The sequence below is a fragment of the Lepeophtheirus salmonis genome, chromosome 11, assembly GCF_016086655.4.
Source record: "Lepeophtheirus salmonis chromosome 11, UVic_Lsal_1.4, whole genome shotgun sequence".
In the NCBI taxonomy this organism is placed as follows: domain Eukaryota; kingdom Metazoa; phylum Arthropoda; class Copepoda; order Siphonostomatoida; family Caligidae; genus Lepeophtheirus; species Lepeophtheirus salmonis.
In genome coordinates this window covers 14,378,518-14,516,953 of record NC_052141.2, presented here as the reverse complement: position 1 = coordinate 14,516,953, position 138,436 = coordinate 14,378,518, and the positions used below count along the sequence as shown (strand labels likewise).

Genomic DNA, 138,436 nt, shown 5'->3' with positions numbered 1-138,436 from the left:
ATACGTAATATAAGTTGCAGGATGCGTCCACAGAGAGTGGGCTGGAGGGGTTGTAGCACCTCCCCTTACAAAAAAAATAAGAAGAAGAATATTTGCTTTTGACTAAAAAATTTGATATTTGAAGTTTAATTTAATTTTTCCATTTTCTTTCCAAAAAATTTAATTTTATGTGAATAGCCATAGATTTTAGAAAATTTCTCTCTGAAAAATTTCATATTTTGATTTTTTTTCAAAAAATTTTATTTTCTGTAAATTCTTATTGATTTTTAAAAAATTTCTTCCAAAAAATTTAATATTTGAAAAAAAAAAATTCAAAAATTGAATATAGGAAATAAAATTTCTGAAAAAATTAAATTTTTGTAAACAAATGTAGATTTTGGATACTTTTCTTCAAAAAATATAATTTTTTTGAAAAGCTATGGATTATTGTAATTTTTTCGCAAAATTCAATATTTTAAATATTTTTGCGAAAAATTAATTTTTTGTCAACTGCTGTCAATTTTTTTCCCGACAAAATTTAAGTTTTTGAGAATAGCTATGGATTTATTATTATTTTTTTTCAATAAATATAATATTTGAAAAAAAATTTTGAATTTTTTTTCGAAAAATTAAAATTTTTTTGATTTTTTTCAAAAAAAATTCAAAAACCAAGCCCCCCAAAAAAAAAAAAAAAAATTATATATATAATCCCGCAGACGCCGCTGCATAGTAATTTTATTTGTGAGGAATTTCTTTGAAGAAATTTAGAAAAAATATCTCCACTTATAAAATTATTATATGCAAATTTGGAAAGGAATCAATCTTTGTTAGGAGCTGCCATTACTCAGCAACTGTAAGACTTCATAAATATAAGTTTCATAGAAAAAATATACTGAAAACAGGGATCATATTCAACAAAGTTATACAATCAAAAAACATTGATCAGAAAAATTATACTACTGATGTCAGTAAAATATCAAAACTGATTCGTGCATTGTAAAGATTTATTATTACATACTATATGATTTATAGAACAGTGGAACACTCATTTTCTACAAATATATTATAGAAAAATATTCAATGTATAATTGAACAAAACATCTATTTAGAAAATATGTATTTCCCAGAATTTTTGTTCTATATTGTATTTTTTAAGTGATCCTTTTTTGAAACATTACAATTCTTTACTCATCATGAATGGATCGCTTTATTGTTTCGATCCTGGTATCTCATTCCCAAGGAAGGAGTACACTCTACTCCCTTATGAGGTACAGTACTTTTCCTCGGATGAATTCTCCTCCTGTCGTCCATCGTGGAATTTGGAATCTGAATTCGAACATCCCTTGAGATGGATGATCAAGTTAAAAGTATCTTTACACCTTTTATTGAGAGATGAATAAAAAATTTGGAGTGTTTTTTATGCAAATAGATTACTCAAAGGGATAATATATCAATCCTTAAAGTTCACCCAGAGGCAAATCAGATAAGTTATTGGCTATATTGATCAGAAATAGAGATTTTAATTCAAAAAAAAAAATTGATAAGAAATACAACCACGAAATAATTGAATATATTGTAAATATAAAATCAGCAGTATATTTACTACTTAAAATCATTTCTCTGCTACCAATTCTCTTTTTTGCAGTAAATAAAATCAAAATGGCGCCTTAGAAACACGTAACATTAAAGGATGTGGATCTCGAAATAAGTTTATAGACTAATCAAGGTATTAATGTGACTTATGTACACTATGCATTGAGCAGAGCAGGTCTATTCTAGGTTTAATTTTGGACACAGCAACTCGAAGATCATCTTCCATGTTGGGCCACGATCTGTATATATTTTTGATAGTAGTTAATATGGAAAAGGTCTTGTCACATAAATAAGTTGAGCCAAATGGTATACGTAGATCTAAAGCTACTTTATTCAGAAGGGGTACTCATTCATGACAGAAATTCAGAATTCATCGAGTGTTTCAGAATCCAAATCTGTTTTTAGTTTTTGGTCTTATGGAAGATGTGCTTATTAAACTTTCATATCAGACACAGAAGATTAACTATTGCGGTAAAAAGAGCATATCCAGTTATATATTTATAGAGGACTATGTTCTGAAATTTATAACTTACAGCTATTCAGAAGATACTTATAAAAATATGTACATTTATCATTATTTTGATACCATTCAAGGGATTGTCAATTGAAACTATATATATTTTTTTAATTATCTTGCAACCCCTACATTGTGTCCCATAACCGCCACAGGATCGCGATCCCCACTTTTGGAACCACTGATATAATACAGTATTTGTTTACATGTGTTTTAAATAATTCATAGTTATTTTCAATACACTCGAGAAGTTACGAAGAGATAGCATCAAAACTAGTGGCAAAAGTACAGCTATGCTTGAAATGGGCGGATATATGCCTTAATTCTTAATTATGACGTTATAACCAACAAGTAAAACAAGTTGATTACAATACCAACTTGAAGTATTAGGGCTGTATCAATCCTTAATATGGTACTTCAAATCAGTTCTATTGTTAATATCAATCCTGGAGAAATATCAACAAAAGGCCTCTCTAAAAGGTATAATTTTTACTAATATTATAGTAAAGTATCTGAATTTACGAATTGATTTAGTGAAGTAAAACTTAAACCAGAGGTGTTTACATGATTACATAGGGGGAAGTTGAATTTTTAAACTAAATTTATTAAATAAAAAATTTTAAGTTTCAAAAACCCACTGATATAAACCACAAATTACCTTTTTTCTAAAGCAAATTTCAAAAATTAAATTATTTAAATTTTAAATTTTCTACTGAAAATCAAAATTTGATAATTTTTGGAGGGTTCCAACTTCTACAGCCACCCAACCTGTGGACACTCCTGTAAAGTATAAATTTCATGCACAATAATAGTTTGCCATTATTCATAATTTAGGCCTAATTAAAACACTTACTGTTCTTATAAACATTGGATCATTAATTGATAGATCAGGACGTCACTAACTGATTTCTATGATGGGTTATATGGGACCACTTTTACGCCCTACTTGGATGCGTGCTTAAGATTTAGGACAGGACTGGATGGTACATCAAAATGTTCTGACCGCTTAATCTATTTAAATTATATTATCCATATGTTGGATAAAAAGTAATTTTGTATTTTTCGCTTTATTTCAATGTTTTAAAAGATCATCCGATTTCATCCGAATATGCTCTGCTCTGTTTGATAACTTGCTGCCAACGAATATCCAACTTCATTGTACCCTTTTCTTAGAATTCTTAGTTGGCAAAAAATTCTGAAAACTAATTTTCACAGGCCTCAATTGAGGTCAAATTTGTACACTCAAGCGTGTTTTCCATAGATGGAACAGGTATTATTGTCAATTGTCCCAGGTCCAAGCTAAAGGGATGAATCACTTATGAGTATAATTAATCAATTATATTGAATAGAAAGGATCTTGTTTTAATCCTCTTACATTTTAATTATTTTAGTAAAAATTATAATATACGACTTTTTTTTTTAAATAAATATTAAAACGAAATTGACCCAAAATTCAATAAAAGCAGACCTTTTTTAGGGGCAATGTTTTTTAAATGGAAATTTAAGGTAATATATTTCATGTTATTGTTTTGTTTTTCTGGTTCGGGGTTTGGTCACGTATACCACAGCGACAAACAGAACCAATATCAGAATGGAACGAAGCAGTAATACTCTTGCAAAAAGAGGTCCACCATGGAAACCTATTTTTAAGACTTCCCATAGTAGACTCACGCTTGATTATGTTTTAAAGGCCATGGGTTATCTCGCAAACTCCCGCAGTAATTTAAAGTATTTGATTAACTTAGTATCACCAAGGGAGTATCGCTTTCTATAAAAGTTACCTGTTTGATTAGACCATCAATATTTTTTGACTAGTAGGTTCGGTACAATGTGCGTTATTTCATCACCAATGACAAACGAAGGAACCATTGGAGCATTACATGGTAAAATTTCAGCGGTCAATTAAATAGTCATTGTTTCAACATTGAGGAATGCCTCAGAACCATCACTCAAACAGATTGGAGGACGATCAAAAGATTCAGCTGCTAAACGTGGTGTTATCGTTTGTTCCACTACATGTTCCACGCTCATTGTACCCCACTCACCCTGAATGCACGTCCAGGGATATCAAACAGAACCATTGCTCACCCTGAATGCTGATGTTCCATAATACATCTCTTTCGATTTCCAGGGATATAATGTTATTATTGAGCTTAATATTGATCCACATAGTCATGACTTTTTTTTGTATCTTGGCCTTGAAAGGTTGCAATATTTACATTTCCACTTTCCACACAGGCAGTCTCTAATTTCGAGATAGAAAAAGAAACTATGACGTGCGGGCAAAGTTATACACTGTACCCCTATTATTTTCCATTATGGTTTCAAATTGTCCCAGATGGAGCAAGTAACTACTCCAATCTCTATTTCACTTTTCAAGCTGAGCAAAATTACAAAAAAGTGTATTACGTGGATATAAGTTTCCACTTTTTCCTTTACATAGAATACTCCAAGAACAAGAAAATTAGAATGTGCCTTTTTGTCAATTCTAGACGTATACAACGTTAATAGAAATACAAGGTTATGCCATCACGTAATCGGACTTGCTAGAATTTTTAATTTGAAATACCGTATCGACTGCTGGGCAATACAGACAGAGATGACGTCACGGAGAATAACAGCGGTTCTCTAACAGTCAAGGAAGGCGATATATAGCTATTTTTGTTAACACTGTTACTCCTTGACGTGACTATTAAAAAGAATGGTAGAAGTCAAACATTTGTATGAAAAGCTTTATGGTATAACCTTGTATTTCTGTCAGCCTTGGATATTCAATTACTTTTGATCCCGATTATGCACTGTCCTGAAAGTTGATTCTTGAAAGGGGCATGAACAAACAAAAAACATTCCTTTCTAGTAGGTGGCACCACTGTACGTAGCTATAGTAAGAAACAATTAAGTAAACAAACTAATAATATCAGAAACTGCTATTTTATAAATTTTGTTTCAATCTCTTAGCCACAAGATGGCACAACAATTCTTGCTCTGTAAGCAAAGTACTATCAAGTATCTAAATCTCATGTCCCACGAATAGTACTTGTGAGTAGTTCTTACTCACAGTGTTGTGTTTTGGTCTGAAAATCCTAGATCAGTCTGAGACCTTTATCATTTTTTAATGGACCAAAATCATTAATTTCAAAGTAAAATTCGGTGTAGATGGTTTTCATTTAAAATTAGCTCTAGACAGATTCTACAGATGAATTTATGATGCCATCAGTTGTGTTTCAAAATTTTGAACATTGCCCCTGGATTAGAGAGAAAATCAGTCCACAGATTGAAAATTAAAAAAAATTAAATTTTGAAAGTGATAAAAAGTTAGATTATGGTCTGAGATTACGGTCCGGACGAGGATATCGGTTAGAGTGATGCAATTAATCCACCATTATCAGGATCAGCAGAACCTTATTTTTTTTGTTCTCCAGCTAAGTAAGTAGAACATAAATACAAAATTTGAGCAAATTTGGTTAGTATTTATCTTTACCACAATGGCAATTTCTATACGTGTATGAAGCAAAACTATTTTATTATAGGTTTTTTTATAAAAAAAAAACAAAAGGTTGAAAATAACATTTTTCTTTAATCAAATATAGATTATTTTGTTTCAATTTTTTTTTGTCACTTCAGTTCCTTTGATCAAGACTGTTTGTTAAATAAAAAAGACATTGTTAAACTTCAGTTCAGAAAAGAACAGATAATTATAATTTTTCCTTTTGAGTCATTTTCTTTTTTACTAATTATCATCTTTATATAATTATATTAATTTAAAATGATAATCGAATTAGTAACTACTTTAAACATATAAATACCAAATAATGGTTTTTGTGTTTAATGGAAATTACTGATTTTTAAACAAAGACTCTTTTTACAGAGTCTTTGTTTAAAAGTCAGTAATTTCGAGTCCATGCAATTTTTGATGTTATTTCTAACTTGATCAAAAAATAATGCTAATTGTACAAGTTCTTCCGTTAGGTACCACAAATGTCCCGAGAATGCCTTGATTGCTGCATTGGTGGAAGTTTTATAGATCTTTATAAAACTGATCAAGTTATTGACGGGTATCAGATAATTTAATGGTGCTCCTGAAGGAAATGGAGCTATAAACCCCGACGACATGTAACCAAAAATAAAAAGAATACAAATCGTTTTAGTTTCTGTTGCTGTTCAGTCAGAATGGCAGTCTCCTAGGGTAAAACTTGAACTATATTTTTGCTGAACAGATCCATCTTTATAGTATGAAGAACCTTAGAAGTCTACCTTGCTTTATGTAAGTTATCAGGTCAGATGAACTGTCGAAACCTTTATCCTCTCCCTCACTTATGTAGAGAATTACCAGCATTGCTAGTTCCCTCTCAATAAAGTCACAGTGGACGACGTTTTACAAAGATGAGTGATATTTTCTTCTTCTCTTCTAGTCGATCATCCAGAAATGAATAATTAAGGTCCTTTATATCGCAACAAAATAATGAGTGAGTCTGAAGAATAGTTAAATCCACCGCTCAAATATTGACTAAAGCTTACCCTCTGAATCCTAATTCAGTATTACCTACTTGAAACAAAAAAAATAATACTTGCACAGAACACAGTAAAATTTGACGCATGTACGATTAAATGTGTCTGTATATGTGTTCAAATGACATTATTGCAGTACTTTAGAAATGGTCATTTGATTCTGAGGATGATTTATAAATATATATTTTTTTTTTTTTTTTTTTTGGGGTGGGGGGTGCGGGAATTTGCACACTAAATGTAGCTATTTTTCTAGTTGGAATATAAATACAACATTTTCGTTCTAAATTTTTAAATTTATATTATATTAAAAGGATAATTAATAAGAAAAAAGGAAAAAAGGTTTTCTTTTTTTTAATATCAGTACTGAAGGTTAATTATCTCTCTTTAATATTTAATAAATGGTCTAGGCGCAATCACTTATTGATCTCTACAGTCAAAGAAATTAGAGTCACAAAAAAAATTATAAAACAGCGTAACCTTTTTTTCGTTTTTATAAATAATTTTATTTTTAAACAAGTTTTTAAAATCACGCACAAAAAAAATATTTTTGCTTCATACGTGTGTAGAAATTGCAATTTTACATAAGGTAAACATTACCCCCATTTGCGTAAATTTTATATTTGTGTTCTTTTTACCTAACTGCAGTATCAAAATTAGGTTCTACTGATTCTGACAAAGCAAAAGTTGGTAATTCAATAATTTTCCACACTTTTAATTCAATATATGCTCCTCTATTCGGATTTATGGATTCAATATGTAGACGAACAGAAGCGTAGCTGCCTTGAAGAAGTCCGAGGAGAAGTTTTTCACTCCTTCGTGATCACAGCCTTCGGGGAATCGACATGAGAAGTTTTGTTCATCTTGCCCTCCGAGGTACACCAAACAGCGAAGTCCAGGGGATTCACATTGGGTGAGGAAGAAGGCCCGAAGCCTGCAGACCAAAAGGCAGCCATGTTCTCCCTGCATAAATGCCACACCTTTTTGGACGTGTATGATGGGGCACTGTCTTGGGTAAGCACATAGTTTTCCCTTGGAAACGTGCTGTTCAACCATGGCAGGATATGGTATCTGAGGACCTTGTAGTATGTAGGCGTCCGTTTTGACTTTCTCGTTGGCCTTGAAGGAGTAGGGAAGCATATTGGTGCTATCGTCTGAAGCCACTGCGCAAAGTACCATAATCTGACCTGGATTTTTGGTCCTGAAGGTTCGATCGACTTGAGCTCTTGATTCCGCCAATAAGCGATCATTTCTCCATTTCATAACAGCGTCCACTGTGAAGATCTTCTTGTTGGAGATCGACTTATGCGCAGAGGATATCGCACACCCTCTACCGTTTGCTTATTGCTCAGACGACATTTTTAATCGCACGAAAAACAAAACAAACATCAAGTTGTAGCTTTTGTCAGTTCTTTCGATTGGCGCTAACTAAAAATTATCATACTTTCAGAACTGAGGCTAGACGGTCTCGGAGAAGATTCTAATTATTGTGTCCTCGTCAATTAAGTATACATTAACAGAGGTTTTCAAAATGAGAGACACACAGCCTTTTTCGTGTAAGAGCTATTCTATGGAGCGTCTAACCACAGAAAATGCACGTAAATTTATCTAACAAAAGAAGCAAAAAATGTTGAAATGGCGAATGTGGGATTCTGGCTCAGAGACCCTGGAACAACATAATTAATAATGAAATTTTAAAAAGTGAGGGTTCAGGCTATTCATTTACTATCTTGGGAAGGAACTACACTTCAAACCCCCTCTCTTTATACCTTGCAAAGTATTAAAAAAGTTACAATAAACCGTTGGACATGATCATTAACAGTTAAGCATTAGGCCAGTTGTTCTCAACTGGGGGGTACGTATGTGTACCTTTTGTTTTACTTGAAGCACTTAAAGAATAGCTTCAATTCAAAAGTCTTCTGACCACAGTTCCATAATCTTACTTTCCTATCATCTATCGGAGGAAAATTGTATTATTTTGCCACAAGAAATGGCACTTCTCTCAGTTGCTTTTTTTTCAAACTAATATAAGTAAAAAGTGCCTATGACCCATTGATTAAGGATGTATAATATTATATTTATCCAGTATTTGTCAGAAAGGTTGAGAGATTCATTGAAGATAGCAGCTCACCCTGAGGGGAATTTGCTAAATTTCGTTGTTGGTTTTTTTTTTGTAGAATTTCATAGATAGTTATAATAGTACCATGTCTATTAGTACAAACAAACATCTTCCGCTCTTAGTAATATGCAAGTAAAGAGTGCGATTGAATAGTGACTCAACCAAAAAAATATAAAGTGTTTTTGTTTTTTTTCGAAAAAATTAAACTTTTTTAAATAAAATGAAAAGGAGAAAGAAAGAAAGAAAAACCCCTTACACTAGAAGGTACAGAGTATAAAAGGATACGAAACCCCTTCTTGAATTGCTCAGTAGTCTTGAAACAAGTACATCAACATGAGATCCCTCACAATATTTGTCAATCAAACAGTAAATCATTTTCACATTATAAAAAACTATATATATAGAAATAAGTATTTCTTTTCTTTTTATTTTATAGTTATTTGTAATCGTCCTAAGCGTGTTTGCGGTTCAAGTCACTTTGGGAGCTGGAAAAAGGGAGTTCTCGAAAAGGAACAAGGGATTTGGTGAGTTAATATATTTGACGAGTATATCAGAGTACAAAATACATATTAAAAATTATCCAATTAGAGATAGATATTGAATATTTTGAAATAAAGTTATTCTATTGCATTTCAGCTCATAGGGACGGAGGAGGAGGCGGTGGGGGAGGAGGCTACACCTATGGTAACTCTGGATTCAGCGGAAGCGGGTATGGAGGAGGTGGTGGTGGCGGCTATGGTGGAGGAGGTGGACATGGCGGCGGGGGTGGATATGGCGGCGGTGGAGGTAAGTTTGTGAACGAGTACGATGAATGCTCAACATTAGTTAATACCACTTAATTAGTTATGTATACATTGAATAATCATCCATTCCATAGGTTCTCCTGATAAGTTTAAAGACAAACTAAGTCTTCTGCCCCTACTGGCTCTTGCTCCACTCGCTCTTTTGGCTCTTCCTTTGTTATTCCCCACGACAACAATGGTCATTCCTCCAGTTATACCCATGATGATGGGTAAAAGGAAGAAACGAGCCATTGGGAGTGAAGAGGAGCAGATCCTCCGGTCGTTTCTCTACGGAGCCCTCAAGGAAGAGAACACACATTTCAAATCCAACAGTAGCACATCAAGATCCTTATCCCCTAGCGCCATTCTATCAAAGTACATGTCCTGTGATTCTCAACACATACTAGAGCGCTGCTTTGAAAGACTCGTCTGTGAATACAAGAGTCCTACAACTCAAATGGAAGAGCTTGAGCAGCAAGTGACAGAAATGTAAGAGAACTTGAGGGTTTTTGCATGTCATAGTTATACATCAGCTGCTTAGTTTCTTTAATTTATATTCTACTATTCCTTTTTTAGTACGTTAAGAATACTCATGTCAAAGAGTCATTTGGATGAGTCTCTGATGGATCGATTGAATCGGGCATCTACCTATGGAATCAAAAACGTGAACTCTTGTCAGAAAAGATATCCTTGTGATGTTGATGTGTCCAGTATGACGAGAGTTAGGAAGACTAAGAACTCTACTCAATTTGCCTAGACTGTAAAAAACTCCACAAAAACCGTTATTTGAAAATGAATAAATCTACTTATATAAATCCAAATACTTGGATTTATATGTAATGTTATTCATTCTCAAAACGTGAACCCTTTCCCTCATCTTTGTTTCCCTTCAGTTTCCTTAAGGATCTCTTACATATTCTCTCTAATTACCTATGGTATCTTTGAACTCCTGTTTTTTTCCCTTGTTCGTTTGTTATTTCTTTAATTTTGTGTGTATTTAATACTTGTCTCTAGTTGTGTGAAGTTTCCTATTTATATAAAAATTGTTTATTAATTTTACCTATTTATGACATTACCCAAGTAATAAACTATTCACAATGATAGTAAATGTTTCGACTCTCCATATTATTAGAATTTGTACTGAGGGGTAGAGTTTACTCATGAAAATCCTGTGGGGATGTTAAAAAAAAGAAACGGAAAATCATCATGTTAATCCCGACAACTTGAAGAATGTTTTAGAGGAGAGAAAGAATCCTGCTCATGACGTTTCATTGTATCAGCATCAATCACCTGTCAAAAGGAAGGAAGGAGAAAAGGATATTAACAAGGACATTTACTAGAAATACTCCAATGTCAACCCCCAATTCTACTCATAGTCTAAGAAGGTCTTACAATTATAACTCTGTAAGAAATCCTCAGGGCTACCCTCCGTATTTTATGAGCACACACGAATTGTTCCATCAGGTTTTGAATCTGTTTAGAAAAAGAAGTTCACTACACAGGAATTATATAATAATGACAATTGTTCAGGAAAAGAAAATTTATTCTTGAGATTACCAATTCCGAAAAAGTGAGGCAGCTAAAAAACTCATCAGATTTACATCAATGGTATTAAATACGAACATTACCCATGCGAGGTTTTGTTTTTCTATTTGGATATCTGATGAGTGTTTTTTTTTTTTTTCAAAGCTGTTAGAGATGAACATCAGGTGCATTTCCTTCTTCTAAGCCTTTTTTGGTTTTTTTAAAATTGTCGTATAGAGCACTGATTCAATAAAAGTATTAAACTCAGACCTAGAAATTGTCTTTTAAGTCCATATGTTAGGTTGGGAAAAGTAATTTCGTATTTCATTTTTACACCCTTTTTTTAAACTATGTGTATCCTCTTCATTATTCGTCACAACGGAGCATATAAGATAAAGCATTGTATAGATGTGAGTCAAAATACAAACAATTTTGGGACAGTATTGCCCTTAGCTGGTTCAGTTGTGAATTATCGTGCGTCGAGTACGGAGGAAGAATTTTGCCATATTTTGCATTTTTACTACCTAAAAGGTAAAAAGCGTCCTTTCCCCCGTGTTGCTGTGTGTTTAGTGGGATTGGTAGGCAATAATCTACTATGAGCTGCCCCCCCCCCTATGACCATACGCTCAATTCTGCCCTCCAATCGACCGTTTGAAGCCGGTGATCAAACAGAAACGACTAACATTAGTGAATAGGAGATCGATCGTGTTTCATCAAGACAACAACATGCCAAACACATCTTTGATAACGTGGCAGAAGCTCCGTGAGCTCGGATGGGAAGTTCTTATGCATCCCTCTTACAGGCCGGACCTGGTACCTAGTGACTACCACCTGTTCTTGTCTGTGGAAAACGCACTTAGGGGTAAAAAATTTGCCTCGATAGAGGCCTCTGAAAATTGGTTATCCAAGTTTTTTGCCAATAGGAACAAGGGGTTCTACGAGAAGAGTATATTGAAGTTGGATTCTCTTTGGCAATAAGTTATCGAACATAACAGGGCTCAAATTGGATGATTGTAACACTTCTAATAAAGTATTAAAATAAAGCAAAAAATACGAAATTACTTTTTTAAGTATATTTCCCTCTCGACCGAGACGTGAATCTACATTAAGTTCAGGAAAAAAATCCTTCCATAGCACGTTGCTTATTGAGCTACGTCGTTCAAAATACGATGTTGTTATTTAATTCCCGAGGAGTGAACTACCTTTTATATTAGATACAAGTTATTATTGATACATACGAAGCCGGATTGTTCATTTGAAACATAAAAGACGGAGAGTAACTCTAAGGATTTTTTGCAGAGTTATATTTGTAAGTCCTTGTTGGACTCAGAGTAAAATTAGGGCTCAACATTGGAGTTATTCTTTCCCATACGCTTATTTGTATCATTCCACCTACATAACAGCTGCATAAAATGTCATGACAGCAAAGGAGGCTGCTTAGCTCAAAAACAATCTTTAAAATGTCAGGGGCACCATGTTTATTTTTGTTTTGTTTTTTAACATGCACAAAATGCCCCTGAAAACCAAGATTAGTTCTCATTATCCTTTTAATGTTGAAGAGAACAACTCTAAATAATAATAAAATAACCACAAATGTGTGTATTCGTAAAAAGAAAAAGTGTATTCTTGATGGGTTCTAGGGGTTTAAGCAGAGAAAGGTCCTGATATGAGCAATTTGGACAATCCCAAGTACGGCATTCGTTGAGGGCGGCATGAGCTCCTGCAAAAAAAATTGTTTACATTAATTGCCTCTGATATTTGTATTGCTCACTAACCCATCAAGTCAACGTCTAATTTTCAAATCCAAAAATAGTGTCACTTTTTTTTCCTTTCAACACAGACAAAGAAAAACAATCCGAATAGTCGTTCTAAATTACTGGGTGGTGCATTGAAATCTAAGCACTCACTAAATTAAATAATAAATAAAGGTTGACTGATTGAAATTAATTCATACTCCGATATGTTAGCTACAAAACATAAGTAATTTGAGCTCTTTAGCTTACGTACAAGTAGAATAAATGACACTTGAACGTGATTGACGAATTTCCATTCGCCCACTTCAAACAGTTGGGAGTTTCCAGGACTACCGTCTACGCCATCAGTAATTCTGAAACATTGCAGAGGAAGAATGGCTCTGTCAAAAAGTTCAAACTGGACTCGGAGGAGTTAAAAAAATCCTGGTCATTCCCCTAAAGTCCTCATAAAGAGATCTCCTGGTTTCACACCAGATTTTCCAGAGAACTATCAAAAAAGTCGATGGAAAGAGACTTCTGATCTAGGCTTTTTTTGATAGCAGCAATGAAAGAAACCCATCTCCTTCATTGCTAGACTCTTTAGAACTCTTTTTTGACACTGTGGGCCCCCTTCAGCCCTAGCCCTGATGACAACCCTTCTCGACAGTGATCTTTTGAGTCCATTTGGAGGGGAAGGCCTGCAGTGTCTATCATCCAAACACCACGGCCCTCAAAGTCACCGTCAGCTAGCACTGGGACACCATGACAGGGACCAACATAGACAGTGGGTGCCAGGCCTTCCTCCCTTACCTGGAAGCCATCATTACCGCTAAGGGCGGCTACATTAATGAGTAAGAGAGCTCGGACAGAGTATTGATTTTGTTGAATTCATATAGTTAATTAATTATTTCTATTTCTTGTTGATGTTTAAAATTCAAGGTATCTCGATTTTAATGTACCACTCTATGCATCCCACTTTCATCATTGTTTTTTATCATTTTTAGTGTTTTATACTATAATTGATTCATTGTCAAATAGTGAACATATTTTTTAACAACTAAATATAGAAAAGCTTATCATTAAAAATGTTTGTGTTATGGTGCTAGATACTAAGTGGGATTTCATTCCTTCGTTTCTAACAGTAATGCATATTCTCTCCCCCCAACCACAAGGTGCTTACGCTAGTACAAGCAAATTGAATTTTTATAAGCCGACAGTTAGTTGAGCAAAACAATGAAAAGTATAGTTATGTGTGGAAAATCCCTCCAGATCTTGTATGGAATCATCCCTATAGTTCTATAGAAACTGAAGAATTCCTTAAAGAATAATATAATCAAATATACAAAGGATTTACTGCACCCTCTATGTTGTTAACATACGTATGCATTATTACTACAGTTAAAAAGTTTTGGTCAATTATGATGGCGTCAACTTCTTTTTTATATCATCACTCGATCTTTGTTTTTTATCACTATATCATATGATACAATTAATAGAGTGAAGAAGAGAAATTTTTTTTTACGTTCCGACAACAGAAGAGATGAAAAAATATAGTTGTCCAAAACGATCGAGAACACATATTATTTATGCTAAAAGCTCCAACAATTTCATCAAATTGAAGGCATAATTTGCATGTCATTGGTAATTACATTACATCAACCCAGAGAGACAAGACTTTTCTCTGCTATCCGGTCAACAAAAGGCACCGCAGATACTTTCCTCCATATTTTTCACCGAGCCGTGCAGAATTATTTACCGATTTTTGTTCAGAACATATCGCAGACAATAATGACATTTCCAATGACTTGAGAAACAATTTATTCATACATTTTTAGAATAATAAAATAGTTTGTGATCAAATTTAATCAATGTAGGCACCATTTGACTCAATGACACTGGTCAGGCGACGTCTGAAGCTGCCACAGACTTGCTGGATGTAATCGGCGTCCATGGAGGCCCAGGCCTTGTTGACAGCAGCCTTTAAGGTATTTATCTTCATATACCTTATCAGATCTTGGCTCTGAGGGGGCCAATAGTCCTTTGGCCAAAAGTTCATGTTGTCCTTGAGCCACTCCTGAGCTTTCTTGGAAGCGTGGGTGGGTGCTCCATCTTGTTGAAAAACCCAAGGAGAGTTGCCGACTATGGATTTGATCCACGGAAGGACCTTGGACGCCAGAATCTTCACATAATCCTCCGCTGTTAATCTGAGCCAGTGGGGAACCATACCGGCTTCATGGCCTTCCCGTTGGATCTCCAAACATCTCCAAAGCTCACAACACGGTCATTTTACCTGTTGAAAACAGGATTGACCGTAAAAGTTTTCTCATCTGAAAAAAATGATGATGCATCCAGATGAGCTCTTGATATCATTCAAGATTTTCTTGGCACGCTCAAGTCTGACTTCTCGCTGACGTTCAGTTAGCAGAGGGCGTTCAGTACGCCTCAGGGACCTTCCTCCAGCCCTTTTCAATGCCCTTGAAACAGTTGATGTCGACATTCCCATCTTTCTGGCCATGTCGCCTATGGACCTGTTGGGAATCCTCTTGAACACTGCCTTTTCTTGCCTTGTTGAGACAATGGGCTTCCTGCCATCCCCAGGGTAATGCTTGAGATCACCCCCAGCCTCCAAGCGCTTGGAAACGTTGTAAATTGTCTTAAACGAGGCCCCAACCTGTTCCTTAATGTTGTTATGAGGCACTCCCGCTCGGAGGGTGGCTGCAATTTCGATCTTCTTTGTTTCCTGATTGGACATGATCTCACGTGTGGAAGTTGTTACGCTCTCACAGGAAGGATTTTTGTTTATTTTAACAGTAAAAATACGAAACAATCAGATTGGTTGCCACAAAACCTCTTAAAAAGTATATTTACATCATCGGTAAATAATTTTGCACGACTTGGTAGAGCCCTGGACACGGCAGATGGAGACTTGTTCATCATCCTGGTCATGTCAGCAATTGAGGAATTCAGTTTTTTCTTGAAAGCCAACTCCAGGCAGTTGACTGATACGGAGTGATTCCTGCCTACTCCTGGAGAGTGTGTGAGGTCATCTTCCACCTTCAACATCATGGAGACATTGTATATCGTCTTTCTCGAGGCCCCAGTCTGCTCTCAGATTCCCTTCTATTTGCATAATAGAGATGATGAAATATGAACAGTTGGCCCGATATAGCGCCACATTATATAGTACCATTCAATCTTTTAATGATCATATCTTTGATTCATCTCCTGAATCAAATCATACATTCACACTTATTCAATATACTAAGCAGGTATAAAGTTATATATTTTTTTAATTTTTAAATAAAAAAGGATAAAAATAGCTAAACTAGTAGGTTATTCAACCCCAAAAAAAAAAAAAATTAAAGGGTAACAAAAAATGATGAACAGAGAGGTTGCGTGTTCAATCAGAAAAGATCCGATTTTCTGGATCAAAATCATGATTTCAATGAAATATCCGTGTTTGCTCGGGTCAGTTAAGTGTTGCATGATTTCTTCCGGGCAGAAAAGACCCCAAAAAATCATTAAAGTCATAAACGTGACAATGATTCCACTTTTATTGCTTCATAGAGACTTCCACCCTTTTTCTGTTGTGAATTATTAAGTTCTGCAATTACCTAGACACCTTTGATTTGAAACGGAAAGTTGAGCTCCAATTAGGGAGAGGAAAAACCTTGACGAAATATAAGCATGATTTTTCAAAAAAAATAAAGTATCTCTATTTTACTATATCATTAAGAGATCCACACACACACAAAAAAATGTCGTAACTAATCATCCTTTTATGCATGTTTTTTGCTGAAATGACAATTGTATTTTAATTTTTGTTCATTCCCCTTTTCAATTGAGTGTTTTTATAATATAAACTACATACTATTACTGAATAGTGAATATAAGAGAAAGTACACGGATAGTTTTGCTTTGAGGAAGAGGGAAAATTACAAAAACATTATTTATAGTGTAATTGATGTAACTATTCACAATGAATTGAAAGAGAAATGGAAAAAAGTACAAGAGGGGTTCGTCAATAGAATAGTAAGTTATAAGGATTTATGACAAAATTAAGACTGGATTACATTAATGTATTCTTTTACGAATACAGGAAAGTGTAAAAACGAAATCTGCCACTTCATATATGCCGGATTTGTCTGGCATTCGAACATGAAATCCGACCGTTCTCTCGTATTTACAAAAACAACATAAACTTCTTGATTGAAAAATAGTAATTGTTGCTCATGTGTCATATGGGCATTGAAGTGGGAAAAGGCCTTGATGACGAAATCCCTGGACATGGATGCAATGTGCTCCTTCATGAAGGTCAACAGACTTGCATTTGTTGTGTGGGAACGTCTATTAGTTTTGTCCCTCAAAGTAACCCTAGACAAAAATAATCTATCGGATTAAGATAAGGGATGGGGGGGGTCAAGATCTGGCCAGCCAGCATCTTATAAGACTGGTATTAGAGATCCTTGTTAATAAATACCCTAACAGTCTAGTAGTCACTGACTTAAGTTCCTTTCCAAGTGATACGAAGGACCTGATCAATGATGACCTTCTTGGCGAACTCTGCATCTCAGACCTTGAGTCCTCCTGCGACCTCTGCCAACTCGAAATAGTCTTCCTGGGGTTCTTCCCATTCTACAGATTCTTCTTGGTTTCCTGGATGTAACACATTGTCAGCCCAGTCGTGTTATAGATGGCACGGTTGCTGATTGATTATTAATTAGACACACAAATACGGCGCATTTTCGATCTTCCTATGTGAACTAAATCTTCGGGAGCTCCATGTATAGTATATAAATCTGTATATTACGCGAGATTTATAAAAATATGACGATAAGATTTGATTCCAAGGTGACCTAAAGAGGCCGTAGATTTCATCTTCGAGCACAGTATATGATGATAAAATGACGCAATGTTTTTTGGTGGGGAAATAACCATATAAACGTTTCACTTAATAGTTAAAACACTAGTCAAAAACTGCGTATTACTTTTTCAGAGGCAAAGCATAGATGCGCTACTCTGTTGCTTTTTATAGAGTTAAAAAAGGCCCACTGCTACGACTATGTGTCCAAGGATATTTTGCTCCCAGCTGCCCGGACGTGAATCTGATAGATTATTTTGTATAGAGCTATATTGAGTCAAAGATTAACAAAGGTCCTTCTACCACCAAGAATTCCCTGATCGACTCTATCGTCCTGAAATGCAAAAATTCAGGAGAAGGCACTGGTGGTTATCAAGGACTTAGGATTGGCTCTAAAAGTACTACAACGACTGGGACTTCAAGGATATTGATCGATTCCATTGTCCTGGAATGCAATAAATTAGTTCAATCTCTATTTTCCAGGGATTGGCACGGATCAGAACTCGAGTCCAGGCTGTTATTGAGGGCAATAAAATCTCCGTTGACTGATATATATTTTCAATGATGGTATCGGTTGCTCAGTTTTTGGTTTATGAATAATTCTTTTAAAATGACCATTTTATGTTAATTTAAAGTAGATAGATCAAAAGCTCCGGATTAGTACCTGTAGAATGGTACGAATAGAGTTTTCATTTATATGAAGGGAGCAATAAACATATCACATTTGTGGTACTTGTACAATTTGCAGAAAGCCTTATTGCAGAATGACTACTTTTCCGAACAGACACTTACACGGAAAAAATTATAAATATAATCCTCTTCAAATCGTGTAGGAGTGTATTTTGGTCTCAACCAATACACCGATTTTCCTGCCTATCCTGTGTTATACAAATATGGTTTATTCTAGTCATTTAACTTCATATGACGTTATTGTTATGAATTTCTAAAGAAGGCTACAACTTGCTTAAAAAAATAAGACATCCAAGGAACAAGTCAATTGCAAGGCAGAATGGAATTAAACCTTTGAAAATAAGTATCATTCTAGACTGCATAACTCTCGTCTTTACAACAAGATCATTTGTAAAGTAGGATTGCATACACTTCATCTGTCTTTCAAGTAGTGTTGTGGATTCGACTCAAATGGTGAATCGATTTTCAAATTTTTTTAAAACCGAGTCCCTTTGATTTCATCATTACACTTCATTAAATGTTTTGATTTGTGTGCGACTATTCCAAAGAGATTTTCTAATCAATCACTAGGGATGTATCAGTCCTTAATATGATACTTTTAAAATAAAAAGTTATTTGTCAAATGTAATCTTTTGTCATTTTTCTAAAATTTTATTATAGAACTATAAAAAAAATATTATGTTAAAAAGCTTCCCCTTCAAAAAATCCCTAATAGCCGCCCTGGATACATTAATATATATACCGGTAGTTGCATAAATACGCAGACTAATTTTTAAACGCTTACATCTCAAGGTTCCGTGACCGGAAATAAAAGATTCCAGCACAAATAGCTCGGTAAATCTTTTGGCTTTGTTTTTGTTTTTCTTACTCGCATCAAACAAAGTCGTTTACGATGAATGACGAGACCAAACGTCATATGGTTGCCACTCTCCTCCGCGCCGGTAGGTCTGTCAAGGAGATAATCAAGTACACCGGGACTATCCAGGACTATTGTGTTCAAAGTCCAGAAGCTTCTCCAGGAGGGAAAAGATCTGAAGGAAGGTGTTCGGGCCGGCAGACCACGGAAAATCAATGTGGATGAGGTGAAAGAAGCCTTCACAAAAACATTTGGCCAGCTCAATCACATGATTTGAATCCCCTTGACTACAGTGTGTGGTGGCAAATTGAGAAGGCCTGTGCTACCCGCCACTCGAATTTGGACTCATTGAAGGCCAGCGTCAATGAGCAATGGGCAGCCATGGAAGACCATTACATCATCAATGTGAGCAAGGCCTTCCGCGGGCCCTTGGAGGGTGTCATAGCAGCTGATGGCGGTTATATTCAGTAATTATATTAAATTTTATACCAGAATAAACTATTTATTATATAATTCTCAAAAAAAATACGTCATACGAATTTTATTACATATTTAATTATTTGCCACAAATAGTCCGCGTATTTATGGAACTACCGGTATATATTAATTAAGCCAAGTTTGTATGTATCTATGCTGAAGTAAGTCCTTTTTTAGTGTAAATACATCTATGAACTATCAATACAATCGAAGGCGTGCGTCATATTACAAAAAAAAGAGAGTTGAATAAAAAGGTTCTGTATAAGTAAATGAAATCTCGTATACGTGTAGGTTAATTCATATTTTTTAAAAAAGGAAGTACTTTATATAAATTTGAAAGGAATCTGATTTAAGATTAAGATTATGTTTACCAAGGAGATAAAGTACATACTCCTAGATTATCACATCATTTTAATAAAGTGCTACGGAAAGTAACACTGAGGATTTATTATGAACTTATCTTCAATATTATTAAAATAATGTGTGTCTGTTCATTGACGTTTAATAACTACAGGCATTACTGGGTACTATCACCAGTGAATTCTAATGCAATTATTTAAAGTTGTTAAGGTATTATTTATATATTAGGTTAGAGAAAAAGTAATTACGTATTTCCAGCCCCTTTATGTGACTAAGTATATCTTGTTTATTATTGGTCACATCGGATCATACGATGAGCTGTTGTGAAGTTGTGAGTGTATACTACAAATCCTTGTTTGACAGTATTGTGCTTGGTCAGTTGAGTTGTGAATTATCTTGCGTCGAGTACGGAGGTCTCAAAGGAAGAAATTTGCCATATTTTACAATGGGGGCCTATGAAAATTGGTTGTCCAAGTTTTTGGCCAATAGGGACAAAGACTTCTACGAAAAGGGCATTATGTAGTTGAATTCTCATTGTCAATAAGTTATCGAAGAGAACGGGACATTTTCCCCTTAAATCAGATGATTATGTAACACTTCTGACAAGGCATTGAATTACTCTGTCCCCAACCTATTATGTAGCCTTTGCCCAATTCTGACACAATACTTTAGTTAATATTAAAGCTCAGTTTGTATATTCGTTGACGACTAAAACTCTGGCTAATGTTAGATACTATAACTAGTAATATAATACTCGATAAAAGGATGCATTGTAAAGGGCGTTTTTAAAATTTGAAAATTTTCCAAGAACGGATACGGACAATCCTCTGAACAGGATGTTGGACATAACTGATTTTAAGTTTAATATTAAGGAACGAATCTATATGTTTACCTACACTTAATTCATTTTTGTTTCCGTTCCAATTTATCGAATCGACTCCTGTCAAGCTTTCTTGAACAACATAGTGTTATGTCTTAGGAGCGTTCCTATTGGTCCTAAGAACTGTCAGTCCTTGGAATCTGTACAAAAACTGTCGATGGTCTATTAAGCTAAATTATATGTATTAAAATCCCTGCACATATCGGCAAAAAATATTCATGTTTTCATAATAATACAATATAACATTTTATATTTTGACTGTGTTACAAATAATTTATTCTGTTAACATAATTTTATAAAAATGGAAAAATACCCTCCATGACGTCATAAGAGATCGATTTTACCCCCTATTTAAGGACTTGCAAGTAGGACTGTCCTCTCTGGATGGGTTCAAACTGGACTGCACCGTAGTTCTACATAAAAAACGATACAATACTAGTCAGTCCTTATTTAATCGGTCCTATCCAGTCTTGGGACTGGTTCTTATGACCGCCGGCCCTTCAGACCGTAAGTACTATAACTGACTTAAAAAAAAAAGAAGAAATAAAGTTAACTCACATCATCAAGGACCGAACTTTATAAATTATTAAGACTCATATGCAGAACTGAACTGGATCGAACTGCAGTCTTCAGTCCTTTATAAGGACCGAGACAACACTACATATATACATTGTCCATAATAATAATAATAAAACAAGGACGGATAGTTAAGGAGCAGTCCTCAGGACTGACAGTCCTGAGGATTTTCCCCAAGGACCGACGGTCTTAAAGCCTGGTCTCAAGGAGCTTATATCCAGTTAAGCGAGGAAATGATTGATACAATCACTTATCTAAAATTTATAGTTTATCAATCATACAATTCACTCAGTAATAGTAGTGATACTTGCACGAATCCCATCATTGTTATTCTCATCAATCAGTGTATCCATAAAAAATATATATTGTACATATGAAAGTATAAAAATAATTGTGGTAATAATTGAATTAATGATTGTTTACAGTGTAGACGATAGTACAAAAATGACGAAGATGAAAAATTACAAGAGTCATGATTCTTGACAACTTGCTCCTCCTAAATATAATCTGTTTGTAGAAGAAAAAATAAGTTCCTATTTTTCACTTTATTTCAATCCTTCATAAGAAGTGTTTCATTCATCCAATTTAAGCCATGTATTTCCGACGTGGCATCAAAGATGTGTGCGGCCTAGTGTTGTCTGGATGATTTCTTCTTGTCTCCTATTCACCAATGCTCGCTGCCTCTGTACGATCCCCTGCTTCAAACGGTCGAGTTGTTCACAGTAGAGGGTAGAGTTGAGTGGGGGAAAAGACGCGTTATTCCCTTACAGTTCATTAAAACATAAAATATGGCAAATTTCTCCCTTTAAAACCTCCATACTCGACGCAGGATCATTCACGACCGCGCTGAATAAGCGTAATACAATCCCAAATGTATTTTTAGTATACACTCACACCTTTACAACACCTTATCGTATGATCCAGTGTGATCGGCAATGAACAACGTATACTTAGTTTTAAAAAAGGACAGGAAATACGAAATTACTTTTTCCCCAACCTAATATATAACATATAGAAAACTATTATTTATTAGAATCTATACGGATGTGATCTATTATTGTATAAGGACTGTCTGATGTATGGCCCCTACAGCACCCTCTATTCAGTCAAAACCTCATAGCTCAAATTACTTTGTTCCATCATTTTCTTGTGATATAAACATTGCTTTGGGCTTGGATGTTATTCATTTCATAATTTTCTTAGTCATAAGTTTAAAATCCTATAAGATACTAGCACCTTGCATCAACTGATAAGATGTACCGGACATTAGACAGAGTGTTACCTCACTAACATAAAAGCACCCATTGTAATTTGATTTCAGCTGTCTATTCCTTGTCTCACTTGATACGTAATGGCTATTTGATTAAATATCGAGTGCCTTTTTTAGATCTCCCGTTTTTTTTTAAGTTTTTTTTGTTTATTTGCAGTTGGCAATCTGAAGAGGGATCTTCTTTTCTTAAGCTGTTCCTACTATTAATTAATTTCTGAAAAGTTAACTGTATATAATATATATCTCTGATGTATACAAAGCCTTATGCAAAATTTGTCTCAGCTCAAAAAAGACGGAGAATAATCTCAGGATTTGTTTCGGAGTTATAATTCAAAGTTTTTGTTGGACTCAGAGCAGAATTGATGATCGGAGTCATTCTTGCCCAATGCCCATGCTCTAGTTGTTTTTTTCCTTCTTCCTTCTCGTCACTGCTGCTTGCAACTGATCTAATGAAACGTCATACCGGTCAAGCTGCTCTGTCCAAACACCTGTGCAGTCAAAACTGACTGCAATTGTGAACTGCTTCTGATAAATGGAATTTTCGATTAAATATATTGCTTGTGACAATGTTATTTAAGTTAATAGACCCTTTGTGTTAGTGAAATGTGGAGATAACTTATTATTACTTAATTAATTACTTAATTATTTCGAGTCCTTTGAGGATGTAGCTTGAGAGGGTGATTGGTCTAAATGATTTTGCAGAGCTATAGTCGTTTTGATCAGGTTTCGGCAAAAATACAGCTTTTCATTTCTCGCCAGATGTATAGACAGTGCTGAGAATCACTTTTTAGAGCTCAGAAATATAATAGATTAAGTTGCCCCGAGTTGTTGTAGTACAACTGGTATATGTCCATCTGGTCCTGAACTTTTCGATAGTCTGAAGGAGTTGAATGATTCTTTGACTCTGTTAACTTCCACAAAGTCCATGCCAAGGTTGGTTTCTCGCAATGGTTTACTGTAGGTGGTATTGATTCTACAGTTAGGGAAATTAATTTCCATTAGTATTTGCAAGGATTGTACTGGTGGTATCCATTATCTGTTTTGAGAAGGCCAATTGAGTCTTTCATTGGTTTCTGAACTCTGATGAGTTCTGCAATAACTTTAGACCTTTTAGCTTTACGACAGAAATGTCTCCATGAATCATTCTTCTTTTTTCTGAGTCCTGTGCTATATTCGTTTTTTTTTTTTTTTTAGGAACTCTTCCTTGTGTGTGCTATAATTACGCTTAGACTCTAGTTTGTTGAGTTTGTATCTCAGTCTGGCAAGATGTTTTGTGCACCATGGTACTGATTTGGTTTTTGTTGTTTTACTTAATGGGCAAGCAATGTCAAGTGGTTTGATTATAACATCATAAACGTTCATAAATCACACTTGTATAGGGAAGTATTTCAGGTAGTGACACTTTACCATCCAAATCCTTTAAATCCTTCAGATTTTTTCCTTCATTCTGAACCAGACAAGTATAAATTCGCCAAAAAGTAAAATTATTAATTTCGTATTAGGATCTACCGACAAGGTCCTAAAATAAGAATATTTTCTTTATAGACATACCGGGCCGTGCAAAATTATTTACCGATGATGTAAATATATTTTTAAGAGGTTGTGTGGAAACCAATCTGATTGTTTCGTATTTTTACTGTTAAAATAAACAAAAATCCTTCCTGTGAGAGCGTAACAACTTCCACACGTGAGATCATGTCCAATAAGGAAATAAAGAAGATCGAAATTGCAGCCCTCCTCAGAGCGGGAGTACCTCATAACAACATTAAGGAACAGGTTGGGGCCACGTTGAAGACAATTTACGACGTTTCCAAGCACTTGGAGGCTGGGGGTGATCTCAAGCATTCCCCTGGGGCTGGCAGGAAGCCCACTGTCTCAACAAGGCAAGTAAAGACAGTGTTCAAGAGGACTCCCAACAGGTCCATTGCCGACATGGCCAGAAAGATGGGAACGTCGACATCAACTGTTTCAAGGGCATTGAAAAGGGCTGGAGGAAAGTCCCTGAGGTGTACTGAACGCCCTCTGCTAACTGAACGTCAGCGAGAAGTCAGACTTGAGCGTGCCAACAAAATATTGAATGATATCAAGAGCTCATCTGGACACATCATCATTTTTTCAGATGAGAAAACTTTTACGGTCGATCCTGTTTTCAACAGGCAAAATGACCGTGTTGTGAGCTTTGGAGATGTTTGGAGATCCAACGGGAAGGCCATGAAGCCGGTATGGTTCCCCACTGGCTCAGATTAACAGCGGAGGATTATGTGAAGATTCTGGCGTCCAAGGTCCTTCCGTGGATCAAATCCATTGTCGGCAACTCTCCTTGGGTTTTTCAACAAGATGGAGCACCCGCCCACGCTTCCAAGAAAGCTCACGAGTGGCTCAAGGACAACATGAACTTTTGGCCAAAGGACTACTGGCCCCCTCAGAGCCCAGATCTGATAAGGTATATGTAGATAAATACCTTAAAGGCTGCTGTCAACAAGGCCTGGGCCTCCATGGACGCCGATTACATCCAGCAAGTATGTAGCAGCTTCAGACGTCGCCTGACCAGTGTCATTGAGTCAAATGGTGGCTACATTGATTAAATTTGATCACAAACTATTTTATTATTCTAAAAATGTATAAATAAATTGTTTCTCAAGTCATTCAAATGTCATTATTGTCCGCGATATGTTCTGAACAAACATCGGTAAATAATTCTGCACGGCCCGGTACAAGGTTATACCATCACACTTTTTCGACTGATGTTTAACTTCCACTAGAGACGGCGTGTGCGGGATTTACCTTGGCCCAGTACTTCCCAATCGATTTCTTGTGGTCGGCCAAACTGTCGTGGGGCCTCGAACAGACTTGCCTCAATAACTCCCTTAAAAGAAGTAGTCCATATGATTAAAACCGGAAGGGTTAGAAAGTCAAGTCAGCAGGCACCAGAAGTCGAGCTTTCCTCCTTGATCAAGTCGAGGGTATTCTTGGCCTTATGAGCGGGGGCTGAGTCCTGCTAGAAGGAGAACCAAAACGTCATCACCGAGACCGGAAACTTGGTTGTGTAAACCATGGGGACCTCCTCATTCTTTTCAGCTAAGAAGCAGTGGTTTTGACTGTTGTATACCATGTTTATGGTCCACTTCTTCAAGTCGTTCCAAGTCTCCTGATCAACCAGGCTTCCTTCATCTTCGATGTCAAGATGTGCATCTTCGAGTGCTTGTAGGAAATCAACTTCAGGTTGGTCTTTAACGCCCTCTGGACTGTGCAGGCTCCGGTATTTTGCTTTTTTTGGTTGTTGTTTTTTGCAATCGCCTCAATTGATTATTTGAGGCCCGCTAGAAACGTTGAATCTCTCTTTTTGTCACTTTTTGCCTTGAGGGACATTCGTTCGTACTGGCCGATTAGTTTCTACTTGTCGTAGATCTTGTAGACACTCGACTTGGGGTACGATACCGTTTTGGCGATCGCAGGAGTGTTGTATCCGCGCGAATCATCTCGACAACGGCCGACTTTTTTCCTTGCTCCATGTTTGTTTGTGTACCTATTTGAACAAAACTCTTTTTGTGCTTAAGCCAAACACCCAACCTCAGATTTCTTGTAAAAAAAAATTGTATACTGATACTATTAATCATATAATTTTGAGTATTATATACATGGGGTTACCTCGCTAACAGAAATACCACTTGTATTTTGTTGACAGCTTTCGATTGACTCATCTTACTTCATAGGTCTTGGCTATTTTATAATCTATTCTTTTTGATAAATAAACGAAGTAATAAGTTATGCAACACTTATGTATCATTCCCTAAAGGACAGGAATACAATGAATTCTTGATCCCTCGTCGTATTTATAAGTATTGACCATCTTATAATTTCTATTGAATGAACTTTGACTATCATATAGAAATACAAACTTATAGCTACGCTTTTAATAAAATATTACAAAGCAATATTATATGCAGTATTGAAAAAGATATTATGTAATATTTTAATATTAATATGACTAATGATGGTCTGGGAGTACTTAAAATAAAAATAACATTTGTTGTGATTGACTGATTTGCCTAACACCCAGATGATTTCGGGCCTTTTTTCGGTTTATTTTCGTCGAAAAGATTGCGTGATACAATCAAAGTACCAACGTACATGCCGTTAATATTCTCTTGTTATACTCCATGATGTCAAAATATGTCTGTCTTGCCAAGCAGTCAGTCCTGTACATCAAAATGAAAGTTCTAGCAAAACCGATTACATGATGCTCCAACCTTGTATTTCTATTAACCTTAGTCATACTCTTTTCTAACGAAATTAATTATCTGCATTTTAAATATTTACTGAGTAATCAATAGAGATGTGAAAATACACGCATTTTCAACTGTCTGATGATGATTAGTGCCATCAGATCTGGTGACATACAAGAAATATAATTGGTGCAAGTTGTTTCCCGATTTATTCCGGAACCCCCAACATTTTTAAGTCCTTAACAAAATTGCCAAAAAATAAATACCATATAAACTAATTATCCTCAATTATAAAATAAGATATGTCGTTAGTTAAAATGTACATATTTTTGTCATTTATAAACAATCCTCTTGCACTCGTATCGTCCCTGGGAGAGTAGTAGAGGCTGAGATCTGGAGTCATTATAAGAAGAGACAGTGAAATGAAGGACGTCTTACCTCATTTTAAATAAAACTTTATTTAATAAATATATAACACTTTTAAAATCAAATAAAACTCTTAAGATATTAATTGAATATCTCTAAAATTAGCATGAATGGCTTTATTTAATAACAATAAAAAACTTGGAAGTCAAAATCCCTTGTCAAATTACTTCCACTTTGAAATTATTTGATAGCCTGCCACTAGACAAGCCACAGCTATGGCAAACTTTGTGACAGTTCCGGCTTTTTCACTTTTCATGGAAGCAGACAATTCCTCATTCTTTACTTTGAGTTCTGCAGTTCTCAGCTGAGCCTTTCGTAGTTTTAATTGATAGTTGCGACAATTTTTATTGATGACGTCTAATTGAGCTTTGAGTTTCTTCCATTCTAGAGCATCCTTATCACGGAAGGAGTCTTGAACCTGTAAGGGATGATTAAAGTGGATTCAAAAAATATTATTCAAAAGATGAATCCTTACCTCATCGACCTCATCGACAAGTGAGTCAATCTCCGTCTTGAGAAGCACATTCTCTTCTAAAAGATCAAAACATTTACTGTCTGAGTCGTTCAACTTATTTTCAAGAGCCTTGATCTCATGTTTCAAGTATCCGACTTGAAGTTGAGCATACTCTTTATCATGAATATTTTCTGCGTAAGAGTCGAGTTCCTCCAGTTGTTTCACACGCTGTTTCAACTCTTCGGCATCTCGCTTAAGAGAATTAACATTTGAAACTTGCTTCTGCCAAATTGCCTAGAAGAAGAAAAAAGATTAGGAAATCATCTCTCATTTTGTCGTTACATCTCCAATAATTTACCTTTTTCCGCCCATCTTTTCTTATTATGACGGGAGTTGAAGAACGCGATTTCCTGAAAGGATGAATTGTTTTTTTATTTTATAAAAATACTAGAAGAAATACAGGGGTGCGTCCCCAGGATTATAGAATATAGTTCAAGTTGACATCCCAAGCAGTTTCTCGACTGTTTTGAAATCTTAAGATCCTCTAGAATTAGTTTTAAAAAAACATAACTTCTCATTTAATAATAATTCATTTTATTTTTTACTCTCTTGTACGATATTCAGACTCGACAAGCTAATTTCAAGATGCCCAAAAAAGACCCATGATAACTGCAGGCAAATGGTGTGTATCATCTGCTTGAAAAAGAAAAAGAATCTAAGGTCCATTTCTGACAATGTTAAGACTTATCAACAACAATTAGTGGAGGAACAGTTTGGATTACACTGATCTCAGATTACCAACATCTATTTGCTCTAAATACAGAAATTCCCTCTCAAGTCCAAGTACTCTGTCGGAATGTTTATAATCCATTAGTGCCCCTATTACTAGGCCAGATGGAAGGTTTTGCATCACAAGACTGACACTGCCACATTTGTACGACAGTTCTTGCTTCCCTCACTCCTAGTTATGGAAAAGATGTAAAGGTTTACGAGGTTCAAAAAGTTTCCCTGGGATGTGGTTCAATATATGGTAGAGGCTACTCACACCAATGCCCTCCTTGTGAACTAGCATACAACCTTTGAAAAAAAATATCACAAGGAGAAAAAGAACAATTAGCTGCTTCAACTATCTGAGACAACTTTTTGTATGGCTTAGCTCAACTGAAGACCTATGGCAAGCCAACAACGGTCTCCTCAAAATATACCAATAACAGGAAGGGCTTAGATAGTCCAGAGGATTCTTTCAAAACCGGTCAATTTGATCCTTTTTTTTCTGGGTGGATGCTCAAGCTTGAACCTTGCGCGATCCATGGACACCCCTGGTTCTTTAAGTCTTGTTCCAGCTGGCTGCTCTTCCACAATGTAAGTTCAATCAACATCAATGCTTGGTCCCAGCAGGAAACCACAAGACACAATGAAGCAACAAATGGCAGCAGGGCACATTGCTCATTATGGCATGCAGCAGAACTTGAGCCTCGGCCAACACATGAGTTATCAGCAGTCAACCTGAAAAGTCTTTGGAAGAGGATCTGTTGAAGGGTCAGCCATAAGCAAGGTCAGAAAGCTTAACCCAAACTGAAGGTGGTTGTTGTTGTTTTTTTCATATCGTGAAAGCCAATATGACTTCTACAAATGAAAAGTTTGTGCCAGGGAGCCTACTGACTATGTGAAGAGAGCTCTTGATATCTGACTGATTGTGATCTCCAAATCTATCCTCAAATTGGGGATGGATGTAGGGCAAAAATTCTTCAAGATATGTTTTCATCTTATTAAAAAAAAAAACTGAGTTGGATACAAGAATTGATCCGACCAGTGTCAAGGCTCTTTTGCTCACAGTTGTTGTTTATGACATCAAGGAGACATATGACAACTTGAAGATTTTCTGGGGAGCTTCCATAGTTATTTATGTGAAGATAGTACTTTCATGTAATGACTTAAAGGTTGCAAATATTGTTTTTGGTCTTCAGAGCCATTGAGCTCAACATCCCCGCCATCTCTGCAACGCCCAGAATCCGAAGGAAAAGGGAAAAGATTGGAAGCAAGGAGAACTCAAAACTTAAAAAATGATTCGGAAAAACTGTTTTGCATACAGGAACTCTGGCTCAGTCTTGAAAACAACAATGGACTTCAACAACTGCATCGATCCCCCACTTTTTGATGATGATGAATATGTTTTCATCCTTGGTCTGGCCCCCAATTTGTGAACTTCATTGCTTCTCAGGGCCTGTAAACTACCTGTACAAACATCTTCTCCCTATCTGGCCTGGTGCAACTCAGTGGTCTTTGTCGCTATCTATATCCCAGAATGCTCTACATGGAGACGAATTTGTAGGAAATGACAGCAGAAAGCTTTTGACTCCTGCCTCATTAGATGCTTTGGGGGAAATGATCACTCCATATCTTGTTCAGTTTGGCATTGCACTGAGGCCATTTGCATCTATGGTTGAGGGGTGCTACTCTTATAATCTTAAGCCAGACAATGAGGAAATAATTCAAGATTTCATGAAAGACTACTTGATTCTTTTTCTCCAAGTAACTCCAAAACATCATATCGTATTTGTTCATATCCTACAAAATATCTAGAATATAAAAATAAAAAATACTAGAACAAGTAAATAATGCTCTGTTAATACATGACAGCATGTATCTCGAAAAGGGCTAGAGAATTTTTTTTTCAGTTAAAACTAATTTATGAGGATCACAATATATAAAAACAGTTGAGAAACTGCTTGGGATGTTAACTTGAACTGTATTCTGGATTTTTCAGATCTAGGTCAACCGTGGAAGTATGATTTTTGGATTTTTTTGGAAAAAATTTCAAATATTAAAACTTTAAAAATCCATAACAATTCATTTAAATTTTTAGGAAAAAAAATTTGAAAATTAATTTTTGTCGAAAAAATATTGGAAAAATGAAATTTCAAATATTAAATTTTTAAAAAAATTCAGCAATTCACAGTAATTCGGGAAAAAAAACAAATTTTTTGGAAAAAGATTCAAAAAAAAAAAATTTCAAGTATGAAATGTTTTGAAAAAAAATTATAATTTACCCGAATGACGAAAATAATTTATAGTAAAAGGAAAAAATTCCTTAATTTGGGGGATTTGAAAAAACTTTCAAATATTAAAAGTTCAAAATCCATAATTATTCACAAAAAATTAGAAAAATTAAATTTCAAATATTAAATTTTTTGAAAAAAATTTCAGCAATCCACAGTAATTCGCAAAAAAAACAAATTTTTCGGAAAAAGATTTAAAAATTAAATTTCAAATATGTTTTGAAAAAAAATTTCAATAATTATAATTTACCCAAATGACAAAAATCTCCTGACATTGCTGCTCGGAGTTATTTGTTAAACGATATTACTGACCAGTAGTGACCATTTCTTATATTTTTTCAAATATGACGCACTGAGTTTACCAACATACACTCGTTACTATGTTCGTATTCCCATTCACCAAAACAATATTATTCGCCGAAATGTTAAAAAAAGAAACTGAAAATTAACATGGTCACCCTGACGATTTTAAGAATGTTTTCGAAGAGAGCAGCTTAGATGTTGTTATGTCGTTTTATTAAATTAGCTGCGAGAAGAGCAGCTATGAGATGAAGAACATAAACACAAACTCATCTCCGTATCTAGCAATGATATTGGTAGAAGTGACTCGGATGTTGATCCTCAATTCTACTCCGAGTCGTCCAACAAGTCTTTCACGCACGACGATTACTTAATATTTATTTATATGTTCTCTCTTCAAGAATATAATAATAAAGATGGTGGATAGTATTAATTTCATCTATGATTATTTATTAGATCAAGTAGTCATCACTTGGTTCTAAGAAACTAACCCCACACTCAAAAATGAGTCCTCCACAAACGAACAAACTTTGATCTATTAATATAGATGTCGTGCACAAGTTTTGATTCTGTACAACTTGAAATTTCTACGTCTCATTCCGCCATATTTAAGTACAATATCAATCATTAAAATCCCCTAGTATCACTTGATCCACTATCATTTCATTTTAATCCATTAAAATCACTCAACTATTACTTATTACCGAGCCACATAACTGTGGACATTTGAACTTAATAACATGTCACATAATACTATTTAATTAGACATTTTCATCTCAATAGTCAATATGATATCATTATATCGACCATACATGGAATATTCAATTACTGCATTATCCCGATCACTTATTTTAATTGTTTCTTTGCAAATATTGCACAAAAATAAATGACTCCTTTCTTACCCTTTTGAGCAAACTTTATGGGCGACTTTGGACGCGTAAGGTAGAGAGGAATAGTCCTTTGAATTCTTACTTGTACATTGTAATAAAATATCTTCTAATTCTTGATTTGACGAATGTTTTAAATTTGGTGCATTCTATCAAAATTAAAAAATATATATAATAATTAATCATTATCAACAGCCATCAAAATACGACTTACAAGTGATAAAACTTCTTTTGAATGAGAGGCACCACGAGAACTCTGATGCTCATTAAGAAGCTTCTCTAAATTATTTCTGACACTAGGAGAATCTTTCAAATTATCTAATTTTGAAATGGACTCAATAAGATAGGACTTTGACACTTTATCGCCCTCATTATTCAATAACTTATCGCTATTTGTCTCGTACACAACGTCTTTCATAACAGCCTCAATGATATCTATAACTACTCTATAACTTGTATACCGATCTAAATTAAAATTTGAGTTGCTGGAGGATAAAGAGCTGTTTCCAGAGGAGGACATTCGACTCAGAGAACTAGGAGAACCAGACTTTTTAGATGTGATAGCAGTATTTCCTCTGCTACTTCTAACAACTTGGTAATCGAATTGGAAAAAGAAAAGATATGATCAAGGATTTAGGGGAATAACAATATGTAATACCTTCTGTTGTCCGCCCAACTCCATGTAGACTTTCCGTGTTTCGATTAACTCTCAAATGTTCGTGAGACTATATAAAGAAACAAATAAAGATTGAATCATACTAAGCCTCAAAAAAATAAATTAGAGGGATATTTACAGGTCTGACATATTGTTTCAATACGGTTCTTTCAAAATCCGCCGTTGTTAATTTTTCCGACAATCGTCTCTTCATTGTGGAGACAACTCCCTCATGACTAGATTCATTTGAACGGGATTTAAAATTGTTCATTATGAATCTTCTCTTAGATTCCTCATTTTGAGTATAGGAAAAGTTTCTGGGTAATGAACCGTTCGCAACTGGACATCGCTCACTCATTACAGACATTGGTGAAGGGGCTCTGGAGGAATTATTGGAATTGGATACGATGCTCGAACAATAGCTCCTCGAGCTTTGACTTTCCCAATTGTTATTGTACCTGAAACTATATTGAGCATTTACTAGTGTAAATAACTTAAAATAAACATACTATAAGTCAAGAGTGTCAAATTCAAAGCACGTGAGCCATTTTATCTTATGATAGTACAATATTTGATTACATATTTCATCTGTGGTGTGGCAACATAAAATCAAGAAAAAAAGAAAATCCTTTTTTTTTGTTATAATTGCATTCTATTAGTGTATTAAATTTGTTATGTAAACGAAGATAAAATTCTAAGCATGGAATACAGTGTGGAGGAATATGTGATAATAAGGATTAGTTCCCAAGAAGATATATTTTTGTAACATAATTAAATATATGTTGGGTAATATAAGACAAACTAATTGTATGTAATATTACACATGGTTTTGTGGATGTTCCTGACATTTTTCATGAGGCTTCCAAATCCTCAATTTGTAGGAGGTGCGTACAGAGCTGGTGGCCCAAATTACCCTGAGTATAGGTTAATATATGTAATATACCAGGTAGTTACCCCTACATACAGCAAAATTTATTGACATACTAGAGACAGTTAAAGGCATTGTATTCGAAATTGTGGGATGAGTTCATATTGTCCATGATTTTAGCTGTAGTTTAGAACCTTTATTTGATTTGAGGGACTAAAGCGGGTAACCACATTTATCGTGACGTGTTCATGTATACGTAAATATAACTATATATACTCCTGTTAGTTGATTAAAGGAATTATCCATGAGACTAACTATTCTCCCGATATATTTTATTAATGGTGTGTCAGTCTTTATTTATTTGGCCCAGTCAAGTCTTAGGACCAGCCCTATCAGTCCTTCATAGACTGTCAGTACTAGAACTGATTTATTTTTTTTAAAGAAATAGAATTGAGGACGTTATCAAGAACCGAATTTTATTAGTTTTAGGACTGACATCCAGGACTGAACTGGACGGGACGGGACTACAGTCTTCAGTCCTAAATAAGGATCGGCACAATATTATGTCATTATATACATATACGTATAAGAGCACACTCACGATAGATGTGGTAACCCACCTTTCTATTGACCCCAATAGGGCCCCTTTGAACCATAACATATGTCCATTTCTCATTCTTTTATTATGACAATCAAATTGGTGCAACTTTAAGTGCAATTTGGAGGTGAATACGAATATTTTGTTGAAAGAAATGGAGTATAATTATTCGTATAAGAATACAAATGTAATCCAGTCTCAATATAGGGACAAATCATTATAGTTTGACCACATCTGTTCTTTGAGAACAAAATGAATTTGACAGCCCAATCCCACTTTAGGTGCTTAAAAAAACATACTGATTTTCTTCTTCTATCGTAGCATGCTTTCGTGAAAATGGAGGACACAATTTGGAAGGCATATCACTATAAGATCTACAATTACGGAGAGAGTAACTCATTGGAGCTCGATGTCCTAGAAAAAAAGGAATTGAATACAAATGAGGCATGACTATTGATCCTTTCATAGAAATGAAAATCATATATTTACCATTTTCGGATCTTTGATGATGGCCTGATCTTCTATTGTAACATAAAAAAAAATCAAAATGAAGATGATTATTGGAATTTGACAAGAAATGAGATAACAATGATGTACGTACTTCCGCTCCGGCGATGTTTTTCGAGAGTCCAAAGGGGTGGAAGGTAGGGAAACGTAGCCATTCTATAAATAATATAATTATAACGCAAGTACACATAAATACGTATAGTATATTGAACTCTCATTCCTAAAGAAAGGGAGAGAGAGAAGCAGGGACTCACCTCTGATCGAAAGTTCCTATAGATTTTGGAACTCTCAGAACATGATGAAGGTTGGCTACTATAAAAATAAAATTAAAGAGATCAAAAATCTAAATTAAAATGGCTAACCTTCTTTGGATGATTCCATTTGAAGCTGGAGAAAACTTTCTATTCGCTGACGGAGATGCTGGAAGGCTTTTATAGGTATAGTCCTCATTTTTATATGTTACAATTTTACTCTCAGTTGGATATATATTATAATATCGAGCTATAATAAAGATATACATATGTTGTTATTGTAATAGGTATTCGAAGATAGTGAGATAATGTATAATAAGGTCACCTCGAGCACGTTGAATACTACTATTGCTTCTACTAGAGGATGAATTCTTTCTAGAATGATCGGAGATGTCCATATAACAGGAGTTGCATTGTGTGGGAACGCCGATTTGCGATACAAATCCAGTGCATTTTGTAATGTTTAAGCTGCTATGACTAGATGAAGGAGAGGCTTCAATAGGTGATAATCTTCGGTAAGTATTGGACCTGGAAACGGGTCGAGACGAGGAGTTCTTCTCACCTTTGAAGCAATTCATTCTTCGACGACGCTCCCTGGAGTCAGAAATTATACATAATTAATAATAGAGCATACAATTAATGGATATATTATTATGTTAATTCACGCTGAAGATATTTGGAATGTGAGAGGAAGAGAGAGAATAATTAATTTATAATTAACATGCATGAAAATTAATTATTATAATGTATCTAAGTACCTATTTATTAGCTCAAAGAGCATATTTAATATAATCATAATGTTCAGTCCGTCAACATAAAAACAATCCTGATGAAAAATCCAGAAAAAGATAACATCTATTTTTATTTTTTTGCTTCATATACATCCCCAATATTTCAGACATGTCCAGAGTCGATTATAGGGTTAGAATTCAAATTACTCACTTTTTTGTTGTGAGGATGAATTTTGGCTTCTTTACGTACAATTTGTGGATCTTTATAATAATAACAATTTGTTGGAGAATACAAATGTAGTCCACTCTTAATTTTAAGAAAAATCATTCTAGCTTGATTTTGTGTTGACGGCCCCCCATGTATCCAAATAAAACGAGTTGAATTTGATAGTCAAAAAAATAAAATACCATTAAATATTTTATACTATTAAATAGCATGGATTGCTTTTGGGTGAATAATGATTATTAATGTACAGTATATAAAATGTGTTCCATCCCTTACCTGCTCAAAAACTCTCATTTAAATCAATCTATAATCAATTATAAAATAATAATAAAATCAACTGAATACCAAATTCCAAAATAATGTGAGCTCCCCACACCAAGAATTACTTTAAAAAATGAAGGTTTATATAATAAATATTGAATTTACATTGATTCCATGTTTCTTTCTCTCAGCTAAGCTGAGTGACTTAGTTGTGGCTTGCACTTATGATATAATTATGTCAATATGTCGTTCCCAGCTCGGCTCGGGACGGAGGAACACTTGCCAAAATCCTTTAAGCTAAGACGTCATTGAAAAGTCACGTGCAGCTAAATAGAAACAAAATCCTTCCTTCTTTATTCTGAGTCTCGAGACACACACATTGACATTAGTAGGTAAGTGACTATGCTGGATGATGAAACAACTATTGAATACTACTGTTGACTACTGACGAGTGATGTAGCTAGCTAGCTAGGAAGCGTGTGTCTTGAACGTGAAGTTTTCGTTAAGTAATTCTAACTCTCTCTAAGAGTAGACGTACTTCATTTTTCCTCAACCCCCCTCTTTTGAGCTTGCGCTATGATACTGAATAGTTAAGAGGGGAGCTGCCCGTATTTATTTGATCAATTAGGCTTATGGTTTTTAGGTGGATGAGGGTGGTGGTCATCCACCACTTACCTATGAAGATACGTACTAACCTATTATCATTCTGATGTACAAGGTCAACGAGCAAAACACTTAGAAATTATATTGACTCAATTCAGGGATACCCTCAGCAACGAGATGTACGTCAAGAATGCTATAAAAAGAAAGTTCTTAAGACTACTATGAACCTCTCAGCTCTCCCTTCCTCCTGATTTATTTATTGAATTGCTTTCATGGCGGATCCCCGAATTTCGAGCTATTTTTAAAATGAATAGACTCCCCAGAGTCCCCCTCTTGAGGTAGGAATGTTATTCCCCTCTCCTCCTCCTCGCATCATTCAAATAACATAGCCTGAACATGTAGTTAGTTGTTACACACATTATATTAAAGTTTGAAGGTTGTTACGACATAATGGAATCATTCGAGTAAAATGCACTTTGTTCATAATATATGCAACAAATATCACGCGCTATGATCAAACATAAATATCTTTTATTTATCATAAATCTATCAATTAGATAAGTTGTAGAAATAATTATAATTTATTAATCTGAGAGATAAAAATGTGATGGAATTGTATGAGGATGTACAAAACGACATACGAATAAAACTACATATCTAGTATGTATTCAAATATTGGGAATTCCACAATTAAGCTTTATCGATGAGGCCATGGTCCTTGAGCTTGGAATTCAAATATTTTTCCAAAATGTTAGCACAGTTGTAATACTCCGTATCAGGGGCATTATAGGCTCGGCAATTTGAAAACATTCGTCTAAAATCCGCAATGAAGAGTCGCTTATTACAGTAGTAAAGGGATTTTAATCTCTCCGTCATAGTACGTAGATCCATGGGATATTTGACATGATCATAGTAGTCATTCACCTACAAAAATAAGAAATAAAAATATTATCAGGAAAAGGGAATAACCAGTCCTACCACTTTTTTATCGACGGGGCTAAGGAAGGGCCAGGCGGATTGATGATTCTTTACGCCGGTTAGAATGGTTTTAAAGGTATTGTAGGTATGCTCTGGATCCGACAGCTCGGAGTTTCGTGTGGGTCGGGAAGTCTTTTCCGTAGGTATCCAACCAGCCTCAATGATCCCAGGAATACTCTCTACTGGAATCTCTCGAACTCCGTCTCTAAAACAGCTTAGACCTGGATGAACTTTACGAATTTGATTTTGTTTCCGTTCAATGAGTTTCTTGAGGATTTCCTTTTGTTTTCTCACTACGGCAGTGAACTCCGTGTAAATGATTTTGGGATTCAATTCACAGCCTGTAAAAGAAATGATAGGTAATATAATCCGTTCAATAAGAGAAAAGAACTACTTTGATTCCTCACCCATGAGTGTTGCTCCTTCATAATCTTTAATGTAGCCCTGATAAATAGGTTTGCCCAGTTTAATATCCTTTGAAAATCCCTGTTTTTTAAAATAACCAATAGCAAACTCATCTGCAAAGGTAAGAAAATGGAAAACTCCGTTGCGGATATGATAATCCTTTAAATGATTCATAAGGTGAGTCCCGTAACCCTTCACTTGTTCATTGGATGTCACAGCACAAAATACAATTTCAGAGAAACCTTGGCTAGGAAACATTCTAAAACAAATTCCTCCGATAGGGCGGCCATCTTTGACAAGAGCAAGAGTCTTATGTTTAGGATCAAAGACGAGACGAGTGATGTATTCTTTAGGCATCCTAGGTAATTGATGACTAAATACATTTTGGAGCGCAATGAGCCATAGCATGGTTTGTTTAGGGACCTTTTCTGTGAGGGAATTGGCAACGCAATGAAACTCGATATCACCACGCTTCTCTTCGACTTTTGCGGCTTCGTCTCGTGGAGCATGTTCAGGAAGTATGGCTTGAGGTCCAAGCATTTTTGAGGAATCGTCAAGAACGGCAACAATCTCAGTAATGACTTGATCCAAGGACTCGTCAATATCGGGTTGTTCGCGTCTTCTCTTAGCGGCATTTTCAAAAGATTTATCTATATCCGTGACAGCCCTTTTTTTATTGGAGTCAGAAGCCTCTCCAACCTTATTATTAGATGGAGATGCAATAGATCCACTCATGGCCTGTTGAACGTGTGGAGGGGGTGCCTGTTTAAACTCTGGATCCCAAATAGGGGAGTCTGCGCCATATACTTCTTCTTCCAGAAGAGAGAGAAACCGTGGAAAATGTGTCAATACCAGAGTCCTTTTCTCAGGAGGCATTTTGTCCTTTTCTAATCTGAATTTACTCAGCAACTGTTTCCGCATTGTCTTAAACACAGACTTAAGAAGAGTTCTTCCAAAGATAAGGGTCGTATCGTAGTGAGGTAAAGAGTCGCAGAATGCTGGCACATGGCAGTAGCAAAGCCATCTAGTATAGTTCACTTTGTAGACAGAGATATCCTCAGAAGATGAAATGATTTGTTTCCTGGCTGTAGGAGTCTCGAGTTTCCAATGATTGAGACAATGCAAAAACATTTTAGCGAGATCATACATGGTTTGCCAGTCTCGTTGACTCAGATGTGAAAATTTAAAGAGGACAAAGTTGGTGACACCCTTTGCAATGCTAGGCTTTTCGAAGGGAGGATTCCCCAGAGGACCTCCTTGTATACAGGGCTTACTCAATTCCAGTATACACTTCCTCAGGAACTTAAAGAGGTAGAAGTAGACTTGCTTTGTGTCTTGGTCCTCTTCTTTGTGAACGCACATGAACAGGTTCTCCACGTCCACCACGATTCCAAGGAGTCGGTCCACTTCTTCCGAGGAAACGGACTGGAAAAGATAGCATAATGAATATTGGAGACTCAACAACAGAAAAGGGACTCTCTACTTTAAGGTGTGCAACGTGTCGTGAGAGCGAATGTCCGCAGGATCTGCAGGGATCCTCCAGCGATGCAGAGGGAAGAGAAGCATCCGGGCGGGGAGGGTTCGGAGCAGGGTGCGGATTCTTCCACCCGGAGCACTTACAAGAGGCATCCGCTTTGCATGACGAGTAAATGGCTAACTTCTCAGTCTTTTTCGCCATGGGCCATCTTCGCAGAGCCGCTTTCCGTTGCTGAATACGCTGAAGATTCGTTTGCTTCGACTTGTTGTTGGACTCTGCCGAACCCGTAGCCGGATTTGACGTAGAGGAGTTCTCTGAGGAGGAAGACATTTCGGCGAAGGGCTTCGTAACCCAGCTCGCGTCCTTGCCAGAGGGATTGACTCAGAGAGCTTCCAGGAGAAGAAATAACAAAAACAAAGGTGAAGAAAGAGGACGTCGAGATAGAAGCTTCATTAAGTCTGGCTATATATCATATTAATAGGGGATGGCCCCTATCGAAGGAGGGCTAGATGATATTTTCTTGTGAATAATGAAAGAGCACAACTCGGCCGAGAGATCCAATAGCTAATAGGGAATAGCAGTAGTGAAGGAAGCACTCCTTGACGTCATGCTTTCATAATTCACATGACGTCTTTCATCGCTCAACCTACGCTTTTTTTGGCGTACGCTTATTTTGATTCAAGTGCAAAAGAATGTCCTTATATATATTGATAAAGCAAATCCCTTAAATTGAACCTGTAATAGCTCATATTATCTTAACCATTTCTGATATTGATTTAAATTCTTTGGCATGGAGTTCAAGCCAATGTATAATGAAAAAACGTATTATTATACTCACAATGTACACTAACCTCTCGATTCAAACAGACTATTAATTACTAATTATTATTAGATAACAATTTAGAAGTTAAAGGAAATTTTGATATATATTTCGCTTTTTGCATTTGTATAAAGTTGGCGTTTCGCTTCAGAAACACATACATTTTAAGAAATATATTTAAGAATCAGCTAGATATAATTACTGCATGCATTTTTGAACCATGTTAGTTGGGTAGAAAATGATTTACACTAGCTCATTTTCAGAAATTGGCCTAGATATTTATTTTGTAATAAAATTATAAATTATTTCAGTATAACATTGGGTTAGATTAAGAAAATATAAAGTACATACATATTCAATACTATTGAAATCATAATTGTTTGATGGTTTAACTTTCTGTAATATACAAGATAGATTATTGTGAAAAATGCGTAAGATATGAGCTGTTTAAAAGAACTTTATTGACTTTGTCTTTATTAATATGAGAAATGTTTTTGCAGTCCCGTCAAGTCCTTAAAAGAGCGCGATCTATATTAATTTCACTTTTTCCTTACTTAACTGACAACTGCTCAATCCATAGACTTCTAGCTCTAAGTACCATTGATGCAACGGAATAAAGTCCATCATCAACTTTAGATCATAAATACCAATGAATAGGATGAATCCTCGGGCCCAGGGACTCGGATTCTCCCCCACAGAGTCCCAGACGAGACATATGATCCAGGAATGTTTACAACTATTGGATCACTACGACTGGCTCATTAACTCCATGGTCCTAGACTACTTCATAGAGTCCCTTTGGTCCAAATTGGCGTCTTCGTGGCAGTGCACACTGTCACGGATCTCTCCCTCGACTCTTGGATCCTGGCTTTCCAATGGGAATAGAGAGGCGCCCCTGGAGCAGGAGTGTGACTCTCTCCTCCCTCTCTCCCTTATTGCACTCAAGGCTGTCATATCCAAATTATCCCTCAATCGTCTTCCGTCCCAAAACCTCAACCTGAACGATGATGTTATTCCGGTACTTTCCCACCAAGAATTGGATCCACTCTTTCGCCGAAAAGTCAACCCCAAAAAAGAACACGAGTTGCGGGTTTTTGCTCCTCTTATCCATTCCATGGCCGAGATGACGTCCACTTCTGCAGTATTTGATTTTGGATCTGGAGTAGGATGAGTCTTTCTGTGTTCCTATGATTGAGCGGGTCTTTTCAGGCATTGTATTTCCAGATAGGACATTTATGTAGACGCCTCTCTTTCATTCATGGTCTTCACTCCTTTGGGCTCGAGACTCAAGAAGTACTCACAGTCAAAGCAAAGGAAATGGATGAGCTTTTCGTCAAAAAGATGAAGTCACGATCTCCTTCATCTCATATTCTTCCTGTACATTCCGTCCAGAATATTTCTGAGGAAACACTACAGTCCCATACCCAGGACTCCTTATTCAAAAACCAAGAGCATCATGGGGTGGGTCTAGTGGGGCTTCATGCATGCGGGGATTTATCCTCCAGGATCATACGACTCTATAAAGCGTCTTCTTCCTCAAAGTTTCTCTGTCTTGCAACTTGTTGCTACATGAAGGGAAATTTAAATCTTATGAGCTCGGACTTTAGCCATAGATCTTTATCCTATGAGGCTCGAGAGTTGGGCTGTCACGCCTTGGAGACCTATATAAAAAAGTTAAAGTCAGACGACTATGAGTCCCTCCTTAGAGTGCATTGCTACCGAGCCCTTCTAGAGCGGATCCTTATTCGGAAAGGGAGTCAATATAAGCATATATCCCTCAAAAGTGTACCTCAAACCCATAGACTTAGTTTTGAAGAGTATGCCTTGGCCGCCACCGCAAATCTTAAGGAACTGAATATATCCGCTACGGAAATGAAGGAGGCTGAGATGGATCTGGAAAAGGAGTGGTGGAAGGTCTCTGTTTTTTATATACTCCGGCTCTCTATGGCTCCCATCATTGAAACTCTAGTCTTTTTGGATCGATATTTGTTTTTGAAGGAAGCATGTGATAGAACCTCAATTCTCCCGCTTTTTGATCCTGTTTTATCGCCCAGAAATCTGGTTCTTTTGTCTATTAAATGAAAGATTGAATATGTTTTATTTCAATTATAATTAATAAGTTAATTAATACATTTGTTATTATGAATAAAGATCATCTCATATTAACTCTTTTGCTTGATTAGTAATTTATAGCATAGCTTATTATTAATAGGTAATTAGACACTTTTCAGTTGCTAAATTCTTAGAAATATTTTTTTTAACGACATAACAGTGTATTATATTATAAAAATCGTCAATGTACGTTATGTCATATGTGTAATGCGCCTATTAGTACTAAGTTTGAAAGAAACAAGAATTTTGAAAAAAGGACAATAAATTCCTAGCTATTATATGTATATATGCTCTATTGACTATTGCTAGCCTTCCACGCAAAAAAAAAAAAAAAAAAAAAAAAAAAAAATGAGAAGGGGAATCATGGACTCTCGTCTACCTTCTTCAAAGGAATGCAATCCAATAAAAAAAGGAATTTCTTATTATTTTTGAGCGTTTACCTTTGCTCAAAATACCCAAGGAAGAAAAGGAATAGAGCCTACGCTAATAAGAGAATGGAAGATGTACAAGAGCTATGACGTAGATTATAAGGTAGAGTGAAGGAAATAGAAGTGACGTATCCTTTCCTGCGGGAATATATTGTAATGACTCGGAAAGGAATGTGTATTTTGGAAGGAAATATTTTCACAGGTAGATTTATTTAGTTCGTTTTTTTTTATATTGTGGGTTGATCATTTTTTTGTTGATTATTTATTTCATTGGAAGGATGATTTCTGGGGAATCGCTATGCCTTCTTTTTTGAAGCTACGATTCAAATCCTCTTCCAAGCAGCAGTACAATGTTCTATCCAAGAGTGTGTATGTGCTTACGGTGGAGCTCCTGGATAACTCCGTGTTGGAGTGTACTCTTTCATCCGAGTCCACGGGCAGGGATTGTATGAACAATGTGTGTCAACGATTAGGCCTTCTCCAAAGTGAGTTAATGGGACTCCGCTATGTGTCCAAGCGGAAGAGCTACCCCAAAATACGCTGGGTGGATTTAGATCGCCTCCTCAAAAAACAATTGGACAAATATGCGCAGGAAAGTGCCTTGAGCGGCCTAAAAGCTACTTAAAAGTATTTATTTGGCTTACTTCTTCTTCTTACAGGACCCTCCGCATTTATACCTCGGAGTCATGTTCTACGTGAACGACGTCTCTCTTCTCGAGGACCAAGTCACGCGCTATCATTATTTCCTTCAACTCAAACTGGACGTCATTGAAGGGAGACTCCGATGTAATTATGAGCAGGCCATTGTTCTGGCTTCCTACTCTCTACAAGCCGAGTTTGGGGATCACGAACTTGAAAAACACACAGCAGAGTATCTTCAAGGCTTTCCTCTCCTTCCCAAACCCATGATGAAACAGTTTGAGGATAAAATGGATGTTTTAACGGATGCCATTATCACGCAGCATGCGAGTCTTCGAGGGATTGCTCAACAGTTGGCTGAGGTCTACTACGTGGTGGGTGCTCAGCAGTTGGATGGCTATGGGCAGGAATGCTTTTTAGCCAAGGACAATGTGGGAAATGAGGTTTTGATTGGAGCCTCGCTTACAGGAATAGTGATTCGTAAAGGAAATGGGGTTTCTCCCTCCTTTTTTAAATGGAATGACATAACCAATCTAGTGAATCATAAGCGGTATTTCGGCATTGAATTTCAAAATTGTGAATATCCTCTTCAATTCATTTTCGAAGAGGCGGAGTCTGCAAAGTATGTCTGGAAAATGTGCGTGATGCAACATTCCTTCTATAAGCAGCACTCCTCCGCCGTAGATGAGCCCAATGAACTAAATATAACGTTAGACCACTATGAGGATGGACTCACAGCCACAAAACGCATTTCGCAGCCTAGGAGCTCAGCGGTGAAAGCTAATAAATTATCCTCTATGAACAATTTAAATGAAATATCCTATAATAACGTATCTTCATATAATGCTGCGCTCACTGCCGCTCGCTCTGTGAACGATTTAGTGGATTCTTCTAATCTTCACCGAAATCCCATGGATTTAAGTCAAACGGCTCCCAACTATAGACCCGTTCCGGACTACGAAACCGCCGTCAAAAATAAGTTGTACCTGGCGAAAAATGGGAATTTGAACAATAACAATTCAACGAGTACGAATAACAACAATGTTGGACAGAGTAGCGGCTATCCAATCTATAATAACCAGGAATTTAGTGGTGGACATCATCCCCATGGAAATCTCACAAATAATACGTCCATCAACAGCAACTCCTCTGTCAAAACACACCAGCCGCAATATTTTATTCAGCAATATCCTTTCGACGATAGAGCACAGCTCCCTCCTCTCCAGAACGGTGGCAATCCCGCTTCATCTGGCGCCCCTCCACAATACTTTATGCAACAATATTCATCCACTCCAGAGCTATCTGTAAACAACCACCATCCTCCTCCTCTTCCTCCATTGGCCAGTCAAAACAATCCGTCTCAGCCCCAACAACTCCCTCCTGATCCGTCCGTACAAGAACAAATTGTAGCTGAGCTTCAAAGATTGAATATCTACAAACCACCCCCTCCTTATCCATATACATCTGTCTCTTCAAATACTCGAATGTCATCGAATTCAACTCCAGATCTGGCATCTGGACTCATGTATCAGGTATGTGGATCTACAGGGTATAGTAACATGATGTTCAGTTCTCTCTTTTTTTTTTTTTTTTCCTGTTAATTGTTATAAGGTCCTATTCAAGTATGTACGTGTGATTAATAGGTGGGTCTTTTTGAGTCATGTATTTAAAAGGGGAAAAAAATAATGTTTGGGGGCCTTTTGATATTTGATATGTGGATACATATTTTCTTTGCTTTTTATAGGGAATTAACTTATACATTTTGAATTACTTATAATGATTATATATATATATATATATATTTATAAAATTTAGTGATAAGAAACGAGGTGGGGTTGAGCTCTATTTAATCTATCTATACTTTTTTTTAAGTAAAATATGTAGAAAATCCTCATAAAATGTTATCTAACTAGAGGTATACTCATTTACATATTAACTCACAAAGAGAAGGAATATAATAGGTGTGTTCAAGTGTTGAAATATTATGTTTTGTGCTTAAATATACTTTAATACGTACTATTTTTTATTTTTTTTAGGAATCTGGTTTTGTTGGGGGTTCATCCCCAGATCTTGTCTCTCGAAGAAATTTGGGATTGGTGTACGGTAACAGCAGCAATAATAATATCATTAACAGCTATCCCTATGATAACAACCGTCGACAGTCCTTCAGTGGTCGGAGTAACTTAATGAAGGAAGAGCCCATTTATCAAAATCAACAGCAAATACGTGCTCTTGTGAGTGATAAAGAGCCCATCTATCAGAATCTCATCTCATTTGAGAAAAAGGAAGAGAGTGTGGAATCAAACCAAGATCAAGATCAAACCACAGGATCCTCCTCCCATCCCGAAGAAGAGATTCATATCGATAATACAGTGAATAGTGGACACCAAGGTATTGGAGGACTCACAAATTCAAGAGAGGATATATCAAATAGTATTATTCATCATGCTCAAAATACTTCTTCCTTTGATGATTCAAATGTACTTGGGGATATGAAGAGCGATTCCTTCTTTTCTTCTGGAGTGGGGAACTCCACAAACCTTGATAACTCACATTATCAGCAGCACAGTCATTCGCACCATCATTCCAACAAGCCTAAAGCTGGTCGAAAGCGATGGGCTTTAAATTTTGGTAATAAGTCTGGAAGTCTCAAATCCATCAAGAGTGAAGGAGGTAAAAGTGGAACTGAGCGATCTCCAGGGAACCGTTCAAGACCCTCAATGCTCGCAGCTTTTTCTGGTCTAACTCGCTCTCGACCTGATCTACTCTCCAATTCTGTTTGTGAAGAAATAGTTCCTCCACTCCGTATTTCATCACCCTCCAAAATGGGAAAAGAAGAAATTGGTCCATACCTAGAAGGGAAGCTTGTTGATGGGGAAGTTTTAAGGGAATTCGAAATGATTCCCAGAAAAAGAGAGTCTGCCTCCTCATTTTTTGCTGCAACTCTACCCGAAAATATTCTTCGAAACCGCTTTGAACACGTTTTACCATACGATGACAACAGGGTAAAAATTTCTCCGTCTAAAGACAATAAGGCTGGTTATATCAATGCATCTCATGTCAACATTTCATTAGGTGAATCGGATCGAGTCTACATTGCAGCTCAGGGTCCAACTCCAGAAACGATCTCACATTTTTGGGAAATGATTCATCAGTTTAATATTCGACTCATTGTCATGTTAACAGATACTCGTTCATGTGTTCAGTACTGGCCCACGAAAAAAGGCTCTCTCCTGGAATTAAAAGACTTTCGCATCCTCAAAAAGTCATCAAGTGACTCCAAGTCTTATGTGACCTCCTCTCTGGAAGTACTTCATGTCCCGAGTGGGCTTAAAAGAAATCTATGGCATTCTCAATATACTGACTGGAGTGAGCGAGGGGTTCCTAATGATCCCATGAGATATGTGGCATTCTTAGAGGAACTAGAAGCTCTTAGATCTCACACAATCAAAGACTTTAGCACTAAAAACTCTCCCATTCTTGTACATTGCTCAGCTGGTGTGGGGCGGACTGGAGTAACGATACTCTGTGACATCCTCTTATACTGTGTTGACCGGAATATTCATGTAGACATTCCTAAAATATTATCTCATTTAAGACAGCAACGGATGCTTATGGTACAAACCATCGCCCAGTATAAATTCATTCATACTTTACTCATTAATTATTTAAAGAAATCTAGACTCATTTAGGACACAAAAAGAGGATTAAGTTAAAGAAAACGAAATGAAGCACAAAATCTATTGCGCATCAAAGCTTCTTAATAATTTTTTTTCTTTCTTAACTTTTGTCAGTTTACATAATATACAAACATATTTTATTTATATAGCTACAACATAATATTTCGAATCAAATCATACTCGAACTAAATGGACCTGTTTTATCCATTGGTTTATGAAACAATTTTTGTCATATTTTAATATTAATTTCAATACTATATAATATTAATTGTTTGTTTTGACGTTTTTTTGAAAAGGAGTATCAACAGAATAAAATCAACAAACTTAATTATTATAATTATTCATTATTTTATAAATGTTTACTAATCCATGAATTAGGACATTTTATTAATTAGTAGAGTTGATATGTTTGTAATGAAAAAATTACTTTTAAAAATTAAAAAAGTAAGAACATTTTTTGTGTGTACTTCTTTTTCGCTTCTTATTTAATAGCCAATTAAATAATTTAGAGGGAAATGTTCCAAGGTGACTATATAATATATAGCCTCAACTTTATATTATAAATTTGAGGTAGCCAGGAAATTCTACGCTTGTTTTTATGTTGTTGTTTTTTTCATTATCAAAAGAAGAAGGAAAATTAATTGACGTCACTGTTGAGGTACTCAATAGGCAATATTTTACTTACATACATGAATAATAAATATTAATTTGTAAATTGACGAATTTGTCTAAGTTTTCTCAGATTAGTACTTGCGTTCTTCAGTTTGAGCTTTTTAATAAGGTTATTTATTCTAATTCTTGTTCTTGTTTTCACAAAGGACATGATGACTACTTTAGGCCAGTTAGCATATAATTTAATTAGATGATTAAGCAGCCCTTCAAATACATTTGGGGTTTTGTCAATAGCGTTTATAGTTTATAGTCACCTTGGAATTGTTCCCACGCACACGACTTTTAAATAATGAACAAAAAAGAAGAAAAAGTACACGCAACAACCGTTTTTCCTTTTCTAATCGCTATGCTTATTTTTTTCTTTACACACATCCCCACTTTGTTAATAAGTCGTATTGGTGTTAACAAGTGTTGTGATATAAGAATAAAGATTAATTTTTTAGCAGTCCTTATTTATTCTGTCCAGTCGAATGTTAGGACCAGCCCTACGGACCGTCAATACTAGAACAGATTAAAAAAAGAAGAAATAAAGTTTTATAAAAATGATATTATAATATTTTAGACTAATATACAGGACCGAACTAGACTGGAATGCAGTCTTCAGTCCTAAATAAGGATTGAATCAACACTAGTGTTAATTTCTCCATTGAAGTATGCATTATCGTCTATTTTTGGTGTAAATTGTTTTAAAAGTTCGTGATAAAATGAATATGTATGGACTAACAAAATTATGATTTTGGTTTAGCAATATAACTTTGAGGGATGGACATGTCTATTTTTTACCATATTTGTGTTATAATGTTAGCTTCATTGCTTTTTGTTGGGAAAAATTGGCTGGAATAGTCTTCAAAAATATGGTTTCTTTTGCCTTTCAGAGCCATAGGAAATGAACAACCTTCATTTTATAAATATATTTTGTATAGAAGTTGCAATTATGTACAAGTTTTGACTTTTTGACTCTTTTTATAAGTAAATTGCATTAGTTGTAACCAAAAAAAATGGTATTAATAATTTTAAACGAAGGATTTAAAGTACTTTGCTTGAGGATAATCCAATAATTGAATATTACTTGGAGAATCCATATATTAATAATGTCATTTTCGACTATTTTAATACAAATCACTAACATATAAGTATTCTGTGGCAGAGTTCAAATGCCCATAATTATATTAATCATAAATATATAATAATTAGTAACCATGTAAGTGTTCAAAAAATAGATCAAAATGAAATTATACATAATATCAATCTAATGTATCTCTTCTTCAATTATGTAAATAATTTTTGAGGATTTTGACAGGATAATAAAATCATTCTAGTTTTGAGTGAAGAAAAGGTATAATGATTGCTAATCATAATTGGTATACAGTTTGGCAAATTATAAATAATTATGAAGAACCAATGAGGGGAGAGGTTTTAGATTAATATTAGGAATACTTATGTTCGAGTATATACAATCATATATATCTTGACTAATATATGTTAATCATATGTAGTAAAAAGGCAAATACCTTATATATATATACATAATAGTAGAAATTGCTGCCTACTGTTGGAGTTTTAAAATTAATACAGGTGGTAATAATTAATGGTGTAGACAGTAAATATCAGGATTAAAAGCACCCTTTTTCATGAGGATATGGAGCTTAACTCTAAAATAACGATCAAATTTCACTAGATGATTATATAATTATTAATAATGTAAATTGTATGAATAAAAGGGCCTTGGAATCTGCATGTTCTGAAACCGAGACTGCTAGCAATCGGTTTTGGTTCGGATGACCATTTTATAACAAGGATTTGAGGCACTTCCAATCTCTAATCGAACCAATTTTTTTAACAGGAATGCCCCTATCTATAGACCTACCATGGATCCAAAATGCGCTACGTATGCCCCTAAGATGAGTCCTAAATGCTTTTTTAAAAGCAAGTGAAGAAATTAATGTTTATTCAATACTTTTTTTTTCACACCAAAATATAAATTCTACTAGGTGTACATTGGGTAGATGGATTTCAACAAGACTAAGTGAATTGATCTCCCTATTCTGATATATCTAGGAAGTTGTCCGGAAAAGTTTCAAAAATAATGGAAGGGCAATACTACCATAAGGATACTATTTTCGAGATAAAAACAAGATATTTTGTTTAAAAAAAGATAAAAATTCGAGAATCCATTTCTTAATAAATAAGGGTTCAGTTCCAATCAGTGGAAAAAATCGAATTTTTAATCGACTTTTCGAAAGGAATTGAAAACAAAAAGAGAAAAATTAAAACTTGGGTAAGTCAAAAGATGAATTTGACGAATGTCTTTGTATTTTTAGCATCTATATTAGCACATATAAATGTTGAATCATGTTTTGAATATAGTAGGATCTATTTAGGAAATGATGTTCACTACTTAGGAATTAAATAATAATGACAACTGCTAAGGAAAAGAAAATCCCTTCTTTATATTATCAATTACAAATTATCGGACCACCTAAAAAGCACCGGATTTACATCATTGTTACTAACATAATACACGCCTGCAATAATTAATTTATTGTGACATGCCAGCGTTAATATTTATCTAGATCTTAACATATAAGTTATATGATATAACTTATATGATATAACGTAAATGCATATGAATTATGAATAAATGCACACCCTCGGAATATTTCATTAATACGACTACATTATTATTTATTAGATCAAAAAATACCTATATGATGAAAATCAGGGAGCACTATGTATATTGTGACTGTTCTTCAGAAATTCATACAGATAACTCTGCTTTATCAATAAGATTTCAAATTATAAATAGAATGGGTACTCTGTAGAGCGCAAGGTACAATGGATTTTTTCGGTTCTTGATCTTGACCTCTCAACATTGAATATTATTGTGACCATATATAATCTTGAATCCATGTTTGATCAACAGTGATCTGTGACTTTAGCCGTAATCCTAGTGACAAACAGGGGCAAAACCATAATTTACGTAGGCGGAGGTAATAATAATCTCTAAAACAGACTATGACGACTTTTTTTTTTAAATAAAAAAAGATAGCTTAGTCAATATTATGTATCAAAATGCTGATGATAGCATCATTAATTTATTAATGATATAACTAATAGGTAAATACGTAAATCCAAAATTATATAAAAATTGAAAATCCAGTTGGAATTTTATTATAAATTATAATAATTCAGACCTATATTTATTGTAATTCGGAAATAAATATTAATATAAACATTAAATTAGAGAAGAGGAAACAATCATCCATTTAAAATGTTTTAATTATTATTAGCATAAATCCTTCCCCTGAGAAATGTATATCAAATCTTTATGTTGTACAATGTTAAGTCCTATATAATTAATCATGTATGATGCACTGACAAAAGGAATTATATTGACGAATTGAAAGATAATTAATTAAACATTAGGTACATCAAGTACAATACTAAAAAAAAAATATATACCTTTATAAATATATATGTATATATTTAATCATACGTTATATATCCGCAAATATATAAATATATTCATTGTATATTTTTTATAATAATAAAAAGGTATCAAAATACATAGTTTTAAGTACAGCACTTTCTTTCTACTCGTCGTATAAGGGTGTAGCATCTCCAAAGGCCTTAGGAGTTCTCTTAGGAGTGTTATTTCCCCCGTACTTTGGAGTCTTTTGGCGACCATCAAATCCTGAAAATGAAACAAATTACGTGAATGAATTTGATAGAAAGAACGTTATATTTTGACATACCTCTGGGCGTGTTTGATCCGTCGCCTTGTCGAGGAGTACGCCTTGAAGATCCACCAGGCCATGCATCAAGTGCAGCTTGCCAACTATCTCCTCCGCGATGACCATGCGCTGGACTTTTACTATAAGAGGATCTTACACGACCTTGTTGATGTGAGGACTGTCCTCCACTTGGGCGACCACCAGAAGAAGGAACATTACCACCACCCCCGCTACTACTTCTTGGAGTAGGTACTGTAGGAAATGACCTATTTGGAGTTGGTCCAGGTGTTCCACGAGATGGCCGAGGTGTTGTTGAGGGGCCTGGAGTGTGATAAGGCGTCATGAATGGAGTTTGTCCAGATGGAGTATATGGAGTATTCACACTTACTCCATAATTGGACATGGCTCCAGGAGTTGTACCATATGGAGTTCCTGTAGCGAGACTCATGGCACCAGGCGTTATAGTTCCTGGCCCTGGAGTACCCCCGGTCATATAAGGAGTTCGAGATGTTAAGCGACCAGGAGTATTTGGTGTACCTGGAAGAGGATCTCGAAAATGTTCCTTAAACCACTTCATGAGGGATGAAAGCGTTTCAAAAACCTGCTTCCGAAATCTGAACCCATCAGGAGTAACAGTCACAAACTCATGAAGAGTTTTTGTTCGTGGAAGGTAACTCAGCATGAATTTACCCGCATAGGCCTTACTGACAGATAAGAAATAGTGGATCTTACCAGGACTTGCAGCTTTGTCTGCCTTGAGCATTTCATCTGCTACTTCTCGCTTTCCACCCTCTGTATCCCTGTAATACTTGAAGTTTAATATGTCTCTGGCATGTGCCGCCATTGGATTGATGTGACGTGCAATTATTTCATCTAAATCTTCAAATTCTTCATTGCCAATCCAAAGAGACTGTCCCAAGGAGAATGCATTAAGTTTTCCTTCTTCCCGAACATCAATGTGTTCATATATTCCATCAGTCACTTTCCAGGTAACGGTGAGATGATCTTCCCCCTTAGAACTAGGCCTAATTACAACATCACTCTGATCCATTCCGGCAATAAGCCTTTCAGCTTCCTTATAGCCAACATTATAAAAGCTAGGATGAACAATTACTCGTTTAATATAAGTTTGCCTTTCTTGTTGTTTTTTCTTCATAGTACTCTGTTCCATATCACGAGCTTGAGCTTCTTCATCGTAGAAATCATCCTTGGCGGGCTTCCACTCATGCTCTTTATCCACTAAAGCAGATGTTTTGGATATACATTCCACAGAAAAACGCTCGGGATTAATTTTTACGATACGACAAAAGATGGTTTGTCCTATTTTGACTCGATCTTCTGGATTAATTACTTGCTTGTCTGACAAGTTTTTGATTGGAATAAATCCAGATACACCATTATCGATCCGTATTTTGACGCCAGTAGCTTTTCCTGGACACATTCCAGCATCAAAGTGATTCCACACTTCTGTCAACTCGGGAAAGTCATCACGACCACAAAATGGACACTGCCAAACGTTTTCTTCTCCCGCTCTTATAGGAGCAGCTTGATCAAGCTCTTCCCCTTGAGGTTTTTTATAAGTGAATCCTGACACGGTAGCATTTATCAATTTGCCAATGTAAAAAGTCTCGGGATTCTCTTTAGTTACGATATTAAAAATTTCTTCCGGATCTGGAGGCCGGTATGGCTCACGTAAGTCCTTATACATGTGGTAAAGTTCTGCACGAATATCATAAAGGGTAATAGATTTATTTCCAAAACCCTGTCTTTCCAACTCCCGAGCAAATGCATCCAAATCCAATTCAGCTAATTTTTCAGGGTCGTTTATAATTTCCTCCAACGCAGTTGCGGGGTTCCCCTCTTCCTCGTCGTATTCAAGGGCATCCACAGCCATCTTTCTTGCCCATTCATATGCTTCATTGTGAATACGGGATCCATCAAGCACTTCCAAGTACACCTCCGAGTCTCCCAAGGAGGTTGTATCAATTTTTATGAAACCCGCACAATTAATAAGCACTTTAGGACCCATATGACAAAGGGTAACGAGTTGTTGTCGATTTTCCAGTCTTTGAGATGACTGCATTTGTCTTAAAGTTTTGAGAAGAGCAGCACCTTTTCGTGGACCTAGCCCACCAACAAACTGAACAAGATTCGAGGTCTGTGGTCGACTCACACACTCATTGATGTCAACACCAACTTCATTAGTCCGATTTATAAATTCAATATTGATTGCCTCTAAAAGTTCTTCTTCTTCAAGTCTATTTTGAAGAGGATGGAAATTTAAACAGAGTATTTCATTTTCTGGTCCTGCCAATTGGCTGAACTCTATCAAAGGATCCTGCATACGACGAGCGAGGCTAATACCTTGCCTTAATACATTGGGATAGTCTCTGAAATCTTGGGATGCTCGAGTAGAATTTGAATATACTTTAGCAAGGTTGTCATCCATGAGAAATACGCCAATCTTTGGGAACTGATGCTCTCCTTCAACTAGCTCGTGAACCACTGCTTCCACATCATACCTTACTCGCACAGCATCTCTATCAATTGCCCCAACAACAATAACATGAGGTCTCTTTTGAATAATAAAACTTTTTAATTTAGCCATATCGACATCCTTATTTCGACGATCACCAGATGGTCTGTTCCTCTTAGAGTCTTGAGAAATGTTACTCCTCATAAGCAAGGCCTCCATTTTTAAAAAATCGATTACTTCACCATTCACTCCAATGCACACGGCATAAGAAGCAACGTCAGTATCATTCTCGTAGGAAATGGACATAACACGACACCCTCCTGATGAATCCCAGTCATCCTCATCTTCCTCTTCAAATGAAACTGTATACTTGGCGGTTTTTAAATAATCGTACATTTTGTTTTTGCATTGCCGTAAAACACCGTCCTTGGCCTCACGAGTGAGTCGTATACGAAGCTCTTGTCGAAGAACAGGATAAATTATTTCCTTGAACGTTGTTTCAATACATTCCGCCCTTAGATTATTCCACTCGGTCACATGTTTAGAAAAACCATCATGCTTATATAGCTCTTTGGCTTCTTCCAAGTGATTTCTTTGTTTGTTTCCAGATAAAGAAGGTATTTCCGTTGCAATGGTTATTGTTATCAGCTTTTGATCCTCTGCAGCAGTCAAATTTAACCATTGTGTACCACTCAAATTTCGAACTAACTTGTTCTTGAGATACTTCATAGAGTAGCAGTAGTGACTCTCATCAATTTCCGTCAATCCTTTTTTTGTAGGAGCAACACATATCGTGGCTCTCTCATTGAAAATCTCTCGAGTAACACGTCTAACCTCCGGCTCTCTGCTTAATTGCGTTGCAACAACAAACTTGACGGCTTTAAGGACATCATTAGGGTCCTGTAGGAAGAAAAAGAAAGGAATACACATTTTAAATACCACGTAATAGTAATAATATATACTATGTAATTACCTTGAATTTTTGATTGACATATTCTGCAGCTACTTCAAGAGGTTCAGAAGGCTCCTGATCTAAATCATGCCTTTGATATCCATCTCGTAAGTTTTCTGCAAACTGTTCAGGCGTAAGTCCAAACCTTTTAGACATACCAATCAGTCCATATTTTCTACAAATTGAGTATGGATCATTTTTACTCGCTTGTCTGAGCAAATCTTGGTCATCTGTACCCGAATCTTCAGAGTCTAGAACCGGACTTTCTTCATCTGTGACTTGAATTTCTTCACCGTCTTCATTCGTTATAATTTTTGTTTTTTTCTTGCGATTTGAACGTTTAGCTTCTCTAGCTTCACGCCTCTTTTGTTTTATTGCTATTTGCATGGCTTCGAGATCCTTGGAATAGTAGAGTTTGAAAAAAAGATCCATGTCTTTAAGCTCTTCATAACTTTCAATATTATCAATATTTTGAAGATCCTCATTTGATAGTATGCGCATTCCTTCAGGAATGGGTTTATCCATATCAGCCACCAACTGTTCTCCTTGCCAATTTTGCATGCTCTTGAATAATTTCCTTAAATTTTTCTTTCGACTTTGTAATTGACACCAATTTTCATCCATAAAATATACTCTCCAAAGATCATTTATCTTTAGCTCCGGTTCAACATATTCCTTGCGATAAAATGCAATAAAGGGAACTTCATGAAATTGCTGTCTCATAAAGTCAAGTGCCTTTTTAATTTTTTCAACTGTCCGATCTTTTCGAACCCATTCTTGACAATCGTCTCTACTATAGCCATCTTGTTTCGATATTGTTGGTTTGATGAATCCATATTTGAAGATCCATTCTGCTTCCCTATCCAGTTCATCTGAACCCTCAGGAACTGAAGTCACAGGAATGGAGCGTAGTTGCATTCTCTCTGGAATATCCGTATTCCTCACTTCATTATCAAGATCTGTGAAGTGACGAAGCTCCAATTCTCGTGGTTCAAATATCTCAAAAATGGTTTTAGCCGACTTTCTTTTTTGCTTTTTAAGTTTCTTGAGTCTTCGAGCCTCTGCTGCTTCCTCGTCATCGTAGTCATCTTCCTCCTCGTCGTCGGATTCTTCTTCAACTCTATCATCCTCAAACTCTTCATAGTCGAAGGCCACTCCAAAAATATCCTCGGCAAGTTGTCTTGCACTATCTTCAAATATATGAGTCTTCTTCTTTTTTCTCCGTTTCTGAATAGGAACACCGTCCTCATCCACGATAAATCCATCGTCTTCATCCTCTTCCATGGCCTTTTCCGCCTCTTCCTCAGAGTCAATAAAGCCAGCCTTGGAACTTGTGGCCACGGAAGAGGCTCGAATGGATTTGTTCTTTCCACTGCTACTTCTCTTGTCATGAGCCTCTCCCTCAGAGTCCCCACTACTGCGCTGAGAAGCAATGCGGGACTCTCCATCAGAGTCCTCTTCAGATCCAGATCCCATTCGGATACGTTTGCGCTTCTTTTGTATTTTTATACCCAAATTCTCTTGAAGCAGCTCCATATCTTCTTCATCAATGTCCTCTTCGTCCTCGGAGCGCCGTTTCCGACGCTTCTTCTTACGTCGCCGCGAGGAGGACTCCCCAGTGTCCGACCCACTCTCAGACTCCTTCTCCTCTTCCACACCATCGTCATCGTCGTCAATGAAGCCCTTCATGTCCTCACGGGCCTTCTCCTCGTCCTCATCCTCCTCTTCCTCCTCCTCATCCGAACTCAACTGCCGGCTATGCTTCTTCTTCTTCTTCCCTTTGGGCCGACGGGAAGAAGACTCCTCTGCCGACATCTCCTCCTCAGAGTCTTCCACTGCCTCTTGATCCATAAAGTCTGCCATCACACTCCTCGATCCTCGCCTCAATGAGACGTACGTATCTAATCACGTTCAACAACAAAGACGCACATTAAACATTTACTAAAGGAGCTCCAAATGCTTACCCCGAAAAAGTCCCTAGGAATCAAGAAGAGTAGAACAGCGAGTTTCTCTCCTTCAATGCTCCCTCCTTAACCCCAGAAATCCTATTTAATTCCGGGGTACTAAATGGAAGAGTTGAATTATTTAATAAATAATATTTAATGTTTACGGCTGCTCTGCTAGTCTCAAGGCAGTTTTGGCTCCTGATTCACTCGCTACTTTATAAATTCATTTACTACTAGTACTGCAACGGTTTCAAAGAGTTCGAACTACTATTACTATGCGCGCTAACATTTTACATTATATAGGTATATTACTATTAAGATTAACTATAATATTACACATGTATGTTCGTTTTCTTTGATTATAACTCTCATTTGATATTATTTTTATTAAATTTTGGTAGCTTACTTTTTAGTAGCCTGTCTCTCAGAGGATATATACTAATAAGTATGACTTCCCTCCATAATATAAAGTTGTATATTGATGATTGTTTTAGGCATTTTCATAATAATTAATAATCAATATATATTTAACTCAATAACTATTATTTTAGGTATAAATGTCGTTTAAATTCACTTCTAGAGAATTAATTTAACAAAGTGCGTTCATAGCATATACAAATATTTCTTATATATATAATAATTATCTGCCAACTTCTAAGCTAGGTAGAAATACAATTTCCCCTCAAATATAGGAGGGTGGTCTGAAAAGTTTCCGCCCTCAACGTGAAGATGGCAGCACTCGTGGTTAAAAACTAATTTTCAACCATTTTGTAGGCCAGTTGCTATGTATCGGTTGTTTTCATATTGAGTTGTTTGCTGTGAGTGTTTTTTTGAAAATGGACAAAATCGAGTATCGAGCTGTCATTAAATATTTGTGTTTGAAAGGCAATACGCCCACGCAAATCAAAGATGAGTTGGAATCCGTGTATGGAGACTTTGCCCCATCATTTACCACCGTCAAATTTTGGGCAGCCGAATTTAAACGTGGGCGTATAAGCTTGGGAGACGATGAACGTTCCGGACGTCCCAAAACTGCAACTACCGACGAAAACATCTCCAAAGTTCACCAAATGGTGCTAGACGACCGCCGGATTAAAGTGAGAGTGATAGCAGAGGCTATGAAAATGTCCAAAGAGCGTGTCAGTCACATCTTAAGTCAGCATTTAGGCATGAAAAAGCTCTCTGCGCGTTGGGTGCCGAGTTTGCTCACCTTAGACCAAAAACGTGTTCGAATGAACAGTTCCAAGGCTTTATTGGCGCAGCTGAGGCGGAATAAATCCGAGTTTTGGGACCGCCTAGTTACTGTAGATGAAACTTGGATACACCATTGTACCCCTGAAACAAAAATGGGGGAATCGGCTCCAAAAAAAGCAAAGACTGTTTTTCCGGCAGGGAAAGTGATGGCGACTGTTTTTTGGGATAGTCATGGAGTTATTCTTATCGATTATCTTCAAAAGGGCAAAACCATGTCAGGAGCATACTACGCATCATTACTTGACAAGCTGAAGGCAGAACTAGCGGAAAAACGGCCACAATTGCAGAAAAAGGAAATCCTTTTTCACCAAGACAACGGACCGTCTCACACCTCAGCGGTTGCCATGGCGAAAATCCACGAATTAGGGTTTGAACTGATTGACCATCCACCTTACTCACCAGATCTAGCCCCAAGTAACTTCTTTTTATTCCCTCATCTAAAAATTGCGCTTGGAGGACAACGATTTTCCTCAAATGAGGAGGCCATCACCTTTGTGAACAATTATTTTGCACAGAAAAACGCGGAGTACTACTTGGACGGGTTACAGAGATGGGAGCATCGCTGGGAGAAGTGTGTAGAGTTACAGGGAGACTATGTTGAAAAATAAAATCAGGAAAAATGCCGTGTATCATTCGAAAACTTTTCAGACCACTCTCAATTATATTACATGATTTATCTAAAAGTCACAAAAACTTTCATTTATACATTTAATTTTATCTCGCCCTCGTTATAAACTTATGTATGATACATTTATAATACTCTAAGTATATTTCCATGACCATGAGTTAACTCTTTCTAAATTAATATTCATACAAACTGTATATATCTCTGTACCGTTTCATTCATTGTTTCTTAATCGTATTTATGTACTTTTGACTCCCGGTATATAGCAATAGAAAAATATATATAATTTATGTTGTGTTCCTTAATATGGGATCTTGAATCGAAGCTTCTGATCAATATATTTACAATCAACATTATAATTTATATTCTTGTAAATCCAGATATCATTCATTTACTTATCAATGTAGATTTAGCTTTGCTGACAATACTCGATGGGTTCCATTAATATCTGGAGTGTAATAATAATTAATAACTCAACATAACATAGGGGAGGTTTTGTTTTAAAGTCCAAATAACAAAGCCTATTTGAATTTGTACAAACTCAATCCCTCAATTAACTTCTCATCTCAATTCATATCAGCATACTTCAGTTAGGTTAAGTCATATACGGTATTGTTGTATATTTTTTAACTGGACAACATTTAACCCATTTATGCCCAAAAATTACGTATTATTTATATACATTTTGTTAAATAGTTTCTATAACAAAGAAAGTGTTATTTGTTTTGATGCCTTAAAGTACTTCACTGAGAGAAGTAATGCGGTTTTTTATTCAATTTGTTCTTAAAAAATTAACTTTAATTGAACAGTTTAGTATAGTCAACTCTTTTTGAAATTATGGCTTCTCGAAAAAAAGGTATAAATTTAAATTAATTAATTACATTTTGTTAATATTTTCTGTACACACCTAATTGTATCTTATAAATAGATTTCAAACATTGTTTAACACTTGCTGAAATATTAGAATAATTGGAAAAACCTTTGAACTCTGAGGATGACAGTGACAATGAATTTATCGTTCACATTATGCCACCAGAAAATGAAGAAAACACGGATGAAGATTCTAGGAATGAGGAAGAAACAAATATTTCCAACTTACCAAGAAGTCAATTGATTACCAATGCCGAGTGTAACAAGATTTCTTTTTCGTCTTATCGGAACTGCAAGTCAAACAGTTCATCCAACTGGGCTCACACAATCTTAAAAATTCCAACTATTAAATTAAACGAAAGTTTTGGCCCTACAAGTTGCGATACTTCTCGTAAACCTCACGAATTTTTGAATTGTTTTTTTGAAACTTTAGTAATTCAATTATTAAAAAAATATACAATGATGTATTCAGGTCACAAGGGGAATCATAGTTTTGACCTTTCAGATGACGAAATGAGAGTATTCATTGGAATGCTACTACTATCGGCCTAAAATACTGTTTCAAGGGGAAGAATGTATTGGGAAAATGAATTGGACTGCTCGAATTTACTTGTCAAAAATTAATAATAATCATATGGGGGGGTGTAGACAGAATAGATGAAAATATCTCACACTATAGAGTAGCAATACGTGGGAAGAAATGCTTCATTCCTATTATGTGCAATTTACTGAATGCAAGTGTCAATAATCCATGGTTATTTGTTCGTCAAGATGGATATGATTGAGATTTATTAAGATTCACACGTTTTATTGTAAATCACTTATGATTTCAAGTTATAGCCAACCACCAAAAAAATTCAGGCAAGAATTATAATATGAGTTTGGGTACACCAAAAAATCGATTTGATAAAAAAAATCATTTCATTATTGAAGAAGAAAATGAAAGATGTAAAGTATGTAATATCAAAGTAATAATTGTAAAACTGCTTCCTCGAATATCTCAATGACATACTTTATGCTTGAAGCTAGTTTGGGTTCATTTTGTTTATTTTTTAAATATGCTGAAATGTTATTGATATCAGAAAAATACTCTTTGATAAACATATATGATCCACTTCGACAATAGGTATAGCAAGTCCTTTTGAAAAAATTGAGAAATGTTAATATACCTTTTCTTAAGTATAAACTTTTAGTAGAAGTAGATAAAGTTGTTGTCCTTTCAGGAAAAGTTTGTTTTGTTGGAACAGCATCAGATTTTAATTTATATCGTTTAAGTGGACTATATTTTTTGCCGAGTTGAATTTGTATCCGTTCTTGCATGAATAAAAGTCGATATAAGAAAATGCTTGCTACAGATTCTTGAATATTGATTTGGCTCCTAGTTTTTTCTTTTGATGGAATTGACCAATACTTTAATAAATTCAGGATCTTTTGGAAACTTATAAGAAGAATGTTTTTTTCAACAATTTCTTCTTGACTATAATTTTGATAAGTTTTTTTCCTTAGAATAACCATTCCTACAACCTGGACAACAGCAAATCATTTTGTTTAAATAATAAATCCAAAATATCTATTTATAAGATGCAATTGTTAATAAATTCATTAAATAATTCCTATGAAAATGTAATACTTATATTATGTGATATATCATGTATATTTTATATATAATTAATGTCCCTAGAATGACATTCTGTATGTATATTATTATAAAGATTTATAATTAACAAATAAAAGTAGATATATAACAATTAACAATGGTTGAAAACAAAGATACGTTAATAACTTTAGCCACGAAGTCTCTAAGTACACTAAAAATATGGAGAAAAAATGAACAGTTTATCTTAGAGAGTTTAAAATAATCTTCCACTTGTTTTCTAAAGGTAAAATAGTCTTACGAGTACTAAAGAAATTAGAAGTGAGGGTTTAAGAGTTCCGAGATGTATAATTGTCAATATTGGTGGTACATCACGAATTCAAACTTATTAATGGAATTGATATTTGTGATTGAGACTATTCAGTAGTAATTCGTGTGTTATATACATTAAGGACACTAAATGACTCTTATTAAGGAAAAAGTTTACTTAATGTAGAAGATGAGTTTAGGAGGATTGAAAACAGAGTTTCAATGAAGGAGTTGTGGTTGGAGAATGATAACTTTCTTTGTTCCTCACTGTATTTTCCATTATACTTTTCTTTCTATAATTCTTACGTTCAATAATATAAGTATAAGATGGTTTGATACAAGAGGCAATAACTATTCATATGTAATGGGAGAATATAATATGCATTGCAGACATACTATCGATAAAAGATAGACACATTATTTTTAAGAGTCAAGAATAATCTTCAACTTCTTTTCCAATCCCAAAGGAGACTCACAAGTAATAAATAAAATCACTAATTAGGGGTTAGGCTTAAAGTGTTCAGGCTATATAATTATCCATATGGACCATACATTTATGACAAACTCCCCCTGATAAATTGAAGTGATATTAATGTGATTGACATTAGTTATTTCTGCGTTATAACTTGAATGTATCAAGGTCCCTTACCAATGAAATAGGTTTCTTAGAGCAGGAGACGAAAAAAAGTTAACTTAAAGAGAAAAGGCCTCAAGAACTTCAATGAATGAGCAGTGGGTGGAGGATGATTCTTACTGGATCTTTCACTCGATTATTCGGTCTTTTTATGGAATTCCTTAGTTCTTATATCAATATGTAGAAGTAATGTTAATATATTGGATATCCAAATAAAAAAATATGGATTCCTTGGAAATTGAGGGATGGGTGGATGCGGATCCATATATTCGAATGCTTATTTATATATTCGTACGAAATATCTATCCAAATCACTATGAAAAAAATGAGTCTCGCTCCACAATGGATATCACTCTTCATCTAATGAGTAATAATATTTGAAATTTATATTTACACGCGTCCCAAGGTTTTGTAAATTAAAAAAAGTTATAAGGCCCCTTTCTATACTCTAAAGCAGTGGTTCTCAAATAGGTCCGCGTACCCCTAGGGTACTTAAGATTTTGAAAATGTCATGTATTTTATTTGTACCCTGATTATCCCAGTTTTAGATTTTTCTCGTTTTAAAAATGTATTTAGTTTTATCCTTTTCTATACGTACCTAATCTTTTAGTACTGAATTGCAGTTATCTCGAGAACATGCCTATTTCTACATACTCCTTTACATCTTTCTATTTATTCAGAAATTGACGACGAGCTATATACATATTCCAGCTTAATACATAACGGAAAAATATCATACATCACTGCAACTAAATATACTTTGCACTGATTAGAGGGTACTTGGCTCAAAAAATATTTTATAAGTGGTACATCACTGGAAAAAAAAAACTGAAAATCCCTGGTTTAAAGCATTGAAACAGTTGAAAAGTTTACAGCTTTATCTATTGTCCTTATAAAATTTAATAAAAAAATAATATACAAATGTTTATATATAGTCTACTTTTAAAAATCAATTTTAGTCAATACAAGAGTCAAATTATACAAGTGAAGAAGATGTTTCTACCTTTATCAGCCTGATATCTTCAAATTCCGCAATGGAATTAGATTCACTTAAAGGTTGCTCATTTATTTTGTATGTGGCTGTGTTACCCATTCTATCTTAAAATCTTTAAATTGGGAGTGCTGCACCAAGTTCTTATCTTCAGATGGAAATGTTACTTTATCAATGGATGGATTGGCAAAATATCAAGAATTAGACTCCTTTGTTAATGAAATTAATAGAAGTGGTTTAAAAAAGCCCAGTAATCTAGTCTATCTTCTTTGAGGACATCTCTATGAACTGTTACAACATTTTTTCTTTCAAATAAAGAATGGCGAAATATTATTTTATCTATGGCTACCCCAATAAGTGTTTTTGTAAAAGGTGCACAAAGATTTTTTAATCCTGCGGTAATAATCATCTTCTCAGTAGCACTTTCTTTAATCAAATTGCATCAAAGATGTTTAATATATTTGGAAAAAAAAAGAAAAGTGTTTGAAGCAAAGAGGCATCTTCATATTAATAAAAAAAGGAATAGTGCATGCAAAAATTCTTCTAATAGTAAAAAAATCAAAGCTGGAATCAGTTGAACAGTTAATTAACTCCTTTTTTTATTCAATGTCATTTGTATATTGTACATATTATATTTGTTTCATTATGAAATTAATTTCAATTAAAATTATGGGTTATGTTTTCAATAATGAAATTAAATTTTTAATAGTTTAAAAAGGGTAAGTTATGAGTGACTTATGAGCTGTTAAAGTTTCAATTTACTGCATTTACTTTATTAATATGATAAATTCATTTGCACTCTAGCTGTTGATTAATTCGGTTTTACTATGGAGATGCAAATATTATTTCGTTATTGACATTCTTATCAGGTGAGTAGAGAATTCAAAATCCTTATTATTAGTTGAAGAACTAATATTGCTCTGTATTTCAACTATTCCAAGCAAAATGAAAGTGGTGATACTTAAGGAAATTTCATTTCCCTAGTATTAATAAAATATATATTTCTCCAGAGAGAATAGTCAAAATCACAAGGCAAAAGAGGCTTATTCAAGGATTATGATTGCTTTCCAGCAATTCCAATCACTACCGTGTGGACGGGAGTAAAATGGTTACTACAGTTACAGGAAATAGCAAGGGAGTCCCAAAATTGGGGTCGGCCGGGATAAATGTCATTAAAACTACTAATGAAGTTCACCAGTGGATCTGGTGTCACTCTGAATATTTATAGAACTCATTGGAACGCTGTTTAAAGATTTTTTCTATTTAATCTCTGAGAAATGAACGGAATCGAACGTCTTTCCTTTCCTGCACAATATCCAAACATAATACTTTGTAATTTTTACACCACTGGCCTGGGCAAATTGTACAATTTTTTGTACCGAACTAATATATATATTTATTAAAAATAGAAAGAGAAAGCTAGCTAGATAAAGAAAGAAAAGACCAGATCGATAACTAAAATCATTATTATTTAATAATGGGGCCCTGTTTGTGTAATTGTTACATAATATTTATAGCTATTGCTAATATTTACTTAGCAGCTACTGTCAAATTACATATACATATATATATATATGTTATGTACTTAATATAGTACTACAAAGCATAATGCAACAACTACTTTAGCTTAAGGTTGAAAAATTGAAAAAAGAGGACAAGGACAGTTGCATACAAGCATATCTTTATTACGTCGCAGGGTTAACATTGATAATATGTATATGTAGATATATGTAGAACTAATATTAATATACATCTTTCTTCTATGTATACATCTTAAGACGTATAATTAATTATAGGTCTTATTGAAGGAGTAAGAGGACATAAATTTTGGTCACCCGTGTGCCCAGCTGGCTATAAAAAAAAATAAAGTAGCAAAAAAAGAGGAAAATTATTAGTATAATTTGTTAATTGTAAAATACAATTGGAACGGAGAAGAGGTCGTCTAGCTTGAAAGATTGAAAATAATATATTCTTGCTCTCTCTCTTTCTCTGTCAGTCTCTCCCTCTCCTGCATGTTATTATGTTATGTGAGTCATATGAGTGCATATTTACTCATATTAAATGATATTATCTTTTGATTTTGGTGAATTTTTATAAGATTTTGGTATATACTTATCATAGGATAGTTCTATAGGTTGTATAATAACATAAGAAAAGGAAATGAAATCTATGGAGATGTCGCTAATCCGGCCGAGTGACGCTTCCAAGGCGATCTTTTCCGTTCCACATGCGCGTATGAAGGAGCTTGTAGACCTTAATTTGTGTAAATTAGAGAATCTGCGGGACTTTACGAGTGGAGATGTGGGAGGGATTCTTCAGAGGATCTACGTCTCCATGTGGGAGCTGAAGTCGCACGAGTACATTGAGGATACGTACATCCTGAATCGACTCAAGGACAGACTCCAGGCGAGAAGGGTAAACGAGGCAGACTCTACGCGGGCGAATCCGTCCTCACTTTATTCCTTGAATCTTTGCAGGTGTATAACAAAGTCGTGTGCAACTGTCACGAGGACTCCAAGTTGCTGAACGTCATTGATCTGGTGGAAAAGCTGTACTATGCTCGAAACATCGCTCTGAGACAGGAACTAGGAGCGCGACTCCAATTGGCGCTCCACGACTTCCTTGAGGAGTTTATTCACCACATGAGTGAGGAGGAAAAAGTTTTTCAGCCCCTTTTAAACAAATATTTCGACCAAAAAGAATTGGAGAATCTACTCAACACTGTTCTCGAGCAGCATCGTCTCTGGAAAGAAAAAGTATCCGCGGAAAAGTCCCTCAAACTTATCAAAAGAAAGCGTAAATTTGATGAAGATGAGTACATTGCTGAGATTGCATCTGCAAAGATGGACCATTTGAGATTTCGTCGAAGTTATTGTGAAGAAGTCAACGATTTCTTCGGAAAAAGATTCACATCTGCGGCTGTTTTGCGCTTCGAGGATCTACCTAATGAAATTGTTATTCGAATCTTTGGATATTTATCGCCTTATCACTTAATTTCCTCCTGTTCTCAGGTCTCTCGCAAATGGAATCGCTTGTGTGTGACTCCAAATATTTGGAGAAATCTATATCCAGTCATGTGGGCTCGAGGGCATTGGTCTTTTCATTTTGATGAAACCTTAATAGAGTCATGCATCGATGATGACAAACAATATAATTTCTTTGACTCAGATGACGACGATGACATTAATAACCCTATCATAAAAAATGACAATGGTGTCAATAAGGAAGACAAAGAGGCCGTATTCTTAGGGAAAATGGCTCTCTACTTGCTCCCCAAGATTGGAACAGGCGTACGACGTCTAGTTTTAAGTGGAACGAGAAGCTTGTCCTCTTCCACTGCTCGTAGTTTCCTCATGAAACTTCCTGATCTTCAACATCTTAAACTCAGTTATTGTCCCAACATTGATGATGATGCCTTCAAAGGACTCAGGCGTTATGCGGCTCTTCGACAATTAAGAACTTTGGATCTTTCTGGTTGTAAGCGTTTAACAGATCGTACCTTTGAAAGAATTTCCTCCTGTTACTTTCCTGTGAGACGTGCTCGAAAAATGAGTCAACTTCGTAAGATCAGCCTCTCTGGTGTGCACAACATCACGAATGATGGACTGGATCAACTACAATTGCATGCTAAAACCCTTGAGTTCGTTGATTTATCTGGTTGTTTTCGTCTTTCAGGGACGCATCTTAATGCTTTTATTTCCCACTGCTCCCAGTTAAAGCCCGAGAACCTATATTATTGCAATATGATATCGAATGGACCCTTTCCTAACTCTGCAAATGGTTGTCAAAACTTGGATTGTCCTCTTAGAAACTGTTGTCAACTATCTACAATTAGGTATTAAGTTCTAGGAAAGTTGTTGAAATATTTCAAGAGAAGCAAACTCTATTTTTTTTTTTTTTTTTGTCAGCGTAGCTATTGTTTCTAAAAAAAAAAATAATCAAATGGCTAAATATCAATCTGACATCTCTATTGTTTTTATCCCTCCTCGAAAAGTTAAAAGCAATTCAGGAGACTCCAGGGGATGTGTGGTTCTCATTCTTTCTCTCCTTGTGCTGTTATACAATGAAAAGTCTATAATATAAACATAACACATATTTATTACTCCTCTTTTATGAGCCACCACTATGTGATATATTTTTAACAAAAAAAAAATTATAATTATATCTCTTAAAATTCATTCTTCAAGATATGACTTAACCAATTATACATTAATGTATATTGTCATTCTTATTAAAAATTCGTGTGCAACCCACAACTACATATAAAAGAGCTCAGATTGCATTTTATTTATTTAAAAAAAGTTTAACTCGTGATAATATTGCAAAAAGTTATTATTATAAATTATGATGATGTAATTATCATTTATTGTTTGTTTGATAAAGGAAATACATACGATTAATTAATTAAATTCGGGAAAGAAAAATGAATGAAAAAAAGGCTTTGTACTCATTATAGTATATTTTTCTCCTTTTTTATTTCATAAATAAATTGAAATGTCGCCCATTAACACAAAAATAATCTTGTACACAAACTAAGAAAAGGAAAAATCTCTAATTGTTTGATGTACTAAATATGTCCCACAAGCGTATTTCGGTCGATTAACGGCTTCATATCCTAATTTCTTGGACGGATTTAAATACCTAGTAGTATTAGCTATAGAACATTTTTACGGACGTCATGAATTCTAACGTCAAGATGTTCTCAGAGAAAAAAAATACACATAGGTGCTCTGCAGTGGACATAAAGCCTTCATTTCCTGATATATGAGATTTTGTTCGTACTGATATGGCCTATAAAACAGAATCTATTTTATAGTTTTTCTATTGCTGATGGATATTTTTACAATCTTTATGTATTTTTTATGGTGTTTGCGAATGACTACTCAAAACTATTCATTAATAGTATATATTAGGAATTTAGAATACAAATGAAATATAAAAAAGTCATCCCAGTTTCCTTGCGTATTGACGGGTCACAAATATAAAATTCAGCTCTATTAAATCATAAAATAAATTAAGAGTGGATTACTTATTTCGAATCTCTTAGTAATTTATTTTACTTTATTAATTTACTATTGCCTAGTGTACCATTTGGCCTTAGATGTTGGTGATTAATCAATTTATGTACTCATTTTTAATGTGATATTTTCATGATATATTACTCATTTTCGTTAGGATCATTTAGTGAAGTGATTCATAAATAGACGAGTAACACTCGTTCAAAAAGTTACTCGTCAACTGAGAAGTAGAAAAAGTATATCTATATTTGATCAAAAATCAATCAATTGCTGTATACTTCTCTCCATTTCTAATGATTAATCCAAATGTCGTATTTTCATTATACCAAAATTTCGATTGCTCAAGTTAATTCTTATTTTTTTAAATGTTAGCATTCAAAAATTCAACAGACTTTTTTCCTCTGAGGATCTAAGTTAGTTTAATTTATTTTGTCCTTTCGATGATTTCTTTGCAACAAAATCAAGTAGAAAATCTTCTCGGATTCTTTAAAGAAATGATCAATTTTATTAATAATTGTCGACTATATGACAAAATTTTAAATTGAATGATGAATCTTCTCTCTTCTAATAAAGTTTACTCGTAAATCAAGTACATGATGATAATATAATGAAAGACCATCGAAAGAAGTCATTATTTATAAATTAATACAAGAGGGAAGGAGTGTATTTGTAAGATCAGAGTCTAATCCAGAGAAGAAAGAATTACATAGAAACAATTGTTGAAGATCCATCAAGCTATTTTAAGGAAGTTGGAAATGACTTCATTTTTTGAGCCATAGTACTACTATTATACCTTGGATAAAACGTGTATATATTTGCATAAAAATAATGAAAAAAATTAACGTCATCAACAGAGAGAGAAAATATGTCATGATTGACAACTTCAAATCCCTTCTAGACCATCATTATCATACTCAATTACACAGATAATAGTTTTATACTCTTCACAAAAGACAAATCATTTGATCATTTCTTTGGGGACATAAGTTTAATTCTTTTTGATTTTGATGGAGATGATAGTATTGAGTTTGACCCCTCTTGGAGTGAGGCAATGTCATCGAATCTTTTTGACCTAAAAACAAAGATATTATTTTGTTTGGAGTTAATTTGTTATTTGATGTTACCCACCTTATTGTAGAAAGAACCGCAGGCCAAAAAAAGACAGAAATGAATCTATCGTTGAGTAAATTATCTGCTTCACTACTTGTCGAGTTTAATTTATTTAAGCCAAGAGCCCAAAACATTTCAGCAAATTTCTCAGCGAAAATCCCTTCTGTTCTAGACTTTTCAAGGGCCTTTTTTGATTCTTTTTTCCATGGACCATTACTCCTGGAATTTAGATCTGTAAGGAATGAAAGAATATATCTTAAGGCAATACAGGAAGAAGTTGTGGGTGGAGAGACTTCCGATGTTTTCTTTGATGAAATCCTTGATTGAGAATTCTTGTGAATTAAAGAATTTTTTCTAGAATAAGTCTTTAAAAGAGGCTTTTGTGGTTGCAGAGAGGAGGATTCATCCTTTACAAATTCTTTTGGACAACTTTTAATTATGTCAAATAATTGATGATCCTTTTCACTCGCTCCTTTAAAGAACATTTCATTCAAATTCAAGTGATTTTTACAGTCAAGGAGATTCCATATAGAAGTTCCGATCAGTCCTAAAGTTGTCATTTCGTTTTCTTTGAATCGAACTAAAATAACAAAGAAATTATCAAACGAATTCATAAGTAGATGCAATTCGTATGCGTGAGGAAAAGTGTAGCAAGTGTAATATTATTTTGAAATATCGCCAATTAAAGTTTTCAAAATCAAGAACTTTATAAATACTATATTACATTTTTGTAATGTAGTATATTGCCTTTGAGTCCATATTTTCAAATATGGAGAATTATAACAGTATTAAACGTGTATATCAATGTGAAGAGAGAACTAAAAATCTCATCCTGTTACACTCTTGCTCTGAGCAGGTCAGTTTGCTGCAAAAATATTACCCCTTTCTCGTCCTTGTGGATTGGAAATATTCTTTCGAAAAAAGTCATTATAATCGTTTCTGATCTTCAACTCTTTGGGACTAAGTGTGACAGATTTTCCCTTTTTAAGTACAACTACATTAGTACCAAGAGATGTTTCCCCAGTGCCGTAGGCCAACTTATCGGACAATATCGTCATTACTCTCAGAAGGAAATCTCTAGGTATGGGTTCGTTTTCACTCAGAACTATACCTTCTGCCTCCAAACAGTTTTTCAAAAGCTCATCCAATCTCGTAAAAAAATAATCTTGCTTTCTTTTAGACAGAGAGAAACAGTTATCTGAGTACTTCATACATTTTTCCAAATCAAAGGACTTCGGATCTTTTCGATACACGTTATAAATCGCATCAAATCTTCTACGACACTGATATCTCGTTCTGGATGTTAAAATATCAGATATATTCTTCCAATTCTTAGTCCCCATGGTTTTAATGGTTTGAAGCAAGGTTTTGTCTTCTTTGAGCGTCCAAGGAGATAAATTAGAACTCAAAGAACTATTATACCTATAAAAATATGTTGAAAGCTCGTTGTGAGACATAAACACCCTTTTACATACATTGAAGTGTTTACCTAGAAAAAACCTGAGTACAAGTTCTATTTCTTAAGAAACGTACGATTTTATTCCATTCTGTTCCAAAAACATGCACTCCAAGTATAATGATAAAATCTTCTTCAATCTTAAAACGTCCTTTTAAAATTTCCTCGGAGATTGAAAAAGTATATCTTTGATAGCACATATCTTTGGAACGTCCATTCGACATATAATAAGACACCTAGACGATCATATTATATAATAATTAGATAACTTCTTTAAAATATACATCTGTACATATTAGTGATGATCAAATATCTAAAAATGCATTAATACAGTTTATCTAATCCATTTTTAGAAATTTGCAGATTTGAATGCAATATTTCTTAAATGCAGATAATCCACAAATATTCGATACATCGTTGCTCAGATGGAACATAATTTGGGTACAGCAGCACTCTCTCGCCTTCAGAGGATGCCTTAATTCAATGGGGAATCAGATCTAAAGAAGGATATAAACATTTTCGAACTACGGATAGAAATGCAGATATTTTTTTCAATATTCGCACGGATGCTTCTAAAATACAGATAATCCGAAAATCTATTATATACATCACCAATACATATTTATAATGATACTCACCTTTAACCAAGGAATATAATTATATATACGACATTGTTTAACAAGGGTACAGAGTCTAAGATCCTCCTCCTTTGACCATTTTCTGTGAGCAAATTCAAGAATTTTATGCTTACGTTGGTATCGAACAAAACAAAGATAGGCTGGTCTATTTGTGTTAAGCTCACGAGCCACTGCATCCCAATCCTTGTGATAATAACTAACTGCCAATTCTAACAATATTTCATCTTCTTCCTTTGACCAAGACTTTTTGTTGATGCTCGGATGAATTAAATTCATCCACATACATCGGACACATTTGTGATTGAATACTCCTTTGAACTAGAAGGAAATATATATATATTCATACATTTGTACAATTACTGATCAGTGATCCTACTGTTTGTGCGGATATTTTGAGCCAATCAAATTCTTCGTTTGGATCCATCAATAATTTATCCTCGGGAATTAGTTTAATTTGTGCAATTTTCTCTGTAAGAACCGAGATTTTATTTTCCATAGACTTTAGCTCGTCCGTCGAAATTCCCTTGGCGTTATAGAGCTTATGATTAATATCATTTAATTCTTCTAAAAAGTCTTTTGAGCGCTTATAAATGGCATCAGATACAACCTACGTAAAAAAATTTAAATATGTATATTTGCAAAAATATATGTAAGGGAGAAACCGAAGAAACCTACAGCTTTTTTTAACTTGATTTTGTCCATTTCCAACCATTTTGGTGGTTGCAACGTGTAGACAGAGAGCTCTCCAAGGGATTTCCTAGACGTTGTGTCCTGGTTATCCGGATGACTAAACATTCTAACGTCTTTGAAATATGGCGCACAAAATATGATAATGGATCTGGGTTTACTATTGGTTTTTCGAACTAAATCTTTTTTGAACAAAGTCTTTTGATCGTTCAAATTTTGAATTTCTTCATTTAACTCTTTTTGACGAGATTGATTTGCTTGGAGCGCAGAAATCAAGTTGTCTAGGAATTCTTGAAGTTTGAATAAATATCTCTGAAAATGAAAAGAGATGAAGTAAGGATACGTTAATAAGAGAGTAATATAATTAATCCGGGTGTTAATTAAGTGTGTACCTCATTTAAAAATTTAGCGTTGGTGTAGGAAGTAGGGAGATTTTCCGGGATATCCTCTTCTTCCACAAGGATTTCCTCTTCTCGACTTTTCTCTTTCTTATGCAAATCTAATATAATGACATCATTCGGATCCGCATCATTTGTAGACTCGGATATTTCTTGATGAGACGGACTCGGATCGTCTGCATAGATGTCTACTTCGTCTTCCTCATCATCTAAATCATTTATAATTAGTTTAGAATTATCAATTGATACAAGGGATAAATATTCAATACAAATAGGAGTAATTAGATACTTGACTTACTATTGTCCACATTATATATAAGAGAGTTGAAATTCTCTGAAAAAATGTCCTGAAAGGAAATTGGATCATCGTTCTTGACCTCCTTTTTTTCCATGACCACGGGCGATGATGATATTTAGCCGGATTTAATGGACCCGATATAATATCACTTAGACCAGAGATTTGCTATTCGAAATCATTCAATCATGAGAGTGACTCTAAACATGAATGAAGATGTACACAATTCAATTTAGAGCTCATATTAATAATGTTAAGCAAACGTAAAAAGTAACTTAGTAACTAATAAATAATAATTAGTCAAAGTGCTATGGTAATATGAAATATACTATAGAATAGAAGTTGTTATTGTTTAAAAAAAATATGTAATGAGATGACTTCATTTGTAACAGTACAAACATTTTCAATCTAAAATCACGACCAGCTTTTTGATTCACTCTCAACCTCAGCTGTCAAAAAGCAAAGGTGAAATTTGAATAAAACAAAACATGGGAAGTCTTCTGTTATATCCTGTTGCTAGACCTACTGTTAATTATTATTTAGATAATAGTTATTAATTATTATGTACATTGAATTGATAATCCTATTCTAAATACCGTTGATATTACTTCGATAAGATTTGGGATGTTTGTATTTAATTTTTAATTATGAAATAATACATAAATGTATTAAAAAATACACATAATTAACCTATTTAAGCATTTAATTTTGATGTTCATGACTCTATTGATTGTATTTAAGGGGTTATCCGATCTAAAAATCATTTTTGAAATATTTATTATAACAATTTGTTCATACTCCTTCAAAAAATGATCCCTAAACTCACCGTATAAAATAATCTATCCTAACTCTTTTTTTAGCAAATTTTTTGTCATGGGATTATGTAGAAATATTTATTAAAGATTATATGTAAGATATATGTCAACACAATCAGTCTAAATACATATTTTAATGGGAAAATGTTCTTATTTTTGTACTAAAACTTTGTTAATGTGGGGGAGATACATATTAAGACACGTGACTTATAAGTAAAGAAGAGATATGGATCTTTTGAAGAATAAAATAAATTGTTCATATTGACCGAGAACTTGCCATTTTGTTTTTTTCTTGAAATATTATAAACCCCACCGTTGAGGTTGCGTATTAGATCTGATGGCCTCTTGGTATTTATAAAAACTCATACCCCAATCCTTATTGATCTTAATACTGCAGGACTGATACATAAATTTTTATCAAACCCTATAATACCTTATAATATTGGCAAGAGGAACCACAAAAAAATTATGGATATTAATTGATTTTTCTTTTTATATCATGTAAAAGGAATAATATCTAATTTAAAATATTTTTCTTGACTCAAAAAATTATTGTTCAATGTTTGTTATGAGAAAACATATAATGAGAACTAAAAGGTTGTGTGCCTTTCACTAGTAGAAGTCTGATATTTTTAATAATTTATGTATTTTTTTGTTTATGCAAGAGGGGTTACCATATATTTTATTGTTTTTAAAGATAACAATTTAATTCGTCTTTTTTACAATTCATGTTCGATTGTGAACTTAAATATATTTTAAGAAGATGTGCTGAATGACTAATGACTAATGAGTACGCCATGACCTATTATAAAATTTGTATAATATTATGCATATTTAAACGTTAGATAACTATGTATTTATGAAAATGCATGATCATTTTAATTGTTCATATATGTGTACAAATTGTAATTAGTAAAATGCATTATTTAGTTATAAAATTATTCTTATTACCAACTATACACTGATCCTATGATTTCATTTTAATTTTTTCAAATTTGAGGGTTATTATGTTTTTATGAGTAATATAATAACTGATAGCATTTAACCTTTATAATTTGTCACATAATACTTATATGAATCTTAGTAATTTGTATTAAAATAGTCAAAAATGACAACATTATATATCAATCATCCATTGAATATTCAATTATTGCATGATCCTTATCCTAAGAAGTAATGTAAATTCTTCATCTCATTTTTTGTTTGCATCTTGTACAATTTTTACAGAATCGCAACTTTACTATATTATGAGTCTGGTTATTTTTTAATAGGGTTTTTTACTCAAAAAATGGTTCCAATGTTGTTGGTTATTTATTAAAGGATATCATGACTTATGCCACTTTAGCAAAGGGTACATTAATTAATTAATTATAGATATTATTACTATCATTAAAGATAATCCATATAGTTCAGGGGCGTCCACGGGGGTAGGCTTGAGCCTCCACCCCCAAATAAAGGAATTTTTGTGATTATTCCACAAAAAGGATCGTTTCGTTGGACAAATTTCAAGTGCAAAACGAGTCCCTGTAATAATTACTAATTAATTGAACTTAAAGGAGTTTATTGTATTTGGAAAGTATCTGCTGTTGGTATCTCTGGCTCCAACATTCACTGCATTCAATGAAATGTTTGATCAGTCAACTATTGCCACTTGTTGATTGACTTCTCCATCTTCAGCAGATCAAAATGAGTTGCACCTCCACGAGTGGCCTTCTTTTCCGTCGGATATTCCACCAGAACAAGCATCCTCGTCGATGCTTGAATCTTTTGGAGTACCAATCCAAGGGCCTCTTAGAAGGACACAACGTCAAAGTCCAAAAATTTTTAATGGCAGAGAACGATGCGGAGGCCATCGCCATTCCCAAGAAGTTTCCTTGTGATGAATATGTGATTAAGGCCCAGATCCTTGCGGGGGGAAGAGGAAAAGGAATTTTTGACAATGGGTTCAAGGGAGGCGTTCATTTGACCAAGGACAAGCGTCAAGTGGCCTCTCTCTGCTCCAACATGTTGGGCCATAGTCTCATTACGAAGCAAACCCCTCCAGCCGGAATTCCCGTGTCTAAAGTGATGGTGGCTGAGGCCATCGATATCAAGAGGGAAACATACTTTTGCATTCTCTTGGACCGCGAGTACAACGGTCCTGTTATCGTTGCCTCTCCTGATGGTGGTGTAGATATTGAGGATGTTGCTGAAAGAACTCCCGAAAGAATCAAAAAGATCCCCATTTCTATCTCCACTGGGTGCACTCATGAAATTGCTCAGGATGTGGCCGCTTTTCTTGGATTCGAGGGAGAACTCAAGGAGCAGTGTGCTGGTCAGATCAAAAATCTCTACGACATGTTCATCAAAGTGGACTGCGTTCAATTAGAGGTCAATCCCCTCGCTGAAACCACTGATGGCATGATTTATACAGCAGATGCTAAATTAGGATTTGACGACAACGCTGAATTTCGACAAAAAAACATATTTAAAATGGAAGATACAACGGAGATGGATCCAAGAGAAGTCGAAGCAGCTGCTCATAACTTAAATTATGTTCAAATGGACGGGAATATTGGATGCTTAGTGAATGGTGCTGGCCTTGCCATGGCCACTATGGATATCATCAAACTCTATGGAGGTGATCCAGCCAATTTCCTTGATGTTGGAGGCAGTGTTCAAGAGGAGCAAGTAAAGGAAGCATTCCGTATCATCACGGAAGACTCTAAGGTCAAAGCCATTTTGGTTAATGTTTTTGGAGGGATTGTAAACTGTGCCACTATTGCAAATGGAGTTGTCAATGCTTGTAAGTCTATTAATCTTAACTTGCCATTAGTTGTGAGGCTTGAAGGCACCAATGTTGAAGCTGCTAAAAAAATACTTGAAGAGTCTGGACTCCCTATTCAGAGGTGAACTAATCTAGCATACACTAAACTTATTTCAATTATTTTTTAATTCATTCATTTTCAGTGCTGCGGATTTAGATGATGCTGCGAAAAAGGCTGTCAAGGCTCTTGGCAAATAAGGATTGATACATTTTCTAAGACTACGTACTATTGTTAGACATTCATAAATATTTGCATTTTGATAAAGCCTTCCTTAGCTTTTAAAAATATTTATTTTTCTAAGAATGAATCCGTTTAACAAGTAATAGCGTGTTATTAGATTTAAACAATGATTTCTTTAATACAATAAAACTTAATTGTGATACAATAATTTTACAATTCCACATCGCATGCGTTCATTACATCCCCAACTAGGTGAAGAGACCCGGTAATTAAAATCTCTAGTTCATCATTACATGACTCCATTTCTAAAAGATAATCCGTTTGATCTAAGAAATAAACCTTCTCCTTCCCAAACTTCTTGGAGAGATGACCATCCTTTCCGCTTGTGATCCAAAGGAGAGCATGTGCAATGTATGGGATCACACAAACTCGATCCTCAACAGATTTCCCAGTCTTAAGCCAGTAATCTTTATGGATTATACACCTTTTAAACATTTCTTGAATGACCCTATCGGGATAAGTATTGTCTGAAATTTCGTGAGTTGGAAGGATAACATTCGTACAAAAAACAACGATATCGAATGACAATTTTCTTTTGATAATCTCAAGCATAGCCTCTGAGTCGTGATCACGAGTAGCATTGAATAGAAGGATGCGTTTGGTGTTTTTTTTGCGTGAATTTCTCTTCAAGTACCAATCAACGCATGCCTCTATGCTTTCTTTTGTGTGGGCAGCATCTAAGTATAGGGTGATTTGATCGTTTCGTTGTATTCGATGAAAACGGCCGGGCCATGAGCAGGAGGCAAGTCCTTCTTTATCACTACACGAAAGTTTAAATGGTTTTCCGGGTGAGAAATTTTGAGGTTCATGAAGGGATAGAACGTATTTAGCTATTTGTAAAGCAAGGCCCGCATTTTGTAATTGTATGTGTCCATCAATACCAAGGAGAGGGGAATGAGAGTTCCAATCATAAGTGGAGAATTCAGGTGCAATATAGAGAGGAGCACCTCTTTCTTTGGCTATTTTTTTAATTACTGACATAGCTTCTGGTGCTTGATATGCATTGACAAAAACTGGAACATTGGGTTTGCAAATCCCTGCTTTATGCCAAGCTATTTCTTGGATGGTATTCCCTAATAGATCAATAATAATTGGAATATATTAACAAATAGCTCAAGTAAAATATTGGGGGAGAATTACCCAGGAGTGAGGTATGGTCCAAACCGAGTGCTGTTATGCCGCATGCCACAGGATTATCAATAATATTTGTACAGTCATAAGTCCCTCCAATTCCAACTTCAATTATTGCAATATCTACTTTTTCCTTGATAAATACATTTAATGCCATTACAGTTAGGATTTTAAAGAAAAAAATATCTTCTTTTGAGTCCTGGTGACACAAAAAAAATAATGTAATAATCATTGTTCCATTATTTTTACAACAACCTACCTTCAATTTATTGTAGAGAGGCCAAAAATAGTCTGAGAATTTTTCTTGTGAGATGGGTCGACCAGAGATTCGTATTCTCTCTGTTGCGGAGATCAGATGAGGAGAGGAGTAAAACCCTGTTTTGAGAGAATAAGATTTCCGTATGATGGACTCAATCATAGCACATGTTGAGCCTTTTCCTTTAGTTCCAGAGATATGTATAACTTTAAGTCTTTTTAATTCCTTATGAGAAATCCCAGATAGTTCAATCAAACGTCTCATAGATCGTAATTTATTTTCTGGGGAGGTTTTTTCTCCGGGAAGAACGATATTCTTTGAAGCAGGCCTATAATGGAGAGTTGAAAGGGCTTTAATCGCATCATCATAAGCAAAATAGCGTTTTTGACATATGGAAGTCATAATGTTCAAGTGACAACTTCTTCGAAATAAGGGTCGAAACTGAGTGCAAAAATATACTGACATGCTTCCCTCTTCTTAATTTCTTTTTTTTTGTACAAATTGTCCTAGGATTTTCATCGGCAAGCGGATGAAGAGAGATATACTGACGAGGTGTTGAGGGTAGTTTTTCATTGAGAACTGGAACTTGAGACTTGTTTATTTTATTTTTCCCTCTTTTTCCTAATGTATAATAAAATGTTGGACACTATTACTTAGCCATAGAAATCTATGTATAAGCATATATATTTGGGTCATTCCATGAGGAATGTCCGCGAGGAAATGGATTTGACTCAAATTTGGTATTGCTGACAGTAGACCAGTTTAGAAATGAAATGGTGTATCTAAAAATCAATTTAATTCGTGTGATCTGAGGTCTTAAAGATTCATCTAAATTAGCATTTTGATATCCCGAAACCCAAAGCAATTATAGGCAAATATAATACATCATTTAAAAGCTATCAGTTAGCTATACAAAATTTATGTTAGATATTTTTATTTTATTTTTGATATGAAAAATCTATAGAATTAACCGAGATATCCTAAGATAATAATAATCGTTTACAGAATATATATTATAATTAATATTTGACTTTTACTTGAATCAATTATACTTATATTACATAATATTCTTCTTCGCCTTCAAAAATATTTGCTGATAAGTGTAAAAAATCATTTCTTAAAGCGTTGTAAGCCTATCTTTGTATCGTGGATGAGCATTCGCCTTTTCAAGTGTCGATATTAAGGCTACAGGTGGCTGCCAGTTCGAACATGTTCCACCGTTATTTCTGATAAATGATAATATTTGTTTAGCTACAGCTAAAATCAGAAAAAACAAGAATGAGTTCTAAACGAGTTAAAAACGATTAAAAGAGTAGTAAATCTTTTTAAAGCACTTTTGATAAACAAATTTTGAAGATAATTTAAGTAATAAAATCAAACGAAAGTAATCAACTTTTTTGCATGTACAAAATCCCAAGGTTTTGACATTTTGATGATACAAATAATCTCTAACGTAACGTCAATAAACAAGTTTGTGTCTGGTTCAGATTCATCGGCTCTGTTTGTTCGTGGTTTCGATCTCGGTTCTTTTTTATATAGGCTCAGTTTGGTAACAGGCACTTAAAACAAGGGGCTTCACTAGAAAATTCGGGTCAAGAAATTGTATTAGATACAAAAAGGATCGCAGCTACCTTATATGCTGAGTGCCCCTACTTCCAGCAGGGCCCCCGAAAACTAAGGTTGCTTAAGACAATGGTTTTCAATGTGACGCTGTATGGGGAAACTAAGAGGGGGGAGGGGTATGAAGATGGAGAATTGAGGATTGCTTTCAGTCTACACATACGTAGTACGCATGTTTCGTATAAAGGCGGCATCACCTAAAGATGTATTAGTGTAGGGGGGCCTTGGCACAGTAAAGTTTGGGAATCCCTGCCTTAAGAAATATTATAGTTATCATATTATTGTGTCCCAATAAGCTTATAGTAGAGGACCTGGATCCATAATTTACCCCACCCCTTCCCTCTTTTATTTACACCGTCTGGTGCCTAAAAACCACTTTTCCCGATCCATAAGAAGCCCTTAGCTATATGGGACTCGGATACAACTGTATCACCCTAGCAAAGTAAAAAGATAATTGGAAAAAGCTGCAATTGTACAAAAAAAAAAAAAAACTCAGAAAATTGACTCATTGATTAAAGCTAATTAATTTTTTTATAATATATATTGTATTTTCTTTATATATACTAAATAGGAACAAAAATACGGATAAGCATTATACTCGGTTTGGCTTTGTTAGTATCAGTTATAGCAGTTCAAGAGATTGATCTAAAGATGCTTGAACCGTTATACCGATAAGGGCACAACCTTGTCAATAAATCCCAAGGAATGGTATAATATAAATAAAAATTTATTAAGGTAACTGATAGCTTTTAAATGATACTTGCCTATCATTGACTTGGTTTACGGGGTATCACTTCATCAAATATTCATCAAAATGCTAATTTCTTCCTCTTTAAGACCTCAGAGTTGGATTGATTTTTATATACAAAATTTCATTTCTAAGATGGTAAACTGTTAACAATATCGTTTCCTCGAAAAATTGAGCATGAAATGACCCATATATATATTGTATGACATATGTATATTTTACAAAAACACTAATATGGAATTATAACCGTGCATAGGTGATGATCATTTATTTTGGAATGTACGTCAGAAATACTGGAATACATTTTGAACGTACTACATCCGTGTTAAAAATATATACAAATCCGTGTTAATTTGGCATATTTTTTAATCACTAGACATAATATTTGATACGAAATAAAGTTAAAGAACAATTGCCTTGTTGTCGGTTAAATAAAGAAAATATATATTAAACAATTTGTCTTTAATAAATGTCGGTTGTAACAAGGTTAATAGAAATACGTTTCTATTATCCTTGCGTTGTAACAATTTTCTTTCTTTTTTTCTTCAATTCAGCAACATGATTTGCAATTATAAATAAAAATCAATATTTTGACTTTGTGTAATATTATGTACATGTTCTTAATTAAAGATGATATAATTGTACAGCTAATTAATTTGTTATAAATGATACATTAGTTTCAATCAATGTCACTATATACCTATAATCTTTAAATAGGTAGGGCATTACTGAAGCCCATCTCAGTTTGAGTTTCATTATCCACTTTATAGCTAACAACATATTTAAAGGAGGATATTTTATCTGACTTTTGGGCTTTTTGAAGAAGCATAACTTGTGTACAAGCAGGGGGTGGAATAAATGGATTAAAGGCCGGTAGATCCTTTCCTGACGGCTCCTGAAGTCTAACCTTTACCCCCTTGGGAACAACTGGCTTTAGTTCAATATCTGAAACAGGGGATGAGAGTTTATTTGTAAAGGTCAGTACTGTTGAAATGACCCCTGGATGAAGTTCATCCTTTCCAAAATGTAAATCTATTCCTATGTCATGATCACTTGTTGTTAATATACATGGAGGGAACTCTCCAGGTTGAATGTCTGATAGTTTCACATTAATATCACTTAATTTTGGAACATCCACAAAACCAGGGAGAATGGGTTCCTCTTTTTTTGACAGATCTTGAGAGATTGTCATTGGTTGGTCGTGGTTGTTCGTGAGAGTTACTGGTGGTAGGAGGCTTTGAGCTTTTTTCTGCTTTTGCAAGTCATTCATGGTTAATTTTTTTTCATACTTTTTGGTAAATTCGGGTTTCACTGAAGGGAGTAGTGCCTTCATTGCTTCTTCTCCGAGTGCATCTAATTCCAAAAGTCCCTTGGCTATTGAACCACATTCATCAACGTTATTCAATCCATTAGATTCTCCGACAGTACTCAAAGATAAAAACGATGTGGAAAGAGGAGGATCATTTATTTTGATAGGAGATCCATTAGTCAAAAGGTCAAGAACAGAAGTTGGTGTTGGAGGAGTCGTTGAAACGGGTGTTGATAGTAAATTGAGTATATCTTCATCGATTAAGCTCATTTCTGAATCATTGTTTACATCTAGTAATTGTTTGCTCTCTTTTGGTTCTTGTTTAGGAACCGTCTTTCCTTCAACAACGATGGTTTTATAACGTTCCAAAACACGAGAAATCTCATCACTTGCCTGCAAAACCTCACCAATGCCATTATCATCTGACTCAGAGGCAAGTTTGTGGATTTTTAGCTGCATTTTTTCACATGATGAGGACAATTCTTTGAGTAATTCAAGCTCATCTCTTGGAACACTACTTGCATTATAATGATCAAGCATTTCGTTTAGTAACTTTGCATTATTAGTAACAAGGGTTAACTCTGATGTTCTTTTCGAAAGTGCTTCTATTCGTTTTTCATCATCTTGAACCATTCCACGAATAATTTTATTCGCTTTTTGAAGATCCTCAGAGTTGCGACTTTGAAGTAGCTTCTTTAATTGTTTTGATTGATCCTCATTCAAGGGATCCTCATGTATTCGGGGAGAAAGAGATGGAGCAAATACAGCATCTTTAACATGGGTGGGATCGTTAGTGACTATTCCCTGTGTTTTGAGCATTTGATATGCCTCTGATATTTTTGTTTCCTCCATAACACTCGTCGACCAAAGGTACAATAGTTCAATAACTTTTTTCTTAACATGCTCTGGGGTTCGAGATCCTAGATAGCGAGGAGAAACTAACTTAATCATTTCGTTTAGAAATTTAAACTTTCCAACTTCAGCCCTAAAGGATTTACCACATGACTTCACACAGGCTTCAAGAACTGCTAAGGATTGAATTGCCTCCATTTCTTGGGGAGATTGAATTTTGTGAGCTAGGAGTCTTATAGCTATAATGGATGAGTTATCAGATTCGTCCTTGTTGATTAAATCACAAAACTGCTTGATGGTATTGACGTCTTCTAACTTGTTTGAGGGATTGGTTGCTTTAAAAAGAAGTTTTTCCAAGGCTCCAGAATCCGTTGTGGGATTTGCACTGATGGATGTCATTATTTTATATTATGTGTTACTCCTAATCAATTCTATAGATTGATGACAACGGCAGCATATAGGTAGTGTCTGATGCGAAGCACAAGTGTTACATATACTACATAGAACTAGTGTTTTAAAAGTTCGGATATTCAATAATATGTTATTTTTTAAATTTGGGGTATATCTAAGATCGAAAATTGAATTCCTTTATTGAACAATATGTAAATTTGTAGAATGTTGGAATTATTATATAAGGGCCTTATATGCGAGGACAGTAAGAGGCTTTCTTTTTTGTTCGGAAACAGCGACTTTCATGACGTATTCACAAAATAACTTTCCTTGTGTAATAATTATTATTAATAAGCATTAGTTTATTAGTATCTACCTATAAATTATTATCAAGAAGTATAGATTTTACTTGAGCATTATCCGTACAACATGTACATAAATTAGTCACTCAGCTCATTTTCTCTCCATTGATTGTTTGATACGAGAAAAGAACGTAGAACGTCATATCATAAAATGTCATCATCCAACAGCAGGGGAAGAGATGAGAAACGATATTTTAACAATCCTTTTCCAAACTGGAACGAATCGGCCGAAGCTAGCTCATTTCTTGAGTCGAATACAATCTCGGAATCCAATGGCTACCTTCGACTGAAATTAGATTCTGCTCTTGCCATCAAAATCAGAGAAGCTCAGGACCAATTAACGTCTATAATTGATAACGCGTATTTTATCAAGCGAGAAAGGGATTTTATGGATTACTCCGTGTATACTGGTCTATCAGGGATATTGTATTTATTTAAGGCTTTGAATAGAACTGTGGATGAGGATCACGTCTTGGAATGCCTTGAGTCAAAAAGTATAAAGAAAAGATTGGGTTTCCTGGGTGGGATTGTTGGGCCACTAGCCTTTGCATCTGCTTATGGTAATCAAAAAGAGAAGTACTTGAAAGTTCTGTTGAAATTAAAGGATTCGACGCTTTTCCATGAGGCTCCGGAGGAGTTTCTATACGGAAAGGCGGGCTATCTATTTGCTCTCCTTCTGGTTAAAAAAGAAAATCCACACTTTGTACAGATTGACGAAGTTATTAAATTAATTATCTCAGTCCTTTTTAAAAAAGGACTTTCCAAATCAACCAGCTCACTCCAATACGAATGGCATGAAAAAGAGTATTTAGGAGGAGCTCATGGCTACGCTGGGATTTTATCCACGCTTTTGCGTGCCAAGGCCTTCATGAGTTCTTCTCATTTGAGCACTATCCGCTCAAAAATAGACGACTTAAGGAAACTCCAATTCGAAAGTGGTAATTTCCCTTCATCTACATCCAGCTCTAATGGTGATAAACTTGTTCATTGGTGTCATGGTGCTCCAAGTTTCTCTGATTTATATCTTTTGGCATTTGAAACTTTTAAAGATGAAAAATACTTGAAGGTGGCAGAAAAGTGTTTGAATGTTATTTGGGAGAGGGGACTCCTCAAAAAAGGATTTGGACTCTGTCATGGAAGCTCTGGGAATGGTTATTCTTTTTTATTAGCATATAAAAATACTCAAGATCCCAAATATATGTATATGGCACTTCGATTCGCAGAGTGGTGTATGGACTTTAGGAATCCTAAATGCTCAACACCAGATAGACCCTATTCGTTGTTTGAAGGTTTGGCAGGGAATTTATTTTTTCTCTATCATGTTCAACAATCTGTTCCAGATACGTATTTCCCGTGCTATACAATATAGTTGGATTATAAAATTATCTAAGGAGTATTGCTTCTATTATAATTATATTTATTATTTTATTTTTACATACATAATGCGATATGTTTAAAAAAGTTTAATCACATTGTTTAAAATATGAGCAAAAGTATCAAGATGGTTTCTAATGGCTGTAGGAATTTTAAAAATTAATTAATAGCTTCTCAATATCTTAATCCATTGTGAATAATTCCGCTTTTAAAATCAATGTATTTTCTGTATTTATGAATCCCCCAGAGTATAATGCATTCACGCGGATGAACTCTGTGAATCCAAATCCTGTAGGATTTCTCTCGCTTATTGGCCTTTCAAATGCCTTACTTCCCTCTGGTATTTCTTTAATGGTCTCGAAAAAGTTTTCGCTGATTTCACGCACTGCAGTGAGGGAGATTTGACCCCGAAACGGCCATGAGAGAGCACTGTCATTATCTCCTCTCATGAGATGTACAAATACTCCAAGATACTCCTCTCCATTAACTAAATTGATATTACTTCTCAAACATACTTTATAGCCAAAAACACTCGTGTAAAATCCTTTTGAATAGACCACAAAATGGCAGTCTGTTCTCATTTTCTTGTGCAATTCGGGAAAATCCAACAGCTTCCAGACAAACTTCCCATTACAATAGCGCCCCTGTGCCTCGAATTCAGAACACATCACTTTTTTTAACTTTTCTTGGAGCATCTCATTTCTTATTTCAAGTTGACAATTTTTTTGTTCGAGTGAGACAACCCTTCGAAACAGATCCTTGATCAGTTTTTGAGTAGAATGTAAATTAGAACCAGAGAGTCTAAGATCCGAGTCTCTGGAAAGAATTCCTTCTTTAAAAGAGGATGATGCAGTTTCATCCACTGAACTTTGTGTAGTGAGACTTGGTGTGTCATAGTTTTGTTGGATTTTCCGGAGTTTATCCCAAAGGAGAGACACGTGATGGGATGTTTGAGACTTGATATGATCCTGAAGTTCTCGCCTCATGATTTTTATAGCACATCCAGCAGAGGTGAAAGGACATGCTACTATGGCGTATGGACATACAAGTCTGTTTCCTTGTCCTTGAGTTATTTCATGATCATCCAATACATTGCCACAGGATGGACAAGTGTTTGAATCTGAGGATCTACTAGGATTTTCATGTTTTTTAGATGATCTCTCCTGAGTTATATATTTGCAGGACCTTAAGTGATTTTCTACATCTGAAAGATGAATTATAGCTCCACATCCGTGGTCCTTTTGAGGACAAGTGATCATAAGTTGAAGTATTTCTCGATGAGCCATGGAGTCGGGGAATATATCTCCTATGGAATTATAATTTGATATATATATATTTTTTTTAACAAAATCTAAAGGCTTAGGAGAATTTATTTTTACCTTCTCCAAGACTGCAATTATCATCAGGACATGTTCGGCCTAAGTTAAAAAAATATATATAATTATTTGTAACTAAAGTGAATGTTTAATTAATTGATAACTATTTTTTTTGTTACCCTCATTAAGCCATGTTATGATACATGAATAGCAAAAACGATGACCACAACTTGTTTGATGTGGATCTCTTTGACAAAGTAAGCAAATTGGACACTCAAATCTCTTGGGTAATTGTTGTACAAAGTCATAGTCGTACCCTCCTTGAAAATAATGTTTAGGTATTCCTTTAGTCCCGGAACGTCCGGTTTCCTTATCCATTCCTACAAAAAATGTTGTTTATACTTTTATTTCAACTCAATATATATCATTTATCAAGGTAGATCTTATTACAACAATCCACTTGTATAAATTATATTAAGAATGAGTCATTCCATTTGTATGAAAGCTATTATACCTGTGCATTGTGAGTATATTGATGAACGATGAGACAGGAAATACCAGAAATTGTTTTCTTAAGTTGTGTTTAGCTATTAAAAATTACCTAATGATCAAGATCATTTCTCCTTAGTTATGATTTGTGGGTCTATTAAATACACTTTTACTTAGAAAATATTAATTATATTATTGAAATAAAGGGTTATTTCTTAATATAATTAACTCCACAGCAATTTATAAAGTATCTCTCTTTATAGTTTGTTTTAACTAGGTCAATTTGATGAAAATGCAAATTGTACATTCAATAATGAACGTTTTAGGACATTTAACATCATTATAAGTACTATTAATAGGGAATACATTAAGAAATAATTCGCATTTGTTTACTTTTATTTATTTATTAAACACACTTATAATACTTCAGTGTTAAAAACCTCGTCTTTAACATCGTTTTATGTCCAAAATACACGACTATCATAGAATAAGCCTCACTCTAGTTTAATAATAATACATTAATATATGTTTATGCCCTACATAATTGTAGGGCAGATACTGCCAGATTATTATATGAATCCTCTTCATTCGAAAATATGAAATACTATTATATTCTTTAAAATGTATCTGGGGTAAATTTCAACAGTTTAGTATAATATTTTCCTTGGTTGATATAAATTCTTCCCTAATTAATTTCTTTTTTCAAAAAGAGAGGATGCTTTTTTCTAGACTTTAGATTGAATTATTCACAAATCTTCATCAAATTATATGAAATGCTTTTGGAATATTCTCAGATTGTCGTATTTTAATATTATGTACAATTTCTGTTCCTATAGTTGAAGATTATATTATCGTCAATTTAAAACCTTCAACCATCGGAACAGAAATAGAATATTCTATTATTCAAGATAATAGAACATATGTCAAAAAAAAAAATGTATTCGAATCTGCTTTGTGTGATCATATGAACTTAGCCTTTTTATCGGCCAAAGGACGTTCATTTTCGATAGAAAACAATTAAATTAAATTTCCTTAAGCAAAAAGAAATAATTACAAGGGGTTTGTCTCTTGCAACATTTAGTTGTTTATGCCTCCAATATGGCCGACTCTATTGATAACGTCAGGTGAAAACGCAATAGGAGCTATTTCACAATAGCATGCGTCAAACATGCCAAAATATTTACTACTTCTAGCTAAATAAACTCGCAATAAATCCAAATAAAATAAACTTTTACTTTTAATAATATTTTCATTTGGTGAACCTGTCATTTTAATTGTATATATATGTTGCATACAAGTTGTAACCAAAAAATAAGATGACTAATTTAAAATGAAGGATTTAAAGTACTTCTTGGGAGGAATATCATGCATTAATTGAATGTTTCATGGATGATCAATATATTAATGGTGTGATTTTTGACTATTTTTATACTAATTACTCAAATATAACTATTATGTGGCTCATTATAAAGTTCAAATGCCTAGAGTTATATTACCCATAAATACATAATAACCCAGTAATTCGAATAGATCAAAATAAAAGGATAGTATCAATGTATAGTTGCATTTAAATAATGTATTTTAAGACGAAGAAATTTCAACTTGTACAATTTTCTTATACAAGTTGCAACTCGTACAGACATTGGAACTTGTAGACAAGACATGTAAAACTGCATGTTTTATTGATATGATGTGTGGTTGGGTAAATACTTTGTTGTACAAGGAGAAGGGATTTTGTATAAATAAAAATAATAGGTAAAAATACCCGGGCCGGCTGCTGCTGATGTGTTGACTGCTTTTTGCAAAGCTACATGTATTTAGCTATTTTATATTTATCTATTTGACTATTACATTCCTCAAAAATCGTGAATTATATGAGGGAATTGAATAAATGAAGCCTATTGTCCATTGAATTGATTCTAATCCCAAAGTATGGTCAACATATTCCGAATTGAATGTTAAAAAGATTATCCAGAGGACTCTATCGATTTTTGAGACAGCCTAATAATTATCTTAGTAGACGGAAGAAGGAGAAGATCAAGATGGATGTGACAAAGAGGAACTTTGACGAAGGACTTTTGAATCAGATCCGAGAAGAGCTGGACTCTTGTTCCTTCGTGTCCTTTGACTGCGAATTTTCGGGGATTCATGCAGAGTCTAATGTGTGCTCCTTGGACAGCCTTTCCGAGCGGTACGAAAAGACGATTCGTCCCTCCATCACTCAGTTCATAGTCTTTCAGTTCGGACTCTCCATTTTCAGTCCTGGCTCCATTTCTGGGACGTTGAAGAATCGTAGTTATAACTTCCATGTCTGGCAAGGGAGTTCTGTTCCCTCCATGGATGTTCGATTTCTCTGTCAGTCCTCGAGCATCGACTTCCTTGCCGGCCAAAACTTTGATTTTAACAAATTGTTCAAGGAGGGCATTTCCTACATTCGACTCTCGGACGCCTCCAGACTCAAACAAAACCTCATTGAGAAGCAGAACACAAAGCTGGACTACCCCTCCTCCATCGCTATACCAGAGCAGCAGGAGGATTTTTTGAAGGGTGACCCCCTCTCACTCTCTCTTCATTCACTTTTAACTAATTAACACTTTATTCCTCTCTCTCTAGATATCCATCAACGCATTCAAAAGTACATATCCGATGACAAAGAAGAAGAAGCTCCATTGGAGCTTCCAAGCTGTAATGGATTTCAAAGGAAACTCATCTATCAGACAGTTCGAGAAACATTCGGACAAGAAGTCTATCTCGAAACAAACAAAAAGAGAATGCTCTTAGTGAACAAATTACGGTCGCGAGAAAAGAATCAACAATTGGAGTTGGAGGAATTCGATAAGATCCTTGGTTTTAGTAAAATTGTCCGTATTATATCCGAATCAAAGAAGCCCTTGGTTGGACATAACATGATGTTAGATCTCTGCTTCACAATCAATCAATTTGTTGCTCCTCTTCCAGAGACCTACGAAGAATTCAAAACCCTTGCTCACAAAATGTTTCCTGAGGTATATGATACCAAAGTTATGGCAAACATTGGCCCTGTCAAGGAACATGTTCTAAATTCCACGCTTGAAGATTTGGTTGCCAAATTGAAGGAGAGTCCTTTTAAAATTCCGAAGCTGGAGTCCAAGGACGATGCTTATGCAGAGAGCGGTCTTTACCACGAGGCAGGGTTTGACGCTTACATAACAGGACTATGTTTCCTTGGTATGAAGGACTATTTGATTAGGCAAATGTCTTCCTCTGAAGATAAGTCTAAAATCGTGCTTCCTTATTCGAATAAGATTGCTGTAATGCGGATCAATGATGTACCTTATTTAAATCTTGATGGGGATGATATTGTTCCGGATCGTTCTCACGTGTTCTACGTTACATTTCCATCTTTGTGGAAAACTACGGACTTGAATTCACTTTTTTCTTCCTTTGGGAATGTTCAAATCAGTTGGCTCAGTGACACATCTGCTTATGTGTCCCTCTACCAAAAGAATCTAGCAGGCTCCGTCATGGACTCTCTCAACTGCTCCTCCGTCTATTCTTTAACTCCCTATGACAAACACAAGAATGGAAATGTTCCCTCGTCGATCACACCTCTTCTTGAAAAGTCAGATATTTTTAACACTTCAAACCTCTCATCCCCCACCAATAATACAAAAAAGCGCGCAGTATCCCCGAACGGAACACCAGACGCCTCTCTCAAACGATCAAAAAGTAAGCCTGAAGCACCATCCACTCTAAATATCTTCCCTGAATCCTCCACTTGGGATTAAAGACCTGTCATTCTTCTAGATTCCCTTACTTTCGCGTTTTACATTTTGGGAAAAAGTTATTTATTTTTCTTTTATAATTAGCATCATTAAATTTTTTTAGGATCTTGTCCCCCCCATTATTATTATTATCATCATAATTATATCTAGTTAATTGGAGGAAAACTTTTTCGTGCCAGTCATGAATATTTGTATGATATGAAATGCAGTATCAATCATTGTATTATGTAACGGATGTGTTTAGTATCAAATACAAGGCAAAAGAACATCTTTAGACACCAAGGTACACGGTTTTATTTAGAGAATTCCAGTTAATATTCATGTTGATTAAGTCGTTTCTAGAGTAGTAGTCTCTTCTCTCGAGTCAGTCGGTCCTCGTCATGCGACTTGTCCTCTACAACTTTTGTGTGTCCTTTGCCCTCTTCTTAATTAGTTTATTGTATTATCATTACTGCAATGTCAAGGATTATATCCAGATACTTCATTGTGGCATTCCTAGACGAACATTTCCTTTAGATTTGAGATATATCATTGGTAATTACACAGGGAAGGGTGGTACCAAGAAGCTATCAAGATATGTGGATGAAATGATTAATTACAAGGACCTCTGGCCTCTCTATAGCTTTGAAGAGATCTTTCCCTATCGCCGATTTGATGGTACATATGATTTAATTTACATCAAAGGGAAAGAGGCATGGCGAATGAGTTGTCCCATAAAGAGATTGGACATGAACCAAACGGATTTCACTTGCTTTGACGTGACCGTCCCAGATCCTGTGAATAAAACACATCTCACGGAGCGTCTATATACAGAATTTAATTGTACCAAGTATATTCAGGCGAGAAAGAACTTCATTTCCAAGAGAAGATGGACGGAGGTTCGACGATGGGGAATGACTTACATTCACAGTCCAATTGAGGGAGTTAAAGGTGAAGAGGATCTCTTGGACGAACAAGAAGCGGGACCTTACTCTAAGTACTATGGATATTATAGAATCTTTACTAGGTCCTTGAGGGAAACAATCGCTCTAACTTGGTTGAAGGCGATTTTTTTACGAAACTTTTTCCCTCAAACATGGCCTCAGGCAGTCACTCATATGCAAGATCGTCTCAGAGACTTTAAAGAAATTTTAACTTATCATCTCATATTTTATAGCTGTATGCCGGACTGGGATATTGGCGACATTCTTTATTTCTGGATGCCGGACTTTCATATAGAATTCCTATTTAACATTGGTTGAAATGGGACTTTTTGTGTCGTTTATTCAATTTAAAATATTTTATATATATATACGATTACATTAAGAGGTTTAATGTATAAGTATAATAAATAACTGAGCACAGGTAGAAACACGATGTATATTGTTGGAATATTCCTTGTTACTAACTCAAACGTCCTTCATGATTGATGATTACAATAAAAGATTTAAATAATTTTTGTTCCGTTACTGAAAGTGTCAACAATTTTGTAAATTTCAGCTTCTTATGTTTAAGGGAGAAGGGGGAGAGTCCCTCTCCTTTACTAGTGTGTCCTCTATTAACGTCCTGAGCTCCGTATATAGCTCGTCTAAACTTTTCCCGTCCGTAGATACCCACTTCCACTCTCCACCCTTTCCAAACAGACGCTTAGAGTAAATATCCCTTACTTTAGCTTGAAACTCAACTTTTTCATACACTTCATCACCGAACCCGCCCCTTTTTAATGCTTCCTCAGGTGACACATCGAGGAAAAGAATGAGATCCGGAGTAGGGAGTCCATTGTCTGAGTTTGCGCACCAATCAAAGCTCATACCGGGTTTAGACGATGAATAGGCAATTCCTGAATAGGCATAGCGGTCACAAATGATATGTTTTCCAGAATCTAAAGTGGAGAGGATTTGAGGAACCTTTTCCCATCGATTGGCTGAAAAGAGGAGATGTATCAGTTGCCCGCACATTTCCTTTGCTCCAGTGAGAAAGGAATTAATGAGGGATCCTGTAAGTTTAGAGTCTCGGTCAGGAAATCGAAGAAATTCAAAATTAGGGTCCTATAAATCAATAAACGGTTTAAAATTAAGAGTTATGTTTATTCAGTATACAATTATTAATGAATTATTGTTCATTCAAATAGGGATTCGTCTCACTTGGGATAGCCTTTTTGCCAATGTTGTCTTTCCAGAGCGGTCACAACCTTCCAAAACGATAAAAGCACCTCTTTTTAGGACAGAAGTGGTCATTTTTCTGTTTATTAATTTTAATTAATATTATTTAGCAATGAATACTCCGATTCTGTATGTATTGATTGATTCGTTGGAACTTGGAAGAGCTGAAGGAATTTGAGTTCAAGTGTTTCATAAAACTTGTATTCAAGTTTCAACATGTAGGTAGGCGCCCGTGCTGAACGTCCTCTAGTGCTTAAATATGTCAATAGAGTAAGATACCATCATACTCTTTCCAATATTTGAGTATAACGAATTCCTTGATATGTGATTTTTTTTCCTTCAAATGTTAGATTTGAAGAGCTAATTAATATTATTCGATGTAGCTTTACCTTTTGTTTTCAGTGATACTCATATCTCTAATTCCTATTTCATGGGAAATGGAGAAATAATTACTTGGAAATATTTGTATATAATTTAAAATTGTATCTAATACGATAATTAACAAAAGCTATATAATAATTCAGGAGTAATATTTTAATATTATTCATCAATAAATCATTTTAAAGAATTAATTTTTAAAACAAAATTATTATTTATTGCATTTACCATTTAGTATTTAAATAAAATAGCACTGAAAGTATGAATTAACCTTAAATTACATTTAATTGACTTGGTATATGTATTTCATTAATTGTCATAATATTAGCAAAAAAGAATATTTACATAAAATAAAATTTTCCATATTTCTAAAGGAATCTAACAATTGGAAACACTAATCAGGAGCATCCGCTGGATTATATATACATATTTTTTTTTGAGGGAGGGGGGGGCTTACTTTTTTCGGAATTTTTTCAAAAAAATTTCATTTATAAATATTTTGAAAATCTAGTTATTCCCAAAAAATCAAATGTTTGGAGGAAAATTTCGAAACATCAATTTTATATATTAAATTTTTTGATAAAAATCTCAAAATTCATAGTTATTTACAGAAAATTAAATTTTTTTGAGAAAAATTTCTAAAATTAAATTTTTTGGAGAAAAATTTCAGATTTTAAATTTTTCAAATAAAAATTTTAAAAATCTATAACTATTCACAAAACATTTTAAAAACTCATAGCTATTATCAAAAAATTAATTTTTTTGTAAGAAAAAATTAAAAACAAATTTTTTCTAAAAAAATTTCAAAAATCCATAGTTATTGACCGAAATTATATTTTATGGAAAAAAAAATTCAATGATTAAATATTTTGGAAAAAAAATTAAAAATCCAAAGCTATTCACTGCATTATAATTTCACCAATGAAAATAAATTTTACCCCTATTTTCGAGTAAATTTTTTTCATTCTGACTTAAAAATTTCTAGTAAAACGCAAAAAATTTATTTTTGAATTCTTTTTCCAAAAATTTGAAATTTTATGTAAATAGTTGTTGATTCTTGATATTTTTTTTGATAAAATGTAATAGTCAATTTTTTTTTCCAAAAAATTAAATTTAAAAAATTATCTTTCAAAAAATTTAATATTCAAATTTAAAAAAAAAAAATTGATTTTTTTTGAGAATAGCTATGGATTTTGAAATTTTTTCCCAAAACAAATAATCTGCCAACTTTTTTAATCCATTAATTATGCTACAAGTATATTTTTAAATGTAGTTTACTTAGTAATTAAATATGTATAGCAATTTTTAACAAACCAATTTAGTAGCAAATATAGTAATCTACAATTATATTTTTATCCATTTATTGATAAAACAATCAATTCACCTTAATTAAAGTTAAACACTTTCTCAGAACATAACATATATATGTGATCAGCTGTAATATAAATAAATTTTTGTCAAATGATGGTTGAAACACATTTAAACACTCAGGATGTAGTTTTAATATTGAAATATCTTTAAGAATGACTTAAATATTTATTAAATCATCATAGAAAATACACACAATTCTTCCATACTTCCTTTCAAAAAAACAAAAAAAAACAAAAAAAACAGGCAATTGATAATATTATTATTTACGATTATTGATCGATTCATTTAATTGATTGTTCCATCCAAATAATGGCGATGATATCCTTTATTTGCTGATTTTTTTTTTGATTAAGCAATCAATTAATATGGATTTAATTTAAAGAAATCGAGTTACTTTGTTATAACTATGTAACAAGGAGGCAAAATCCCTACGGGACCTTGACCTAATTTAAAATCATGCAATAATGCTATCTTTTTTTTACTTTCAAGGGAAAATTCTGAATAGTGTGTTGTATGTAAAAAATGTCATACCGGTTTGTAAAAATAAAAAAAAGGCAAAAATTAAAGACAGTTAATTAATTAATGACAATTTAAAGAATGTTTTAGAGGAGAGCAGCTTAGCTGTCATGACGTCATGTTAGATGAGCTGCGAACTGCTGTGAGTGAAAGGAAACAAATACAAATCCCACTCCGTATATCGCAAGGACATTTAGGCTGGAATTACCCAAATATCAATCCTTAATTCAACTCCGAATTAAAAAAGGACTTACATTTATAATCCAAAGCAAACCCATAGGGTTACACGCTGTCTTTCATGATCAAACGGAGTAGTTATTACTTTATACTTAGAGGTTGTCTTCATTAATTTAATAATAATAACAAGAGTTTGAGGGGGAGGGGGACATGTTCAGATTACCAACTAGAACAAGCCCACTTTTCAAGGCTGGTTTTTGAACAAATTAATTACGGCCTTTTTTTATAAGGACCGTGGCTAAGATTCTTTTTTTTTTAGGGGGGGGGTATTACTTTTCCCAAAAACTTTTAGAATCACCATTAATTTCATATTTTCTACCATGACGTTGCCTACAGCCACACACATGCACTATGCGTGCGCATGTCTGTTCTCCCAGACAGTGTGGACACACACAGGCCATTGGGCCCGCTCACTCGACCGACGCACACATTGATATCAGAGCTCGATCATATGAAGCAGATGCTCATTCACTAACTGCTTTTTAACAGTTGAAACAGTGAAGAAAAAAAACAGAGTATCTCTGGTCACAGCTGCTCAGAGATGCGAAAAAAAACTGATGGGGAAATGTGTCAGCTATTTTATTTAGTGACTCTTATTTTAAAGAGGGGTTTACCTGAAAGATGTGCTGTACTAAGCTGCTGCTATGTCTCCTGTTTCTTCTTTAGGCTGAGGCCTTATTCATTAAAACAACTAAACCTAGGCTAAAATTGCTTTGTTTTATTCTAATATCAACTCATATATATAAATATATATGATACAATTTTTTGATAATAGTAAAAAAAAATTGTATTGTTTTTATTTTTGGTATGCATTTCGCAACTCCATATCTGTGTCTCGCGACCCCCACTTTGGCAACCCCTATTCTATTGTATAGCCTAAAATGAAAATGATTGATTTTGGAGTGAAGTATTCGAATTCAACTTCTTACTTAGTTATGTAATATATCAAATGATTATGACACGTCAAACCATAAGCAAGCTAAAATGATTTTTTTTTTCAAAATTGAGCCTTTATTACATTTGTATTCTTATACGAATAGTTATCTTCCATTTCTATCAACAAACTATTCGTATTAACCCTTGAGTGTGCAACAAATTGCACTTAATCGTCACAATAATAGAATGATAAATTGATCGTTTTTATGTGAAAATTTAGAAAAAAAATCTCAGATATCTTAATTCATGGCACAAATTTGAATATAACTTACTCAAATCATAGATTAGTATTTTATATCCTTGTTCTAAAGACTTCTAATCCTTCATTTAAAATGAGCCATCAGTCTCCTTAGTACAGTTTCCTTATACAAGTTACAACTTGTACACAACATAAAATACTTTTCAACTCCTTTTCCTAATTTTTGTTCAAGATTGTACATATTATGTCCTTTAAAATACAATGTTCATGGATATTTTTTTTTTGCATTTACGTAAAAGTCAACATTTTAACGAATTTATTTAATTAATATCCAAATGTATTTCTAGGATGATTTGATATTTATAATTTTACAATAATGAATTAGAATACTTCCGGGGTCAACTTTCTTTCAAACTCTGATTTATAACAAATATAATACGTACTAACATGAGGTCAAACTATAAATAAGTATATTTACAAAATAATAATATATCCTTGAATATACCCTTGGAGTAAAATCAGAGATTTGTTATAACAAAGAATGATTTAAAAAAAAAATCTATAGTCAAAGGCCAAATGCGACGATAAACCCCTATAATAGAATCAAGTGAAGTTCCACGTCGAAGCTCAGGTAAGCCTTAGCGACTTGTATCTAACGCTAAAAATGGTTATAAGACGCGCGTTGGTATGAAAAATCCTTCCTTTACTCAATGAATTCTTCTTCAGTAGTAAAAATACTTTCTTCAAGCTGGATTGAACAAACGCAGATAAACACATCATATACGTAGGGAAGTTGTGATTCCAAGTAGCCTACAAACTACCTGCTACTCAAAGAGTAGTTATAATCATTTCCAACAAAAAGTACTCGCATACCATTAAGTACTATATTCTTTTTCCCTTTTTTGACAATCTTAATATTCAAGGTAAGTTTGTCGGTGGGTTTTTTAACCCTCCCGTAGGAATTCATATCTGTATTATGCATAATATTTTAAGGATGGTTCAGTTGAAGAAGATCATGAGAAAAGAGATCATACTTGCAGTAATATTTCTGTCCACTGCACATATCGGCGCATGTCGAAGTAGACCAGATACGGAGAGAGAGCCGATTCTATCCCATCATGTAAGAAAATATTATTTATCTTAATAAACTATTATATCAAGTGTCCTTGAAGAGAACGAACTGAAATTAATGTGTTCCTACTCAAAGGATCCATCAATTAAATAATATCCAAATATAATGACATGTAATTTATCAAATACTCTAGGAAGCCGAGCCACAAGAGAAACATAGTCAACCCTCAGCTGAAAATGCTGAGCCCAAACATGGAGATATTTTGACGGGTGAGGATCGAAGTCGGGAAGAAGGTGAAATTAAAGTACAAGGGAAATGGGAGTTCCCGGTGGCTATTACAAAGTCTGGAATGTTATGGGGAACCATTGAGGAAACGCGGACGGGGGGACGGATCCTTGCTTTTAGAGGGATCCGACATGTAAGACCCCCTGTGGGAGATTTGAGATTTAAAGCTCCTGTTCCCTTTCCTAGATGGGATGGTATCCGTGAAGCGAAGAAAAATGGGCATTTCTGTCCTCAGCATATGTACTATAAGCCTGATGTATGGATTGGTAAGTTTAACTTGTTGCATTCTTTTTGGATGTGGCACACCTTTTATTGTTGTTGTTTTTTGTAATTTAATTTTTTTTACATATCTAAGATGACGTGGTTTATAATATAAGCGGTACATTTATTGAGAGAAAAATGGGCTAAGTTAAATTAAACCTGTAGATAGGTGAACAATAGCATGAAAAATAGTTCAGTGAATCTGTAGATTATGAATGATCAACGAAATTGTTGTTGCTTTATCCGATTAAATGCTCAAATTATTTCAATTAAATTATTTATTGTAATGATTTAATTATGATTTTGTGTTACTTATTAATATATATTATATCTAATAGGTGAGGAAGACTGCCTATGGCTCAATGTATTTTCCCGCGACTTGGCTGTTAATAAAAAACGTCCAGTCATTGTTTGGATTCACGGAGGAAACTTTGTCCGTGGATCTGCCGCTGACTACGAGCCTGATTACCTTCTAGATGAAGACATTGTTCTTGTTACCATTCAATATAGATTGGGAATGTTTGGATTCCTGTCCTCTGAAGATCAATATGCTCCTGGAAACTATGGAATGTTGGATCAAGTATGTTGTCGCTAACTTTTTTTTCCACAATATTTAAAATTATACTTCATTTTTTCCAGGTTGCAGCTCTACAATGGGTTAAAACCAATATCGATGCTTTTAGTGGAGACGTTAATCACATCACCATTATGGGTCAACAAGCTGGAGGTGCCTCCGTACATTATCATATGCTCTCTTCTTTGAGTCGCGGTCTTTTCCATAGAGCAATTTCCCTCTCTGGTTCTGCTCTCTCTTGGTGGGCGAGTTTGAAAAGACCCCTGGAGCGTGCAAAGAAATTGGCCAGACTTTTGGAATGTCCTTATGATGCTGATAAGTCCAAGGAAATGATTGAATGCATTAGAGGAATAGAAATGGAAAAAATGATGAACACTCATCCCAATTTTTATGAGTGGAAACATTTGAATCAAAATCAAGAGCCAGTCAACGCATGGAGTCCCAGAGTAGATCCTGAAGCAGCTTTGTCTTTTATGCCTAACGAACCTATTGATCTCATGACAGCTGGAAATTTCCAACATGTTCCTTGGATTGCAGGAATAACTGATGACGAAGGTGCTTTCAAAGGCTCTGCCTTCTTTTCAGAGATGAGGAACGTGAGAGAATTTGAAGAGGACTTTGAAAAAATTGGACCTCTCATGTTTGGATTCCATGATGGACAATCCGAAGCACCTAAAATGATGGCTAGAAAAGTAATGGATTATTATTGGAATGGAAAGGAATTGACAAAGGAGAACGCCAAATCCTTGGTTGATGCCTTGTCGGACTCTAGCTATGCTCATCCTGTGGATACTGCCTCTAAAATCCAATCTATCAAAAGTCAAGCTCCAGTTTATGTATATCATTTTGGTTACAAGGGAGTTAATTCCCTCACTCAAATGGACACAAATTCTCATCCTCCACAAGTAATACAAAGAGACATTCCCTATGGTGTTGGTAACGGAGATGATCTGATTTATTTATTTCCTATTTTATCTGGAGCCTTTCGTCCACTACCTCATGATGATCTCATATTTTCTCAACGCTTCATTCAACTCTTTACCAGTTTTGCCACTGATGGAAAGCCTGTCATCAAAATGGGGGAGGGCATTGATGACTTTGTTTGGCATCCAGTTGATCCCAACAATGCAACTCATTTAGATATTGGTAACGAAATGAGAATGGATCTTGGATTGCCAAATCATGAAAGAATGAACTTTTGGCAGAGCATGCCTGTCTATTGGAACTCAGATCGTGAAAACTATAAGCCAGCTCCACCTCTTCAAGATAAGGATGAGCTCTAACAGTTATACTGGTTAATTTTTGTATCATATTGATATTAAACAATGTTTTCACTTTATAGTATTTCACCAATTGTTATCATTCTTAATCAAATTAATAAGCATTTGCCTGCAATAAAGTAGCTACGATCCAATAAAGAAACTAGAAAAAATACATGTCGAATTAATTATTTGTATGCAAGTATTGATTTTTAAATCATTTAAAGTGTCCAAATTAAATCAATTAAGCAGGCGACAGCTTACTCCTTCACTTCAATACTCATGTTCCTGTATAATTCATGAGCGTACTTATATTATGAAATCCTAAGAGGCTAACAAAAATCGCCTTCCGGGCTCTTATTTGCCCTTGACAAAGGAAAACAAGAGGACCAGTTATTTTCGATAAGAAATTTGCTTCATCCATGGATCCAAATGTAACTGTTATATGATCGGAAAGACTTTTCAAAGTATTCGCACCACATCATCTTTAAAGATCCACTGGATTTCGATTTTTTATTACTTTTGTCCTGAAAAAGTACTAATAATAAGTATAAGTACTATTGAGTCCAGAGACTAACAATATAGATTGAATGTATAGTTCTAGGTAGACCATTTGAGGCAGGTATAAAGAAAATATTTGGAATATAAGATATTTAAGAACATGAACAACAAATGAAATGGATCAACATCTCTCTGACTATTGCTAATACATTCATAAGTTCTAAACATAATGTATGCACTCGTAACCGAGGAACAACAATACAATCAACCTCTCACTGCAATGCCAATGCTACACTTTTCTCTGACAATTCACAAGACTAAGATACTATGAGGCTAGTAGCTCTATGCAGTTTAATAATTTAGACTTTAGAGGGTTTGGGCAATTTTGATTGTAGAGAATATAGAACACATTTGAAATTTGTGAAGTAAACTTATATGTACTTTCAAGTTTCATAAATTAACCATTAGCCCATGCCTCTGATGTTCTTTACAAACTTTTTTAAGTTAATCATAGTCCTGGTGGTTGATGATACTCTTAGTGGCGATGTTCCTTAAAAACACTTCCTTGAATAAATAAAATTCTTCTAGATCATAAAAAAAGAATTCATTATATAGTATAATAATATATATTTATATTTTTTCCGCCTTGATTTACCATTTTAAAACTTGAAAATTATATATTTGCATAGTACTATTTAGTATTTACAACTAATGATGATGACAGACTAAATTTTTCATGACTAACTTTCTCCCCAGTTCATTGGCATCTCTTTTTGTCTAATCCATCATTACGTGGCTAAATATGAAGAAATAAATGTATAATTAAAAGATGGTATACTAAGTATATAGGAAGTGGAACATGCTCAGAGGTATATGACCGATGCACGATGATCATCGATGCATGTTTCAAATTTGGATAAATGTCATGGTGAAATTAACTGTACATACACCTTATATTGTGGAAATCAATTATATTTCATAAAATTCAATAAATACATTTAACTAAAACTATGAATATTCTAAAAAGGTAATTTAAGATTTATTTTTCTCTGCCCAATCCAAATATGATCCGACATAATTGGCAGTGTTGGAAAATCCTAAGGCTTTAACTGTGTCCATAGCACTCTGAGAACGAATTCCTTTGAGGCAAAAGAAAACTAGGGGATCTGTCGCATTGGGTTTCTCTACACCATATTTCGCAGAAAATTCATTAACATTTAATTCGCCAAAGGCATTTGCTATTTCTCCCAAAGGTACATTGACAGTACCTGAAATGGCTCCAGGTGATATCAGTTCATCGGGATCACGAACATCGACAATTACCACGCTGTATTAAATAAATCATGTCATACATCATTAAATTGGTCAAATCATGTGAATATAATTATAAAATAAGAGTGTATTTGATAATATAATTAATAATCATTCATTATATATCCAGGTAGAGGGCGTCATTTGGCATAAATATCAAATAATTTTTCTATAATAAGAGCTTAATATGGCTATAAAATCCCTTTGGCTTTACCTCTTGGAATGCTCTTTACGGTATTTTTCAAATTCTTCATAGTCTATTGTAGGGTTTAATACGACAGATGATGCAAATGAGCGAACTCGATCTGGAAGGAAAAAGTTTATTATTCGTCGAGTCACAAGTTGTTTTCCCATCGACATGATATTCCTTGACTCTATTGCTAGTACTGTTAATATTATTTATCAAAGGTTAAGAACTATGTTGAACTATTGCAATTTTGATAATATTATGAATAAATAAATAAATGTTACCAGGTTTAGCTACAATCTTTTACGTTTAGAATTATAAAAATACCTTTACTATGTTGATTAGATTGTTCCATTTCAGAAATGCTATTAGATTTCAACTAATAATAACATCAATGAAAAATGAACTCTCACCTACTTTTCAACTTCTATCCCTTGTATGCTTCTTTATATAAGTTACATAAGAGTATTACATTTCAAATACAGTTCTATCATTCATGGAATATGTAACTGCTTTTAATACATACATACACAACATTAAAAAATTATTCAATAATAATATCCTAATACAATGAATACTTAAACAACAGTTGTTAATATATTATTTTTTCTTATTGTGAGGAAAGCCGGTAAAAATGGCCAAAAACTCACGTTGGTCATTCTGATTTAAATCATCATAGATTACGTCAGGAATGATGCAAGTCAATAACAACACCTGATCCATCAATAACATGAATATATTACCAAAAAAAAGGTGATAAATAAATTAAATATCAAATTTAATTTAATCTTGGATATTATTATGATACTAGGTGGCATGTTCGTACACGGGATAATATCAACCGAGTTCGAAGAGATGAGGCTAAGGCTGCTGAGGAAGAGAAAGAGAAGGTGAGTGGTGTGGCGGGATTTTGAATTATATTAAATTTAATGGATCATTATTTAATGCATTTTAGGAACGGAGGATTGAAGTAGCGGATCGAGAAGTGAGACTTCAACTACTACGAAGTAAAGCCAATGCGAATAGGTCCGACGTCGCCGAGCCCCTTCTTCCCTCTACCTCCTTTGAGCATGTCAATTTTTTCAAGGATCTTGAAGAAGGTGAAACAACAAAGAACTCAAATGAAGAGAATCAAGCTGAGAAGAAGAAGGATCAAGAGGATTGGGAGAAGAAAATGGGGATTTTGACGTATTTGGGTGGGGAAAGAGTGGATGAGGCCTGGTGGGAAAAGGGGCGAGAGAAGATTGATGAAACGAGTATCAAGGATCCGAGTAGAAAGGAGGCAATGGATCCTTTAGGAGACATTAGGGGTTATTTGCGTACATCCGGTGTCAAACGCCTTGCCACAGAGTCGTCAGAGGAAAAAAATCCTGTAACCTCCCACAAGAAGAAAAAGAAGCATCGACGACATCGCTCCTCCTCCTCCTCTTCTCCATATACAAAGAAAAAAAAGTCGAAAAAATCAAAGAAGAAAAAGTATCACAAGCGACGACGACAAAGACACTCTTCCTCCTCCTCATCTGATTCATTCAGCAGTGGCAATGAATCTAAAATTGCGGAAAAATCCAAAAAGAAAGAAATGCTGGATCTACTAAGATTAGAAAGACTTGAACGAGAGAATAAAGAGAGAGTAAGAGAGTCTCGCATCAAGAATGGTCTAAGTGCAGATCCAGGACCTGAAGAAAAAACTCCAGCTCAAGAAGGTCCGACTAGAAAGTATAACTCTCAATTCAATCCTGAATTTGCTCGTCAAAATAAATTGAATGTAAAGACCAAGTATTGGTTGGAATAGACTTTTGACACTCCAATGATTTGTGACACATGCTTTTGAGGGAGAATGATTATAATTATATTAAAATAATTATTGTTGAATTGATTTATTATAATAAACATGGTTGAATGTATGTATAGAATCATTACTCACTACGGATCTTTAATTCCATTGTCATCTAATTTATAGCAGTCATGGTAGAAACCGTCGTGGAGTTCCAAGTCAATATGACTTGCCAAAACTGTGTAAAGAAAATTTCATCCGAATTGGCTGCACAAGATGGTATATCTAGTTATGACATTGATTTGAAATCCCAGTCTGTTGTAGTTTCGTCAGTCCAGCCAACAAGTGACATTAAGTGTCTCATAGAGTCAACGGGTAAAAGAGCAGTAGTGGTGGGCTCCTCAGGAAAGACATTACAATCAGGATTGTCATCTGCCGTTGCAATGCTTGGAGGAACTATTGGGTCTTCAATAAATCAAAAGACTATTGGTGTTATTCGGTTTACGCAAGTTGATGATGAAAACTGTATTATCGACGGTACTATTGATGGTCTTAGCCCTGGATATCACGGTCTAGCAGTCCATGAATCTGGGGACCTTAGTCAGGGCTGTAATAGTTTAGGTGGACATTATAACCCTCGAAATATGAGGCATGGAAGCCCGTTGGATAAGGAAAGACATGTAGGAGACTTGGGAAATGTTTTAGCGAATGAGGAAGGACGAGCAATTTTTAGGATTTCAGATAAACTTATTAAGGTATGGGACTTGATTGGAAGGTCTGTAGCAGTCGGAAGTGAGCCAGATGATTTTGGTCGAGGAACCAGTTCCTCCTCTTCGGTAAGCTATCTTTTAATATATTAAACAGGAGGAACAATTAATTAAAAAGTGGATTGAATCTTTCGTTAGATTGATGGAAATACCGGGGTTAAATTGGCATGTGGAATCATAGCTCGATCCTCGGGGCTTTTTCAAAACTCAAAACGTTTTTGTGATTGTGATGGAGTTTCTCTTTGGGATGAACGTGATAAACCCTTGGCGGGTCCTGGAAGAAATGAATCCTAAATCAATTGTAGTCTGCTTCTTTCACATGCATTTCTATTGAGATACAAATTGCTTTCCAATCATTAATCATAACGTTAAAACATTTTTAAACCGTTATGTCTATATTTTCTATACTCAACTTAATGTATTATGCTATAAATATTTGAATGGTGTTCTTACAAATGGGAAATATAACTCATTGTCCCTGTTATCTAAATTTATGTTCGGATATGATTTTGATTAATTAATTATTGAGAAATATAGATATAAAGCTGGAAACATCTTAATTAATTGTTGGGTTTTTGTATCGTTGTTAATTATATATAATAACTATATATATATATAACTTTAAAGTGTACTAAAGCTAGTGCTCTGCATTCCAGGAGTAATAAGGGGTCGACTAAAAGACAAATTTTGCTTTAATTTCATAGAAGATAACTCCCCAAGAAATACTCAGTGTTACTCTCCGTTTTTCATGAGGACATCATACAACTGTGCATTGCTTAAGGGCGCTGTCGTAGCATTTCATGTCAGCCAAGGTCGGGGGTAGTAAATCAATCAAATTTATTATCGTAAGGAAAGAAAACATAAAGTGATCATATAATACTTTATACTTTTATAATAATACAATAAATTTATGTATGACGTACATATTAGTTATGACGTATTATAATTTAAAATTAAATAGTTCAAATTAGTGTCCTAAACAGCTCATAGTTGTGCTGTTTTTGGCTATTTTTCAAGGTTAAAATAACTAATAAGTATAAAATTCACTTTATTTTTAAACATAAATTACTAAATCAAAATATTTCATCTATCATTTGACGAAATTTCATAAAGCTAGCATTAACCAAGGTTAATAGAAATACAAGGTTAGACCATCATGCAATCGGGCTTGCTAGAATTTTCAATCTGATGTATTGTACCGACTCCTGGGCAAGACAGGCAGATTTTGACAAAACACGCAACCACCCATAGTCTATGACGGCACTATTCCTAGAATTTTCAATTTAATGTATCGTAAAAGATGTATATATTTAGGGTGTCTTATGCAACGAGAAACTTCTTAATGATCAGCTGTTCGAGCAACTTAATACGCGGGGAGAAAATAGATTATAACTCTTTCGTAACATACTCACAATGTCACGATTTGGCTTTATTGAACGGATTAAATTCTCACAAATGTTCGTTTGAATTGCAGCAATCCAAGACAAACTAACTGGTTAATGCAATCTCCCCTTAATGTTACTAACTGAAAAATTATTGAACAGATTGAATTCTCAAAAGTCTTTATCCTAGACAAATTAAGTGACTAATATGATTTCCCTTCTAATTTTTAATACTAGAATGGAGAATAAAAACTGTTGCTAGACAGAAAAAACGGAGGAGGAGGAAGATTCAAAAGTTTATTTTTGTATATGTAAGACTATTATGAGCTAAAGCTTTAGACCTGAACCTGTCCGTTCCACGGACGTACGGGGCGGGGACGTATTTGGACACAAAATGGTGGTGGTCAAATAATTTAAAAATTCAAATAAATTATTTGAATTAAATGTTAAAGTACCTAATTTATTCCAGAACAATAATTAAAAAACCCACGAACGCAAAACTTTTTGTGGGTAGCCTCCTTGGTTTGATAAAAAGAAAGGTTATGTTCATCAAGGTTTGCGCCAAGTTGCAAAGATACCAAATAATCAGTAACAATAAACAATCAACAGTAACAATCCTCTCAGTATGTATCTAAACCAAATTTATGACTAATAATTTTTATGTTTATTATTTTTTAATATCACAACTAAAAAGTTTATTATCATAACCTTTTTAAATTAAACCCTGTTCAACTCCATCTCAATAAACTAACCTACTCCTAACCCATCCTAAAGTATAGATCGCTTAATACATGTACCAACTACATAACCACTTTAAAATTACTTAACCTCCAAATAAATTAGTATCCTGTGTAATATCCAATGCTTCAATAGAATGCGCATACTTGCAGCAATACAAGACAAATTAACTGGTTAAAGCAATCTCCCCCTCATGTTACTAAATGAAAAATTATGGAACAGTTGAATTCTAATAAGGGTTCGTCCAAGACGGATTAACTGGCTAATAAAATCTTCCCTTCGCCTCTTATTTTTAATAGTAGATAGAGCTAGAAGAAAAAAAAACTGTTGCTAGGCAGCAAACACGGAGGAGGAAGATAGATATGTTTCTTTTTGTATATATAAGATGTTTTCTTATGGGAATCATGATTTCATTTTGGGTGTATGTTTTCAAGTATTCCTGCTCGTAATTATGTTAATTTCATCTATTTGTTCATAATAGCCTAATTAATATACTGTTTGTCATATTTGTATTGGAGTTAAATAAATTTTACCATGTTAGTAAACGGATGATTCCTCATTTTTTAAATATTTTAACTTGTTATGTTTCAATATCATGCTAAAATTTAAATTGATAATTATAATGAGTAAAATTAATCGAATTAATGAATTCAAAAACAATATTATTGAATGCTTTTATGGAAGGCTTCATATCAATTCTTAGGATTTCTTAATAATTAAAAGCTGATCATTTAGTTTAATCATAAATTTAATTAGTCAGAGTTATGGTAGTCATTGCTACATTTAACATTTAAATATTTATTAGATAATTAAACTGAATAAAAATATTAATTATGTTGGACTTGTTCCATTAAAATAATGGATTCACGACTCTTCCAGAAAATAAAATGAGTCCAGTTGAATTATCCCTGATCATGAATGTAAATGGATGATCCACAACAACTGGATCCAGTATTGTCAAAGCACAACACTGATTTGTTAGGATAGCAGTAGCTGCAGCAGCCTCGCTTCTTTCTTCATTGACTTCAATCATTGCTTTTTGAATCACTTTAGACACATATATATCTCCTGGAGCACCTGCTACTCCTGATAAATCACATTTCGGGCTAAATATGTCGCTTACTCCTTGTAACTCAAGACCTGCCTTAATATCATGAGTAGATTCAATCTTGAATTTGGGAAAACATATAGGCTTATTTTTCTTGCGTGTAATTTTATCAAGTATGGAGGGATCAAATAACTCTGAGGATAACTTTGCCTCGACTTCTGTAAGTCCGAATCGTTCTTTGGGGAGAAGGATATACATCGTCATTCGTTCTCCTTAATATGGTAGAGCACATATAGTACATTTTAAAACCTCGACATATTCAGATGCAAATTCTTTGTCTTTAAACATCGTCGGAACTTCTACAGTTTGATCCGGAGATACATGGAATGGTTTGTCTGACGTGGGAGTTGAATTAAACTATTCCAACCAGTTTCCTTTGAAATATATAGCATTAATTAAAACACTTATAGTAGATGGATCAACTGAGCCTTCAGCAAATAAGTCCTTGATTTTGTCATGTGTTTTGTCTGATATCCATTTGTTCAATTTGTATATAGCTGCATCCGTGTCCTTAAAGTTTGTGGTTTCAACCTCTGACAAAAAGTACTTCCTGGAGTCATTAAAGAATTTCTTATTAATGTCCACTTGAGTTGAAAGGAATATGCCATTAGCAATTTCGAGCTTGATGTTCTCATCAGACTTGGTAATTGAAGATATGATTGAATAAGCAGTTTTTAAGACTTGATCATCATCTGTTAAATTTAGGACTTCTTTCAACTCCTTCAGAGTGTTCCCTTGGGCTCCCATACTCGCCATGGACAAAACACTTGCAACACTATAGCTCGAAAAAATTGTATTTTCTTCAGGATTAAGCACTTTGTTGAATAAGTCGAATCCAAACTTGATGGATCCTTTAACGATGAGGCTAACTTCTTTTGTGGGACTTGGTTGAGGCATTATCTTTTATTTTATCAAGTACTGACGTTTATAAAACTGAGACTGAGTAATAAATGGCGTTTGCAATTTTGTGTATAAGGGAAAGACTCTTTCATAAAACTGTTTCATGACTATTTACTACATGAGTCATGCAGTCAATATCAGTAGTATTAATTAGAAATTACAAGGATACGTCCTGTGAGGCAATAAATTATTTATAATTTGTTATCGTATTTTGAATCTCTTTGAGCCAATCATTGGGGGAGGAGATATTCCTTTTTATTCTTAGTTGTTAAGATACTATTGGTCCTAGCTAAAACATTTTAATACTTTAGTTCAGGCCATATAATTAAAATACAATAGACACAGTGTTACCTCGCTAACACAAAAATACCCAATGTATTTTGTTGTCAGCTGTTGATTCCCTCATCTCTCTTGATACGTCATGGCTATTTCATAATTTATTCTACATGATTACATGAGAGATATATAGAAGTTGGTATGATTGACTTATTTGACTAACTACCAGATGATTTCGGGCCTTTTTTTCTTTCTATTCGGAAGAAAGGTTGTGTGATACAATAAAGGTCACGACTTGTAGAGCTAATAATTATGGATGAATATCAGCGGAAATTTTAAAGGTCAACGAAATCTCAGAAGCTCACCTTTTTCTATTAATAATAACTAAGGAAAACTATGTAAACTCTTTAGCTGTCAATCATAAAAATATTGATGAATGATATAAATGAGTGATTGGACGATTAATCGGTATCGGGAAAATAATGTTAAATTTGTGATTTCGATTTTTATTATTTATCACTGGTATTTAAATGTTTTTTACTTTCCTAAGTTATAAAAAAATAGTCTCCCTAATTAAAGAATTAAGGTTTTTACTAGAAAATTTAATATTTGAAATATTTTTTCCAAAAGAGTTAATTTTCTGTAATAACTAAGTATTTTTGAAATTTTTCTCCTAAAAATTAAATCATTGATTTATTTTTTCTCAAAAAAAATTTAGATTACAAATTTAACTTTTGTATTTTTTTTTCCAAAAAATGTTCTGTTTTGTAAATAGCAGTCGTGTAAATTTTTTTCCAAAAAATTTTAAATATAATTTTTTTTTGTTAATAGCTGTAGATTAAACAAAATTTGAATATCAGATTGTATAAATAAAAACAAAAATAAATAAATATATATATTTATATAATCCAAAAAATTTAGCAAAATGGTATTTTTTAATTATCATTCAAAATATTAAAAAATCCGGATTTTTTTGGAATCGTCGCATCACTAATTAAAATAAATAGTTGTGTTTGAATTTTTAAACCGGGAGTGAGCTCCAAGTCTGACATTGGAATATTTTGGATTTAAAAAATTAATTTAAATACTATTATATTAATATAAAAATAACCAAGCCCGTCGCAATTATACGTCAAGGCAAATAGAATAAATTTCAAAAATACTTAGTTATTCACAAAAAATTAACTCTTTTGGAAAAAATATTTCAAATTACTTTAAATTTCAAATATTGAATTTTCTAGTAAAAACCTTAATTCCATAAGACTGGGTTCTGGCAATGAGTATCACTTTAATAAGATATCTATACAACTATTCTGAACACATTATCCTCAATTTTTTATATTAATAGTATGAAAAGAACTTATTTGATTTATCTAAATTTAAGAAACCTCTCTCATCTATTTGTTGTAATATTTTTCAAATGGACAATTAATTAATTCTTCAAAGAAAGTTATATATTCCCTTCATTTCAATGACATATATTTTTGTACTGAATATATGTATATGCTCGTACAAACACATTTTGTAGATGAAAGATTTATATCCCTCATTCAAACTTCAAAATACTTCTATAATTAAGCTCAACACTGGAAAAACATCAAAAATTCTCAGTTATATCTGAACTAAAAGACAAACTAAATTTGAACTGTGTTCAAAAAGCTATTCGGCTTTAACCTGAAGCTCAATTTGGTTTATAACTAAAATTATTAACGTAGGTATAAATTTAAATTTAAATAACATATTGAAAGCATTAATTATACCTTGTTTTATGTAATAATAGTAAAAATCCAAAAATAAAAAATATATATTATACAGTAACCATAGAACACAACCAAAAAGAAGTTTCCAATATATATTTTAGGTTTTAAAAATTGTATAATCAAAGTGAAAGTATAAAAAAAGAATCCTACCTAATCATTGGACTAGCTTAATCATATCAGTTAAATGAAAATTTGTAGATCAAATTTGAAGGTTCTTATGAAAGATATTACCTTTTTTGTAATGATTTTATGTACATCAGTCATTTTTTTTTTGCTTTTTCGAAGTCAAGATATGAAATCAATATAAATGAAGATAAAATATATTAAGTATTCAAAGATATATTATGGATATTATACATAGATTTGCGAAGGAAATACAAGATTTTGTTTATAGCGGAACAATTGAAGCTATCATGTCTGGATCCAAATCATCGTCGATATCTATGTAGCGATTAGCTACACCGGTAAATATAACCGGTTCTTCCCTAAAGTCTTTAGTGTTGAATAATAATGTTTATAGATTTTATTAGAATAAAGTTAGTATGTTTTGTGAGTCTAAGTAAGTATGAGTTCTTATTAAAAGAGTCAAACTGGTGACCCCGACGTGATGTCTAGAAGCGGCCGAGTTGTAGAAGACCCTCAAGTGGTAGAGCAAGTTAAAATTATCCCCATTTTGGCTGTACAAACCCAAGTCTTGGTTTCGCCGACTTGAGGCTCTAACTGGAATTTGTACAGTCTCAGAAGAAACTGAAAAATATTACCATTTGCTGTCGGCTGTGAACTACAAAGTTCTTGATTTATTCGACGATGGGGCAGGAGAGTTTGAGTGATACTCCTTACTCTGACCTAAAGTCCAAAATTCTCAAAGGATTCGAGATTTCAACTCAGACAAGATGGAAATACTTTTTAAACTGATTGAGAATCCTGGTGCTCACTCTGTGACTGAGATTATTAGTCATGCGATACATTATCTCTCGAACATAACCAGAGGAGTGGACGCTCAGCGCAGTTCGTGAATTTGAGCTAAGACGAATTTACCCATAAGCCCATACATCGTGGAACTGGAAAAGAAGAAGAATGTTTCTATCATAAAAAGTGGGGGAAGGGCGCACTCAAGTGTGGAACCCCACATAATTGTTCTAAACTTATATAGCGTCGGGCAATCGTCCCAATGTTAAATCTCTATAGTCCCCCCCCTCCCCAGCAAACTCCTCCTTGTGACTAGTAACGGAATCGAATTTCTCATTGATAGGGGATCACAGTGGTCTATACTTCCAACATTATTTGCTCCAGATCCTGATAAAGTAGTGTTCCCTCAACTCATTGTTGCCAATGGTGCTCCAGTAGAAACGTGTGGAGTAAGAAATCTCTAAATTTAACCCGAATGCGCTACTGTACTATCGAAAGAGAGTTTATTGGTCTCAGGGAGGCTTTACGTGACTTCAAATAATTCATTGAGGAACGTCTGATTGTTGTATACACGGAGCACAAGCCTCTGATTGGTGCTATCAAGTCCAAAAATCCTAGATGGTCTAATAAAGTTCACTGTTATTTTGCAGAAGTGTCCGAGTATGGAGCCAGTCTGCATCAAATAAGTGGGAAGGACAATATCCCTGCCGATTTTTTGTCAAGAATGAATAATATTACGGTGGATTTGGTGGATTGCGAGGAGTTTACCACTCTGTCAGAGCATGAGTCCGTTGCTCTAGATGAAAACCGCAAAGTCCTTGAGATAAACGGGTATGAAGTGATCTGTGATGTCTGTAATCCTATCCCACGGCTTGTTGTGCCTCCATCTTTAGTCGAAAGAATAACTAAGTGTGTACACTCTGAGAGTCATCGGGGAGTACAGACTCCTGTAAGAAAGATTGCTGGTTGTTATTTTTAGGATGTGGACTCAAGGGTGATGTGAATGAATGCATCCGTGTTGGTGAATATGTGTGAAAACTAAAATAACGACCTACACAAACAAGAATCTAACTGTAGTAGATGTACCCGAGCAAAAGTTCAATTACCTTCACATAGATTTGTTGGGCCATTCACACCAGTCGATGGCATGAGCATAGTTGCCTACAATATTTGATCGACGTACAAGATGGTTAGAAGCAATGCCTCTAAGAAACACTATCACGATCTGGGAAGATAGTTTATCTCAGAATTATGGAAGTTAATGTATAGTAATCTCCAGATCAATTGTAAATATAGCACACCTTTTCATCTCCAGGCTAATGGACTAATTGACAGAGCACATATCACATTAAAAGAAACATTGAGAGCTTACCTACCTGAGACTCAAGAATGTTGTGGAAATGCACTACACAGAGTATTATTTGATCTGAGAACGACTCCTAGAATTGATGCCGGCGTTTCTCCGGCTCAAGAAGTATTTAGAAAAGAAATCCAATCTCTTTTTCTGCTAGATGTGCTTGTATGTGAAAAGAATATATCCTAGGCCTAGTCATCGTATTTCAGTGAAAGATAAAATTTAATCTGAGGACAAGAAGCTACGTCAAGCGGCTAAAGCGTTCATCATGAGTCCTACTATTAAGATACCAATTGACACTTCCTATGAAGGCCCATTCGAAATTTTAGAAAGGTACCAATCTATCAATAGATTGAAAGCTGCCTATGTGTTTCAATAATTCTTATTTAATTTAATTTTATTACTTTTTTTTATAATTTCTACTCTCGTGGCTCGGAATCCGGAGTCAAAAATAGAGGGGAAGTAGTATAGCGATTAGCTAATAAGAACAATTCAAGAGGCAAGAGTACCGACAAAAGTAGGAGAGTAAAGATCATAATTGGGAATGGTAAATCAAATTGCAAAGTTTGTTCCCAATATAACGGAATTGACGACACCACTTCCCGCTTTATTCAAAAAATGCCCATTATGTATGGGACAAGCTGCATGAAGAATGTTTAAAAAAAAATTCAAGGGAACTTTTGAAAACATACACGTTCGGAAGATATGACAGGAAGGAAGAGCATCGTGTGAATACAGATGCATCTGCACATGGTGTAGGTGCAGTGCTTTACTAGAAGAAAGGAGAAGGATGGATCCCCGTTTCGTATGAAAGTCGGACTTTGGCGGAAGCTAAAAAGAGGTATGCTCCAATAGAAAAGGAAGCTCTGGCAGTGGTTTGGGTTCGTGAATATTTTGCCGCATTCATTTGGAGGAAGAAATTTCAAATCGAGAAGGATTGTGAGCCATTATAGTGTCTGTTGGGAGTTAGACCATTACCAGATTTCCCTCTAAAAATGTAGAGATTTAAGGTACGTATGGAGAAGTACGACTTTTTATATAAGGTACATCCCGGAAGAAACGCATCATATAGCGGATTTTTTTAGTATAAGAGGGAAGGATACCCCAAAGGTAGTCATCCATCGACAGACAAAATGATTGGAGCTGATACTAATACCAACATCTGACAAGTGTTCATTTGAAATAGCAAAATTGACGATGGAAGATCCGGTACTGCGGAAAGTTTTAGAATCTGTTGTGGAAGGGAGGCCGAAAATATTAACCAAATTTCAGAAGAAATTATACAATTTTATCAACATCGTGATAACATTTTTCGTTGGGTAACTTAGTTGTTTAGGGAGAGAGAATAGTAATACCTTTGATAGTACGGTGTGATATATTACATCAGTTGCATGAAGGACATTTGGGTTTTAGTAAAACAAAGTTAAGGGCGAGTGAGTCCGTGTTCTGGCCGGGGTTGTATGCGCCTTCGCTAGCCACACATTTTTGCTATCTTTCAGGCAATTAACGGATGCCTTTCCAAAAAGAATGTTCGTCTTTGGCTGCAAATTTGCCATCGATCCATTTTTTGGCTTCAGTGTAAGAATCGAGGCGTAAATCATTGAGTGAGTGGCCCATCTATGCAATCAAGTGATGATCAGAAGGCACCAGATCTGGCGAGTAAGCCGCATGAGCAAGAGATTCCTCATAGTACGATTCAACAGACTGATGGGTGGCTATAGGGCGATGCTGGGGTACGTTGTCATCAAGGAAAATTACCCTGTGTTGCCTGACTTCATATTTTGGGCCTTTTTGGCATATAGCATGATTCAAATTGACCAATTTTTGTTGGTAGCGATCACCATGAACGGGTTGTGGAAGGGTGTAACATATGACACCACACTGGTCCCAGAACACACACAGTATTGCCTTCATTTCTTTCATCTTCATTTCTCACGACGCAATCACCACTTTGGAATTTTTGAAGCCACCTGAAGCACTGTGCTCTGCTTAGAAAATGTTCACCGTAAGCTTCCACAAGCATTGATGGGATGGGCTTGAGAAGCGTTTTTCTTCAATTGGTAACGGAAAACCAATGATGTCCGCACATCGTAGTTTGTAGGGACAAAACTAGACATTTTTACGAGCGAAAGAAATGTGTTGTTGAAGGAAACTATACAAGCAATGAATTAAATATTGTTGACAGATGTCGAAATTAGCATTTATACTTTTGGGGCGGTTTATAATATATACCTAGTATACTAAAGTAAATCTTAATTAATTAAATTAAAACAAACAAAAACATTTACAAGTCTTTTGTACGGGATTTACAAAGATTAGTCTTCACAGAAGAAAATTATAATTCTTACATATCAGAGTTACCATAATACTTTATTTGAAAAACCAACAGGGTCGTCGTTGGATATTTTTGCTTGGGTCATGTACTAATATATTTAGATATGTTTGAAAAAATATGATTAAATCAAAATTGATATTATTATATGCTCTTTAAACTGTGCAAGTGCATCAGCAAAATAGTAGAAGGGACGGGTGTTAATATCAACTTTACCATAATTTTCTTTACATATACCTAAGCATTTATGGTATCGAGGATAAATAGTGATGTAAATCCGGCTTATTTTTTAGATGACCTTTTTTTTTTTTTTGGAATTGGTAGTCTGAAGAATGAATTTTCTTTTCCTTAGGAGTTGTCATTATTATTTAATTCCTGAGTAGTGAACATCTTTTCCTAAATAGATTAAATTACTTTCATACCGTGATTAAATATTCGTGTGAGCTCATAAAAGACGAGGCGTAACCCTGAGGATTTGTTGGGGAGTTATTCCTAGTAAGTCCTAGTCGGACTCAGTTTAAAATGCACAGGATTTTCATCGCATCCCTACTTGCACGCTTTTTCTTCCTTTTAGTTCAAGAATACTGAAATCCGTCGCATATTTGATGTTAACATCAATGTAGCCAGGTAAAGATTATAAAATATAATACTAGTAAGTTTTTATCATTTATAAGTTATAACTTACTAGTATAAGTAAGTATTATTAATATTTAACCAGATGACGTCTAATGGCCAATGGAGAATGCTACTAATTTTAATTTATTTTTCCTGCATTTTTGAAGCATACAAGATATTCCTCAGCTAGATATTTGTGTCCATTTCTCTACAGTTATCAAATATTACAGAGATATTGTAGTGCAAGTAGACTGGGTTTATAAATTCCCTTATAAGAAAGTGATTGAATTTTAGTGACGTTTATCAGTAAAATAACTAAATTATACTTACATCTATATTATTCTTAAGAGAAAGTATAATTAACTACGTGAGATATGGATACTTCAACAATTGAGAAGGATTTGAAGGATATTGAAAAGCTGCGCTCCAAACTGAAGCTCTTAAAGGGCTCCACTTTCTTTCGTGAGTCGTCTGTGTCTCCAGAGCCTCATCCAGTAATTAAAGAGGACCCTCCTCACTTTTTTGAAAAATATGAAGAAAACCACCCCAAAAGCAGTATGTCAAGTAGCCAAGGAGAATCGTCATCCTATAATAGAATCCTTGTCGCTGTGCTAGAAGAAAATTTAAGTCTGAAGAATGAGCTCAAGGAAATACGGGCTTCTAAATCCTGTCCTAGAGTCACATGTTCTGTGACTATGAAGGAGCTAAGAACTAAAAATTCAATTTTAAAGGATAAATTATCCATTTTAGAAAAACAAAGTAGTGATGTGGCCTCACTGAGGAAATTAATTGAAAGAATCGAATCAAAGATCTCCAACATTGACTTAAATAAAACAGTCAAAGAATTTAAAGCGATTCCGAAGGAAATAACAGAGTCCTTGAGGAACACTTTGTCTGATGAACTCAAGCTCCTGTTGCCTTCAAATTCATTCTCAGATAATATTTTACATTTCAAGGAAGACCTAGAATCCAAATCCAGTTATGCGACAGTCGCTTCAAAATTCATTGATGGAAAATCTCCTCCACCAATTATCGAGTTAGATAAAATCATCATTGAGCAAGACTTTGAATCATCAAATGAACAAATGTGTATTCAATATTTCCTCGACAATCCTCCAGGCACTGACAAAGAGTTCAGGGCTCTGAAAGTTGGAAATAAAAAGTTGAAAGCCTTTACTAAAGAGTCGAGCAAGAATGTTACTTTAAATAATGATTTGGAATTGGAGTCATACTTGGACGAATCTGCTTGCATATCCATTGCAGGATGGGATCTATTCAACTCCTTAAAAGACGTAGAATTGAAGACTCCATCATATCATCGCATTCAATTTGATGAGAACATTATTCCTTGTTGTGGCTATGTGGAAGTAAGTATTTGTCTAACGAAAAAGAAAACCGTGTCATTTGATACTTGGATATTCATTTCAACTGAAGTTGAGGATCTTTTATTCTGTAAAGGAGACTGGAAAAGACTTAAAAAGTAAGACGGATCCAATGATACATTGTTCTTTCATAATTGGCATTGTCCAAATTAGATATTTTTTTGTAATATCACTACTGAATAATTTCTTTCACAATTATCTATTCCATTTATAAGTTTGAATTTGTGCTCTACTGCAAATATGGACAGTGATACATCTTGAACACTATAAGCCTCACTCCCAATTTCCATAGTACTCGTAAGACTATTTTACCTAAAAAAAAGACAAAGAAAAGTGGAAGATTATTTTAAACTCTCGAAGATAAACTGTTCTTCTTTTCTCCATATTTTGGGCTGCAATGCATTATTCTATTATGCTAATACATATAATTAGTTATTGGGAACTGTTGAACAATTATGGGTAATAAAATATAACAGTGACTTTTAAACTTCTGTAGATTTTAAATTTAATGTCGTTATAATTCTCTAAACTATTGACTCAGAAATTATATTCTAAGCAGCTAAATTGCTTGTTAGGATAATGGAATATTACTCTCTCGAAGATACAAAAATAAATAAATAACTAAATACGAGCCAGACGAGCTAATTATATGTTGTTTGATTGAAAACAATAGTTAGAATATTAGAGTGCTTTAGAAAATTTGATTTCCCTAGTATTATGATTTATATATTTCTCTAGAAAGAATAGTCAAAACCACAAGGCAAAACTAGCTTATTCATGGCATCATATTCGGTTATGTTAGTAAGATAATTACATTGAACTCCAATATTATGATATTCAAGATATATAATAAATTAACATCTTATTTATAGTTTATGTATTTCAAATAAGCCTGTCATGTTTTGTACATAATATCCACTTATTCATAATATATTATTGATTTCTTCTCTATATCGATGGTTTTTTATTATAAAATATACCTAATATTAAGACGTATTGATGTGTCTCCCGTATTTAATGAAAGCATAATTTAAAAAATACTCAGAAATGACTTAGATGCAGTCGTTCAAAGTAATAAGTACAAGTACTTTTAATTACCTACAAGGGTAGAGTACGAAAATAAGATGTAAGCCAGGGAACACTGGAACGCATATGGAAAGCTCTCTTTTTATTTTGTTTTACAAGACTGCAAAGAAGAAATGAATAATTTTTTTTTATATATTCATTCCAAATGCTTATTAGTGGTTTTAGTGTCCTTAGAGACTTCGTGGCTAAAGTTATTAACGTATCTTTGTTTTCAACCATTGTTAATTGTTATATATCTACTTTTATTTGTTAATTATAAATCTTTATAATAATATACATACAGAATGTCATTCTAGGGACATTAATTATATATAAAATATACATGATATATCACATAATATATGTATTACATTTTCATCGGAATTATTTAATGAATTTATTAACAATTGCATCTTATAAATAGATATTTTGGATTTATTATTTTAGACAAAATGATTTGCTGTTGTCCAGGTTGTAGGACTGGTTATTCTAAGGGGAAAAAAACTTATCAAAATTATAGTCAAGAAGAAATTGTTGAAAAAAATATTCTTCTTATAAGTTTCCAAAAGATCCTGAATTTATTAAAGTATTGGTCAATTCCATCAAAAGAAAAAACTAGGAGCCAAATCAATATTCAAGAACCTGTAGCAAGCATTTTCCTATATCGACTTTTATTCATGAAAGAACGGATACAAATTCAACTCGGTAAAAAATATATAGTCCACTTAAACTATATAAATTAAAATCTGATGATGTTCCAACAAAACAAACTTTTCCTGAAAGGACAACAACATTATCTACTTCTACTAAAAGTTTATACTTTAAAAAAGGCATATTAACATTTCAAAATAGTTTAAAGTACATTGTCATTTTTTCAGATTTGGGCAAGGTAGATTCCTCTTAATTCTCAAATTGAACGTTTATTTTAGGAAGATGAGATAAGAAATTTCACGGAAACCCTGGATAAATTGTGTTTACCCAAAGGTATTAATGTAATATATAATGAAGACTTCGTCACTTTTTTGCCCTATCATCACAGAATCTTGTTTCTTACATTTTTGTTGTTTGAAAAGTGAATAATGACTTCTCTTTCTCATTTTTTTCAAAAGGACTTGCTGTATCAACATATTGTCGAAGTGGATCATATATGTTCATCAATGAGTCTTTTTCTGATATCAATAACATTTCAGCATATTTAAAAAATAAACAAAATGAACCCAAACTAGCTTCAAGCATAAAGTATATCATTGAGATATTCGAGGAAGCAGTCCATCATCAATACTTTCATTCGAAGAATCATATGAGCATAATCTACTGCAAGAAGCTAGGCCATGGATTGAAATTAGCTCGGAAACTTAATCATAAAGTAATTGCTCCTCAACCAATTGAAAAGTCTAATGTTGATCTTTCTGTATGGGTTTTTACGAATCCACTCTGAATGCAATTAACCATTATGTGTCTATAGATTATCCATTCAGAAGCTTCAAAGAAACAGAACAAGTTATGGATATTCTTAAGCACTTTTGGAGTTGCATAAATGTCCAAAAGAGAGAATAAACATGGAGGTGGTTTATCTAAAGAGACATTTCATGCTGCCTATCAAGCATCCATTTAGTCATATATTTACTGGATAAAAATAAAGTTAAGTTTATTTTTCTTCGTAAATTTAATTGGGACCCAATAGAAAGTGGTATAGACAACTTACTGGTGGAAATTATTATATCAGTTGTCTACAGTTTTTGAGGCTGAAAAAAAAAAATCGTGCTAACCTACTTTCAAAATCAATTTTAGTCAATATAAAAGAGTCTAATTATACAAGTGAAGAAGATGTTTCTACCTTTATCAGCCTCATATCTTCCAATTCTGCAATGGAATTAGATTCGCTTTAAGGTTGCTCATTTATTTTGTATGTGGCTGTGTTACCCATTCTATTTTAAAATCTTTAAATTGGGAGTGCTGCTCCAAGTTCTTATCTTCAGATGGAAATGTTACTTTATCAATGAATGAATTGGCAAAATATCAAGAATTAGACTCCTTTGTTAATGAAATTAATAGAGGTGGTTTAAAGAAGCCCAGTAATCTAGTCTATCTTCTTTGAGGACATCTCTATGAACTTTTACAGCATTTTTTCTTTCAAATAAAGAATGGCGAAATATTATTTTATCTATAGCTACCCCAAGAAGTGTTTTTGTAAAAGGTGCACAAAGATTTTTTAATCCTGCAGTAATAATCATCTTCTCAGTAGCACTTTCTTTAATCAAATTGCATCAAAGATGTTTAATATATTTGGAAAAAAAAAAAATTGTCTGAAGCAAAGAGACATCTTCATATTAATAAATAAAGGAAAAATACATGCAAAAATTCATCTAATAGTAAAAAAAATCAAAGCTGAAATCAAATGAACCGTTAATTAGCTCCTTTTTTCATTCAATGTCATTTGTATATTGTACATATTATATTTGTTTCATTATAAAATTAATTCCAATTAAAATTATGTGCTAAGTTTTCAATAAAAAATTAAATTTTTATTAGCTTAAAAAGGGTAAGTTATGACTCATAACTTATGAGTGACTTATGAGCTGTTAAAGTTTCAATTTACTGCATTTACTTTATTAATATGATAAATCCATTTGCACTCTAGTAAAAAAACCAAACGCCAAAAGAAGATGTCGTTCCATATTCATTTCAGTGTTCCCTCTATAGTCCCAGCTCATAAATATTTTTATTATATGTCCCAGGTATAGGATGTGGCATCTACCTATGTAAACATAAAATTCAATAGAAATACTGACGTCATTTTTTGAGGAGGTATGAGATAAAATTTCAAGTTTGTGCTTAAAAAAGTGCAATGCTTATCCAACAAATAAAAGTCATTTTAGTGTAAGCAAATATTTTAGCCGTACGAATACACCGTACGAACATATATAATGTCCTTGATTAATTAATTTTTTTGAAACCTACCCATAATATAACAACGAGATTGAATTTAATGTCCTTATTGGTAAAATAATCGGGTGTTATTACTTATTTTTACTTAAATCTAGATTATTCTTAGGATAAAATATAATTAACTACATGAGATATGGATACTTCAACAATTGAAAAGGATTTAAATGATATTGAAAAGCTGCGCTCCAAACTGAAGCTCTTAAAGGGCTCCACTTTCTTTCGTGAGTCGTCTGTGTCTCCAGAGCCTCATCCAGTAATTAAAGAGGACCCTCCTCACTTTTTTGAAAAATATGAAGAAAACCACCCCAAAAGCAGTATGTCAAGTAGCCAAGGAGAATTGTCATCCTATAATAGAATCCTTGTCGCTGTGCTAGAAGAAAATTTAAGTCTGAAGAATGAGCTCAAGGAAATACGGGCTTCTAAATCCTGTCCTAGAGTCACATGTTCTGTGACTATGAAGGAGCTAAGAACTAAAAATTCAATTTTAAAGGAGAAATTATCCATTTTAGAAAAACAAAGTAGTGATGTGGCCTCACTGAGGAAATTAATTGAAAGAATCGAATCAAAGATCTCCAACATTGACTTAAATAAAACAGTCAAAGAATTTAAAGCGATTCCGAAGGAAATAACAGAGTCCTTGAGGAACACTTTGTCTGATGAACTCAAGCTCCTGTTGCCTTCAAATTCATTCTCAGATAATATTTTACATTTCAAGGAAGACCTAGAATCCAAATCCAGTTATGCGACAGTCGCTTCAAAATTCATTGATGGAAAATCTCCTCCACCAATTATCGAGTTAGATAAAATCATCATTGAGCAAGACTTTGAATCATCAAATGAACAAATGTGTATTCAATATTTCCTCGACAATCCTCCAGGCACTGACAAAGAGTTCAGGGCTCTGAAAGTTGGAAATAAAAAGTTGAGAGCCTTTACTAAAGAGTCGAGCAAGAATGTTACTTTAAATAATGATTTGGAATTGGAGTCATACTTGGACGAATCTGCCTGCATATCCATTGCAGGATGGGATCTATTCAACTCCTTAAAAGACGTAGAATTGAAGACTCCATCATATCATCGCATTCAATTTGATGAGAACATTATTCCTTGTTGTGGCTATGTGGAAGTAAGTATTTGTCTAACGAAAAAGAAAACCGTGTCATTTGATACTTGGATATTCATTTCAACTGAAGTTGAGGATCTTTTATTCTGTAAAGGAGACTGGAAAAGACTTAAAAAGTAAGACGGATCCAATGATGCATTGTTCTTTCATAATTGGCATTGCCCATTTTAAGTATTTTTTTTTTGTTATGCACTTGTAAGAAAAGTTTAAAGAGAATGACTGTGGTATTCACAGGTCTAATCACTTATGATAAAACTTAAAACAATAAATTTTCTTTTCAAAAACTTATGATTAATTATTGGAATTCTAATTTCATTAGATAAATAAATTAAAATGGACGTGATCTTTAAGCAACTAAGTAAATCATAGCTACTGTTATTTATCGCTTAAGTACTCCTAAAATTTCTCTTCAATTTTAATAAAAAATGAATTTCATAGTATATCAATAATACCAAAGCAAGACGTAAGAAGAAGCACCGGAAAACTTCTTACATTCGAACTAAATAGTTCTATTCAATTCATATTTCAATATCTATTTATGACATTGGGATATCCATGGTGTTCAGGGATATCATCTTTTTAGTAGAGGTTTTCGTACCTCACTTGATGGATCTCATCTCCTTCAATAGAAGTATCAAATATGTTGCTTCATCCACCATTAGCTCAAATCAATCGCTCTCTATCTCTATCATCTGAAAAAATTACGTGAAGCTGGGATAAACTAAATTTTCAGTATTTAACAGAAATTGTAGCTGAGAAGAGGTTTGTCGAAAACATCACATTACTCCGTTTCCACTTATAACATATTACCCTTTTTAAACTAATATTTTTTTATTTTTTGAAAACTTAACACATAATTTTATCTGAAATGAAATTTTATAATGAAACAAATATAATATGTACAATATACAAATGACATTGATGAAGAAAAAGGAGCTAATTAACTATTCAACTGATTTCAGCTTTGATTTTTTTTTTTTACTATTAGAATAATTTTTGCATGCACTTTTCCTATCATATTAATAGGATCTTTGCTTATAATTGATTATCATTAGACATGATGGATAATTCATGTAACAAAGGACTCGTGGATTGACAAGCAAACCTTATTATATATATGGAAAGAGCATTAAAAGCATTAAAGGAATATTATCTGCAGGTAGGTTTAAAAAAATGTTAAAGTGGTGTTCCTGATAAGTGATAATTTGAATAATGATTTAGAGGAGAGCAGGTTAGACATCGGGACGGTTAATTAAATTAGGCGTGAGATGGAGAAAATGTGTAAACACGAGCCCCACTCCTTAACTAACAGTGATATACTCAGGAGTTACTTGGATATCAATTCTCAATTCAAGGAAAACCTTTCAAATTTTATATTGTAAAATGAAGGGGGGCGGAAATAAAATAAAAAATAAAGAGAACTTCATAAGAGGAAGTGAAGGGGCGTCTCTCACTTCTTCAGAAATTTACGCCTCACATATTCTTTTTTACGTTTATTGGTATTGCTCCGGTAATAAGTGAATATTAGATTCGAACCTTTATCTGGGTACTCCTTGGGACTGATTTTCAGGCCTTTGGGAAACCAATACGTAGGCATCCTCTTTCTGTCTGATGCCGGGAGGCTGCGAACATAGTTTGGTTGAACAGTGAATCTCATTTACCACGTAGGCAAGTTAGCGATCGTTCCTTCTGTTTCTACAAAGTCCACGGTCCAGTTTTTTATTTCTTGTTGTTGTACTAAGCCCTTATCAAATTGGGTATGATTCGCCTTTTGGCCTTCATCTCCACAATGATTGAACCGATTTTAGTCATTTGCTGCTCATAATAACACTAATATTCACTGGATGATTTTGTTAAGAAATATGGAAACTTAGTTCTCAAACGAGACCTCCCTGACACTATCATAGTAGAAGTTACAATTTACAGCCATACGGTGTATATTGTAGTACCCTATGATTGGAACGTGGAACGGAACGCAAAACGGAAATAATGGGTGAACGAATTTTTTTTTTTAAGGGAAAGCCAAAATAGCGGAACCCTTAAAGCTTGTGTTTAGTCAACGTCAACACGACAATATATATTAAAGTATTCACTGCCTACAATTTATATTAATCTTCCAAATGCCCCTTTAAACTACAAAAATAATCTCTTGTGCCGTGGAATTAAATTTTGATAATTTAAGTTTTTCTTGAATCTTTTCAATCATTTATAAACGAGTGATGCCTCACTTGTATTATTCAACTTTGGTATCTTAATGGTGGATCTAATGAGTTGAATTATTCAAAATACTTGCTTCCTTGCAAAAATCTGAAGTATATGAGGTAGCATATTCAGAACATGAACCACCAGAATCTGATGAAGAGACAGAACATCCAGAACAGAAAAAACTCGACTTGGAAGATAAGCCAATATGTACTGAACATAAACCACCAGATTCTGAGGAGGAGACATAATATCTTGGCCTATCTACATATTATAATCTTCAACTTTTGTATAAGTATAATTTTCTATAAGAGTTTTGTTTTACAATAATATTCAGATTTATCTAAGATATATTTTGTGAGTTTGTTTCTTGCTTTTATTTTTTTTTTTACAATTTTCTAGAGTGGGGAACTACTTTTGAAGTATTAAAATGAGCTAGGTAAACCTGTGTTTTTTCTTCGTTTTTTTATTCTTTTGATATCCATTCCTTCGCTCATAGTCTGCATAGTCATAATTGAGTTTCTCATCTGATACATTTTTAAAGTCTTTCAATAACTGCCTTAGTTCTATAAATGATGGACGTTCCTCTGGAAGCTTGCACCAACATAAGAGCATGATCTTATAAATCTTTTCCTTGTGACGTTGATCTTCCTCTCTGTCATTGGATGACATGGGCATCTTGGGAATGTCCAATCGATAGCCAATATTCACTTTTTTTATGATTTTACTTGGTTCAATGGCTGAAAGAAGATTCATTTTGAGAATATTCAGAAATATGGACTATAGGTATAATGTGTTGAGATATTACTTGCGTAAGGACTTTCCCCATAGCTAAAAGTTTCCCATAAAACAATTCCAAAAGACCAGACATCACTCTTTGTTGTGAAGATCCTTCGTTTGACACATTCAGGAGCTGTCCATTTAATAGGGAGCACACGATCCGTTCCTCCAACTCCTACATAATCTGTGTCACAAGCTAAAGAAAATATCAAATGAGGTACTCATATTTTAAGAACACAAAATATGTATGTTTTTTTTTACATTCCAAAGTCCCCCACTTTAGCTCTGTACCATTTGTCAATCAGAATATTCCTTGCAGCTATGTCTCTATGCACAATCCCCTTTTTTGAAACGGCGCACATTCCATTGGTAATCTATTACAATAAGGTGAAAGAAGTGTAAATGTGGATATTGTTAATCAAAAAGAGCCCATGAGCTTTGTTGACTCACATGAAGGTATGTACTAAAGCTATACTTAAGCAAGGAGAGTATCTTACATCAAGAGATATCCTTAAAAGGTCATCAAAATCAAATAATGAGTGTTCCTCATCACTTCGTAATAAGTTCAGCAAGTCACCATGATCCAGTAACTCCGTGATCATGAGAAATGGATGATTATCTGTACAAACCCCATATATTTGAACTAGATTGGGATGATTGATGGATTGAAGTATCCGGATTTCCTCGAAAAAAGCCTTCATTTCCTTTACTAGATCTGAATCGCTCTTGAGGGCTTTGATAGCAACTGCCACAGAACCCCGCCAAACACCCATGTGAACTGTTCCGAAATGACCCGACCCAATTTTCCTCCCAAATTCAATTTCATTTCGTGGCAGTTCCCATCGATTAATAGCAACAAGTCCTATGTTTGCATCCCTTACAATCTGACAAGGAGTTGTTAATTGACAGGCAATTCCCCTTTGAATTCCTTCTTGGAAGGCGTTGATGAGATCTGGTAGAGATTCAAACTTTTGCTTCGTTGAAACAAAGAATTTACCATTGTTAAAATTAATTTTATATTTAAGGATTTCGAATTTATCTTGTTTATAACAGTAGTTTTTGACGACAAGGGTATAGTCCATTTCTTCTCTCTCAGAGTTTCTGACAAGGAAAGAGCCTTGGATATTCACGGGATGGAGTAGAAACTCTGAGCTGCGTACTTGATCTATTCGCCCAAAAAACCAACTTAAGTAATTACACAAATAAAAATATTATATCATTTATTGGTATTGAAATAGTTTTTTGTTAACTCACAGCTCCATTTCAAATGTATTCTTTTTTCCAACCATATTTATTAAAACATTGCCTTTTTTCTTAGTCCTTAGGTTTTTCATATAAAAGAAGTGATCATTGTGAATCCTGTAAAAATTGAGTATTGATGGTCATTGATGGAAAATTTCTATACATAATAATAATTTAAGGGAATACGGATTTTGTATGTAAATTTGTAGCCTTTATATAAAATAAAATATATCGATACAAAATTTATAAAATAGATACATTCTTACCATTTGCTAGCAATAATGTCTTTGTAAGAAAATATACTACGTATCAGTCAATGGCTTTGGTTGGCTATCATCAATGTAAGGCCTAATATATAGTGATTTTTACACACACCTTAAAAGTCGTAAGTCATCATCTCGTTGAAATTCCAGCTCCTGACTTGTGTTACCATTGTTGTCCCTTTCAAAGGGAATATGAGACATTTTTGCTGTGAGGGTTTGACGACTTGATGAATTGCAGTTCCCCATTTTCCTTTTTAATGTGGATCCCGACTATGATCTATATATATTTTAATCACGATCATTTAATATGATGCTTTGTCCATCTGATTTCCAACTTGAATGCTCCGCAAGTGATTCTTTTCATTCAATAAGTCATAAGTGGGATAAAGAATATCCATTATCTCTCTTCTTGGTACTTGACTTCCTTTTCTCCTTCTTTTGGAAGGACATAGACTGGCTATATAGTCTGTACGTACACATTTGTAATTCTTTGTGTAGAATTGTTTGTTTCTATTTAATAATTATCATTCAATGCTTCATACATCCTTTATTAATGAATCACAAACTGCTCTCTGAGAGCAGTTTGATAATTATACTTAGTCCTGGGACGGATGGGAAATAAAATTGGCCAAACGTATATTTTGACGTACAGACATTTCGCCGAAAGACCATTTGGGACATTTGTCTGCAAAATGCTATTAAATTTATTGAAATATATGATTGTATATTTTTATTCAATTTAAAAGGATATTATGCTAAATAGATATTGTTGATTTTCAGTATATGTCTTATAGGTAAATTAATGCGTGTTTTTTTGCAGAAAAATATTTTTATCTTTATTAAATGAATTAATAATCATTTTATAAACGCAACATAGAATGTAATTCGAATCTTTACCGTTGTAGTATTTTAAATAAATTAGATAATAAACAAACACCATAATGATTCGACATCATGGGACTATACGAGGGTTTGATGGTTGGATATGCGAAATTTTATTGAAGGGGTAATTAGTTAATTAAAAAGAAAACATGACTAATATTATTTTTTGATGTATCCTCCGTCGATGTCGACACACTTTTTGCTATCACCGAATCCAAAGTCCATTTCTGACTTAGGGTTTGTGACCCCCTTCCCAGCTAATTGTACCTCTGGCACGGTGCCAAATAATGAATTAAAAGTTTGCTTTAAATATTAAAATAGTTTTTTTCCCCGCTATTTTTTACGACACAGGGATGATAGACATAAATCATTTTCATACTGCTGTCAATCATCTTTACTATAAAAATTTCGATTTAATGCGAAAGAGTTAGCTTTTTTCTGGACCTCTATGAAGCAACACATCCATCAGGAGAGTCAGCCAAAAAGTTATATCCTTATCAATGAACAACCCACATTCCTTGACTTCATTATGGGTAGCATGATAATATTTTATTTTGGCTGAAAACCTATGAGCTTAACCACGGGAGATGGTGACCGAAACAAGAGTTGTTAGTAGCAAGATAGACTCAGTCAGCTTAGTGAAATCTTGTCTTCCTGTAGGCTTGCAAATGTTTCCAAATCTGGATGCAGTTAACCGCAATTTTCTTTCTTCTTTCCCTAAAGGCGACAATGATTACCAAAGTGTATCTATCTCGATATTTATAGATACAACATAGTGCCAAATAGGGATATTTATCAAAGGAGGTATGTCCAAACAATTGTATTATACAATAGTATTGAATTCTGAGGAGTCTTGCCAGAGGGGTATCGAATGAATATGAATGGATGAGCCGACGAAATCATCATTCCAATCATATGATTGAAACCACCCAATCAACTGGATTTATGAGTCTGGTCACCTATTCTTGAAGGTTCAAATTTTAGCTCCATTAAGTTGCAGGTAGAATAATTTGATTTTAAATCAATATTTAACGAGATTTAAATCCTCACAGCTTATTATAAGAAATATATATTGAGCAATTTTGAGTCTATGTGAACTGTGTATTATCCTGTAATGAAATCTGTTTAATATTATGTGTAACGTTTTACCCCAGTTCACTGTCTATGTAAAAAAGGATTAAGTTGAATCAATGTTACTTTTTCGCCACAAATAGCAGGATTTTTTTTTTTTTTTGTAAAAGAACCAATGTTTTAATCCATTCAGTCAAATTATATCAACTCACTGAATTTTATAATTGTATCTCATGGTCACATAATGAAATGTCCTAATTTACGTAATGTAAATTCTTTTGGATTGAATGAAGTTGATGCTGATGTTTTTGAATTGAGGTACACTTTACTTTATTAGACCAATCAATAACAATATTCAGAGCACTGATTGGAAAAAAAAAGAAGTATGTATTTTTCTCTGAGGGAGGAAACGCCGTAGGATCAAGGATCTTAAAACAATATTTTCATACGATCGATAACGTCTCTTGAATAGATCATTGTCACTGACGTCATAAATTAAATCATAATTGAAGAAGACGCCATTTTAAGGGGGCTCAAAGGTGACATTTTGACTACATAAAATTGACAAATTTCCTATAAATCTCGATGAAACTTCATCAAATGACTTTTTGAATAAGAAAAAAGACGTAACACTTAGATTGAATACTACTTTATGTCAATGATAAACAGTAATATTTGAATATAATCAAAGGCCTATAATATGTACTCAGAGTCAATGAAAACTGATTTGTACAATCAACCTTTTTTATCGATTAGGCACGAGGAAATTAGGATCATAAAAGACAAATAACTTATTCTTTTCCGTTTTATAGATATTTTTTATCTAAAGTAAGATTGTATAACGATGTAATATCATTTTAGGGTTAGAAATACAATAAAATTAGTCAATACATAGAGGGATTTTTTTTAATAAACAGTAAGGTTCAATATTTCAAAAGTTTAACATTTTCCTTAATCTTCTTCTTCTATATATTAATTGTGAAGGTCTTTCTGGGCGTGTTTGTCCGGAAATCACGTCGAAACCAATGAACATATTTTGCTGAAATATTTCATGTAACTTCTTCAGGCTCCAGAAATGGTTATGGTAAAAATTCGACAAACTATTTTGTACTATTTTATATTTAACAAAAATTATAGACCGTAAAATTTTAAGAATGATTCTCGCTGCATGTTGATATTTATCAGTGCACAAGTTTTTTAAAAGGTATCTTTAGAGAAGAAAAAAAGAAGAGATAATCAGACAAATATTCAGAATTTTGCTCTACCCACGCCAAATTTGCATCTGACGTATTTAAGTAGAATCAAAAGCATATCTAGAAACTTATTGTTAAAGGTCCAGGGGAAATCCTGTCAAATGAACTTTATATAATGTTTCATTTAATGAAGAATGTTCCATTATGCAAGGAGTCGGAATAATTCCAAACCCTGCATTATACTAAATCCCCGGTATTTGACTCCGCGTTACGTCGGGACCCCCTCTATAATAAACCAAAGATTTCTTAATTAAACTTTAGTTTCTGAATGACCCGTACAACTCCGGACAAACCTAATTAATATTATTCAAAAAAGAGGTTTCCTTGTTATAAAACTTCGCTGTTTATGCTTCTCCCAAAATGGTCGACATCAAAAATGCGGACGTCACGTAAAAACGCGGAATTATGCTTTAATTTAAAATATATATATGTCTGAATGAAATCAATATCATCATCAACTCTGATATAAACAGGCTTGTGAATAATCAGGGGGAAAAAATACGATCCGAAATTCACAGCGATATAGCAATCAGGGGCATTTACGATCAGTGGTCCGATAAATTGAATTGCGATCAAATTCAAATATACAATTTCTTTAAACCTATTACTAAACTTATATTTCCACTTTCTGCTGGGCCGTATACATCTTTTTGGGACGTTTGATGAAGAAATTACTCTACAATATTTGCAGTGCCAAAATTCCATTTTAAAAATTTCGGCCGAAATCAGTTCCTACGACATATATAAGTATCGAGACCAAGTCAAGCCCGAGGTTAAAAAGTCTGAAACGAAAATCAAGACCTGGTGCATTAGACTCAAGACCAATACTTTGATGTGTCGAGACTGAGACGAGACCAAAACCATAAAAAAGATGTCTCGAGAAGAAACTCCAGACATAGATCGTTCACGAGAACCACATCACTTTTACATGATACAAATTGATCGGATTGCAATATTTTTCCTATTTCTGTTGCGATATAAAGATTAAAACACTTTGCGATACTGCAATCAGCGATATAATATGCCCATATCGCAATTGATCGCCGATCGGGAAAAACTACAATCAACAAGCCTGGATATAAATAGTATTATTCCAATCAAGTAAAAATAATTTTGAAGATTCTTTATCCGCTATTTATGGTCACATTTATTTCCATATTTTTTTCATACATATTTAAGGAAGGGTAATGAGAACCATTAGTTTTACTTTGAACAAAGTTTTTATTTTCTACTGATTAGAAAGTAACTGGAGCATGATATATGAATATATATAAACTTGAATGAAATGACAATCAATATTAAGAGAGTTAGGATTGAGTAAATATGTCAAATTAAATTTGGGATTTGATGATCAAGAGAAAGTTGGAAAATTTAATGACGTCACTGTTGATACACGTAATACTCGTCCCAAAAAATTGTAAAGTACTCATTTTAAAATCCAGACTTAATTCATTGACAGGCAACACAATTTAAGTACATAAATATACTTAAAATTCATTTATAGTACACAATGATAAACTTAGGGCCAGGCTAAAAATGATAAAAGCAGAAATATGAAACTTATATTGATATTAATATCTATAAAAGTAAATCATTTCCAATATTCCTTTCAATTGTTATGAAACTGTAATAATAAAATCAATTCCAGAAATAATAATTATTTAAAAAGACTAACATTAGTTTGCATTGAGTACCTATATCTTAATAATAATGAACTATCTGTATGTAAGCTTATATTAATATACTTTATGTATATTATCTAATTTGCCATTTTATTACATATTATGAGTGATGAATAAAAGAATAGGAAATAAGTAAAAATTATAGCATAGGGGATTTTAACCCCTCCATTAGATACCTTTTTAATCCAAGGGATAGACGTTTCTTCATAAAATCCAAAGTCACGTCTCTTTTCCCCTAGATTTGGATAAAGGTCTTTATTTTTTTGCCAAAATTCCTGTAATATAAGCCAGACCCTAATGTGAATTACTTTGTCTGCTTCAAGAGTTTTAGAATCTTCTAAAGGTTCGTATGATTCAATCGCATCCTCATAATGCTCATTTCTTGTATATTTGTCGAAAAGAAGTGACTCATTATTGATTTCGTAACTATTTCGCCATCCTCCTCATCATTTACATCCTCTTCAACAGCTGGATTTCTTAAAACAAGTTTTTCCAATTAAATTTATTTTATTTTTCTGAGGGCTTCCACTGGGAATGGATGAGCATTGTTTCCTCTACTTCCAGGAGCTTAAGCTCAACAAAGGAACTCACCTCTGTTAATGAGGTCCGTGAACTCATTAACAGAGGATGGGCGCGGAGAATATCTGCAATCCGTTTCCTTTTGGCCTTAATTGTCGTTGTTTGTTGACGTGTCGCAACCAATAATATAGCAGCGTATCAAAGCAGTTAAATTTAAAAAAATGGCTTTATACATTTGGGTCTAATTAGTGGGGTATAATTTGCTTAAGCTCACTGTACACAAAAATAAATTAATTGTACTCTTTTGTTTCTCAAATATAAGTACCAGGAAATCTTTAAAAAATTAATTTTTGTAATTTTTCTCCACAAAATTAACATATGAAAAGTTTTTTAGATATTTTTTTTTTGAATTTTTTTTCCCAAAAAAATTAAAATTCGAACTTTTTTTCTAAAAAAAATTCTTTTGTGAACTGTAGATTTTTGTACTTTTTCCAAAAGAAGTAGTTTTTTTTTGTGAACAACTGCTTCCAAAAAATTAAATTTTTTTGAATTGTGGAAATTTTTTCTAAATAATTTAACATTCAAAATTTTTTTTACAAAAAAACGTCAATTTGTGTTTTTTTTTCCATAAAAATCCCGTGGACTGTGGATTTGGTACCTTGCATAATGTTTTTTTTATTGTTGTCAACTGTTATTTATTTTGATAGAGTTATCAAGTCAATAATATATAATAAATATTCTCTAAATAATAATTATCAATGACAGAGTATGAAATGGCACGAGTTCTAAAGGAATGTCCTTGATTTATACATAACTAGGCTAAAAATCCAAATCCTATGTTATATCTTTTTTTAGTTGAAGAATGGGCTAAGTACTACCGACTGATTCCGGTCCTTTTTTCTGTTTCTTTTTGGAGGAATGGTTGCATAATAAAATGAAATATTGATGTGAAAAAGTTTATTCTATACGTGTTTGAATTGTTTTAACAAATTTACTATAACTTTAAGACCTTATTAGTTATGGATATACCATCAAGAGCGTCACTCAATTTGAAATTCAACTTACCATCACTTTATATTGAGTAATTAAAAACGTCTAGTTTTCAATCAGCACAACTTTCAAGAGATTATTCTAAATATTGAAAATTAGCAAATGCAATTAAGATAATTTCGTAGATTGGGATGTTCAAATCCTGATTTGTTAAATCTTCATTTCATATTTTTTATATAAAAAGTCAATTTCGTACTTAGACAATCAGCTGTCATATGAATGAAATTGATGCGTACTCATTCAAAGCTTTAGCTCTAGAAAGACCAGGGCTTTGAACTCGCTGAAAGATTATCTTCAAAGCTAAACATTATTTTTTCGATTATACATATATTATATAAGAAAAATCCCCGAACAATTCTGAGTTTGCTCTCAAGAAAAGAAACAAAAAACAAAAACGCAACTCCACTAATAAAATGGACCGTTGAGACTGAGATGTGCTATAATAAATTTATATGAATAATCCAAATCAAAACAGAAGGAAGAACTCATGACTGGTACTTAAATTAGGCGAAACTAGGTGCTAATACAACAAACATAGCAAGCCTACGACTCCCATTTCAAGTCCACAATCCTAAAAATGACCAAATTTCTCAACATACTAGAATTGCCATAATTGGTCATTTTGGCACAGAAATGACAGTACTTCCGTATCTAAATTGTCACTGTTCTAGAACGCAAACACTATTATTTATTTATATTCCGAATTTAGTCAGTCATAAAATAAATAAGTTAAACTGATGATATTCGAGCAATTTTATTAAAAAATAATTTAAATAGAAGTAAATTCATTTTGAGGAAAAATCAAAGCATGAATTTATTTCTACGTTCCACCATCTTCTCATTTGGAAGGGGTCAAATGACTATTTTGACAACCATTGCAGTGTTATCAAGACTAAGGGATCAATATTGACAACTTTCCATATCCCTTGCTTAATGTTTCCAACGGCCGGCATTTTATAAATATTGTTACAAGTTGATTCACCATTTTTTAATTGAGAGCATTACCTATACTTTAACAACCTGCTTACCTGCGTTCCCATTCCATAGAAACTTGGTATAACTCACATATCTGATACAAGTTATATAAGCTTCTTTCCATTTTCTAATCTCCAGTAATTACAAGAACTGACAACCGATAAGTAGGTCCATCAGATACACAAAATTCGATTCAATTTAGAATTTAATCATATTTGATACTTCTAGGTTAAACTCCTCATATTGCAATGACGTCTATACTTTTCCTTGGTTTTTCTTCTGTTCTTCTATCATTTACAATCACCTCCGGTTCTACCAATCCTGTTAATTCTACAAACTCCGTCAGTTCCGCTAATCCAAGATTCTTGTTAATGGGTTTACCAGGCAGTATGAAGTATATTTATATATAAACCTTCAAATTAATCTACTTATTCCTCTTTTAAAGGGGACACTCCTAGAGCACGTGCGGAAATATTTCTAAATGGAGATATAACCCGACGACTTGGAACAATTCACTTACAAGAAGTATTTGGTAGTGTGGTATTCAAGGGGATCTTATTCGGACTCCCTCCTGGCTTCCAAACTCTCACTATCAATGAAATTCCAGAATTAGGTAATAATTGTCGTGATGCTGGTCCTCCATATGATCCTCTTGAAATGAACAATGCTGGATATTTTACAGTTAAAAGGCATCTTGGAGATTTAGGTAGCCTTTTAACGGAAATATTTGGGACCACACTAATACATAAGATTGATCCCACCATTACTCTGAGTGATGTAGAGAGTAATAGATTTGTGGTGGGACGTTCTATTGTTGTGAGTGTCAATATGCTGGATCTTCAAGATGATAGAGAAGGAGCACGGATTGCTTGTGGAATCATTGAGCCGATTTAAATTATTTTGTTTTTATTTTTGCTCATTGTTGATATATTTCATCAGAACAGAATAATAATTGATGGTTTAAATGTATAAAGATTTACTCAAGCTATACTTATTTGCCTCCCTCCAATCATATGATATCTTTGTAACACTCCAACCTTGGAGCTTAAACTCTCTTCATAACCCCACAAATACGATTCTCCCGAGTGATCCATTAAAATCTGAACACTTTGAATTTTAAACTTGAACAAGATATAATATATTAATTAGCCACAAAATTAAAACTATGAATAGATATGTTTGTGAGCTCTTTTAATCTTTAATGTAGCCGTCCTTAGCGACAATGATGGCTTACAGGTAGCAGGCCTGGCACCCTCTACAGATGTAGTCCTCTGTCGTGGCGTCCTAGGGTTGGATGAGAGTAGATTTGAGAGCCTCAGTATTTGGATGACGGGCACTACAGTCATTCCCCTTGACCTGCATCCAAAAACTGTTGTCGAGAAGTTTGGAATCAGGGCTCTAGGGGGCCAAAAGAGTAAAAAAAGAGTTGAAAATAATTCATTGCCGGTGTCAAAAGTTGCCTCTCCCCCCACTGCCCGGGCCTTTTTCTTTAACTCCTCTGGGTCCAGTTCGGCCTTTTTGACAGATCCCTTATTCCTCTCCAACGTTACGGACTTGCTAACGGTGTAGAAGGTTGTTCTGGAGACGCCCAACTGCTAGGAGTGAGCGAATGGAAATTCGTCGATCACGTTCATATATCAATTCCTCGACTTGTACGTAAGATCCAGAGCTCAAGTTTGTTCTATTTTGGACCTAATTGTTTATGCTTTATTATATCGAAATATTAATCAATTTTAATCACTCAACTCATTCATTGAATTAGTATGTGTTCAGATTTCAATGGACCGGCCGGTATAAAGGGTTGGTATGCCGTACCTACTGGTATGACTTTTATTAAATTAATAGAAAAAGCTTAATCTATTTGTGATTACTATTTAAATTTGTTAGGACTTGGAGAAAATTTCCCTTATGTATATTTCGGATGGTAGGAAATTTACTACTCAATTTCAGATCTCCGCCAATTGTATCAAATTTTATAAACTATGCAAAGATTGAGTGAATTTAAAAAAAAAATAATGGATGAGGTAGAATTTAAACTGTATTTTGGCCCAGCTCATCACCAGAACTAACTGAGAGCCGGGATCTATTTTGGTATATTATGAGGGTTTCTTGATGATCAAGTATGGGCGGTGGAGAAATTTAACTTGCCTCAGGCTCAGAAGTTCACCTGCACAACCCGTGGGTTGGGGTGTATTGTAGAACATTAAAAAGGTTCCTAGAAACAGGGCTGTGGTAGTGTTTGAACTATATTTTGGCCCAGCACTTCACCGATACAACCTGAGGGCGGTGTTTATTTTGGATATTAGAAGGGTACTTTGATGCTCAGAGAAGCGGCGGTAGAGCAATTTAACCTACATCAGGGACCAGCAGCTCATATACACAGCCCGTAGGTGGTGGGTTATTCTAGCATATTAAAAGGGGTTCTTTGTGCCTATAAATTTGGCGGCATTTTAGTATAAACTGCCTTGAGGCCCAGTTATTCATCTGTACTGAGGTTTAATCGTTCTTGGTCCTCGTACAATATTATGGTCCTTTTGTATCACATCTATTAGTGGAAGCATCACCCTTAAACAAGCTTATGAAAAATGACATGGTCTTCTCTTGGTCTATAAAAAATACAAGTGAGTTTCCAAAATATAAAGTCTACTATAGGATACTCACCAGTTCTCACTCATTATGACCCGTCTCTACCGTTGGTGTTGTCAACCGATGCCTCATCTGCTAGTCTTTGGGCCATTTTGGCAGGCTAGGAAAATGGTATGGAGCGCTCTGTGGCATTTGCTTCAAGGAAGCTATCAAAGAGTAGGGGGCAATTATTGGAAAATTGACGAGGAAGCAACTGGAATTATTTATGGGTTGAATAACTTTGAACTGTATTTGTTTGGACGTCAATTCAAGCTCCAGACAGACCACAAGCCATTGCAATATATCTTCATCCCATCTAAAGACTTGCTAGGTGTTGTCTCTGCCCATTTCACTCTGTTCCCCATCCTATTGTTGTCGTTTAATGATACAATTGAGCGTACGAAAGGCATCGACAATTCCCACCCTAATACTTTTTCCTGCGTACCAGTCGACGATCCTCCGTTTCTGGATGACCCCACAAACTTAATGCAATGTATATCTATTTCGAGATCATACTCCTGTGTACTTTGCAACACCGTTGAGGGTGCGAAGTCGGGTGTCCTCAAGGCCTACTCCCCCCTCCCCAAATGACAATTTATCCTACAGAAATGGGTTGCTATTTTAGGGTGTCCGTCTTATCGTCCCTCCCCCTGCGAAGAAAGTTTGTTGAAGAATTGCAGTTGACACATCGAGGTGTGTTAAAAGGAAGTCTGTGGCACGAAGTGTGATTTGGTGGCGGCCCAAGTTTGACGATGACATTGAAGATTTTGTATCAGATCGTCGCACATGCTAAGAGTATGCTCCTTCCCTGTCATCACAGTTCACTCCCTCCTCGCTTCTCGCCTGCAAAGTAATAGCAGGGATAACACGAAAGAAAATTGGAAATGTGCTGTGGACAATTGAAACTCCACATGGAACTTTTTTCAATTATTTCTGAGGTATAAGATGTAAGCATGAGGTCATCTTTGATCCTCTTTGTTTTTTTGAAAAAAAAAAAAAGATTGGATTTTTGAGCAGATTCTAAGGCCAAAAGCAGAAACTTGGGTGTATTTTCAGTATATGTTAAGATCTGAATTAAATATAAACGCTGGTATGTTCAAATGAATAATACGTGTTACAATATTTATGTTAAAACATAAATAAAAGTAGAACTGTTTGATATATATGTATTTCAAATCTTATGGACAAAATATCATTTACTTGTTTACATACATATTTCCCAAATGGTCGGTCAAAATTTACTTTGAGCTATCCTGATATCCCTTCATTTTAAATATATGGTGGATGCCACACATATTAAAGGTTGTATATATATATATATATATAGAATCAAATTAATTTCATTAACATATTCATTCTACCTTTTTCCCAAATATAGTAGCCTTGTTCTGAAAAGAATGAGGTATTTTTCAAAGCAAAGATGCGTACAATTTATTCCAAATACCCCTCAGAATGAATACCTATTGATTCAACTCACTACACAAGTAGAATGCATTACGTTTATCGGTTATACAGTGGGGGAAGTCAGTGAAATGTCCCTACATTGGGCCTGTTTGGCAGCTACAAACTTACATGTTTATACATAGATATCATTGTAAATCCTGAGGTTTTTTTTAACGTGTGACTTGTTGAAGTTGTTACCCACTTTATTTTTTTTTAATGTTTATCATTATTCTTTTATTTTTGAGGACAAACCATCTAAGCAATGACAGAGAGTAATGAATAAAAAAAATTAGAAACTTATTTGATATTTTTTGATAAAATTATCATTTAAAAAAATGTGAAAA

The 138,436-nt window shown here is 34.2% G+C and overlaps 22 protein-coding genes, 2 long non-coding RNA genes and 1 pseudogene across 52 annotated transcripts; 14 read left to right on the top strand and 11 right to left on the bottom strand.

Moving 5' to 3' along the window:
- The first annotated feature begins 9,044 nt into the window (after nt 1–9,044).
- LOC121126384 (uncharacterized) lies at nt 9,045–10,601 on the top strand. Its single transcript, XM_071891786.1, has 5 exons — nt 9,045–9,077; nt 9,148–9,235; nt 9,348–9,497; nt 9,589–9,982; nt 10,070–10,601. Exons 1-5 carry the CDS (start codon nt 9,045–9,047, stop codon nt 10,248–10,250), a joined length of 846 nt encoding a protein of 281 aa, XP_071747887.1. The 3' UTR covers nt 10,251–10,601.
- A 16,784-nt stretch (nt 10,602–27,385) lies between these two features.
- Nucleotides 27,386–36,959, bottom strand: LOC121126222 (uncharacterized). Of its 14 annotated transcripts, none has more exons than XM_040721539.2 (15): nt 36,335–36,749; nt 36,185–36,212; nt 35,277–35,545; nt 35,063–35,201; nt 34,955–35,012; nt 34,795–34,856; nt 34,683–34,714; nt 34,493–34,607; nt 32,867–33,191; nt 32,731–32,797; nt 32,287–32,663; nt 32,088–32,221; nt 28,185–28,236; nt 27,848–28,120; nt 27,386–27,790 (listed from the first exon to the last, which is right to left on the bottom strand). In XM_040721539.2, exons 3-15 carry the CDS (start codon nt 35,527–35,529, stop codon nt 27,536–27,538), a joined length of 2,142 nt encoding a protein of 713 aa, XP_040577473.1. In that variant the 5' UTR covers nt 35,530–35,545; nt 36,185–36,212; nt 36,335–36,749; the 3' UTR covers nt 27,386–27,535. The 14 variants fall into 14 exon arrangements, with proteins under 14 accessions (XP_040577473.1, XP_071747748.1, XP_071747752.1 ...); XM_071891647.1 differs by having other exon boundaries at nt 36,295–36,650; XM_071891651.1 differs by having other exon boundaries at nt 32,867–33,185; nt 36,335–36,625.
- Nucleotides 36,960–37,286: 327 nt separating this feature from the next.
- Gcn5 (Gcn5 acetyltransferase) lies at nt 37,287–40,367 on the bottom strand. Of its 2 annotated transcripts, none has more exons than XM_040721534.2 (4): nt 39,639–40,367; nt 38,158–39,580; nt 37,751–38,091; nt 37,287–37,696 (listed from the first exon to the last, which is right to left on the bottom strand). In XM_040721534.2, the coding sequence occupies exons 1-4, from the start codon at nt 39,960–39,962 to the stop codon at nt 37,463–37,465; spliced, it is 2,322 nt and encodes a 773-aa protein (XP_040577468.1). In that variant the 5' UTR covers nt 39,963–40,367; the 3' UTR covers nt 37,287–37,462. The 2 variants fall into 2 exon arrangements, with proteins under 2 accessions (XP_040577468.1, XP_040577469.1); XM_040721535.2 differs by having other exon boundaries at nt 37,754–38,091.
- A 584-nt stretch (nt 40,368–40,951) lies between these two features.
- On the top strand, nt 40,952–42,618 carry LOC139906554 (methyltransferase-like protein 25B). Its single transcript, XM_071891655.1, has 2 exons — nt 40,952–41,614; nt 41,677–42,618. The coding sequence occupies exons 1-2, from the start codon at nt 41,102–41,104 to the stop codon at nt 42,532–42,534; spliced, it is 1,371 nt and encodes a 456-aa protein (XP_071747756.1). The 5' UTR covers nt 40,952–41,101; the 3' UTR covers nt 42,535–42,618.
- A 591-nt stretch (nt 42,619–43,209) lies between these two features.
- Nucleotides 43,210–47,639, top strand: Pez (protein tyrosine phosphatase non-receptor pez). The gene is made up of 3 exons (XM_071891656.1): nt 43,210–43,585; nt 43,656–45,163; nt 45,668–47,639. Exons 1-3 carry the CDS (start codon nt 43,291–43,293, stop codon nt 47,321–47,323), a joined length of 3,459 nt encoding a protein of 1,152 aa, XP_071747757.1. The 5' UTR covers nt 43,210–43,290; the 3' UTR covers nt 47,324–47,639.
- A 3,404-nt stretch (nt 47,640–51,043) lies between these two features.
- Nucleotides 51,044–57,332, bottom strand: Spt6 (transcription elongation factor Spt6). Its single transcript, XM_040721519.2, has 4 exons — nt 57,110–57,332; nt 55,167–57,046; nt 51,739–55,093; nt 51,044–51,677 (listed from the first exon to the last, which is right to left on the bottom strand). Exons 2-4 carry the CDS (start codon nt 57,006–57,008, stop codon nt 51,577–51,579), a joined length of 5,298 nt encoding a protein of 1,765 aa, XP_040577453.1. The 5' UTR covers nt 57,009–57,046; nt 57,110–57,332; the 3' UTR covers nt 51,044–51,576.
- Nucleotides 57,333–59,688: 2,356 nt separating this feature from the next.
- Nucleotides 59,689–61,592, top strand: LOC139906551 (uncharacterized). The gene is made up of 2 exons (XR_011782162.1): nt 59,689–59,826; nt 59,899–61,592. It is a non-coding gene; the product is annotated as an uncharacterized lncRNA (long non-coding RNA).
- A 2,373-nt stretch (nt 61,593–63,965) lies between these two features.
- On the top strand, nt 63,966–64,514 carry LOC139906552 (uncharacterized). Its single transcript, XR_011782163.1, has 3 exons — nt 63,966–64,087; nt 64,173–64,237; nt 64,379–64,514. It is a non-coding gene; the product is annotated as an uncharacterized lncRNA (long non-coding RNA).
- A 444-nt stretch (nt 64,515–64,958) lies between these two features.
- On the top strand, nt 64,959–67,777 carry LOC121126388 (F-box/LRR-repeat protein 5). Of its 4 annotated transcripts, none has more exons than XM_040721715.2 (3): nt 64,959–65,395; nt 65,503–65,783; nt 65,846–67,777. In XM_040721715.2, the coding sequence occupies exons 2-3, from the start codon at nt 65,529–65,531 to the stop codon at nt 67,208–67,210; spliced, it is 1,620 nt and encodes a 539-aa protein (XP_040577649.1). In that variant the 5' UTR covers nt 64,959–65,395; nt 65,503–65,528; the 3' UTR covers nt 67,211–67,777. The 4 variants fall into 4 exon arrangements, with proteins under 4 accessions (XP_040577649.1, XP_040577647.1, XP_040577648.1 ...); XM_040721713.2 differs by having other exon boundaries at nt 65,053–65,395; nt 65,490–65,783; XM_040721714.2 differs by having other exon boundaries at nt 65,165–65,395; nt 65,467–65,783.
- Nucleotides 67,778–69,176: 1,399 nt separating this feature from the next.
- On the bottom strand, nt 69,177–73,437 carry Pbp95 (proximal sequence element A Pbp95). Of its 4 annotated transcripts, none has more exons than XR_011782160.1 (10): nt 72,974–73,375; nt 72,670–72,884; nt 72,266–72,589; nt 71,967–72,197; nt 71,591–71,908; nt 70,986–71,188; nt 70,377–70,918; nt 69,765–70,076; nt 69,515–69,715; nt 69,177–69,458 (listed from the first exon to the last, which is right to left on the bottom strand). XR_011782160.1 is itself a non-coding variant. In XM_040721710.2 (9 exons), the coding sequence occupies exons 1-9, from the start codon at nt 73,065–73,067 to the stop codon at nt 69,353–69,355; spliced, it is 2,595 nt and encodes an 864-aa protein (XP_040577644.1). In that variant the 5' UTR covers nt 73,068–73,437; the 3' UTR covers nt 69,177–69,352. The 4 variants fall into 4 exon arrangements, 2 of the variants coding, with proteins under 2 accessions (XP_040577644.1, XP_040577645.1); XR_011782161.1 differs by having other exon boundaries at nt 69,511–69,715; nt 72,974–73,337; XM_040721710.2 differs by having other exon boundaries at nt 69,515–70,076; nt 72,974–73,437.
- Nucleotides 73,438–75,471: 2,034 nt separating this feature from the next.
- Nucleotides 75,472–76,980, top strand: ScsbetaG (Succinyl-coenzyme A synthetase beta subunit, GDP-forming). Its single transcript, XM_040721559.2, has 2 exons — nt 75,472–76,673; nt 76,735–76,980. The coding sequence occupies exons 1-2, from the start codon at nt 75,472–75,474 to the stop codon at nt 76,787–76,789; spliced, it is 1,257 nt and encodes a 418-aa protein (XP_040577493.1). The 3' UTR covers nt 76,790–76,980.
- LOC121126232 (folylpolyglutamate synthase, mitochondrial) lies at nt 76,841–81,290 on the bottom strand. 2 transcript variants are annotated; one of them, XM_040721553.2, is made up of 4 exons: nt 79,281–81,290; nt 78,223–78,547; nt 77,973–78,162; nt 76,841–77,905 (listed from the first exon to the last, which is right to left on the bottom strand). In XM_040721553.2, the coding sequence occupies exons 1-4, from the start codon at nt 79,331–79,333 to the stop codon at nt 76,983–76,985; spliced, it is 1,491 nt and encodes a 496-aa protein (XP_040577487.1). In that variant the 5' UTR covers nt 79,334–81,290; the 3' UTR covers nt 76,841–76,982. The 2 variants fall into 2 exon arrangements, with proteins under 2 accessions (XP_040577487.1, XP_040577486.1); XM_040721552.2 differs by lacking the exon at nt 79,281–81,290 and having other exon boundaries at nt 78,223–78,837.
- Nucleotides 78,701–83,376, bottom strand: LOC139904684 (ADP-ribosylation factor-binding protein GGA1-like). Its single transcript, XM_071891696.1, has 2 exons — nt 81,288–83,376; nt 78,701–78,840 (listed from the first exon to the last, which is right to left on the bottom strand). The coding sequence occupies exon 1, from the start codon at nt 83,145–83,147 to the stop codon at nt 81,297–81,299; it is 1,851 nt and encodes a 616-aa protein (XP_071747797.1). The 5' UTR covers nt 83,148–83,376; the 3' UTR covers nt 78,701–78,840; nt 81,288–81,296.
- Nucleotides 83,377–83,651: 275 nt separating this feature from the next.
- On the top strand, nt 83,652–84,885 carry LOC121126236 (lanC-like protein 2). Its single transcript, XM_040721560.2, has one exon. The coding sequence runs from the start codon at nt 83,652–83,654 to the stop codon at nt 84,867–84,869; it is 1,218 nt and encodes a 405-aa protein (XP_040577494.1). The 3' UTR covers nt 84,870–84,885.
- Nucleotides 84,886–84,896: 11 nt separating this feature from the next.
- On the bottom strand, nt 84,897–87,859 carry LOC121126234 (TNF receptor-associated factor 6-B). 4 transcript variants are annotated; one of them, XM_071891698.1, is made up of 5 exons: nt 87,734–87,833; nt 86,705–86,833; nt 86,370–86,570; nt 86,254–86,292; nt 84,897–86,180 (listed from the first exon to the last, which is right to left on the bottom strand). In XM_071891698.1, the coding sequence occupies exons 3-5, from the start codon at nt 86,566–86,568 to the stop codon at nt 85,057–85,059; spliced, it is 1,362 nt and encodes a 453-aa protein (XP_071747799.1). In that variant the 5' UTR covers nt 86,569–86,570; nt 86,705–86,833; nt 87,734–87,833; the 3' UTR covers nt 84,897–85,056. The 4 variants fall into 4 exon arrangements, with proteins under 4 accessions (XP_071747799.1, XP_040577491.1, XP_040577490.1 ...); XM_040721557.2 differs by having other exon boundaries at nt 86,705–86,777; nt 87,734–87,831; XM_040721556.2 differs by having other exon boundaries at nt 86,705–87,859.
- A 576-nt stretch (nt 87,860–88,435) lies between these two features.
- On the top strand, nt 88,436–90,725 carry LOC121125814 (poly(A)-specific ribonuclease PARN). The gene is made up of 2 exons (XM_040721054.2): nt 88,436–89,226; nt 89,293–90,725. Exons 1-2 carry the CDS (start codon nt 88,635–88,637, stop codon nt 90,444–90,446), a joined length of 1,746 nt encoding a protein of 581 aa, XP_040576988.1. The 5' UTR covers nt 88,436–88,634; the 3' UTR covers nt 90,447–90,725.
- Nucleotides 90,726–91,676: 951 nt separating this feature from the next.
- Nucleotides 91,677–92,889, bottom strand: LOC121125815 (thymidylate kinase). Its single transcript, XM_040721055.2, has 2 exons — nt 92,567–92,889; nt 91,677–92,470 (listed from the first exon to the last, which is right to left on the bottom strand). The coding sequence occupies exons 1-2, from the start codon at nt 92,657–92,659 to the stop codon at nt 91,919–91,921; spliced, it is 645 nt and encodes a 214-aa protein (XP_040576989.1). The 5' UTR covers nt 92,660–92,889; the 3' UTR covers nt 91,677–91,918.
- Nucleotides 92,890–96,947: 4,058 nt separating this feature from the next.
- LOC121125935 (carboxylic ester hydrolase) lies at nt 96,948–99,856 on the top strand. The gene is made up of 5 exons (XM_040721202.2): nt 96,948–97,144; nt 97,215–97,341; nt 97,487–97,844; nt 98,178–98,419; nt 98,479–99,856. The coding sequence occupies exons 2-5, from the start codon at nt 97,216–97,218 to the stop codon at nt 99,694–99,696; spliced, it is 1,944 nt and encodes a 647-aa protein (XP_040577136.1). The 5' UTR covers nt 96,948–97,144; nt 97,215; the 3' UTR covers nt 99,697–99,856.
- Nucleotides 99,857–101,124: 1,268 nt separating this feature from the next.
- Nucleotides 101,125–102,142, bottom strand: LOC121125980 (uncharacterized). 2 transcript variants are annotated; one of them, XM_040721253.2, is made up of 3 exons: nt 101,999–102,142; nt 101,699–101,789; nt 101,125–101,500 (listed from the first exon to the last, which is right to left on the bottom strand). In XM_040721253.2, exons 1-3 carry the CDS (start codon nt 102,024–102,026, stop codon nt 101,206–101,208), a joined length of 414 nt encoding a protein of 137 aa, XP_040577187.1. In that variant the 5' UTR covers nt 102,027–102,142; the 3' UTR covers nt 101,125–101,205. The 2 variants fall into 2 exon arrangements, with proteins under 2 accessions (XP_040577187.1, XP_040577186.1); XM_040721252.2 differs by lacking the exon at nt 101,999–102,142 and having other exon boundaries at nt 101,699–101,920.
- Nucleotides 102,143–102,278: 136 nt separating this feature from the next.
- On the top strand, nt 102,279–103,575 carry LOC121125981 (leukocyte receptor cluster member 1 homolog). The gene is made up of 3 exons (XM_040721254.2): nt 102,279–102,424; nt 102,483–102,561; nt 102,627–103,575. Exons 1-3 carry the CDS (start codon nt 102,402–102,404, stop codon nt 103,461–103,463), a joined length of 939 nt encoding a protein of 312 aa, XP_040577188.1. The 5' UTR covers nt 102,279–102,401; the 3' UTR covers nt 103,464–103,575.
- On the top strand, nt 103,432–104,772 carry LOC121125982 (copper chaperone for superoxide dismutase-like). The gene is made up of 3 exons (XM_040721256.2): nt 103,432–103,572; nt 103,632–104,281; nt 104,351–104,772. Exons 1-3 carry the CDS (start codon nt 103,563–103,565, stop codon nt 104,504–104,506), a joined length of 816 nt encoding a protein of 271 aa, XP_040577190.1. The 5' UTR covers nt 103,432–103,562; the 3' UTR covers nt 104,507–104,772.
- A 2,290-nt stretch (nt 104,773–107,062) lies between these two features.
- LOC121126139 (leukocyte elastase inhibitor-like) lies at nt 107,063–108,661 on the bottom strand (annotated as a pseudogene).
- Nucleotides 108,662–120,673: 12,012 nt separating this feature from the next.
- LOC121125957 (uncharacterized) lies at nt 120,674–122,389 on the top strand. Of its 3 annotated transcripts, none has more exons than XM_071891593.1 (2): nt 120,674–121,034; nt 121,078–122,389. In XM_071891593.1, exon 2 carries the CDS (start codon nt 121,116–121,118, stop codon nt 122,223–122,225), a length of 1,110 nt encoding a protein of 369 aa, XP_071747694.1. In that variant the 5' UTR covers nt 120,674–121,034; nt 121,078–121,115; the 3' UTR covers nt 122,226–122,389. The 3 variants fall into 3 exon arrangements, with proteins under 3 accessions (XP_071747694.1, XP_040577163.1, XP_040577162.1); XM_040721229.2 differs by having other exon boundaries at nt 120,675–120,913; nt 121,089–122,389; XM_040721228.2 differs by having other exon boundaries at nt 120,677–121,034; nt 121,089–122,389.
- Nucleotides 122,390–125,115: 2,726 nt separating this feature from the next.
- Nucleotides 125,116–127,041, bottom strand: LOC121125958 (tyrosine protein-kinase src-1). Of its 2 annotated transcripts, none has more exons than XM_040721230.2 (4): nt 126,705–127,029; nt 126,342–126,446; nt 125,585–126,272; nt 125,116–125,461 (listed from the first exon to the last, which is right to left on the bottom strand). In XM_040721230.2, the coding sequence occupies exons 1-4, from the start codon at nt 126,836–126,838 to the stop codon at nt 125,345–125,347; spliced, it is 1,044 nt and encodes a 347-aa protein (XP_040577164.1). In that variant the 5' UTR covers nt 126,839–127,029; the 3' UTR covers nt 125,116–125,344. The 2 variants fall into 2 exon arrangements, with proteins under 2 accessions (XP_040577164.1, XP_040577165.1); XM_040721231.2 differs by having other exon boundaries at nt 125,347–125,461; nt 125,538–126,272; nt 126,705–127,041.
- Nucleotides 127,042–134,220: 7,179 nt separating this feature from the next.
- On the top strand, nt 134,221–134,997 carry LOC121126086 (superoxide dismutase [Cu-Zn]). Its single transcript, XM_040721384.2, has 2 exons — nt 134,221–134,411; nt 134,470–134,997. Exons 1-2 carry the CDS (start codon nt 134,273–134,275, stop codon nt 134,916–134,918), a joined length of 588 nt encoding a protein of 195 aa, XP_040577318.1. The 5' UTR covers nt 134,221–134,272; the 3' UTR covers nt 134,919–134,997.
- The last annotated feature ends 3,439 nt before the right edge of the window (nt 134,998–138,436 follow it).

Bases quoted from the DNA above. Each gene is read 5' to 3' on its own strand.
- LOC121126222 (XM_040721536.2), bottom strand. The intron at 32,798-32,866 runs GTAAATATCCCT...TTCTTTATATAG, and splicing joins TGAAACAATATGTCAGACCT to TCTCACGAACATTTGAGAGT. The intron at 28,121-28,184 runs GTAAATTATTGG...TTCTTCTTCTAG, and splicing joins GAAAAGATGGGCGGAAAAAG to GCAATTTGGCAGAAGCAAGT.
- LOC121125982 (XM_040721256.2), top strand. The intron at 104,282-104,350 runs GTAAGCTATCTT...ATCTTTCGTTAG, and splicing joins GAACCAGTTCCTCCTCTTCG to ATTGATGGAAATACCGGGGT.
- LOC121126234 (XM_040721556.2), bottom strand. From the start codon at position 86,568: ATGGATAAGGAAACCGGACGTTCCGGGACTAAAGGAATACCTAAACAT. The intron at 86,293-86,369 runs GTAACAAAAAAA...TTTTTAACTTAG, and splicing joins CATAACATGGCTTAATGAGG to GCCGAACATGTCCTGATGAT. The intron at 86,181-86,253 runs GTAAAAATAAAT...ATAATTCCATAG, and splicing joins TAATTGCAGTCTTGGAGAAG to GAGATATATTCCCCGACTCC.
- ScsbetaG (XM_040721559.2), top strand. From the start codon at position 75,472: ATGAGTTGCACCTCCACGAGTGGCCTTCTTTTCCGTCGGATATTCCAC. The intron at 76,674-76,734 runs GTGAACTAATCT...ATTCATTTTCAG, and splicing joins TCTGGACTCCCTATTCAGAG to TGCTGCGGATTTAGATGATG.
- LOC139906554 (XM_071891655.1), top strand. From the start codon at position 41,102: ATGAATAGGATGAATCCTCGGGCCCAGGGACTCGGATTCTCCCCCACA. The intron at 41,615-41,676 runs GTAGGATGAGTC...TTGTATTTCCAG, and splicing joins TATTTGATTTTGGATCTGGA to ATAGGACATTTATGTAGACG.
- LOC121126384 (XM_071891786.1), top strand. From the start codon at position 9,045: ATGAGATCCCTCACAATATTTGTCAATCAAACA. The intron at 9,078-9,147 runs GTAAATCATTTT...TTTATTTTATAG, and splicing joins CAATATTTGTCAATCAAACA to TTATTTGTAATCGTCCTAAG. The intron at 9,983-10,069 runs GTAAGAGAACTT...TTCCTTTTTTAG, and splicing joins GAGCAGCAAGTGACAGAAAT to TACGTTAAGAATACTCATGT.
- LOC121126236 (XM_040721560.2), top strand. From the start codon at position 83,652: ATGTCATCATCCAACAGCAGGGGAAGAGATGAGAAACGATATTTTAAC.
- LOC121125980 (XM_040721252.2), bottom strand. From the start codon at position 101,844: ATGTCGATGGGAAAACAACTTGTGACTCGACGAATAATAAACTTTTTC. The intron at 101,501-101,698 runs GTAAAGCCAAAG...TATTTAATACAG, and splicing joins CGTAAAGAGCATTCCAAGAG to CGTGGTAATTGTCGATGTTC.
- LOC121125981 (XM_040721254.2), top strand. From the start codon at position 102,402: ATGAATATATTACCAAAAAAAAG. The intron at 102,425-102,482 runs GTGATAAATAAA...TTATGATACTAG, and splicing joins AATATATTACCAAAAAAAAG to GTGGCATGTTCGTACACGGG. The intron at 102,562-102,626 runs GTGAGTGGTGTG...AATGCATTTTAG, and splicing joins CTGAGGAAGAGAAAGAGAAG to GAACGGAGGATTGAAGTAGC.
- LOC121126086 (XM_040721384.2), top strand. From the start codon at position 134,273: ATGACGTCTATACTTTTCCTTGGTTTTTCTTCTGTTCTTCTATCATTT. The intron at 134,412-134,469 runs GTATGAAGTATA...CCTCTTTTAAAG, and splicing joins GTTAATGGGTTTACCAGGCA to GGGACACTCCTAGAGCACGT.
- LOC121125935 (XM_040721202.2), top strand. From the start codon at position 97,216: ATGGTTCAGTTGAAGAAGATCATGAGAAAAGAGATCATACTTGCAGTA. The intron at 97,342-97,486 runs GTAAGAAAATAT...CAAATACTCTAG, and splicing joins AGCCGATTCTATCCCATCAT to GAAGCCGAGCCACAAGAGAA. The intron at 97,845-98,177 runs GTAAGTTTAACT...TATATCTAATAG, and splicing joins TAAGCCTGATGTATGGATTG to GTGAGGAAGACTGCCTATGG.
- LOC121125815 (XM_040721055.2), bottom strand. From the start codon at position 92,659: ATGACCACTTCTGTCCTAAAAAGAGGTGCTTTTATCGTTTTGGAAGGT. The intron at 92,471-92,566 runs GTGAGACGAATC...ATTGATTTATAG, and splicing joins TGGCAAAAAGGCTATCCCAA to GACCCTAATTTTGAATTTCT.
- Spt6 (XM_040721519.2), bottom strand. From the start codon at position 57,008: ATGGCAGACTTTATGGATCAAGAGGCAGTGGAAGACTCTGAGGAGGAG. The intron at 55,094-55,166 runs GTAATTACATAG...TTCTTCCTACAG, and splicing joins ATGTCAATCAAAAATTCAAG to GACCCTAATGATGTCCTTAA. The intron at 51,678-51,738 runs GTATGTCAAAAT...TTTCATTTTCAG, and splicing joins CGGATCAAACACGCCCAGAG to GATTTGATGGTCGCCAAAAG.
- LOC121125814 (XM_040721054.2), top strand. From the start codon at position 88,635: ATGTTAAAAAGATTATCCAGAGGACTCTATCGATTTTTGAGACAGCCT. The intron at 89,227-89,292 runs GTGACCCCCTCT...CTCTCTCTCTAG, and splicing joins GCAGGAGGATTTTTTGAAGG to ATATCCATCAACGCATTCAA.
- Gcn5 (XM_040721534.2), bottom strand. From the start codon at position 39,962: ATGTCTTCCTCCTCAGAGAACTCCTCTACGTCAAATCCGGCTACGGGT. The intron at 39,581-39,638 runs GTAGAGAGTCCC...TATCTTTTCCAG, and splicing joins GACACGTTGCACACCTTAAA to TCCGTTTCCTCGGAAGAAGT. The intron at 38,092-38,157 runs GTGAGGAATCAA...TTTCTTTTACAG, and splicing joins TGAAGGAGCAACACTCATGG to GCTGTGAATTGAATCCCAAA.
- LOC121125958 (XM_040721230.2), bottom strand. From the start codon at position 126,838: ATGGGGAACTGCAATTCATCAAGTCGTCAAACCCTCACAGCAAAAATG. The intron at 126,447-126,704 runs GTGTGTGTAAAA...CAATTTTTACAG, and splicing joins GATGACTTACGACTTTTAAG to GATTCACAATGATCACTTCT. The intron at 125,462-125,584 runs GTAAGATACTCT...TTATTGTAATAG, and splicing joins TTTTAAGGATATCTCTTGAT to ATTACCAATGGAATGTGCGC.
- LOC121126232 (XM_040721552.2), bottom strand. From the start codon at position 78,684: ATGTCAGTATATTTTTGCACTCAGTTTCGACCCTTATTTCGAAGAAGT. The intron at 78,163-78,222 runs GTAGGTTGTTGT...TTGTGTCACCAG, and splicing joins CTCTCTACAATAAATTGAAG to GACTCAAAAGAAGATATTTT. The intron at 77,906-77,972 runs GTAATTCTCCCC...TTGATCTATTAG, and splicing joins GGACCATACCTCACTCCTGG to GGAATACCATCCAAGAAATA.
- Pez (XM_071891656.1), top strand. From the start codon at position 43,291: ATGCCTTCTTTTTTGAAGCTACGATTCAAATCCTCTTCCAAGCAGCAG. The intron at 43,586-43,655 runs AAAGTGCCTTGA...TCTTACAGGACC, and splicing joins ATTGGACAAATATGCGCAGG to CTCCGCATTTATACCTCGGA. The intron at 45,164-45,667 runs GTATGTGGATCT...TATTTTTTTTAG, and splicing joins CATCTGGACTCATGTATCAG to GAATCTGGTTTTGTTGGGGG.
- LOC121125957 (XM_071891593.1), top strand. From the start codon at position 121,116: ATGGATACTTCAACAATTGAAAAGGATTTAAATGATATTGAAAAGCTG.
- LOC139904684 (XM_071891696.1), bottom strand. From the start codon at position 83,147: ATGACATCCATCAGTGCAAATCCCACAACGGATTCTGGAGCCTTGGAA.
- LOC121126388 (XM_040721715.2), top strand. From the start codon at position 65,529: ATGAAATCTATGGAGATGTCGCTAATCCGGCCGAGTGACGCTTCCAAG. The intron at 65,784-65,845 runs GTAAACGAGGCA...GAATCTTTGCAG, and splicing joins ACAGACTCCAGGCGAGAAGG to GTGTATAACAAAGTCGTGTG.
- Pbp95 (XM_040721710.2), bottom strand. From the start codon at position 73,067: ATGGAAAAAAAGGAGGTCAAGAACGATGATCCAATTTCCTTTCAGGAC. The intron at 72,885-72,973 runs GTAAGTCAAGTA...TAAATGATTTAG, and splicing joins TATATATAATGTGGACAATA to ATGATGAGGAAGACGAAGTA. The intron at 70,077-70,376 runs GTAATATTTTTG...TTGTTATTTTAG, and splicing joins TCCACAAGGACGAGAAAGGG to TTCGATTCAAAGAAAACGAA.